Source organism: Mytilus trossulus, chromosome 1, assembly GCF_036588685.1.
Source record: "Mytilus trossulus isolate FHL-02 chromosome 1, PNRI_Mtr1.1.1.hap1, whole genome shotgun sequence".
Classification (NCBI taxonomy): Eukaryota; Metazoa; Mollusca; class Bivalvia; order Mytilida; family Mytilidae; genus Mytilus; species Mytilus trossulus.
In genome coordinates this window covers 22,564,842-22,709,020 of record NC_086373.1, presented here as the reverse complement: position 1 = coordinate 22,709,020, position 144,179 = coordinate 22,564,842, and the positions used below count along the sequence as shown (strand labels likewise).

Genomic DNA, 144,179 nt, shown 5'->3' with positions numbered 1-144,179 from the left:
ATATTTATTTCAGATTTATTTCGATATTTTACAATTAACAAAAAAGTAAGTACATTGATTGAACAAACAGATAGTTGTTTTTTGATAAGGTATGTTCGATCTCAATCTGATTAAAACAAGATCTGTCTTCACATTTGTAAGGTGTCACATTGTACCACTAGTACAAGAGAGCATGATGATCCGAAAGGTCCTAGTAATAGAAAGTGTACTGGAGCGTTTTAATATCATTGTAAGACAAGTGTGGACATGGGGCTTGCCCTTTGTGCTTTATTTAAATTGGGTCGTTTGCAGCTTCTGAAACCACACTTTAATGTTATTTTGAATAAAAACGATACAATTGAAAGATTAACCATTCTATATACAATCATGAATGAACTTTTTATTAAATATTATAGTTTACTGTTAAGGAGCTTCAAGGAACACACATTTCTTAAACATTTTTTTCATTATAAATTTGTTCATTACACTATCAATTGTTACTGCATGATATGGTACAAAAATCAACCAAACCGATCAATTCGTTTTTGCCGCAGATGACTTAATAAATGTTTATATCTTTGAAAAAGCTCTCAATTATCTACCTTTGGTGCAACAATGCATTTGTTTTGCATTAAAATTGAAATATCTTATTTTACACAACAAATATATAATGATTCTAGTGTTGAAGCCATAATTTGGCTGACCGAAAGCTTTAATTAAAAGTTTATTATTTCAAATTTACGACAATCAATTTTTGAACGTGTTGTATTCCATTTTTTGCGACCCTACGAAAATTTGAATAAAGCATAATTCATCCCATATCCAACATTCGATGTATTTGTCCAATGTGATATACGATAATCATGATGAATAATATTTTTGTGAATTGTAGTCGTGTTTTTCCTTTCCAGAATTTTCTGAAAATTGGAGTCGTTTCATAAACGCTATATGATCGAATAAATTTGCCAACACTAAAATATTCCGTTCTATCGAATATTTTTAACAGTCTGTAAGAAGTACTTGAACATCATCAATAGCAATGTCACTTTTGAAATCGGGACCTCTGACTGCTTCAAATGATATCTGTAAAGAAAAGAAAAGACGTGTTGTGTATTCATTTACGATTTTGTATAATTAACCAAGATCAACTTTTCACACGTGTTTAATCTGTTAAAAAAAAGGCGGAAAGTAGTATATGCACATAAGTTTAATAGTAAGATAGACTTTATGATTGTTTTATGTACGGTCCGTCGGTTACCACTTGTGAAACATGATCCACTGTGATAACGTCAAGTTTTTGGTGTGTTTGTTTTTGTGTTGTTAGTTTAATTTCAATTTAAATAAGCCTGTTTTTGTCTTTTTCGTTGTTTTATATAGCGAAAGGCAAATGAAATTTGCAGATAACGTGACATGAGTCAACTTTAATTTCAAATCTGCAAAAAGTAGAATCACAAAAATACTGAACAACTAGGATATTTCAAATTGAAAAGATCTCCATGTTTTTATTTGGAAGGTATCAGACTCTTGTTACACATTCCAATGCGGGACAAAGGAATATATTTCATTGTAGATATGTATTATCTGAAATCATTGTACCAATTGTTGACATTGTATTTGAATTTATCTCTGTAAGGTTTCTTACATTACTATAGTACTAATTTAAAGTGTTGGATACCCCTTAAGTATTCGCAGTGACTGAGCTATTGCTACCCGAGTCTATAGCTGAAATGCATATATATTTAGACAAAACTTAAACAAACAGGATCATAGGCTAGGAATGTGGTGGGATTCCTGTCTCACCTTGGAGCTACTAAAACTGTTAGCTTGTAGGCTAATTTCGGCAAGATGCCATTGATTTCCTTGGTCTCCTGTTGCATTCCAAATAAGGCTACTTCCTTGATATACATTTAAAGTTCCCATGTCAGCACCATACATATGATGCTGAAACTTAAGACATCCAGTATAATCTGAAAAAAAAGTATAATCAAGTTTATAGTTCGGAAACTATCTGACATTGACAAGGCAAGAAAAATGAAAAACATTTCTTGTCATCGTATGAATAATATGTCAAAATGGTCTTTTCTAATGAATCTCTTTGCGGTAAAGTTTAGTCTGCATATTTTGTGTCATGAGAGAGTAGACAAAAGGTCGATTATTTGCATTTCTGTACCAAACCTTCTACTTCCATAATCCTACTGGCACTCTTATATAATTTACTTCAGGACATAAAATCGGTCATAACGGATTTGTTTTATCATATCCTTTTTTTTACTCAACCACTAGCAACAGTTCCCGTCCAGTAAATCTTGGCCCCTATTCCGTGGTTTCCCATTCCCGGTCCATCTGCCATTTTTGCATGTAACAGTTTACTTGCCTTTTAGATTTCGACTTCATAGATGAACATTTTTACTTGAAAAAAATAAAAAAAAGTGATTTATTAAATGTCATGATTAATGAAATTTTGAAAACTATCACTTCAATAAAAGAGGGATGAGAGATACCAGAGGGACAATATAATTCATAGATTGATATTTATCTGACAACGCCCTGTCGAAAATATAACAAGACAAACAGACAAGTAATAGTTCACAAGACATAATACAGAAAACTAAAGACTAAGCAACACGAATACTACCAAAAAATATACCTTACGTTTCTCCTTTCTTTTAGCATATAACAGAATATAGAATGCTGATTATTTGGTGGATACATAAGTTAAACTATTTCTCAATGTTGATTGATTTTTTCTCTAAGTTTGAGATTTACTCATACATATAAAGGTTTTTATAAATTACCAAACATGAAATCCCTTGACAGTAATCTTGCAATATCTCCCAAATATCCTGGTGTTGTCTCCATATATAAGTAGTAATGTCCTTTGTATGCTGAAGACGGTCCTGTGTCTGAACTGGATGTTGAGTTCTGCTTTCCGGAAAACATATATACAAATATTAATAGTATGAAAAAGCTACTAAACGTAATATTAATCGTTGAATTCCTTTTTAATAAGTATTTATAATACCAGACATATTAACAAAACAAAGAAATAACAGTTCTCATAATTTGATGCTACTGTCGTCTCGTGTATGAATATATTTGTCTATAATAATCCTTGATCCTTTGTTTCATCTAGCGTGGAAAAAATTTGTGCAAAAAGCTTTCATAAATTCTTATTAGACAATCAAAGATCATTTAAATATTTAGCCAAATCAAAACTTGATTTGTGAATCGAAATTTCAAGAAAAAACATGGTAATTCTTATTAACTGTTACTTATTGCGTTTAATAATGTTTTTCAATTTAAGGATTAAATTGAAAGAGTAGGGTATCTTTGCATATGACTTTTAATGTACAGAAATCAGACGCAAGAGTTTATAACCTATTCCTTTTAATGCATCAGACTGAAAATCCCGTTAATGATAAGTTCATAATTAATTAGATATAGGAAGAAGTACATTTTTAAAATTGTTATGTTGTAAGTATTTTTTACATTACATCTAAGACGTGTCAGTTACTTCACTATATGTGCTCACAGTTTGATAATGTATGCGCAATTCTTTTTTGTGTAGGAAAGTTATACTACATCTTTTCGCATAAACTCTGACCCTTTTTTATCAATCTGTTTTGTAAATGTCTACTCATCGCTTTTTTTTGGGGCAAAATCACTACCCAAATTTAAGTTGGGATGTTACATTGAACGCCTAAATGCGGGACACTGTAAATGTCTGTTTTCATACGTTGAAGCTTATTTTTTTAGAAATATTTTGGTAAATTCCCCTCAAACATTAAAGTTGGGAGAGGTAAACAGATTTGATTGTTTCTGGGTTTTTTTATATCCCAATCTGTTATAGACGCGGTACGATTTTTTGTTTGACATATTAGAATACCCTGTTGAAGATTATAAATACCACTTGATATCTTATCAAAACCAATTACCGAATGTATAATCCAGTCTTGATTATCATTAAGATCCTGAACAAATATGGAGCCCAGGTTGTTCTCAAAGTCAGCTTGATATACTGAAAAAATAGTTAATTATATATTAAATGAAAACCTTTTTTTTCAAAAAAAAGGATTAATTGAAATGTGGACATTAATGTAATGAAACGTCGATATAGGCGTCCAGAAAAGCAATTTATTGAGACTAGGTATAAATATTAGGCGAGGAACCATATTGTTCTAGTTATTTGCCATTTACCGGAAAACATTATTAAATATAACAAAATAAAAATGCCCTTCATCAACCCGTACAGATGCACAAAGTTAAATTACATTCGCCATAATTATGTAAAGTTATCGCGTGTATAAAGTAATGACATATGAGAGTTTTGTTGCGCACTGAACTTCATACGCACTAAATTGAATTTCAAAGTCAAACCGTACAAGGAAAATAAATGACACAATGAAAAAGAGTAAAATCACAAAAATACTGAACTCTGAAGAAAATTCAAAATGGCAAGTCCCTAATCAAATGGCAAAACCAAATGATAAACGCGTTTTTCTTTTGAAGCAGATACGTTTCAAAGGTCGGGCTCGTAAAATGTTCGTCTTAAAACTCACTTTGGCATTGTAATCCAGTGAATCCGTTTAAACAGGTACAAGAAAAACTACTACCTATAACTGAACAACTCCCACCATGTTCACATGGCGATCTTGAACATGGCGTTACTGGAAAATAATAAATACAGAAGATGCATGTAATCAACAAGCTTTAGACAGTCACACACAAAATGTGGGAGGATTTAAGAACAATTATCTATAAAGATCAAAATGGGTGTTCTAGGCTATACCAAAGATTTTCTTTAAACTTTTTCAGCAAGTACCTCAATCAATATGAGTAAAATAAAAACATAAAATTTAAAAAAATGTTAGCATTATACTAGAAATTTTAATATTTTTAAATATTGTGTAAAATCCTCAGAAAAATATGTCATTTTAGGCTATTTTTTAGCAGCAACATTTTTTTAGTCATGTGCTCGTTAAAAAAACAATTCCACCAAATGAAAATACCCCCTTGTGTGTGGTTTATCTCCATATTTCATCAAATTCCATGGTTTCATAGCAAACATATTGCTATTGCATGGTTCTGCAGGACATACATGTACATGACACAGCCCAAAAACAGGTATACTTTAGAGGCTAATATAAAAAAATCAACGTCAGATTAGGAGCATTGTTTATCATTTAACATTTTAAATACATGTTAACACAACAAAAGAATTTCAGACATGTGTTATTTGGTTGAAGAGAGATAATCCGTTTCTAAATCTTCAAAAAGCATATTTTGCTTCATTTGAATTATCTCCCCTAGTTTCACCCTCCAATTTCATAGACCACTTAGCCATAGTGCAGAAATGTCAACAACATGACTTTTGGCAGTTTTGGCAGATTTTGTGTAAACAAGTCGTAAACATTCCGATAAAATCATGACCTTTTGCAATGCCAAGATGATGTTAATGAGGAAGCATAACTAAATGTAAACTTATAAGGTTTACTTAAGTAAATCTTTTATTTTTTTTATACAAACTCAATGCTTGTACTGATAAAATCAATATAGACATTTCTGATTACATTCGTAATTTGTTATTGTTTCAGAATAAGTAATCGATGAGCAAATAGGGTTAGATTTTAAGGTCATGAGATTTATTGAAAACCAAAACCGTATCATGTAAATTATCCAGTGTCAATTATCTTTATTTTTTACGAGTTATAAACTAATACTGTAACAGTACATAACAAAGAGAATATGAAGAATTTGAAGACAATTGATAAATTTAAAAAGAAGGCATTACCATATGTATATAAAACTTGGTGTTTGATAAAATGAGTACAAAATATAACTATAATATTGTTCTATTTCATAAGCTTACCTTCACAGGTTTGACCAGTGAATCCATTTGTACATGCACATTTTGGCTGTAGGTCGTCAAGAAAGCATGTACCACCGTTGTCACAGATGTGACTTACGCATGGAGTACCTGATGTATAAATCAAGTGTTAGTTTAAAAAAATGCGAGAAAAACATTGCCCTTAAAATATTTTCTTGTTGTGTGTGTGTTATAAGTTAAAGTTTAATAAACATTTGTTTTCATAAGTTTTTGCAGGCATTTTGCATCATTCCAAACAAAGACATGTCACCTTATATGGATATGAGTATTACGGCAGCGAGTTTTTATAATTAAAATTTCGAAACATGGAGTCGTAGGCCCAGCCTAAGCGTGTTCTAACAGTTTAACGAGAGAACTTTAGGAAATATACCAATGCCGACCCGCAGAATGGTCAAATTGAATAGCTACCCGTAATACTCAAAAATAAAATGTTATCCTGTTCATTCCGTTCCATATTTTAGTCGTCTGATTGTTGTCGAAGTTGGATTTTCCGCATAATTTTTTTCCATTTTCATGTTTATTTAAAATAGCGATTATGTTTAAAGTTATAATACTAGTCTTATAAATAAATGCAGATATCAGAGTACTAACTTTGGCATTGTAATCCTGTGAATCCGTTCAAACAGGTACAAGAAAAACTACTGCCCGTCACTGAACAATTCCCACTGTGTTCACATGGGAATCCCGAACATGGCGTAACTGGAAAAGAACTAATTTAGTTAATGCATGTCCTCAGCTATCTTTACACAGACACACACAAAATGTGGAATAATTAAACATGTTTGCAATCTCCAAATTCTATGGAATCCGGTTGTACAAGTTTTGTTTTAGGTTCGGTAAGTAAAATAAACATATTAGAAAAAATACTGTCGACTTTAAAGTAACTGTCAGAAATGACTAGCTTTTACTAAGAGCGAAATCAAAAGCATTATTAACTAATAAAAAATCATCGATTCAAAACAAAATATAGGTCAATACACATCCAGCGAAATGAGTATGACTTTTTGCAATGCCAACATGATGTAAATGAGAAAGCGTTAATTATTGTTAGTAATATAAGTTTTGATAATTTTGTATCTATAACATTATTAAATCGATAACCTTTCAGAATATGTAATCAATAAACGAAAAGGAATCGTTCTGAAGTTTTTGAGATCTATAAACATAAAAAATGTAGATCCCCTTGTAGCAATTGTCTTCTTTTTATTACGAGTTATGAACTAATATAATACATAAGTAAAAGAGTAAGAAGATTCTGAGGACAATTGATGAATATAAAAGGAAGGCATACATGCATACATAATTGATATTTGATTGCATTTCTTAAAAAGATAAATATATTGCTCTATTTTTTAATCTTACCTTCACAGTTTTTACCAGTGAATCCATTTGTACATGCACATTTTGGCTGCAATTCGTCAAGAAAGCACGTACCACCATTGTCACAGAAATAATTTACGCAGGGATTATCTGATAGATAAATCAAGTGTTAGCTTAAAATAATGCAAAAAAAACAACAACATTGCTTTTAAAATATTTTCTTCTTTTTTCTTGTTTGTTAGGTTTAAGTTTAGGACATATTTGTTTTCATAAGTCTTTGTAATCATCGCTCTTTTGTATCATTTTGAACGACGACATGTCACCCTACATGGATACGATGTTTACGACTCCGACTCTTTCATCGGATTCATAATCATTATTTAGACACAGGTAATCGGAGGCCTAACCTACGCGTGTTATAGCAGTTTAACGGGATACCTTCAGGATAGATAATGTCCCCTTCCTTGTCGACCTTTAGAATGGGCAAATTGAATATTTACCCGTAATTGTCAAAAGAAAATGTTATCCAGTTCATTCCGTTTAATATTTTTGACGTCTGGTTGCTGTCGAAGTGGCATTTTCCGTATTATTTTTATTTTCATGTGTATTGATAAGAGCAATTATGTTTAAAGTAATTATATTTATAACTATGCGCGAAAAATGCAGATATCAGAGTACGAACTTTGGCATCGTAATCCTGTGAATCCGTTCAAACAGGTACAAGAAAAACTACTGCCCGTCACTGAACAATTCCCACTGTGTTCACATGGGGATCCTGAACATGGCGTAACTGGAAAAGAACAAATATAGAAGTTGCATGTCATCAAAAATCTTTAGACAGACACACACAAATGTGGAAGAAATAAACATGTTATCAATCTCCAAATACTAATAAAAAAACCAACTTACGACTTAAAACTACTTTTCAGAAATGACTAGCTTTTATTAAGAGCGAAATCAAAGGTTATTTCAACTAATAAAAAATCAAAATTCAAAACAAAATAGAAGTCAACACACATCCAGTGGAATGAGTATGACTTTTTGCAATGCCAACATGATGTAAATTGATGACCTTTCAGAATAAGTAATCCATGAACGAAAGGAAATCGCTTTGAAGGTTATGAGATCTTAAATACAAAATAACAATAGCTCGTAGATCACCTTTTGGTAATTGTCTTCTTTTTTTTCCAGAAAACAGTCAACAATTAATATAATTGGAAGATTCTGAAGACAATTGATGAATATAAAACAAAGGCATACATGTACATGTATCAAAATTCGATGTTTGATCGAATTTCTTAAAAATATAAATATATTGCTCTATTTTATAACCTTACTTTCATATTTTTAACCAGTGAATCAAGTTTTGCACATTTCGCATCTCATTATTTTTTTATATGTATTGAAAATAACGATTATGTTATAAGTTAACATTTTTATGATACCATATATGTATAATGCGGATATTGTAATACTCACATTGGCATTGTAATCCTGTGAATCCGTCTAAACAGGAACAGGAAAAACTACTTCCCACCACCGAACAATTCCCACCGTTTTCACAAGGGGATGTTGAACATGGTGTTACTGGGGGGGAAAATATATACAGTAGATGCATGAAACATAAGAAGATTTCGTATGGAACAAATACAGTTAATGCATGAATACCCAATTGTCAAACAGACACCCACAATGTGTGAAAGATTTTTACATGTTTACGATCTACAGATACTCTTCCTGGCCTTGAACTGCAGTGAAACAAATCAAATAAATAAACAAAAATCCGGTTGCCCGACTTATGTTCAATAAAAAGTAGGACAAATACATAATGAAAAAGGTCTAAGTACAAGTCTGAAAACCCTAACGTTCACTGAGATCGAGATCAAAGATAATATCGAATATTCAAAAACAAAATATATACCAGTAGACATCTAACGGAATTTTTATATTCAATTCGTAAAGATTCTGGGAAAACCATGACAGGTTGCAATGCCAAAATAAAGACCTTGATAGGATGTACATTAGGTAGCGTTGATAACTGTAAATTAATACATATTTAGTTAAACTTGTATTTATTAATATTGTTAATTCGTATATTTTAACAAATTTGATTCGTTTGGGGATAGTCACATGTTAAACTATATTTTCAAAGGAAGAGAGAAAACGGCGGATAGCAAAAAGCATATTGACCGGCAAAAAGCATATCTCACGGTTATTTTTAGAATATCTAAAAACCGATATACTTTGTGACGTCATATAATGAATTTCAGGATATGGTTTGACGTCTTGAAACACATGATATCTGTGATCGATTATTTGACGAAAAAAATCTTCAAATACATAAGATGTCAAAACAAAAAGTAAATGAAATAACAAATAATATGTTGCTATTGTCAGGGAGACAATGTAATATCTATAAAATTCCAACAAACCTAAATGACGACTTTGATACAAATATATAATTAATTAATAATATAACAAATATAGCCTTTGTATGAGGTCAATACAGAATATATCGACCCAAAGAAGTATATCAACCTCGGACTGCGTCCTCAGTCAATATACTTTTTTCAGGTTAATATATCCTTGTATCGACCTCATACAAAGGCTATATTTGTATAATAACAAATCAATGCTAGTATCGGTATAATCAATATAGAAATTTCTGTTTATATTATTACATGTATTACCTTGAAGAATGAGTGATTGCTAAATGAAATGGAATCGTATGTAAAGTTATGGGCTCCATGGCCAATAAAGGATAAGTTTCGTCGTTCTTTTCTTACGTTTCTATGAGTTCATAAAAATTCCTGAACCAAATATGTATAATTTTTAAATTATAATAAGTAAAGGTACCGTCTGGTATCTTTCGTCCATCTTTCGAACCTTTTTTAACCTTATTAATTTATTTATATATTTATTTTATGGTGTGTTTTAAAAATATAAACATATTGCTTTATTTCATTAGCTTACCTTCACAGTTTTGACCAGTGAATCCATTTTCGCACGCACATTTAGGCTGAAATTCGTCAAGAAAGCACGTACCACCATTGTTACAGCTATAGCTTAAGCATGGAGTACCTGATGGTTAAATCAAGTGTTACGTTAAATTAATGCGAGAAAACATTTAAATGGTTCCTTTTTTGTGTAGTGTAAGATTGAAGTCTTATAAACATTTTTCTCATGAGGTTTTGCACTTATCAGCTCTACTGTATCATTGTAAACGAAGACATATTACCATATATGAACGATGTTTACGTCTCTGAGTCATAAAACAGCTTCGTATTCATACTTTCGACACAGACTGATCTGAGACACAACCTAGCCGTACTAATGGGTGGGAGAAAAAAATCGAAAATAAATCTTTTTTTTCACCCTTGTCAACCCTTAGATTGGGCATATTGCATAGTTATAGTAATTGATACAAACAAATATTATTATATAGAGTCCATTTAGCATTTTAAGTCGTTTGTTTGTTGTCGGATTGGCATATACCACATCTACTTATTATTTTTTTTAATATATATATATTTAAAATTGCTATTATGTTTTAAGTTAAAATACTTAAAACCATGCATGCAAAATGTAGATATCATATTACTCACTTTCGCATTGTAATCCTGTGAATCCGTTCAAACAGGAACAGGAATAGCTATTGCCCGTCACCGAACAATTCCCATCGTGTTCACAAGGAGACTGTGAACATGGCGTTACTGGAATAAATATATATATATAGTAGATGCATAAAAACAAAGAAGAACTCACATTGCTGTTAGAAGAGAACACATATTGTAGATGCATGTAATGAAATACGCCCAAAATGTGATAGGAGAAATCATTTTGCGATCTCCAAATACTCCTCTTAATATTGAATATCAGTGAAATAGAACAAATAGGAATAACTAAAATATCCGGTTGTAAATAAAGGCAACAGTAGTTTACCGCTGTTCAAAACTCATAAATAAATGCAGAAAAAACAAAATCGGGGTAACAAACTAAAACCGAGGGAAACGCATTAAATATAAGAGAAGAACAACGACATAACATTAAAATGTAACACACAAAGAAACGGACCGAGCATAAGACAAAATCCCACGAGAATAACAAATATAACATGAAAACCAAATACAATGCAGGTACATGAATTTGGGATAAACAAAAACCGTGATTGGCGTAAAATGATTGGAGTATGCGATCGAATAGACAAACGTTCATGACAAAAATAGTTTAGATTTAAAAGTACAAGTCTGAAAAACTAACTTTTACTGAGAGCAAAATAAAAGGCAATATAAACTATTAAATAAACTCAACATAGATAACAGGACTAAATTTAGTATATACGCCAGACGCGCGTTTCGTCTTCAAAAGACTCATCAGTGACGCTCGAACCCCAAAAGTTAAAGAGGCCAAAATAAAGTACGAAGTTGGAGAGCATTGAGGACCAAAATTCCTAAAAGTTTTGCCAAATACAGCTATGGTAATATATGCCTTAGGTAAAAAGCCTTAGTATTTCAAAAAATTCTAAATTTGTAAACGAAACTACCTTTATTCTATATGTATTGCTGAAATATTATTACACCAGGGTTTTCGATATCACAAACTAGTCAAAACATTTACTAAATTTTATCATCGGTATAAGGAAATCATTCGTAAATATAGCTCAACATGCAGACTTTTTATACGTTCAGGTATTTCACATCCAATTTTTTTTGGAAATACTCTTTATACAGCACAACAATGTCAGTATTCACCTCAGAAACTAACAAAACCTTTAAATAGACTTATTAAGAAGGGATATAGTTACAATACTGTTGTCAGGTCATTAAAGATTCCATATTTTGGCGTTAATATTGATTCACTTATAGGGTCTTTGCATCGGAACTAAACAAATTTATTCAGAAACCAGTTGTTGGCATGACACGGGTTATGCTCTTCTCATATATGTTATGATGGTATGATACTAAACCCCTAACGGTAAGGATAGTGCCTGATATTCATATGATGAAATCATAATCTTTCAACCAGTTTAATTGAAGTATGGAGCTGGCATGTCAGTTAACTGCTAGTAGTCTGTTGTTTTTTGATGTATTATTGTCATTTTGTTTATTTTCTTTGGTTACATCTTCTGAAATCAGACTCGGACTTCTCTTGAACTGAATTTTTAATGTGCGTATTGTTATACGTTTACTTTTCTACATTGGCTAGAGGTATAGGGGGAGGGTTGAGATCTCATAAACATGATTAACCCCGTCCCATGTTTGCGCCTGTCCCAAGTCAGAAGCCGCTGATCTTTGTTAATCTTGTATTATTTTTATTTTATTTTATTTTGTAAAATTTGGAAATTAGGATGGCGTTAATTATCACTGAACTAGTATATATTTGATTAGGGAGCCAGCTGAGAGACGCCTCCGGGTGCGGGAATTTCTTGCTACATTAAAGACCTGTTGGTGACCATCTGTTGTTGTTTTTTTCTATGGCCGTGTAGTTGTCTCTTTGACACATTCCCCATTTCCATTCTCAATTTTATTATGAATATAATCATATCAATGACAATTCATGTCAGCACAAAAAAGTACTGACTATTGGGCTTGTGATACCCCCCTCCCCCTCCAAAAAAACCCAACTTTATTTAAAACAAAATATATAAGCCACGAGACATTTTACTGATTTTGCATAAGTAAGTCGTAAACATTTTGAGAAAATCATGACTTTTTGCAATGCCAAAACAATTAAACTTATACAATCAACAATTAATACACTTGGAAGATTCTGAAAACAATTGATGAATATAAAATATAGGCATATATGTATATAATAGCATTCCATGTATGTTTCTGAAGGATCCGCTATTTTAATTTGATAACAACGCTTGTGAGATATACTTAAATTCCCCTTCATATCTCAATAAAGTATACTATTTATGATGATCACAAAAAGTGAGTAAGTTTTTTTAAGAAATGAAGGATAAAATCGAATTTTCATCATCTTTTTTAATAGCGAAAAAATGTAATAATAAGTATTGAATACTTCTTTCCTTTATTTCACATGGTTGTAAAAGTGTTGATCGTGCGCAAATTTTTCTGTCTGCCTGTTATGATGTGAAACTATGGAGACAATAACAATCAAAACCAAGGTGTAAACAGAGACTACAAAAAACCCAAAGTACATTTACATCAACAGTTATAAATAATAATTAAGAAACAATACGAACTCCACCAAAAACCAAGTTCATAATGAAAACTATCCGTTTTGTTATAAAAACAAACGTATGCATCATTTTTGTTTTAATTTGATGTTTCATATGACTTTAAAAACAATTTGGTGTTTGATCGAATTTCTAAAAAAAGATATATTGCTCTATTTTCATCAGCTTACCTGTACAGTTTTCACCAGTGAATCCAATGGCGCACGCACATTTTGGCTGCAATCCATCAAGAAAACACGTACCCCCATTGTCACAGCTATAGTTGATGCATGGAGTCGCTAATATAAAAAGCAAGGGTAAGATTAAAATAATGCAAGAAAAATTGCCCTGATAATATTTTTGTGTGTGTGTTGTACTAAACATTTGTTTTATAACTTAAGGCATGCATTGGTTCTGTTGTATCATTTTCATTAAAACCATGTCCCCTATTGCAAAAGAATTTTACAAATCCAATAGGGCTTTACCATTGTACTTTCGACTCACGTGATAAGAGGCCCAACTTAAGGGTGTTTTATCTTTTAGAAAGACAATTGTGCAACTTCTGCAACCTATAGGATGGCCATATCGTAAAGATGTCTGTGAAAATTGAAAAAAATAATGCTATTCTATAGATATCGTTCCAAATTTTAGTCGATTGCAAATTGATTGATGTCGAATTGACATTTTACACATCTCCTTATTTTCATATATATTGCAAATACCGGTTATGTTTAAAGTTATAATGTTATACCTATGCAAGTAAAATCAGGATGCCATATTACTCACTTTCGCATTGTAATCCTTTGAATCCGTTTAAACAGGTACACGAAAAGCTACTGCCTGTCACCAAACAACTCCCGTTGTGTTCACATGTAGATATTGAACAAGGCGTTACTGGAAAAGAAGGAATACGATAGATGCAAATAAACAATACTATACCCCTTCTTATGTTCAATCAGAAGATAAATAAAACGTCCATAAAAGAATATATAAATCGAAAAAAAGATTAAAGATGAACCTGTTGTCCATGTTTGAACTGTTAAATTGAAGAAGTAACATATTAACGTAAGTGATATATCATTGATTGGTTGGTTGGTTTGTTGATTGGTTGACGTATTGATAGCAGCTTGTTGATTTTCAGTTGCAATTATTTGTTAGTTGACAAAAATCTAATAAAAATAGTATCTAATTCCACAAGAAAGTTATTCAGACAGATAGTGAATAAATTAGTATGATTTTGGTGTTTAATAGAACAATGGATTCCCATTTTGTATAAGCTTACTTGTACAATTGTCACCAGTAAATCCATTTCTGCAAGCACATTTTGGTTGAAAGTCATCAAGAAAGCACGTACCACCATTGTTACAGGTATAGCTAACGTTACCACATGAAGTTCCTGATATAATTATCAAATGTTAGGTTAAAAGTATGCGAGAAAATAAACACATTTAAGGATCAAATATTGTCCCTTGAATATTTCTTTTTCTTTTCTTAATGATAAGTTTTGTACTTTTAAAAAGGAGTTAACCAATTGGGTTTACGTCTTTGAGGTGAAATACCCGTATAAACAAATACCAGTATATAGTGTCACGTAAACTGAAATCATACGTTTTACGATTCTAGCCATTTCTACACACACAGAACAATTATTCCTCTACCAAATCATATGTGATAAAATTCAAACAGAGTGTTCAAGTTTTTGTTTTATAATAAACATAAACACATGTTTTCGTCATTTAGGTATTTTTTGTTGTTGTTATTTTTAAAGTCAGGTACAAGATTATCTGCAGACAAAATAAGATTTGTTTCTAAAAAACTATGTGCAACGACAAACAAGTCATAATTCGCTTAAAAAAGAATAAGCTTCATATCTTTTTTTTCCTTCAAAATCATAACAATCAAGTTTCACGTACTGGATCGTTTATTTATGTACATTATAAAATTTGATCGAGAGTCATCAAATGACAAAATCCAAAGCTCCAATTAGTTTAAAATGTTATCTGCTAAACTTTATGTTATGCACATGTATTTTGAAAGCAATATGTACACGATGTATTCACAAATATTAACTTACCCATTAAACCTTGATTCCCAGAATTTGTGTCTTTTAAAAAAAAAAAAAAACGTATATCATTTGAGCGTATTTATATTCTTATAAATGATTATGCAATTCAATTTTTTAAGTACACAATACAATCTTCATAAAATAACAAAGATCAAGAGTTCTGAGCGATAACAAATAATTTTCTGAAGTTTTTGTTTTAGTCAGGTTGGAACAATACCGTCCCTATTCCGAATTAAAAGGAATCACGCTAATTCAAATAAAACACATATAGTTACTTCTCACAATTCAAGGTCATATACTTTTACTTTCATGGTGTGCGATTGTACCATTACCCTAGGTTAAACGAAGGATGGCGCCCGCGAACATGTTTTATCTCGCAATATGTTGTATATACCTGTCCAAAGTCAGGGACTTGTAACTCAGTGCGTGTTGTATACCACTAGTAATGTATATCATATATATTTTCTTTTGTTATTTTGTACATATATCGGTTTTTTTCATAGAAGTTCTTTTACATTTTGTTTATTGCTCTATATGGTGGAACGTTTTGGTCATTGTTTACAACATTTTGGCGAATTATATTTGCTAACTTATACGGCACTTTGTCTCATTTAGATAGATGTCCCATTGTCAATCATGAAAACAACATGACCTTTTTTTTCCTGATAATAAGCATGAACTTTCTAATTTTATATAATTTAAACAATTTTAATAAATTGCCAAAATGTGTGAGCTTAAAAACAAATAAATGTTTATTTATGTATTTATATACCTTTTTGTTCACTCCAAACGAAAAGGCTAACAAATATCAGTGTAGTGGACAAAAATATAACAGCAGCAATTTTCCATATTCGATTTGAACTGGACGAAACTGTTGTTTTCGTAAATGACTCGTTCATACCTTTTTAACCTATATAGATTAAAAGATATGGTATGAGTTCAAATGAGAGAACTCTCTATCAAAGTAACAATTTATCAAATGTTAAAAAGTACATGTATGGGTCAAAATATGTTGCATTCATCCACACCGAACAGCAAGCTTTACGAGCTAAAACATACTAGTGTAAAAAAATTCAATTTGTGCCCTTCACCGCAGTAAAAGATCATCAACTGTGTGCGCCTTCATGACGTCATTTACCAGATAAAAAGGGTCGCTTGTATTCTTGCATTTTCAAAGTTCACCAAGCGTGTTCGTGTTTGTCATGTTTTAGGATAAAAACAATTGTTTTTTTCTGTACGAACTTATCCACAATTCCCTAATGACAGCATTATTAATTAAAACAATTTTTCATCCGCACGCTCAATATAAGGAGAGAGAAGTATGAATTCCCTTAATCGCACGAATGATTTTCACAAAAGAAGATTTTCTAACGGAAATGTCACGAACTCACAAGGTGTCTATTATATTAAAGTATAAATTTGATCCAACAAGCTCACACTCATGATGAACTGTCATATCTGATGAAACAAAATATTGGTTTTTAATTTCCTTTGTATTGGACATTAAGGTAATACTTTGTCAAAATTTAAAGAAAATTAAACGGGCCAAATTAATTTTAGTTCAGGTGTTGGGTACCACCTTAAAACACTACATTTGTAGAGGCTACTCCCCAAAATTCAATTTAAATATTAACTCCAAGTATGAGTATCATAAATGTTTTGTGTAGTTCTCCCAACTTGACTCTTAAGTTGATATTGAACATAGTTTCTTTTCAAAATATCAAACATAATGCAGCAGCCATTTCATCTTGAATAAATAGCATTTGTCTCAGTGAACCACCTAGTTTTCTGTCGATTTGATAAAAAAGAAATCGTTTAACTTATAACACAAGAATATTATAATTAATTTACTTATGCTTACCTTTCTTCTTTATCTTTTAATTATTATTGTTATTGAAAAACTTCTCAAAGAATCCTTTAGATGTTTAGAGTTCGAGAAAAATAAAGTTGTTAACTTCTAAAAGTTATATTAAAACACGTAGCATCAAACGTATATTTTTTTAAAAGTAAATTAAAGCTTCTTTAACATGACGATTTTATTCATCAAGTTTTAGTTGACTGAATTTAAGAATTGACGTTTTATTGGTTAATGCTTCAAACATTGTCAAAAAGGAAAATCCAAATTTGATGATCATGATTCTCTTCATTTTTATCTTTCTATGGCTTATTGTGTACAATTTTTTTTGGTAATAGTGATGCCGGTGTAAGGCGGAAAAATGTTGTATTTTTCGGAATTTCTTTTTCTCACATTTACAATTATAATTGTGTAATTAGAAAGCTGCGGGAAAAGAAGTACCGATAACTCATTTGACGGAATATTTACATTAAAAACGTCAAACAAAATAAACATTATCAAGCTATACCAATTTTTCAAGAACGTATTTTTTTGTTTTACTAAAAAAACATGTATTGTATTTACTTTAGGATACATTTATATTTTAAGTTACACATTACACATATGATTTAAAGCCCTTGATCCAGGCCGGCTTAAACGAATGGAACACTCAGGTGTTTATAATTATTCAAGTTGAATATAAAGCATAACAAATATACGTTAAACGTACTTTTCTGGTTTTACCTTGATCATCCTGCTTTTTTTATTTTTATGCAGTCAAAAATACTGTTTCATCACCCATTAACTTGTTAAATATGGCCCAAGTATCACCCACAAACTTTTCGCTAGTAGTTTTTTTAGTGCTAGAATTTGGTAAAAACGAACAAAATCCTTATTTTAGGAAATTTTATATATAATAACCATTTAACCCTTAATTGGTCAAAGAAGTATTTGTAAATCTTTATATATATAACAAATCAGTATTGTATAGTTAACGAAATGAGTATAGATAACTTAGGAAGGGTAACAAAACGGAACGTTTTTTAACATGTAGTTTTTGGTTATATGTTAATCATTGTTCATTATCATTATCACGATAAATTTGATCTATAAACATGCAGTTTTGTTTCCATAACTCTTGAAAATAAAAACCAATAAGTTGGAGCATGGGCTTTTATATTATGACAACAGATAAACAACGGTTGACAAATGCATATACAAAAACTAAAGATTAACCGAAAAGATCTTGGACATCACATGCTACATTGTTCATTAATTGTTTACCATAAGAAAGACAGAGTACTCAATTTTGCTTTATACTGTTTTACGTGACTCATGATGCTTGTAAAAAAGTGTATAAAGTAAGTTATTTCATTCATCAACTAACTTAATTTAAAAGAATATTTTAGAAGTTGATCTGAGGCTTGAAAACACTGCCACTTTTGTCGCGGTATTAAAATCAAATAGTTGGTGAATGACATTTGGGTTATTGTTTTGAGCGGAACCTTTTAAAACTCCACTTAAATGTTGTTGTGAAAAAATTAGTCTTACAGTTTGTATAGATATTTTATATTCATTTCCATGCGAAAGGTGAAATATTGTTATTTTGAATTGATATAAAAATGTCCAAAATAAGCTTTCATATAGTTTTTCTGTTGAAAATTCTTTCACATTTTGACTGAACAGTTGTTCAAAATTTTGACCAGTTGAACAGTTTGGGTTTATTAAACACATTGCAATTTGGTCAGAAGTTTTAGTGAGTTGCAATTGGTGGTTAGCAGGCCTAACAGTCAAGTCACTGTATAATCTTAATAACTATAAAGACAAACAATAATGTAAAAAGGAGAGGAAACACACATGTTTAAGCCCGCCACTGTCTTTAATTGTCAGGAGTCTCTAGTTCACTGTTTGTCTTAGGATTTTCTTATCGCAGGAATAAATAACCTTAGCCTCATTTGGCACAATTTTTTGGAATTTTGGATCCTAAATGCTCTTCAACCTTTTACTTGTTTGGCTTTATTGCTATGTTGATAGGAGCGTCACTGATGAATATTATGTAGACGAAACGCGCGTCTGGCGTATTCATTTATAATCCTCGTACCTTTGATTACTATTTACACCACTTGGTCGATGACACTGCTGGTTGATGTTCCGTCCCTGAGGGTATCACCAGCTCAGTAATCGGCACATCGGTATTTGTATGAATCTCAATACTGTGTTCATCTTTATAAATTACCTGTATACAAAACTGAATTTATCGAAAAACTAAGAATTTTCTTATCCTAGGAATAGATTACCATAGCCGTATTTGGCACATTTTTTTGGAATTTTAGATCCTCGATGCTCGTCAACTATTTACCTGTTTGGCTTTATAACTATTTTGATATGAGCGTCACTGATAAGTCTTATGTAGACGAAACGCGCGTCTGGCGCACTTAAGTATAATTCTGGTACCTTCAATATATATAAGTCAATATACGCATGTGCAAACACATTTTATTGGATTTAGAGCATTAGAAGAACTTCATATTAGAATTAAGGATAGGCTTTTGATTTGAAGAGTCAAAATAGGATGAACGGATCAAATAAACCGGAGGGAAAATAGGATACAAGCCCTAACGAAAAACTATAAACAAGTCAATATTGAAATCTACGTTCAAACCTCAAATTCTCACTCTCAAACTTGTTTTAAATGATAACTCGTTGTTTTCTTAGTGCTAGAATTCAATAGAAACAAATACACTCCATCTTTTAGGATATTTTCGTAGATAGTAGATGTTTTTGTGTCCTGTTAAATTGTTCCTTTTAAAAGTTTTGGATTCTCATAAATTCTATGTATAACTTTTGGACTAGTTTAAATCTCGGTCTATTTCTGTAATTTATTCTTACATACTTTTGATTTTTTAACCCTGTATGCGTACATTGCCTATGTAAATTTTAAAATTGTTTGTATGCATATTGAACGACAAATTTATGTGACGTATATAATTTTTCTGACGTCAGACACTCAAATCAATCCATGTGTTCGTAGATAGTAGATGTTTTTGTGTCCTGTTAAATTGTTCCTTTTAAAATTGTTATACGATGATGACTGATGTACCCATATTTTGACTATTTTATTAATTGTGACTGTTAATGTAACGCATCATGTAAATGTAGCGGAATTTGATGAGACTGTTATTAAAGTGAGAGGATTAGCGCTAAAGAACCAGGTTTAAACCACCATTTTCTACATTTGAAAATGCCTGTACCAAGTCAGGAATATGACAGTTCTTGTCCATTCGTTTTTGATGCGTTTTGTTTTTTGATTTTGCCATGTGATTATGGACTTTCCAAATTGATTTTCCTCTGAGTTCAGTATTTTTGTGATTTTACTTTTTCATATCTAAAACTTATCTGTAATGTTTTACGGAAGTATTGATAAATCATCACTCATATCAAAAAACCTTATTTCGAAGTTTACAAAACAGAAAGCTATTAGGGGCACTAACAATGACTAGTGTAAAACCATCAAACATAATCATATGTCAAGATAATACGTCTATGGTCGCTGAAAGTTAAGAACCATAATGTGAAAAAAAAAAAAAATAGACATTGTCAAACAACTATTGATTGAACATTACACAGAAAACTGTAGACTTAAAAAATTAAGAACCCCATATAATGGAATGCGACATTATTTACTTACCATACAGCGTTTACATTTTAGAGTTTAAACGTGAATCATGGTAAAGAAAGTATCAGTGGAATGGTTAGTACACTCAATCATCAACTAAATTAATTTTAACGATTTTTTTTAATAATGTTGAGTTTGATCTGAAGATTGTAAATACTGTCACTTTTATCAATAACAGTATTGCAGTAATCTGTTTTGATTAACTCTACCCGTTGATACTTTTAATGCCCTTTTCAACTAATTTTTATATTTTTTTATTCTCATGTTGTACTGTTTTATCACTGTACAAGATTAGGGAAGCAAATATGTATCACATGTATAAAACCGCCACATTTAATGTGCGCCAAGAACTTGTAGTTCAGTGAATGGTCTATGTCGTTCATGTCACGTTTTCGTACATTGTTTTATGTTCAAATATATAGCAGTTAGTTTTTGACTATGAAATATTCCTCATTTTTCTTGTTGATGTCTTATTTCCAATAATTCGGTATGGGTTTTTTCTCGTATTTTGAAAGGTATGCATTTGCCTATGATTGCTCACAGTATCTTCATTTTAATTGGTGGACAGTTGTCTCATTGGCAATCATACAACCACTCTTTATTTTCATACTTATCATCTGCAAAATAATTCAATATTCAAGAATAAGTTTTATAATGATATTGATCACAGACTGACTCTCAGGAATGTCAAGTCAACAAGCCGTCGTATAGACAGAACTTTAATGAATAATTAATATACATTATAAATATATGCGAGCTTACAAACGAATATGAATTCAATTGGAAGTAGCATGCACTGAATTGATTTGAAAGTTTTGATTCTTTGGCTTGGAAACGGAATTTATCACACGTTTTGTACTAATTCGCTACATTTTGACGTGTCCCATAATAGCTAGAGGTCAATGTTGGCTTTGTTACCTCGAATCGATATGAGCTATCGAAAACTCATATCGTTCCCTCAAATTTGACTTCCGATAACCTTTCAATGAAAACTATTTACCAACAAGATGGCACCTACAACAGACGATCAGGAGAGGTTTATTCAGTATCACATGACGTTGATTCATCACAAAAATGAAAATGAGAAGATGAAGAAAAAAATGAAGTCTGTAAACAAAAAAAAGTTCTGAGAATGCTGTAGCAGAAAAAAATGAAAGTGGAATAAGTTCCAGTTTTTCGATTCTTCCTCATGCATCAAATTGGCAATGTATCACTATTTATTTATAAATAATGTTATTTGTTAATTATTTTTTAATCTTTTCACAAAACTAAGTTTACTCACTGTGATACGAGTTTTGTTAACTCACTGTGTTACATTTTGATTGATTATTTTCTTTAAATCTTTTTTGTATTTTTGTTGAAAATCATTAAACATAATTTGACATATGCTTTCTTTTTTCTCCAACTTGAATATATGTGATATATATTATTACATGCCATTTTCATATTGGCCCTGGTATCAAATATCGATCCATTTCAAGTCCTGAAGGTTAAGCCATCTGATAAGGGAGTTTAGGACTGATCCCACGGCAAGTTTAGACAATGCAATGTAACAATCTATAATTATTCAATGTAGATATATAATGTAAAGAATACTCCCCTTTTTGTTTTGCTATTTTAAAAGTTTTAAATATAGAAATGAAATGCTTCTTTTTTGCCGACGTACTCTCATTTAAAATCATTTCAACTGGGGTTTTTTGTTCGTTGGGTTTAAAAACACCACATTTGTTTTATCCAAATGATACCATTATTTTTAAAAATGACCAATATAACTGTTAACGTTAGATAAGGAAAGAACGTGTTGGGATGGATAAATTTCATTTGTATATTTTTCAAAGACTCTTGTTATGTTGTCTTTAATATAAGATAAGATAAGGTAAGATCAGATACGATATATCGTTGATATAAGGTAAAAAGAGATAAAATAAGCTTTAAAAAGATAAAATAAAGAAAGATAGGATATGAAAAGGTAAGATAAAGGTAGATAAGATATGATCATACCAAAGCAGGTCAGATAACGGTCATGATGAACACCACTGTTCGTCAAAATGAATTTTATAAATATATATTAACAGGTTATAACGCTGAAGGCTCTATTTAGTGATGTTAGCCCTGAGGAAGCATTAATTTATAGATTTAATCTGATCAAATGAAATCGTTAAAATATTATAATACTTTGTGACCTTGGCTTTAAAAAAAATATGAAAGCAATTTGAAACATACTGGGCGATGGAATTATAGTGTTTGCTTGACGATATACCTTATAACCAACGCAAACAAATACTAAAACAATTATTATATCAAATTTTAATATGATAATTTTTATCCAGATATAGGGAGATGTGGTGTGAGTGCCAATGAGACAACTCTCCATCCAAATAACAATTTTAAAAAACCCATTATAGGTCAATGTACGGCTATATGCTATTTCAAACGAAAATCCCAAGGTTTTTTTTTATAGTTTTTAAGAACAAAGTCTTTTTTTTACGAAAAAAGATACTACTTCATTGCCCGTTAACTTTGTATATGTTATAAAATTATCACTTCAAACTAATCCTAAATGATAACTTGTGGTTTTTCTTGTTACTATAATTGAGTACAAACTAATACACTCCTTTTTTTTATGATTTGATTTTTTTTTTATTTCAAGCAGTTTACTGTAATTAATCACAGATGTATTGGTTAAATCTTTTTTCGAATAACAAACATTATTTTAGTCTACGAAGATTAAAATAATGCATCTAACATGAAATTTTACATCATATACTAACCATCAATATGACGAATTGGACATATCAACATACAGTTTTGTGTAAATGACTAATGCAAATCAGAACCCATAAATGAGAGCATATACGAAGATGTGAAATGAGTGCCGATAAGAAAACTCGTCATCCTAGTCACAATTTGTAAAAGTAAACCATTATAATTCAAAGTACGGTCTTCAACACGGAGCCTTGGCTCACACCGTACAACAAGTTATAAAGGGCCATAACATGACTAGTAAAAATCATTGAAACATAAACTTCCATGGTCGCTGAAAAATAAAGAATACAATGTCAATAAATTGAAAAACAGAACTATTGATTAAACACTAAACTGAAAACTGAAAAAAAATAAACAATAAAGAACTGCACTTTTATACATGTAGAAGTATTATTATTTACTTACCATAAAGAGGACAGAGTATTTGATTTTGATTGTTATTATAATACGTGAATCATGGTGCTTGTAAAAACGTGTAAAGAGAATTCGTGGAAATTAGTAGACTCAATCATCAACTAATTTGAAAATTTGTTTTAAAAATGTTAATAAAAGTTGATGTGAAGATTGTTAATACTGCCGCTTTTGTCAACTACAATACTGCAGTATTTACATCAACTATTAAAAGATATACATTTTGAGCGGAACCCATATTGCTTGTATCATAACAGCCGCCCGTTGTTGCGCAATTATTCAAGCCCTTTTCAACTAGTTTTGAGTTTTTTTTCTCATATTGTAAATTTACATCACTATCCCTAGTAGTAAGGTGGTCTGAGCCTAGGGACAAAACAAGTTAAAATCCGTCATATTATTATGTGCATCAGGAGCCTGTAGTTTTAATTGGTCTATGTTTGTCATAAGCATATTTTCGTACATTGATTTTTCAATATATAAAAGTGTTCGTTTACAACCTTTAAATATATCTATTTTTTCGTTTAGGAGACTTTATTTCCGACTATACCATTTATACGGTATGCGCGTCTGGCGTACTAAATTATAATCCTAGTACCTTTGATAACTATTTACTCGTATTTGAAAGGCGTGCTTTTGCCTATAATTGCTTACATGCACTTCATTTTAATTTCGGTGGAGAGTATTCTCATTGGCAATTATAAAACAACTTATATTTTCATAATAATAAGCAATATAATTTATTGCTTAGAGTTTTAAAATAACACTTTTTCAGGTATCGCTGAAAATATTTTTTTAGTGATGTTGTTTTACTTTATAAAATTAACTATTAAAAATTATTAAAATCAGTTTGTAAAAAATACTATAATTTATTGACGAAACATTTAGAAAAGCATTTAATATGAGTTTAAATACCAAGGTTCTGTGTGATTGAAAAATAAAAACATACTGTATGCATGACCAAGCCAAGCGGACAAATTATCATTCTATCATCCAAAGAATGATTAAATGGTTTTATCTGGATTGTGTACCGTAAAATTTAAGGTCAAATGTGTATTGATGTTTTGTAGTCTTGAAAGCCAACTAATTTTTTTATGTGAACAACAATGAAATGTCAACGCCCATCAAACTTGTTCAATACGGCAGAAAATTATGACACTGATACTAACATAAAAGCATTACACGAATTAAGTAAAACCAAATTCACTCCTTCTTTTACGGAAGTTTTTATATTTCAACGTTGAATTTGACTGTAGTTGATTGTTTGTTAACGATGTACATGTATAAAGGCATTGATCCTATAAACATACATACTCTCACCTTTTACAAATACAGTACTGTATCTGGAACATATATTAAATACTGACTTGTGTTTTAGCGGAAACCTCTTTTTTTGTCTAACAAAACCTGATTCTATATTTCATTATGTTTCTAAAATAAAATTTATACAGTAGTTGTTCAATTGAACATATACTGATTGTTTATTTCGACTGCAGGAGAGATTACTCTTTATAGTTCATTTATGTATAGACAACTTCAAAATAGAATTAATGGAAAAGTGTTGACTTTTATGTAAAGTCAAAACCAGTTTAACACATTGTTTGTGGTATATGTTTGATAAAAAAGTAGATTTTATCTAAATGAAAAAGAAGCTTTTGTATGTTGTAAATATAAATAATAAAATTTAATAAATTGTACCTATAATAAACAGTGGATTATAGCGTGGAATCACGGTCATGATTAACGATTTTAGATTATGCTTTAACCATTTCAGGGCATGCTTCAATGATTTTAGTTTATGTGTTTGGTTATGAATTGGTTGGCTTATACATAAATGATGGTGCGGAATCAAGGTCATAAATATAAAACTTCTCATATATGATAAAATGTACATCATTTTGTTGTACATAGTTTTTTTTTTGTATATACTAGTAGTAAAATAAATTTAGCTAAAACTTAAACTCGTTGAACTAGTGCTTTAACGAATTCAGCTTATGCTGTAATCAATTTAGCTTATGCTGAATTATAATTTAATATATGTTTATTGATTTATCAATTTTAATCTCCAATGAACAACTCGATTTCTCAGCTCGGTCAGACAATTCATTCGTGCTCTCCTATCGAATACTTAACATATTGATGATCAGATAATTTTCTATGCCTATTTACAATATTAAAAAGAGGATGACTGCAGGAGAGATCACCCTTGATAATTAATTAATGTATAGACAACTTAGAAATAAAAATAATGAAAAAGTGTTGATTTTTATGTAATGTAATTTCAACCCTAGTCTAATGCGGGGTTCACACATTGCCGATTATTGCTCCCGTTTGAGATCAGACAGCAATACGATATGAAAAGTGAAAAAGTCGGATTGGTATCCTCAATTATCTGGAATGTCCTATCATTGTCTGAACGCATTCGTTTTAGTTCGTAACAGATTCCTACGGATCGGGAAGGATCCGAATAGTTCGGCAAAGCATCCCGACAGTTAGGTGCGTCCCGTAACATTCGGGGCAACTCAGCCGATTTTGTCTAATCGGATTACAATCGTGGCTATGTCGTGACAGATTCTGCTGTATCGGATCGAATTCCGAACAATGTCTTGTGTATTCTGGACGGTGTCCTGTGGAACGGGAATGATCCTGAGTAATTTTTCATAGCTGTTTTTCTGCCGATTGAGTGAGTCCAGATTGCATCCAGATCTTGTCGATTGCGAACCGTTTTTTGCCGAAACCGTTCCGAAACAGTCCCGTTATTAATACGAAATTCGTCAACGATACCCACGTCAGAGTCCCGACAACTACAGAATACAATACGACTGAGACCAGACAAAGCCGTTTGCAATGCGATAGAGCGGACCGTAATAGGATTACGTTCCGACAGTACCTGATCATCCCGTATATGCCGACAGTTTTCGAACAAATAACTTCCGTCAGCGTCGGTTCACTGTCTGATCTCAGTCGGATTACATTCGGTAGAGTCGGGACGCAGTCGTGACAGACTCGGTCGAATTTTACCTGGCGAAAAATACAAATCGTATTAGAAGCGGATTCAGAACGGGATTATCGGGACATATTCGCTTAGAAACGGTTGAATATCGGTGCTTCCTGAACACTATCTGATTGTTGTCGTGATCAAATTATTTGTTTTTCAAATTTTAATTTAAGTTTGAATTTCCATCCACGATTCACAGGATCTTGATCAGACTTTTAATAAATTTTAATCGGGAATGGTCCTGTCAAGAACGGTAGTAAAAATCGTGAATGTGTGACCCCAGCTTTACACATTTCGGTGGTTGATGTTTGATAAAAATTGTTTATTTTATTTAAATGAAAAAGCTGTTATTGAATGTTGTAATAATAAATAATAAAAAGGTAAAACAATAAGAATATATGCTTTTATATCACCACATAATGTCTGCTGCAGTTACCGTTTTAAGCTTTACTTTCGGAATGAAGATGTTATCAAAAGATATGATGTATTTTAGAGAATAAATGTTCATGTAAGTACTAAAAGCTGCAACGGTTTTTGTAATTCATTCAAAGTAAGATAGTCTTGATTACATTTTCAACTAGAAGCGCACCAAGCAAAGTGTGATTTATAACTTTCTTTCCGTGCGAAGATCTTTTCTCATAAATCAACATTAAATTCTATAAATACAAACTAAACACCAAAAAAATCAGAGAACAAATGCACCATTACATTTCTTATGATTAATCTACTTCTAGCTTACTCGAAATTTATATTGAAATCACATAACAGATTTTTTCATACTGATTGAATCATGAGTCTCTCTATTTTTTCCTGAAATAACAGATATAAATTGTAACTCATGTATTGAAAATGTTTTTTTGGCGCATATGCTAGATGTATTTACGCTTATTAAAAAAACAGTTATGTATACTGTTGCATGAAATCAGGAGATAATTTTCTAATTCTAGTTACTTTTTTGTGGAACTAAGACTAAAATATCATTGAAGACCGACACACACAATAAAAAGACAAGGAGGTGACGAGAGCCCGATGTGGACAATGATAGATTACCGTAGACTATCTAAACGAGATTGATTTTTCTCGCTTGAGCTGATACGGCAAAATTGAGAAAAGCAATCGAGAAGAGATGACAAATGATAATTATCGCTATTTTATCTATGGCAACGTTGTTATTTTCATTGACAACGAACACGTATAATGATTTTTCAGATGATTCTACTGTGCTGAGACAGTAAATTACGTGTCAAATAGATCGAACAAAAATTTCATAAAATAGCGATAATAAATTATTCCAAAGATCTATTAAGATACATTCAATCTAAGACTTTATAATATTGTAATAGTATTGAAACATTTGATTTTTCTACACTTCACACATTGATGCATCATTCCAAACTAAAAGACACATGTCGGTAGTTGATTTTGCTGTTTTATAAAAACAAATGGTCAGTAAATTCTCGTAAAGTGTACTCTGATTCTCAAAAACAATTCTGAAACTGACATTATCAAGATGCTTAAATTCTTGATTGACAACATATTTGTTTCGTTTGGATGACGTGTTTTTCAACAAACAATCGGCAATCCCATGGAAACAGATAATGCTATTTATTCTGCAGACTTGTTCTTTTATTATTTTTGTCTGATTTCATACAGGAACTTTTTAAGAAGAAAGAAAAGAAGTAAGTAATATCATCTAACTTTTCTTTCCGCTATATATATGATGTTCTCTCACTAAATAATTAAAAATTGTGTAATTTAATTGAATATTTTTAATTGGCTCAATTAGTTTTTCGTTTATTTGTTTTAATTAATGTGCATAACGATGACATCTTACGTTGTATTCTTTCGTTAAAGAGTTTTGACACTTTTTCATTGTGAATTCTCTAACGTGTGTGTCAATATTCTTTTTATGGGCACTGGTTTATATCATATTAAGTTCATATATACAAATTTATTACGTACAAGGTCATTTTATATACGTTCAATATCATGATTACGTTATAGATAATGTATATTTTAAGGTTTTTGTTGGCGTAGAACACACCGAGTGATGTCAGGATTGATTAAATGAAAGACCGACCGGAGGGAGGTCTTTTTTTGAACAATCTTGACACCCCGAGGTGTGTTCTACTTCAAGAAAAAACGTAGAATATGCATTATCTGACTTATCTACCGTCAAAAAATATTAATCTTATAAAGATTTGTAAAATTTAGTATCCTATTTTACCGACAACACTGAAGTGGGATATTCCTTTCTAATGCGTTCAGGTTTTAATACGCCTTGCGGCTCATTTAGAATGTGAAATAAAACTCACTAAATAATTTAGATATAAACCTTTTAAAAATTATTATCCATACATAAAGTACGATAAAACAATACATACATCACGAAAAAGTGACTTCCGGTTCCAAAAATGGCGACAAAAACGTTGAAAACTTCATTTTTTTTCTTCATTTTCTTCTTATTTATAAGAGATATCATACATTTTGTGAAGTTCAAATAACTAGTTTGGTAAGAAAAGACAAGTTGCATTTCTTATTATATCTGACAGTTGCCAATACACAAACCCGTACATAGAAGGCCAGAGCGATAATGTTTACAGTTATCAACACCGGTGGATTTGTTGCATCCGCATTTCAAAAGTTTCTGATATGAGGGTTCAACGGCAGCCAAAGAAGTCCATTTTGGTTTCCTACTGGCATTGGTATTTTTTCATTCATCCGAACCCAGTGTTCATGACTTGGTACGTGTACCTGTTGAATGCATCAAACAGATTGAGTCCACCTTGATATTCTTCTCTTTAGATGTGCTCCGGAAGAGAACCTCTGGTAGGCGGATAGCATCATAAGGGCGCTGTTTCCTGACAAATGATTCAAATCATGCCATTCATTCATTCAAAATTAAAGCGAGTTAAAACATCCGTTACATCCGGAAATACTTCCATTGTCTGCCAAGCTGACCTCTTCACTTCAGTGAGGGCACAAGTCTATTCACTTGCATGCAATATATCACCCAATTTTTTAATGTAGCAATCTCAATGTACTATCCACTAAACATAACGATAAACTTATCTTCTCCGTACAAATCTAGCCATTCCTACTGAATTTGCTTCGCCAATACCAACAATAATTGATATGCAGCTTTAATTGTATTTGGTTGGGATTTGAAACTTAACCACTTTTTTCAGTTAATACATCGAATGCTCGATCAATTCAACTGAATGGGCGTGTTTTCAAACAGTGGCATCATGCATGTAGAAGTTACACTTACTTATAAATAGAAGAGCATAGGTTTTTAGAGGAATTGAATGACGACCAAGATATGTTTACGAACTTCAAACCCTCGTCTGTTTGATGGACTACGATTTACATTATTGTGCCCTGGTAGTGGAGGCAAATCATGAGCAAAATAGATAACCGCATTTGTTTCAATAACAATAAAAATATTATCAAACCAATTCATAATATCATTAAAAATCCAAATTCCCCAAGTGAATAGTAAATAGTTCAAATGTGTATGTGTGAATTTTATTTCATTTCGCGCATCCGCAAACCCTGAAGAGTCAAATATTCATTTCTTTTAAATACGTCACATGCAGGGAATGTAGCCACCAAACCTGATAAAAAAAATTTAAATTCCAAAAAAATAAATATTTTCGAACTGAAAAAACCCAGCAATTTTTGAAAAAGGCCTTGTTTTTCATGGCCAGCAGTTTTTAACTGAAAAAAAGTATATAACAATAGTGGTTCGTGCTAATTTTCATGCATGTATTATCATTTAAACAATTCTCTCGATTTTGCTTGCTAATATCTTCCACTAAAAGATTATGTCGCTTCTTCAATTTGAAAATAATCAATGAAGTTTATCCAAGTCAAGATTGGTACCGTTAATGTTATTATAATTTAAGTATTCCGATTATACAGAGTATTTACGGGTCATTTAAAATTGTAGTGTTGCCTTATTTACAACTTCCATTGAAAGCAATATAAAGGTGTTCACTTCACAAATCAAGACTCGTTATATATTCTGTGAAATCGAGGAATATCAGCATCTTGATAGATGAACTTCAACGTTGTCAATAGCAATATCACCAGTGTGACTTGTTCCATGGACGGCTTCAAAATATATCTAAAAAAAAATAGAATTATTGTTAAGATTTTGATGGAGATAATTTCCATTTAAATATCTTCTATAAATGTTTTGTTCTGAGAAATAACCATTATACCAAGGATTATTTTTATCAAACCATTGTTTTTTTCTAGAATCAACGCTTTTTGAATATGTTGCTGAAACTGACTCAACAAATTACATTCAATGTGTTACTTTTTTTATGCATAATTTCATTAAGTTTAGATTGGATAATTAACAGATTTCTGTTTACTAATCGCATTAATTTATCAACTTGCTTTAACTGTTGAAAAATTGATATGTCTTCAATGAGAATTGAACCCCTCCTTGATAACTGTTATGCCATGGCGTCAGTTTGTTTTAGATTTATGAGTTTGACTGTCCCTTTGGTATCTGTCGTCCCTCTTTTAAGAATGACTGAAATCAACACATCGACGAAACCGTACGGCTATTAATGTGTTGCAACTTAAATGTCTTTTTTTTTAAATTCTTATGAATAAATATAATATGGTACACGTTGGTACATTGTACAACAGACACTAATTTATTGCTTTTACATATACATAATAATGATCGTTTTGTATTAGTTTGTAGTCGCCAGCTAAGACCAATGAGCTATTAAAGACTCAAGTTAGAATTAAAAACTTATTGGTATAGGTTCAAATCTCTGTTTTTCCTGTACTGTCCCTATTTATAATTGACAATGTAATCAAACATGGCCATACTCAACCGTTGGAGTATCTGGCAATCAACATGGCCGACATGGCACATAAGTATGCCTCTTTTTGACATTTTTGCTATTTAATGACGATTTGTACTACTTTTCAGCGTTTATACCTTTCGCAATGAGTTTGTACCTATGACTTGATAGTTAAAGTTTGTACTAGTACAAAGGAGTAAGTTCAGTAAGACCCCTTTTTTATAGCAGTTTTACAAAATTGTGAAAATATCATCTTTTAGCTAATTACTGGAAAGTAGAATGCTTCTGCTACATATAAATGGACTGTTGTTGGCAATACAATGCACCTATATCGGGTACTAGCATCATTAAGTCATGCTAAATTACGGAAATCTTCACAATTTTAGCATTTTCCGTCTTAAATGAAAGTAGCCGCATTCGTGTTCATTCATACTATTGAAATGTAAGTTGATGATAAAACATAACGTATATAAAGGTTGAGAATGAACACGGATGCGACCACCTGCATTTTTGACAAAACAAACATCTGAAAAGTGACGTTGTTTGGCATATTTGATAGACTTTTTTTCGTATTGAAGCTCGAATCATAGCGTTTTTAATTACTTAATCCGTTAAAATCTTTCACATAAACTAATTGAATCTATTGAAAAAGACACTTCGGTGTTGACATGAACCATTAATGTGGTCATTTTATAAATTCCTGTTTACAAAACTTTGAATTTACCGAAAAACTAAGGATTTTCTTATCCCAGGCATAGATTACGTTACCGGTATTTTGCACAACTTTCTGGACTTTTGGATCCTCAATGCTCTTCAACTTCTTTTCACTTGTTTGGCTTTATACATATTTTGATATGAGCGTCACTGATGAGTCTTGTGTAGACGAAACGCGCGTCTGGCGTACTAAATTATAATCCTGGTACCTTTGATAACTATTAAGTGTTTAAAAAGTGCCTAAAATCTTTCGTTAGACGAACCTACTCCTTTGTACCAGTCATACATATGTATATATATATATATATGTAATAATTAAATAAGAAATTAAAACTAGTTCGTTTTAGCACACAAACAGCAGTTGTACATATTTTAGTTCATTGGTGTCATATATAGAGTAGTCTACCTGTTGGATAACCTTTAGATAAAAATAACAGATCGAGTATCAAACTGGTTATTGAGTTGCAAATAATAGAAACCATCACTATAAATCTGTTTAAACATTACAAATCATCTCGATACTATAATAGATACATGGACATTTAGCAAAAACGATCAGCAACACCAGGTCTTCAAATAAGTTAGATTTTACGGAAATTGATGATAGTCGCAAAATACTTTAGAGGGATTGCTCATTACAGATTAGTTTACCTTTTAAGTAATTTGAAAAATAACCAAAGAAGATGGGGAAAAATTATTACAACAACATAATCAGCAATACAATGCAAGATAAAAAAAAAAAAGAGATCTTTGTCAGGAACAATAGTGTTGTCTTGTATTTAACGAGTATTCAAAGTTGAAGATACGTATTAATTCCTAGGTTAGCGTGACACGTTCTTTAGACCTTTTAATTATTATATGTTTACCTTAGAGCAATTGCAACTGTTAGCTTGAAGAACAAGTTCGGCAAGTTGCCAATGATTTCCTTGATTTCCGGTTTTTCTCCAAATTCGCCTGTTTCCTTGATAAACGTTTAAGGCACCAATTGTAGCACCATTCATATTATAATGAAACTTCAAACATCCAGGGGAATCTACAATTAGTACATAATCTAACTACATATATGATCATACGTTTTCGAAGAAGCATCGATAAGTGGTTACCGTTTGAGAGTACAACCACAGAGTGGAATACTAGTATATTTATAGGCCATGTAAAAATTTTAAACACGATATTTTGAGTACAAGTTATCATTTTCATTTCACTATTTGTTTATTTTCTTATTTTAGGAACAATATATCGACTGAATATGTTGTTTATAAAGTACAAACTTAGATTTATTTTTGTTCCCAAACCCCGAAATACCGAATATTTTGAAAACGAACTTTTTGATTATTAGTTTAAAAACTTAGAAAAAATGCAATGCTCTTACCAAATATGAAGCCTCGTGATACTAATCGTGCAATAGATCCCTCATTTCCATTCGATGTTTCAAAATATAAGTAGTGAACGCCTTTATAAGCTTCCAAAGGACCAGTATTAGAACTGGATGTTTTACCCTGCAGAACAAACAAAACGCTCAAATTAGTTTCATCATTTGTATCCGATAATTATTAGTGTTTTTTTTTTATATAAATACAACAACGTACAAGACAAAATCAAAAATTAATAAAAAGGCAATATTAAGATAAAAAGGTGTCTTTCTCCATCTTGGAATTTTAAAAAACAGCTGAATCGGTCTCGATCTTAAATAATATGTGCAAATTTGGAGAGTAATAGGTAATAGAATTAGGGCATTAAGGCATGGTTTTGGCCTACAATAATAAAATGTTTGATAACTATTTCAAATTGGCACAAAATGTTTACAAGTGTATAGGGCCCAGAAATATAAATGAAAAACATGAAGATTTTTATCTGATGACGTCACAATTACGTCATAATATGTTCTGTTTTCACAAAAACGATGGAAAATAAAAAAAATTATGCAGTTTTCTATCTTTATTTCCGTTGTGGAAACATACTGCTCAGCCAAGAAATAACAAAACAATTTAACAGAATCTTTATTATTACTATTGACATAATCTCACCAAAATAAAGTTGTTTCTTGGGAGCGCACACAGTTTTTCATTCTAAAATATACTTGAACTTGATGAAAAACAAGTAAAATTTTAACGTTTTTACAAAATATGCAAATCAAGTCATGATTTGTTACAATGTTAACTTATTCAATGTCAAATATTTCTTTTTCTGAATACCTTGTACCATCAAGGCTTCAGTAATTTAAGAAAGTGTATGACAACTATTAAATTTGCAGTAGTTTTTGGTCCAACTAAGAGCCTTATCGTCCCATCTTCTTAATATTTGTATACTTCAGACACAAGCATAATGCTTATTTTAAATCACTGTTACTACATTTACTACCACTTTCATAACCATAAGTCTACATATTTTTTGGCGCTTTTGGAATTTGAAAGATAAATATATTACCGAATGTACTAGCCAATTGAAATCGTCATTCTGGTCTTGAATAAACATGGAATCAAAGCTGGTTTCAAAGTCAGCAACATAAACTAAAAAATAGAATAATATTCATATCACGTTAATTCAAACAAATAAAAAAGGACAAAAAGACAGAAAATATGACGTTGAAGAAAATGGGGAATAATTTTATAACGCTTTTTTTTATAGTGTTAACAACTTGTCCAGAATATGGTCAATAAAGCAATTATTTGTCTTTCATTTGTACGGATATGTGTTCATACATACTGCATCTCCTTATGATTTATGAACATTTGTGATTAAAAAATCACCAAATATCGAACATTTGTTTATTGTAAATTCTGGTTTCCAGCATTTTTAAAATATTTTAAAAAAAAATCAATTTATCTCCCTCATGTCTGGCTCTGAATTTTTATTTTATATTCTTTTGTGTCTTAGTTGTTTAATAAGTACTTCAATTTTGTTATAAGTTTTCACCTTATGACCGTTGCTGTAAAATCGACACCGTTAATGTTATTTGGACAGGGATCAAACCGTTAAACTAGATGGTTAGATTTTAACCCCCCTCCTTTTCTTATATATCCACCCTTGAAAAGATTAAGCGCATTTCAATAAAACGTAAAATCTAGTAGAGGAACAACTCTTAACTTTGAAATAGTGGAAACATATGAAACTCTTTTCCATGTTTTACTTTTCTTTCTTAGTTGAAACTTGTATGCCAACCTGATAGACAACATGCATGCATACATGTATATACATATTTTTTGTTTTTCGGGTGTTTATTTTTTGATCTATAATCATAAACTTACTTTCACAGTGGACACCAGAAAATCCAATGTTGCATGTACAGTTTGGCTGCAAATTATCAAGTAAACACGTTCCTCCATTGTGACAGCTATAGCTAACGCATGGAGTACCTGATTCAAAACCCAATTGTTATGATAAAAGAATTTGAAAACATACAAAAACACTTGAAATTCTTATAGTACCTTTTAAATATAATAATCACTTATTTAGTTCTTATAACAACTGCGAATTCAAACAATTGGTTAATATGAATTTAATAATTAATGAAAATGTGTATACGTAATTACAAAGTCAAAGTCAAAGTTATGACAGAGTATATAAATTTAAAACAAATCTAAAATATGGTTATGCTATGCATTTTATATGTTTTCTAAAAGAAAAAGAAACAGGACTGAAACAGCTGTCAAAATATGTGAAGGATGAGCCAATTTCTGCAGTCCTGTTTTTACCACGTGTGTATACTTTGGAAGATTTTTTTGCTACTTATGAAAATATTAATATGTAATTGACAGTTACTGTTAAAATATGACAACTTAACAACGCCATCAGGAATTATACATGAAATAAATACTGTTACAAAAATTGGAACAAAAAACACAAACTCAACCCATTACCCGGTACCTCCTCCAAAAAAAAACATGAAGAAATAAAGACAAACAACAACGCACATCATGTAAATTAACAAGGTACATGCCATTTTAACAACGCCATCATGAATTATACATGATATAGATACTGTTACAGAAATTGGAAAAAATATATATAAACTCAACCCATTATCCTTTTACCTCCTCCAAAAAAAAAACAGGAGAAAAAAAGACAAACAACAACGCACATCATGTAAATAAACATGGTACATGCCATCTTAACAACGCCATCATGAATTATACATGATATAGATTCTGTTACAGAAATTGAAATAAAATATATAAACTCAACCCATTATCCTTTTACCTCCTCAAAAAAAAAACAGGAGAAAAAAAGACAAACAACAACGCTCATCATGTAAATAAACATGGTACATGTACATAACATTTGGTGTTTCTCTAGTTATACATGAAAATGTAAATCCCCTTTTCTAAATAGAAAACGAAATTAACACTTGTTTATAGTTTAAATATAATGTAATAGTATCGATGCAAGAGTATAACAGTAAAAAAGTAGACGTTTGCTCGAAAATACTAAAAGAGTAAATAATTGAATAACGATATTAATATTATTTTATTTCAAAAATGTTTTTAAGAATTCGTATACGCACTTACACTGTTGACCTTATTCTGACAGAATTTTGCTGCATAAGTGATGGAAATATTTTTGGAATCGATGGTCTTGCACTCGGTGCAGATACTTGTGAGTACTCGGCTACTCGGATAATATCGGTTATATATGTAGAGTTCTTTGATATTGTTTAATTTTCGTTCTCTCTACTCCAAACAACCATTATGTTTAACATTGTATATACTACTGTTATATTTTTAATGAACTCTATGAATAGCATTTTGGTAAGTTTGCCTTTGTTAGTTGCTGTCTTAATGGCGTGTATTAAATCTCAATTTATATATATGCCATACAAATAGTATATAAAGTGAAGGTATTATTTCTTACTTTCGCATTGCAATCCTGTAAACCCGTTTTCACAAGCACAAGAAAATCCTGAACCTTTCACCGAACAAGTACCACCGTGTTCACAAGGTGATCTTGAACATGGTGTTGCTAGAAACAAAAATATACAATATATAAGTAGTGTTGAAATATTTTTTTTGTGATTAAATGAAGTATGATTATGAAAAAAAAAAACAGTTGATAGTATAAAGTCTTACAGAATAGTCATTCAGTTCAGTGGATCATACTTGTTGTTTAAATGAGTAAAGTATTCATTAGCAAAAGATTGTATTAAAGATCATAATGGTGTTGCATTCCTTTAAGATAACATTACATCAATAAATTGTTATTTTTATAGTTAGTTTTTATATCAAGTTTTAAAACAGGGTGTTGTCCACTTCCGTAGGACCTTGTAGGATCTTCTCTTTGCATTGAAGACCCGACGGTGGCCTTCGGCTGTTTGGTCGAGTTGAAGTCTCTTGGACATATTCAACTTTTCCATTCTCAATTATATTTTGTATTGATGAATTTAAACATCAAACTGGAATTCAAATATTTGTGACAATGTTTATGCATTTGTTACCCCCGTATTTGAACGCAGTGCCTATATTTCTGTTTATAATGTGTGACCATTTTGTGTGGTAATTCGGTTTTTGCTATGGATGCACTTTTGTTAACGTTGTGTAGTGTTTGTTGTAATTTTCTAAACGCTACTAAAGTAGAGGCAAATACATTGTTTAATCAGTATTTACTGACACAGTGTGAACTTTCATTTATGCATGTAAACATTCTCTATACAAACGTAGAAACAAAAACATAGTTTAATCAGGTTGAATGTAGGACGAATGAAGCGTTTGGACTACTAAACGATGAACGACAAACTGTTGACGCATGTTTAGCGAGTGCATAGTTTGTCTAAGTTTATGTAAACTTTGCAAGCGTATGTTAGAAACAAATGATCAAAACATGTACGCGCTTAGCCGTTTGCGTCGTATGTGTTCGAAAGAAAGTTACTCAAAATCGAGGTTCATTTGAACGCACTGAATAATAATACCACAAACCCAATCATAAGGAAATATTTAGCAAGTCTTTTAGGATATGATTGACTTTATATCCATGTATAACTTGTGAAACAATATAATTATCTTTGAAAAGAGTTAGGTATTTGTATAAGGTCAATTACTATGTAGACATTTGAAGCACACATCTTCTATTGCGTTAAAAATGCAAATGAATAATACTTATTGCATTTCTTTCTGCTACAAACAATTCGAACTACTAAGCAACACATGTTTTAATCATTGGTTTCTTACATACAAGGTTTACATAAATTTTTAAAAACTATGCACTATCTAAAAATGCGTCTACAGTTTGTCGTTTATCGTTTGTTAGTACAAAAGCTACATTTTTCCAAACTTCAGCCTGATTAAACAATGTATTTGTTTCAACTTTTGCAATAAGTCTGTTTACCAACAACATGTGCATGCCTTATCGAAAATTCAATAAGGGTCAGTCAACACTTATTACACGCTGTATTTGTTTCTACTTTTGTGGCGTTTAGAACACGATAACAAACGGCATAAACGTTTCGAAATGTTTATTTTGTTAGAGAGAAATGCACACACAGTTTATCTCCATTATTCATAGCGATGTAGACCAGTCATTATTATTGAATCTTACACAATTTAATTGAATCAAGTTATTACTGGTTTTTATTTATATCCAATTTTCCATTTTCTCATACATGTATTCAATGAATTGATTCAATTCGAACGTGCACGAATGTGTACAGTAACTTAAATGATCTTTTAACTGAACACTAGACGAGTCTATATTACTTTGTATCAATGAATCTAAAAGTCAAAACGTTAAGAATTGCCATTTCTTATTATTTCACCAGATTTACCATATGTAGAGAAATTAGATAAATTTAACAGAAAAAAATATTTGTCTGTCTCATTTTAATGTGTTATAATTATAAATTCAAAACAAAATCTTGTTAAGCACTATAATCAGACAACTCTGGTCAAAATATCTAATCGTATCTTCTCCGTCTTCCCATTGCGTTTGCGCAAATGTCCAATATCAACAGACTGGTACATGTATATGGCAAAATCCACTTTTCGAAAATTATAGATTGTTTTTTTTAAAGATGTCTTAAAGAAAACTGAAACAATGAGATTGCTAAATCTCTTTAGGAAACACTCTGCAACAACTGCTTATGGGCACAACAAAGTTATAAACGGCGATAAAAAAAAACTGAACTTGTTGAGTTATCCAATTTCTTTTACCCGTATCAATGCAGGCAAACAAATAAAACATTTCTAAAGAAAACACCAAACACAAAACTTGCCAAGTGACTTCAATTACAAATATTTATATGCTGAATATTTATATGGAGAACTGGTATATTTCGACAATTGGCAAAAGAAAATAAACCGAAGTTATTTCATGAGCAATTTATTTCTATAGTAATTTAATAAATGCTTTTTCTATGAAGGTTTCCAATGTATATATTATTTGTATACAAAATGTGTATTCGACGATTGAATCTATTAGATGGATTTCTTTCTATGTTTCTCAAACTTACTTGTACAGTGGTCACCAGTAAATCCTTCTTTGCAAGCACATTTTGGCTTCAATTGATCAATAAAACACGTCCCACCGTTGTAACAGCTATAGCTGCCGCATGGAGTATCTGATAGGAAAAAAAGATATGCTATTTTAAAATAATATGAGAACATACAAAACCAATAAATCGTGTGTGTCCATATTCATAATTTTATGTGTTGTTAAGTAACTATCACTCTGGTATCTGTCGCCCCTCTTTTTTAAAATTATAGAATCAGTTAGTACACACAGATTTTTTTGTAGATACATCTAAAAACTTCTTTTTTTTCTTTCAAAACTTAGGTATTATTTGTCTAAAATAATTGTTATTGGAAATAACTTTGGAAATTAAGATTTCGTTCCCAAAAAGCGTCAAATTATAGGAAAACTCATACTTACAGATTCAGTCATATATAAAACAGTTACAAAAAAACTAGGAGTTAAAAAAAGGCGTTACTTTGAATATAATTTGTATAACGAAGACAATAACAATCAAAACCAAGGAGTAAATCCACAATTCTTAATAATATGGAACTTATATGATAATGAATTAAAGAAAAATAGAATTATGGACAAGACTTATGTCAGTTTACATGTACCAACTTTAGATATTAAAAAGCTTTTAAATATTTTTTTTTAATATACTTGCATGTACCTTCACATTTTGATCCATAAAAACCATCATGACAGTTGCATATTGCTTTATCTCCAGAAACAGAACAATTCCCATTATGAAAACAATGTACATATGCACATGGGGATGATATAAATAAAGTGGCAAAATGTATGTATTTGTAACATTTTGGTACATAGTTCAAAAAGGACAAGAAATTATAGTGATAAATAATAATTGCTATAGCTTTAACAATGCATACACAAAACAATTATAGTCATTACAGATAAATGAAAGAAAAACAAAGGACTTTGTACATAATCTATGACAAATACCATGGATGTCAGGCCCAACTAATCATTTACGGGTCGACCAGATATTAAAATGTTGTCTTCCCTACATCCCTTTTATTTATCTCACATTTAAAACGTAGATTGGTTGAATAAATGGTAATGGGTATTGTTTTTGTTTCTTTTTTTTCTTTTTGCAAACATAAAAAAAAATCATTCTTTACTGTCGTTTTGATTAAATCAATTTATTACCTTTTGTTGATAGCAACAACCCCAATAGTACACCAACAGCTAACAGTAAGACAACACATACAACTGCAGATATTGCGCATGCGGTTCTCCATATTCTTTTGACTACTTTTACATCCACAAGTTTTTGCTTCGTAGGTAATTTTAAGCTGACATTTTTTGTGTTTTCATTTTTGTTGTTCCCTAATGATTTTTTGCTACGTTCATTCCGATTTTTTGCACCACGTTCATTCCAATCTGTATATTTGTTCTCAATCTTTTTTGTTTCTGGTGGTTTATCAGCATATTCGGCAATTTCCTCATAATCTGCTTGATCATCATCTTCATCCTCAACACCAGCTACGTTTCTGTCAAACTTTTCATTTTCATAAGTACGAGAGCTCTTTTTATAATTAACAGCCATTTAATTGAAATGTTATTATGAACAAAGCTTTCTCCGAAAAGTATTAGTCGACTTGTTTTGATTTACGGACGGAACTTGGATCACTTTTATATCGAAATAAACATTTCCTTGTTTACTTCTGTGTGATTGAAATTTGATTATTCAGTGGGGAGCATTTTTCATATCAAGCTACGAGATATCCGTACTTTGAAAACAATGGAAATTATCTGCTGTTTCCTTTAGTTAAATTAACGGAAACCCAAACTAAATTGATGATATGTTGATTGTAGATACATGTAACGATGAAAATAAAAACAGATTGTGAATATAATTAAACTTTCATAAGTTGATATGAAACATTTTTTTCGAAAAGGTAGATTATTTAAAAAAAAAAATATGTGTCTGCCAATATAATTTATTACTTGATGCAGAGTTACATCATAAACGACATTTATCAAAAAGAAAAATAATAAATGCACCAATGAACAACCTTCATATATTTCAATCTAAATCACATTAATTCAATGCAATTTCGCTTAAAGAATATTCCAAAAATTAATATAGTTTTATCTTTTAAATATATTGTAATAAGTAATATTAATAATTGGTAGCAAAATGTCTAGCTGTGTTTTCGTATATTGCAAAGCAGGAAGCTCACAACATTTACATATACTGTTTTTCAGTACGGGTGTTCAATTAAGTCCAGGGCTAAACAACACAGCAACAAGCGTATTAGTGTTTCTTCAGCATGCTCACATTATTTACATGTTTGATCAACGTTGTTTTGATTCCAAGCTGCTCTTTTTGTCTGTAGCATATATATGTTCTAGTTGCAACTATTACACAAATTGGAATAGTGCTGATATCTTTTTTGATTAACACTATTCGCTATAACATTGTTAGAAAAAATTGACACTACTACTTACTTAAATCATTACTCAAGGTTTTCTAAGTGCACGAATTAAGTAAAACTAAGTTAACTCCTTCTTTTCGAAAGTGTATATTAAAATCTGTAATTTAACTGTAACTATAGTACTGTATCTAGAACATATATTAAATACTGACTTTTTTAAAGTGTTTTTGTGCGGAAACCTTTTTTTTTCACTCATAAAAACCGATTCTATATTTTGTTATGTCTCTAAAATCAAATATGTACAGTAATGTAGTTGTTTAATTGAACATATACTGATTGTTCATTTTGACTGCAGGAGAGATCACCCTTTATAACTAATTTCTGTATAGACAACTTCAAAATAAATTAATGAAAAAGTGTTTTTTTTATGTAAAGTCAAAACCAGTTTTACTCATTGTTTGTGGTTTATGTTTGATAAAAAAGTAGATTTTATCTAAATGAAAAAAAGAACTGTAATTTTGTATGTTGTAAATATAAATAATAAAATTTAATGAATTGTACCTAAAATGAACAGTGGATTATAGCGTGGAATCACGATCATGATTAACGATTTTAGAGTTTGCTTAAATCACTTCATGGCATGCTTCAATGATGTTAGTTTATGAAAAATCAATTAATTTTATATGCTGAATTGGTTGGCTTATACAGAAATGATGGTGCGGAATCAAGGTCATAGATATAAAACTTCTCATATATGATCAAATGTACATCCTTTTGTTGTACATAGTTCTTTTTTGTATATACAAGTAGTAAAATAAATTTAGCTAATACTTAAACTCGTTAAGCGTGTGCTTAAACGAATTAAGCTTATCCTGTAATCAATTTAGCTTTTGCTGAATTATAATTTAGTATATGTATATGTATATTGATTTATTAATTTTGATCTCCAATGAACAACTCCCTTTCTCAGCTAGTTGGTTAGACAATTGCATCGTGCTCTCCTATCGAATACTTAACATGTTGATGATCACATAATTTTCTATTTTATTTACAATATCAAAAACAAGATGTCACACAGTTCATCATTCTATAAATGGAATTATCAAGTATTGAAAACGTTAACTAAGCATTAACCGTTTTAAGTTGATAAAAAATCTGCAATGAATGTCAACATTTTTATGAGGAGAGCTTCCATCTGATTTTGGTTGGGGAGGGCTAGGACTATTGAATTGAGGATATGCTTAAATGAAATAAGTATGTGTTGAAATGAGTTTAGGATATGCTGAAATGAGCTTACCATAAAGTGAAATGATTTTTAGCATATGCTGAAATGTGTTTAGCACATGTTGAAATGAGTTTAGCAAATGCTCAAATAAGTTTAGTGTATGTTGAAATATTTTTTTAAAATAATTATGACTTTGAATCTGCATTAACGTTGTTGTGTAAGCTTCATAATTCAGCATATATTATACTATAAAAAAAAAAGTCTCCCACCTTCACATTTATAAACAAACATGCATATAAGAACATACTAAGGGATATGTGTGTCTGAATTAAAAACCCGACGACCGGACACGCTCAACATTTAAAAATACAGATTGAATATATTGGGCCTTCATTTGTAGGGGCAATTAAAAAGGGTTGTCCGGGAGTTAGAATCCCCATTTTTAAAGATTAATGCATTGAATAGAGATTGGAATTCAAAATCTTCACTTCAAAATTAGGAGAATCTAAAGTTGCTTTTTTTATATTCGAATTAGATGCCTCAGATTTTCCGCCGTTGGAATTATTTAAATTGTTTTTTTATAACATATATTTTTAAACAACTTCTAATGAACACCTTTAGTAATTATTTAGGCTCCTCTTATTTAAACAATGATCAATTTCTATTCTTATGAATAACAATTGACTCTTTTCGGAGTGTAAATATCCATTGTAATCAGTAACAAAAGAGGGACGAAAGATACCAGACAGACATTTAAACTCATAGATCGAAAATTAACTGAAAATGCCACGGCTAAAAAAATAAAAAAACAGACAATCAATAGTACACAATACAAAACATAGAAAACTAAAGACTAAGCAAAACAAACACAATGTGTCTTATGTGCTTCGGAAGGGTATATAGATCCAGTTCCACATGTGGCAACCGTTGGATTGCTAATTTTGTATATAGTCTTAATTCGGTTGGTCACTGATGAGTCTTTTGTAGACGAAACGTGCGTCTGGCGTATATACAAAATTTAGTCCCGGTATCTTTGATGAGTTTATTCACATTTGTGGAAAGAGAATTTGATCGTAGTTACAACTGTGGAACATATCCAATATCATCTGAGAAACGAATATGCCAAAATGGTCTACTTACTCGTGATAGCTTCCGTTAAATTTACAAAAGTGTGATTTCAACTTCAAAATAGCTTCCTTGTGCCCAACAAATTTCTATCAACGAAAAGGTGATAGAATATACAAGACCAGGAATATCGTATCAATTGGGAGATATATACTCTGCAGGCTGGCGATGCCGGAATATTAGATCTATTCAATTTACACTTTTTTTCAGAAATGAAAATTATGAAGTACCTCAAAAAAACTGGTGTTTAACTTTTCGCAAGAAATTGTTTATTGTTTCATTATAAAGCACGCCATCGAACCGTTGAAATGATAACCATTTTGTTCTGTTTTTGGCTTATTAACTTACTATCTGGTATTGTTTTTTCTCATTGTTCAAAAGCCGTACTGTGACCTACAAATGACTAATCCAACTACATGTGGTCTCTGGTCGATATTACTATGATTTGAAATCAAGTTACACCGTTTCATCTTATGTTGACTGAGATATTTGATATAATAGTATTTAAATACATGGATTTTGTCTTTCAGTGAAGTTTTTTTTTCAGCAAAAACAGGTTTTGGTGTTTTTTGCTTCATAATATGGCATGTCGATGACTCGTTTATAAACGTTTATAAATGCATAGGAACCACATTTTACAGTAATCATCAATGGAAATTTTTGACAGTTGTCTTACTGTGAATACTCTATTTTGTGCGTAACGGAGCTGTTTCTAGGCACTAAATTGTATCATAACAAAATCATATCTACACATTTATTATGAATAAAGTAGTTTTATATACATTCAATATTATGATCACATGGTTTCTTATATAAGATAAACACACGTTATACTCGGTTCTCTTGTTTGTCAACATTTACAAATGTTCGATAAACATTTTTTGAAGGCCTTCATTATTCTCACAAAATTCAAATTTGTTACACATCGTCACAACAATTTTTAACATGAAAGCAGCATAATTAGTAAGTATTTGCAAACACATTTAATGAAACATAACCTGCAAAATACATTAAATCAATATGTCATTAAGACAAACTGTTATAGTTTATCAAGACAATCAACCAGAACTTATTCAACAATGATGTCTTTATCTATTTATGTATTGAAGACAATGAAAATGTGTTTAGCAACGCGTTCGTAATTTTAGAAATCCTTGTATTGCACTTTCTGAGGAAATGTGACGAAAAATATTCATTGGACGGACGGACTGACAGACGGATGGAAGGACGGACGGACAGATAGGGGTAAAACAGTATACCCCTTTTTGAAGCGGGGGTATAAAAACTCTGGGATATCCATGATTCTAGCCTGGGAAATACTAATTATGTATAGTTATTACATTAAATTGGAAACCAAACCATCAACAAAAATTACCGTGTTCAAGTTTGATTAAGACAATGTCACTTACAATTAAAGTATTCTAATATTAGGTCATATCTTCTGTTCATTTGCATTTGTTGTGTTGTCATATTTACAACATTCCCAAATTAATTTCTAAAACCGGAAGTCTGGCTAAAAACCAAACATTTGTCATACACAAAAAGGTGTAGATGTTACAAGCATAACTTATTATATATTGATGACAATATATAGTTCTGTGTTATCAAAACATTTCAGCATCTAGCTGGATGTATTTCAACGTCGTCTATAGCGATATCACTTTTGTAATCTGTTCCACAAATAGCTTCAAAATATATCTAAAACAAATAGATTTTTTAGTTTTGACGGTAATATCTTTCATTAAAATTTCTCCTGTAATATTGAATAAATGTTAAGTTCTTAGATATAACATCTATACTAAAAAGGAAAATGTTTGTTTACTGTCGGTCCCTAAACATGCTGTATTAAACAATAGTTACATAAAATTATTCTTCAATTCTAGTTTATTATTAAAGCTCGTTTGGTGATATCTAAATTTCTGTTGATGATTTAGTCGTTTGATTGTTGCCTCATTGACACAATGTTCCTCATGTTGTCTTATATATATTTATACAACGAAATAAAAGGACACAATTAATAAGTCATAGTTATTGTATATACCGTTAAGATGTGAAAATTTTACTGCGAGGTCAAATTTTGGTGCTGACATCATAATGCACCAGCAAAGGTTTGTACGATTCTATGTAGAGTGATTGGATTATTTGGTGTCGATTTCAAGATGTCTTTTAGATAATAAACTGTACGTGTATCTGTAAAAGAACGATTTTCATCCAACATTTTAAATAGACCATCTGGTTATGAGTGCCTTGATGGGGTCTACAGAACAGAGAATAATGGACGAAAGTTGCAAATAACGGGCTAAAATAAATAAAGGAGAGAGAAATACAGGATATCAAATAAAGAAAAGAGAATAATGTATAAATATAGAAAAATATAGAGTAATAGATAAATAGATAAAAAAAGAACGCAAGTAAAATGGTCTAAACAATTACAGAATGACGAAATGAAAAACCCTAAAACAGACCTTAATGTAATGATGTGGTAATCAGATACTTCCATTGATGACGTGTAATCCCAATATGAACTAATGAAATGAAAATCACACGTATTAACATGCAACCTTCCTTAATAATAAGTCCACAAAGAATATTTAGTATAATCGTCGACGTTGATCCATTCGTATGACAAGCAATCACTAGTAACCCGAAATTAGCTTGAACGGACAAAAACGTTTTAACGCTATTTAAATGAGATTGATCATTATTTGATAAAGATTGACAAAATTTAAAAATTATATTTAATTCATTTCAATTCAAATCAATTCATTTTAACGCCCGTTAAATAGATTTCTCTGCGGTAAATCAATTGAAATCAAGTTGGTGGTTAGTTGCGTCAAACTAATAGGCCACGCCCCTGTTAAGCTATTTCAAACATGCATTAATTCATTTTAAACATGTATGAGACCCGGGCTTTTTACAGGTAAATCACTCAAGCAAAACGACCTCGTATCTATATATCGTTTTGTGTTTCAAACTTTAAATGGGTAGTCTTAGTAAAGTCACATTCTCCACAATTTAAACAAACGAATGAATAAAATATATATGCACACGCGGTTTAAATTTGCAAAACTTGTGAATCTGTTGAAAATAAAATAGTTAGATGTATAACATGGTATTAATTGGCTCAAATGCACTTGATCTTTAGTTTAAACATATTCATTTATAGTGGATTGGGAAACAAGTTTTGCAACTTATATTAATCCCTTTCCACTTTAAGGGTGTGAGTGCTGCCTTGTAGCGGCATTAGCCTACTCTTTTTCGAAATCTAAAAGGGTGTCTTTAACGTGCAAGAGATATGGCTCTCTCTTAACACGGGGCACTAGATATTTATCACATACATATATATATATGCGTTTCAAATTGCCAAGTGTTATGAAAACTCGTTGCATGAAAGTAACGTGTGGTCCTTTGCAACTATTTACGAAACTTATAAATGTATTCTTGGATATTTACCGTTTCTCTTTCTTTTTTTTTTTTTTACTGTAATAATTCTTTATTCCGTAGGAAAATATAGAGCTCATAGGATCAAATACATACACAAATTATACAGTTAACTATTGTACTCGTATTTAAACGTAGACACAGAAAACTACACAGAAAATATTTATTGTGTACATAATTTAAATCGATGTATTTCATATTTTCGGTATTGACTGTAAAAAGTGCGTAAGTCCATAATGAGTAAAATACAGAATTAAAACTCTACCTTTTTTTTTATATTTCTTTATTTCTTTATCTTAAAAGTAAGCTTCTTGCCAAGTTTCACTTATTCTGTCGCAAATCTTTTACCCAAATAACCAATTAATTGTATTCGGAAAAAAGTGGATTTGTTCTTTGTACGAATACATGAAATATTTCTCATTGAACGTTATGTTTGCAATCGATGATCAAATACAAATCTACAGTATTAATATGAAAGAGACTTAATAATATGTTGGTTTTTTTAATCATTATTCTACACATAATTGAAGGACCAAAATAATCAGTTCTACAAATAGATGTTATTTAAAGACTTGAAATTTTACTATTATCACATGCATCCATGAATTTTTTTATCGGCGCACCGAATTTTTCCCTTTCATCGTGCATAGCTCATTTTCCGATTCACTTAAGGTTTCTAACGATCTTCTTACTTGTTCATTACATTCTAAAATAAAATCCTACACAAATTGCAAAAACCTTTATTCTCCGGCTAGACTGCGTAGAAGATAAATATTGCTTTGTTTTGTGTATACACAATGTTTTGAAGGCCGATATCCAGTTTAGCTAAAAAAGAATTAATTTGCGCCCCAATTTAATTACGCCAATTCTTTTTCGCATCACTTTATTGTAAAAACTGCAACATTCATTTGCGCCAATAAAACAATCATTTAATTGCACAAATATTATAAACTTGTTTTCAAATGTTTCTTCTTAATTAGTGCACTGAGGAGGTCCTTTTCGGTATTTATATGCAGGTACAGATACTGCAGACTGAAAAGGCCTCCTTAGTACGCTTAGACTGACAAAAAAGTTCACTAGGGACCTGATGGAAAGATATAATTGACACAAAAAACATGGCATACGGAAGGAGAAGTACATAATTCCGAATTTTAGTAATTATAAAGTTATTTAATAGTGTTCTAATGTTACATGTACGTGTAAATAGGTTAATCGTTTCGAGGCAAATGTGACACAATTAATAAAGTTGAGAATGGAAATGGGGAATGTGTCAAGTTCCATTTATTGGCGCAATTCATATTATAAAAAAGAAGAGATAGCGCAATTCAAACCTTAAAAAAATGACAAATTACACCTAACCGTTTTCACAAATCAGTTTATTCTTCGCCCGGTGATATATACCTGCCAGTAATCTACCTACAGTAACTATACAATACCCAGCCGTGTCATTTTCGTATATTGTACATGTAGATAGCACGTGTGATACATGTATCTACACCAGCAATACCCATTCAAGTGATTTTTAATTTCAGAAGAACTCTATATCCGGTACATAAACATAAAATTTTACAATTATAAGAAAAAAATGTATTAATAAGTTCAAATGTTGTTTTATTAATGCACCGAGGTATGTATTTGTAAACTTATGTTAATTCGTTATTTCATGTATCTCTTTTTTCTTTTGCGTCAATTACTTTTTTTCTTTCTTATTGACTTATTCGTAAATCGAAAAACGCACAAATCTGAATAGAATCATATGGCATTGAATATGTTGAATGATTTCTCTAACTCAAAACTAGTTATACATGTACATGTAGATGCCTCTGAAATTATAATTTTCTCGTTGGGTTGCAGGTCCATTAATTGACATTTACGCTATATTCTTATGTTCGGTATTTATTAAAACCGCTCATCTATCAATTTCACAAGAAATATAATACTTGTAAGTCATGAACATTGAAGTTTAACTTGCTATCATCTTTTCGTTTACACACAAACATAAAATAGAATGAAACACTTTAAAGCGGTTTAAATTATGCAATGCATTTTGAAAATATAGTTTTGAAAAACCGATTATTTTTGTTTCATATTTTTCTGTCCCTTTTCTTAAAAAATAGGACACGTGTCACTGGTTAATATAGAATTAAATTAACGGTACCAATTTTCTTGCACAGATGCGCATTTCGACAATACATGTCTCTTCAGTGATGCTCGAGGACAAAATATATGAAATCAAAAGCCTATTCAAAAGACGAAGAGCTGTAATCCAAAAGGTGCAAAAAGTATAGCCAAATCCGTGAAAGGAATACTAGTGAACCATGAATAATTCCAAACATGAAATTTTTGATTGGTTTGTCACACTTTATATTAACAATATTACGTATTGAGTTCGGCTGAGACTACTACATGTATAACAGTTATAGTAGTCTCAGTTTTCGGCAATATTGAAACAAATTGAATATCCTTAAGAATTATAATTGCTTCAGTCATTTAATATGTATACGGCTCTCGTGAAGTTTTCTTGTAGGTTAAGAGAAGGGGAACAGTATACCTCTAAGTAATAAAACTTTAATTAAGACTGGTATTCTTTAAATTGTATCACTGTCTTATTCTGGCTTTCTCCTCAATTTTTAAATTATATTGAGATTCACGTTTTTATGCTAGATCTTTTCTCATTTGTTAAATCAAAGACATGTAGTACATGTATTCTTTTTAAGACAAAAAAAACTACCATACGGTATTCCTCATGTACGGTGAATTAAATTATTGACAAGAATACCACATCTTCTAATATTCATTCGTTATTGGATGAAGATCTTCATCAAGCCTAAATGAATAAATGACGTTGTTTTCAATTTAAACTATTGAAATATGTAATATGGTTCGTCAGAAGTTATATTGATGACAACTTATAATTACCGGTAGATTTGCAGATATTGACATCTGTGTGTTTGGATTAGCATGTATAGATTACATGTAACAGATAGAATCTTCTGATCAGGAAATAAATTACAAATTAAAATCTCTATTTGTTTAAATGAATACGTACAAAATAAATGTTAAGTGGCAAGTAGTACAGATATGCATGTCTTCATTATACAATTATCGTATTACAATTTCTTGCATTTTTTTATATTTCGCAGCTGTCCCTTTTGTGATTTTATTCAACAACAAACTTATTTTTTCTTACAATATATGTTTTTAAAACTGAATGTTGCATTTTGCTCTTGTGTTGAAAAGAAACCAACAAAAATCCTGACACTCTCCCTCTCCCCCTCTTCAACAAAATAGAAAGAAAGATTGGATTGGCATTGTCTAGAACATAATTTTCAATAAAATGTTCCTGTATTTTTATAAGAAATACTTTATAACACAATCTTGGACTTGTACAATTATATGCATCTATAAGTCCAAGCATGTGCATACAATAACGCACGATTTTCTCGCTACATTGAAAACCCGTCATATAGGCCTTCCTCTTTTGTCTGCTCTATAGTCGGGTTTTTGTCTCTTTGGCACATTTCCCATTTCCATTCGCATTTTTTGTAATATACGACGATGTATTGTAACAGTTCCTGTTTCAAATACCATGTACATGTACATACATGTATATGATGTTATGAAAGTAAATAAAGGGAGTTTACAGAAATTAAGGCGATAATGGGATAAGCACTTTACATTACAGAATAAAGAGATGAAAATATAAAGAATAGATTAAATGATTCATGGTTGCTTAACGCCCAGTTACAAATATTACACTCTACCCCTCCATCTTTTTGTACATCTGAAGAGTTGAGGATGTACTTAGGTGAGGTTAGGTAAAAATTAATAAGTTAAGAAGTTAAAATTGATACTTTAAGCCGGTAGAGCATCATACAAATAAGCTAAAAATATTGATAGGTCATGGACTTCTTTTTCGAGATATTTGAGATTTAAAATATGGCGGGAAAAAGGATGACTCGGACTTTTACTTTATATTTGCATTATTATTATTAGGTCTCAAAACAAAAGAAAGAAAATTAAGAATCTTCTAAAATTTTGGTAAATGACCTTTCATGAGCTATTAAGTCTTGTATGAAAAAATAAATGGGTGTTATTGGGCAAAATATTTTACATTGTATTGTATGGAAAAACACCAAGCAGTCCGAACATTCGACATAAATTCCAAAACCTCAACTAAGTACAACCTTAAACATGTGATTTTTATAGTTCGTTATTATGTTGTACTGTTATACCACTGACCGAGATTAGCTAGGGAGAGAATAGGGATCCCGCTAACAATTTTAACCCCGCCACATTATTTATGTGTCTGTCCCAAGTCAGGAGTCTGTAATTCAGTAGTTGTCCTTTGTTTATGTGTTACATATTTATTTTTCGTTCATTTTGTTTTTTTTGTTATATAAATAAGGCGGTTAGTTTTCTTGTTTGAATTGTTTTACATTGTCATATCGGGGCCTTTTATAGCTGACCATGCGGTTTGGGCTTTGCTCATTGTTGAAGGCCGTACGGTGACCTACATTAAATTTTGTTAATGTCTCTGTCATTTTGGTCTCTTGTGCACTGTTGTCTAATTGGAAATCATACCTCATCTTCTTTTTTATATTCTTGTCCTTTAAAATGCCCATTATAGACATATCATGATACATTAAGCTTTACATTTATATCTTATAAATGTCAAATAGCGATTTTTTTATACTTATTCAATAACGACAATGTTGCTGCAATAGGTGCCAAAAAACATCAACAATATTTAATTGAAAAGAAACGGCATTTTATTTCACTTGTTCTTAAAGAAAAAAAGATGTTTCATTTCATTAAGTATACGGACACTGTAAATTTTGAATGTAAATGAGTAAAAAAAAAATGTATATGTATATATTGTGTCTTATACAGCTCTCATTTATCTTTTAAAGATTGATGCATACAATACAAATGTTTATATGTTTTGTTTAGTTCTGTGATTCTCATTTTATGTGTGTAAGTGGTGAGACTTTAAAATGTTAATAATAATACAATATTGAATCTAAAAATATTCAGAAACTATAAACTTTTCTTAAATTTATACTTGCGTCAGAAAATTCAAACCAGCAGTGTCAGCGGGCATTCAATATCATTGATATACTATAAAGCACTAATCGCAATATACATGTACATAAACAAAATATATTTTGGACATCTTATCAGTAATCTCTCCAATGTTGAAATCTATGTATTATAATTATTCGCTTATTAGGCATATTCATATTCTACAAAAATATTTTCAATCATTTAGTTTTGATAAATACTGTTACAAATAACATATTTGTCTCAGTCTCCTGAGTAAGGATATTCGATTGATAAAATACAATAAACAAGGTTGCCAGATAAATGTGGATTACGGATTAAGATGTTAGATGTCAAACTTGAATAAACGAACTAAGGTGAATATAACCCGAAAATGTAGTTTCTCCTTAACAGTGTATTAATTCCAAGTTCTTTATTTTCATTCAAACTAAATTAATTAGAATGATAGAAAAATTCGGAACTAAAGATAGTCACAATTTAAAACATGTATTCTGAAAAAAAAGACAAAAAACGCGAGATCAGATCTAATTTAAATCCAGGGTCAATCCCAAGTAAGTGGCTTGTAGTTCAGTGGTTGCCATTGGTTCATGTCTGGCATATTATTTTATTTTTGTTTTTGTAAATTGTTGTTTTTTCTAGATAATGCCGTTAGTTTTCGAATTAATTGTTCAAAATTTGTTTATGTTGGGACCTTTTATATATATATAGTTATATATAGCCGATTATAAGGTATGGTCGCCTAATATAGCTTACATGTGTACATCCAATTAATTTGATGGATAGTTGTATAATTGCAAATCATATCACATCATTATTGAAAATAAGCTTTGATAAGTTGGACAAGCAATTGTACAGGAAAGGCCCAAGTGATAGTACAGTAAACTCGTAAGCGATTGTACAGTCAATTAATTTATCCGATATTGAAAACATTATAATTTGTGAATCTCTACTGATGCAATGGCTTTCAAACTTTCAGACAGGTAAGATCATATATAATAGTACTTTTAAAATTTCTGGACTCAACGATGTGCATTTCAATGATTATTGACATTTTTATCGCTGTTATGTGACAGTTCTGATCGATATATTAAAAGCTCCTCCATTCGACGAAAAACGTTTGTATGCATACGTCGTTTATCATTTGATTGGTTCATAAATACATATAGAATGTTTTGAATGTCTAGAAGAAACGTTATATTGTATCATTTGTTTCACTATTGGAAAACTTTCCATGTTGCAGCTTGTTATATTTTCGAATGTCGAAAATGTAGAAACCGTACAGTTCCGTTCCCACACAATATAATAATGATGTAATCGGGTTTTTAAGATCCCCACGAATGCCACATTTTCCCATCTTAATGTCTATCAATCTCTTATGAAATTATGTACAGATGTAAACTCCTGTGTTGTTACGAAGGACATAAAATAAAATTATTCTTTCATCAAGTTGAAAATAAACTACGCTAAATCATTAAGTTTATTCTACAACTATCATAAACTTATCAATTAGAAACGATCAAATGACAATTGTTTATTGGATAAGGTTGACTGAACATTGATGTTTGGGAATTTGCAATAAACCTTCGGTCACATGGCATGCGCTGATAAAAAAGAAAGTCAATTTCAAAATTATGATACATATTGATACCCAAATTTATATTTATGAGTTATATACTTATATCTTCTCATATCCATGTTTGTGGTCTAATAACATCGTTTTAATGTCCTTAGTGCAAAAACTTTGTTCTTAATGCACCAATGATTTGTATAGTCCTTCAGTGCACTAAGAAGTCCTTTGTGGTATTTCTACACACTGTACAAAATTTGGCTGTGATCAAAATGTTTAAAAGAAATACCCATTTATAATAACAATTTTCAAATATTTAAGATTAAATTATGCAAGGAAAAGTGTCTTTGTTTTCTGTCAAAATGATTTACCTTTTTTGACATAAAGTTGTCGATAAATAAATTGGATATGCATTTCAATAGCATATTATCAAATTGCTGAAAGATCACCTACATTTTCTTAACAGGGAATTCGTTAGTATTGAAACCCCCTGTCCTTTAGGTGAATGGGGTATAGAAATATGGTCACTTGGCCAGTTTTCTCCCGACCGGCAGTAAAACGCTTGCCGAAATGGGGCGTCCGTTTGGCTGTGCGGGATGTATCGAGTTCGCAGTCACCTCCGGTCAGAAGGGGGACGTGAAATCTAATGCCTCGTGTAAAGAGACTGCAACGCTCTTTGCTCTTTGCACGTTAAGAATCCTTGCAACAACTCTTTTGAGGGGTCCGTAGGTGGCCTGTTGCAAGGCAAAATTTCTGTCCCTATACAAGGTATCCTCATTTTCCAGTGGCAGTCCAAATTTCCCTGACCATCATCCCAGATGGCCTCTATCGTATCAACATACCTAGTGTATATATTGTGAACTTGACAATGTTCTCGTCTTAAATATGCATGAAATATTTGCCACTGGGCGTTAAGCAACAAACAATCAATCAATCATTCAATCAATCCCTGTCCTTAATAATTCAATTTGTCGTTCTGCATTATTTTGGCGTGAGAAAGACGCACACATTCAGGCTAACGCCCTTAAGGTGTATAGAATATAGATATAGGAAGATGTGGTGTGAGTGCCAATGAGACAATTCTCCATCAAAATTACAATTAATGAAAGTAAACCATTGTAGGCTAATGTACAGCCTTCAACACGGAGCCTTGGCTCGCAACGAACAACAAGCTATAAAGGGCCCCATAATAACTAGTGTAAAACCATTCAAACGGGAAAAACAACGGTTCAATAGTTTTGTATTTTATATAACTTCCCTGCCCTTACCCCCACACTAATAAGCTGTGATTTCTGTGTGAATAATTTTTTTTAAAGGTTCAAATGAAGTGCATGGATGCAAGTAATGATAGGCAACCGCAATGCCTTCAATAATGAGAAGAAAACATAACGTATAATCGGCTTTAAATTGTCCCGCTTGATGATTATGCGTTGTTGTTTCCTATAGAGAAATAAATTATTGATTTAAATTATTTTTTATATCCTAAAAAAGGGTATAATATCATAAAATCAATTTTGTGAAAAGCGATGAAAATTTAGGGACCCCAATATAAATTTGAACCCCTCTTAATCTTTCCTGTGTTTACGAGCACAAAATTCAAGGATCCCTAATTTTTTTAACTGTCTTTATGAAAGTTTGCACCGACTGTTACCTTTACACTAGTAAGTTTGTCTTAAAGATAATTGGCTTTGTGTTAAAACTGTCGTTACGTTGCTGTCTTGCGGACGAATACCCGAAATCTCTGTGTCATCAGCAATCATACAGAAGTGACTTTATATCGGGTTATATAATACTCTGTTCTTTGCATAGAAATAATTCTTCGTTAATCTGAGCATTGAAAGAATACTTCATATCACAAGCTATAAATATGGATACAAAAAAAAATCTAAGCGAAATTGATAATACCGCAAATCATGAATAAATGTGTTGTATTTCAGTAAGTAACACTTCTTTTCGTTTGATAGTAAACATGTTGTAGCCCATCATGCATTGTTTCTTGTTAAGTGGATTGGTAAAAATAGCGCCCAAAAAAAAGAGTTCAAAATAAATTACGTCACACGTTAATACATTATAACAAATGCTCGGACATACGTATGGTAATTCAGGCATATCCTAAAAGATCGTGTTCTCGATGGTGTGGTCACGTTTCTCCAACATTTGGTAATTAGACTAAAATAACATTAGGGATTATGGGGTCCTCTTAAGGACTGGATCTTGATATCTACCTGTAATTCACCTGTTCTTAATCAAAATATTGTTGAAGGGGTAAATTTTTTTTAAAGATATATATGTTTTTTAATAGTCTCCTAAAATTGTAAAAGTCGATATTATCTAACGCAATGATGTATTTTTTCTTTTATATCAATAAAGATGTGCATGGTTTGATAGACAATAAGACAAACTCTCTACAAGTGACCAAATGACATTGAAGTTAACAATTTTACATAAAAAATGAAGATGTGGTATGATTGCCAGTGAGAAAACTATTCACAAGAGACCAAATGACACAGATATTAAAACAAATATAGGTCACCGTACGGCCTAACAACGCTGAGCAAAGTCATACCGCATAGTCAGCTATAAAAGGACACGAGAAGCTTAAGACAAATGTTTAACAACTCAAACGAGAAAACTAACGGCCTAATTTATGTTACACAGTAACGACAACCACTGAATTACTGGCTCCAACACTCCCCCTTATCTTGAGACATTGGTGCAATAGAACAATAAAAGAACTGTACAAACATGAATAGGCAACACATAATTTAAGACTAAATTATCAATCACTACACATCCAGTATCTGTTACAGTACGGCCGGAAGCAATTTTTTTGCTTTTTTTTTTTTTTTTTTTTAAATTTTGTCTATTTTTTATAGTAATGTATTATATAGATATAGGAAGATGTGGTGTGAGTGCCAATAGACTACAATGTTTCGATCTTGAATAAAAATTAACATTTTGTATTTTGAGAGCTATTAAGAATTTATTTATCTTGAGTCATGAAGCTTATATAAAAGTACAAAACGCAGCTTATTATCACCGGTACAGTTATTGAAAATTCTCAGTCAACTTGCAGTAATTGTACACATCGAAAATACTAGTAGTGCACAATATTCACCAAGCCAGTTCCCACAGTTAAACACTATATAGATCACGACACGACGTGATGTACCCAATTTGTATCAGCTCCGTTTTCGTGGAAAAAGTGGACAGATATACGACTGACTTTTCATCTGCTAATATAAAAAAGAAGATGTGGTATGATTGCCAATGAGATAACTATCGACAAAAGACCAAAATGACACAAACATTATCAACTATAAGCCACCGTACGGCCTTCAACAATGAGCAAAGCCCATACCGCATAGTCGGCTATAAAGGGTCCCGATAAGACAAAGTAAAACGACTCAAATGAGAAAACTAACGGCCTTATTTATGTAAAAAAAAATGAACGAAAAACAAATATGTAACACATAAACAAACGACAACCACTGAATTACAGGCTCCTGACTTGGGACAGGCGCATACATAAGCATACCTTGAAAACTGGCTTCGGCTCTTGTGATATATAGAACGACTAAGTAATATATTGTTCTTCGCACTAGAAGACAATAGCTTTCGGTGACTTTTTACATAAATAAAACTTAACTGTTTTGCATTGGTTTAGATTTTAATAACTTTTTCATGTAACACAAATACAAAAATATATCAAGTAATAGAATAAATTACAAAAATGAGATACAGCCATTGAACATTTCGATTTTTCATGTTACTTTTAATAAAAAAAAAATCTTTAAAAAAAATAATTTTGAGATTATTTCTTGATATTTTTTTATGAAATTTTCAGTTTGATTAATATTTCCATTGTCTATATATATAAGATTTTTTCTTGTTCAATAAACTTTTTGATTTTGTATATCAAATACGGATGAAAATAATTATGTAACAGTTTCGGGTTATACTCGACCAAAAATATATGGTTTGTTAATGTTTTGATGTAAAAAAAATTAACAATATCCCTTTTTACAATATTTTAGTTAAGACCTGATATAGGTGAATTACAGGTACCAGTCCTTATGAGGACCCCCTAATCCCTAATGTTGTTTTAGTCTAATTATCAAATGTTGGAGAAACGTGACTTAACCTTCTCGATCTGCTAAAACGGAAATGACACGGCCGGGTATTGTAAAGGTTTGAGGGACTTTTAATGTCAAATTCATATCCCTGGGCAAAGAAACTATCGATTTGTTAAAAAAAACCACCGTGTTTACACTGGTGTCTTCCTCGAATGCCAACATTTTATATGTTACCTATTCCTTGAATGCCAACAAAAATATTTCTGTTTTTATAAGTATTTAACTTTAAAAAATAATTAGTGAACTTGATGAAATTGTAACATTTTATCCCATTTTGTTCAGAAGAGTAGCAACATTTAAGGGTTAAATAATTATGAATATAAAGATAGAAAGAAAATGATTTCTGTTACTATTTATTAAAAAATAAATAAATTTGGGAATGAACAAGTTTTATTAACATAAGACATATATATAAATATAACATTTATATTTAGTTAAATATAATTATTTCAAACTAAAAGAGGATATTAGAGATTTATTTTGTTCCATATTATTATAAATATTTATTTGTTAAGTATATATACATGAATTATATGAATATTTTAATTAAACAATTAACCATAAAATAGGGTAACAAAAATTTAGTCTATAGCGGATTGATTTTTTTAGTTGTTTGTGGCTTCGAACTAGCTGTCAGTAAACTGCAAGTTTTCTCAGAGGATGTACTTTACAAGTGTTTTTTGATTGTTTAGATAAACAAGAACCTGACCACGTCTATTCTGTGTAGTACTTCTATTTATTTACATCTGATGAGTTAAACCGGTTTCATCTGATTTGTATAGTTAGTTCCACTATGTGGTATGGGCTTTGCTCATAGTTGAAGACTGTACGGTGGCCTATACTTGTGAATTTCTGTGTCATTTGGTCTCTTGTGGAAATTTGTCTCAATTCCAATCAAACTACATTACTTTGTTTTATAAGAACACCGATGATTTGCGAACACGATAAACCCCTTACCAGTATCATTTCATGAATCACTTGCAAAAAAGTGTGTAGTATTATTACCAAGAAAAATATCCTGAACAAACTGAACATAATACATCAATAGTATTCTAACACGTGATACAAAGTTTCAAGAAATTTAATCAAGTAATATGGTAGGATGTTACAGCACACACAACTATAGAAATATTGAAAAAAAACTTCAAAGTCCAAAGAGTCTTCACATTTGTGTAAACTGGAATTTCTCACAATATGCACATGTGATGCAACACTTTTCAAAGTTTCATTTTAAGAGAATCCATATTCGTTCAAGTAGTATCATCAGAAAAAAATTTCAACAAAGTAACAAACATGAATTAGATTTTAACTATCTGTTTAATTATGCCTCGTTCACACGGACATTTAATTCGAATTAAAAAAGAAGAGTGTGTGTACGCGATTCGCGAATTCGGTTCGCATTCGATTCGAATTCAATTCGAATTAAATAAAATGAGAATGGAAATGGGGAATGTGTCAAAGAGACAACAACCCGACCAAATAAAAAAAAACAACAGCAAAAGGTCACCAACAGGTCTTCAATGAAGCGAGAAATTCCCGCACCCGGAGGCGTCCTTCAGCTGGCTCCTAAACAAATATATACTAGTTCAGGGATAATGAACGCCATACTAATTTCCAAATTGTACACAAGAAACTAAAATTAAAATAATACAAGACTAAAAAGGCCAGAGGCTCCTTGACTTGGGACAGGCAAAAAATGCGGCGGGGTTTAACATGTTTGTGAGATCTCAACCCTCCCCCTATACCTCTAAATGTCCATTTTTGATAAGCATGCTCTTTATCTTGTGTTGCTTTTTGCACCTATTCCTCGAAAGCCAACATTATTTATAGGTAAATTGTCGGTAGATCAAAGGATGTTGGCATTCAAGGAATAAACCTATACGCTGACTTATAAAAGTGTTTTAGTCTTTCATGCTATCTAGTCTGAGCAATGTTTGTAGGACGTTATAAATAAAAAAGGAAAACCGTCAAAACATTTTGTGAACGGAAAATATACATGGGATTTGCATACGTGTCTCAAACGATTTAGAAAATCTAGAATATGTGTGAATAATGAATATTTATATTATTTAGACTTTTTGAATATTGTATCTACAAACTCATGACGATTTAGAGCTTGGCATTTCGTGTAGACACATGTTGAAGACTAAACATGCGGTCTTGATTTACCTATAGTGTTTTTGTCGTTTGGTTGCCGTCAAATTGAATTATATCCCATATCTCTTATATTGTGAGCTTTAAAATCAGCTTATAAGAATTCATTATTGAAAGTTTTTTTGCAATTCTATATAAATATGCCGTAATATATTTATCGGTGTGAGCTGTACCTCATACTTATATATGAACTATATTAATTTCGATCTAAAAAAAAGTTCCTAGAAATAGATATTTTAAAACGTCTTAATAAATTCGAATGATCACAAATCTAATCTAAATCCATTTTTTTTGTGATTCTAACATACGTTGTTCCTTTTTTTTGTTTAATTTTGTAGTAATTTGCTAGTCAGTCAGATTCGGATTCCGGGTGACATTGCGTACGCTTTGTCCTTTGATTTGAAAATACATAATTTTAGCATTATTAACTTTTTTTATCTTGGCTACGCTCGATGTTTTTGCTTCCGCTGTATCAAAGCTAGTGAATTAGTCAAAATGTCCGTACAATGTATAGTAATATTTCTTTTCATGACTTGTTTATTCTTCAATATAAGCGTTGGCTATTTTTATCTGACAATTTCAAATTTGTCTAGAAAGTTCGCTGTAGTGTTCCATAAATGTCTTAGGGCTTAGTGCACCAAAGCGGCCTGTGTGGGTTTTAGACGTACCGGCAAGTCCCTTGCCCACAATAGCACAACCGTTTTTTTATGATCATTTTTTTTTTAAATTGCTGGGACTATCATACTAATAGCATAATGGACCCCGTTAAATCTAGAGCTCTACCGTTAAATAGTAATTATTATTAATGTTATTATTTTATTTTTTACGCTGTCTTAATTTGTAAATAATTATTAAGTATAATATGTGTATATATATATAGTATAGCGTCGTGTAAGTCATTTTTGGGCTAGACATTGTTTGCTTTATAGTGAATTAAATAATTTTTATTGCAATCAATTTATAATTCATTACAAGGAAAACTAAACTAAGTGGACCGTATGTCATCGCATACAAGACAGCTGATTGGATAAATATGATAGGCTGTTACGCCTACATTGATACTGATGTCCAATCGAATACCAGCAGACACCTGTCAGTAAAAACAAATTTCAAGCCTGGATAAATTAAAGATTTATTTGTGTATTCGATATTTGAAAAATAAGTTAAACTATTCGTTTAATCATTTTAGGTGAATTTCAAAAACTGTTTTTTTTCACTTTCTTATAGGAAGGTATTTAAATATGAGCGTACCACATGTAACGGAATTTTACAAGCATTTTATACAGCGAATTGTGTTTTCCGGAATGTACTATTTTCAATATTTCACAGACCTCTGAAAAAAATTAGATCATACAGGTTTCATCTACCATGTGCATAAAAAGCACTATCAAATTTTATTTGTAAATTGTAAAAGATTAAGAATATTTTTGTATATGTACTAAATAATCTGAAATAAAACAAAACATATTTCTCTCGGCCTGAATTCAATCGTAATCTGAAATAAAACAAAACATATTTCTCTCGGCCTGAATTCAGTCGTAAGCAAATTTTCATATTTTTTTTATATCTATTTGCAAATGACGAAGAATTCTCCCTAAACCGTGATTCATTAATATTTAATATTATACTTCCATGAATAAACTGACAGACTAACTTTAAAGGACAAAATACAAGCGTGTACTACCAGCCAAGGAAATGAGTTTAATTAAAGTAACTAATCTAAGTGGTCATCAATGTGTAATATTTGACACTGGGCATTATTTGTGGACCAATGCAATAAAAATAATGTATACTATCAATCAAAATTAAATACTTTTGAATGTAACAATATGCTACAAATTCATTTGATTCACTGAATTTTTATATTTTTTTTTTATCTTAATGAAAATGTAATAAACTGCTCCCGTTTAATATAAATAAGAAGATGTGGTATGTGTGCCAATGAAACAACTCTCCGTCAAGTCACATGGTATAATTTAATTAGAGGTCAAAAGTACGGCCTCAACACGGAGCTTTGGTCCTCATTGAACAGCAAGCTATAACGGCCCCTAAAATGACAATACAATTAAGATGGAAAACAAAAGTATAATCTATAAGTACGGTCATTTCGCTACGTTATTTCGTCAATTCCGAATTACAAGTAAGCGTCTCACTGTTTATCAAAATGAGTAGTAACACTGGTGCCTAAAAAAATCTGATTCGAAACTGAAATATAAACCATTAGATTTTATCAATCGTGTCTTAGCTAACGTTGTTTGATATTTTTCTATGATATAATTAACTCCTGTATTTATTTCGTGCTAAAAATATAACGATAAAAAAGATCAATGGAGTTATCGACATCGGTCTTTATATGTATATAATGGTCAATATAAACTGTCAATTAAATTTTTAAAATATACTTGTATTGTTGTTGAATTTATTTAAAAAATAAAATGTGCTTTTTGTAAATGTAATAATTCAACCCGGTTTAACCTTTTAAAATTTATATATAAAGGATAAAACATGGAACTTCATTTATCATACGTCCATTACGTTCACGAATGGGTAAATGATATTAGAGTATAAGGCAGTACCATTTGTAATCTGTGGTTTGAATTTTCGTCAGATGTGCCACTGACATAATGGCTGTATTATGGGTGCAATATTTGCCACTAGACGTTTAGTAAAACTCATTCAAATCCAAATCAAACCGCTCTATTTGATGCAAAAGAAACGTGACAGGCAGTGCTATCGAGGTATATGATCAGATTTTTTTCAGCCATCAGTGCACATGATAAATAAGCGATGCACGAAATAAAAAAGAGATGTAAGATATACGCCAATGAGACAGCAACCGAACTACGGAAATAACCGAAAGCCATGTAAAGGGAGACGTGTCGACTTCAAAAAAAGACAAATATTCCAACATTATGTCTTATAAGTGCTATCAATTATTTATTTCGGATAGAACTCGGACATCGTAGAGTCTATACATTTGTAACATATTGGACTTTCATGTTGCGTATCGCATTGAAACATGAACGCGGACCTCGATGAGAACAAATGGATTGAAAATTTGCAAGTTTACTATTTTATTTTCAACAGATTCACATTTCTTAAACCGTGCATCAATATTTTAATGTTTTTATTTAAATTTCTTAAATGTCACATCTATTGTTCATTCATTTGTTAACAATTGTGAAGCATGCGACTTAACTAAGAATACACACATTTAACTGAATTCGATAAAATTTGATGAACAAAAAACGATAAATAAATAAAGTTTGTCTTGCTTGAGTGATTTACCTGTACAAAGCTCGGGTCTCATCGATGTTTAAAACGAATTGATGCCTGTTTGAAATAGTTTAACGAGGGCGTGGCCTAATAGTTTGACGTACATTACCAGCAACTTGATTTCAATTGATTCACCGCAAAGAAATCTTTTTGACTGGCGTTAAAATGAATTGAAATGAATTGAAATGAATTAAAAATATTTTTTAATTTTTGTCAATCTTTATCAAATAACAATTAATCTCATTTAAATAGCGTTAACACGTTTTTGTCCGTTCAAGCTAAATTCGGGTTACTAGTGAATCTATTTAAATGTACTATTGTATTACATGTGTTTATATATTTTTCTGGGCTGTATGTTCTTGTGTTTGTTTAAATTGTACTCCTGTCACGTATTGTTGTCATTTCAGGATAATTTTTTTAATTGTAATTACAGGCAGGGTGTTTGGCTAGCCATAAAACCAGGTTCAACACACCGTTTTTCCCCTTCAAATTGTCCTTGATCAAGTCATGAATTTGTCAGTTGTTATTTACAGTCCGTTATAATGTATGTTGACGTTTGCTAATGTTGTAGTGCAATGTTTTTGTTTCTGTTGTTTTCCTCTTAATAAATTTGTGGTCTTTGGTTGTGTTTTGTTACCCGGATAAGATTTTGTTTTATTGAATTATAACTATTGATCATCGGTATATTTGCCATGTTTTCATGCCTTTAGACATTGTTCAATGACACATTTTACCTTCCTTTTAGATTTGTTCCTATCATCTTGAATACAATGAAAAATATTTAAGAAAAAAAAATTGATCAACAAACACTACAAATAAGTTTTACAGCAAAAAATCGTTAGTCAATTCCTTATTTAAATATTTTTCCTTAATTCATTTTGGATTCATTTTTTAGTGTGTTTATCCATTATCCTCAAAACTATAATAGAAAGAAAAAAGGTAATCACAAAAAAAAACTGAATATCGACGAACATTCAAAACGGAATGTCCCCAATCAAATGGCAAAATCAAAAACTCAATCACATTGGACGAAAGGATTTCCACTCTCGTGGCTTGGTATAGGCATTTTCTAATGTAAAAAACGGTGGATTACACCTGGCTTGATATATGAACCTCTCACTTGTAACACAGTCGTATAACATTTCATTGCATGTAAAACGACGTGTGAAGAAAACAACCAAAGAAACGAACGAACTACAGATAAAATGTCAAACATATTGGTACAGCAGTCAACAATGTGTTATAAACGTAATCCCTATAAAACAACCAAATGTGTAACAAAGAAGCACAAAATGCATAAACATGATATAAATAAAGTTCATTGACAAAAATGTGAAACAAAGGTACAAAAATCCACAAAAGGACAATAAAAATAGAAAGACACTAAAATTAAAATGATAAACAAAATAATATCTACAAATAAGTTAACCTGATCAAAATTTCTAGCCAATATTCAATTGACGTACTTGCTAGGAAATGACGATTTTTATATCCATTTGTTAATTTTGTGTCTATCAACGATATCATGAACACTTTTAGCTAGATACTTTGAATAGCAAAAATGATTAGCAGGACAAGCTATACTTATTCGTTAAATCTTGGCGAAATCGTTATTAATCGTTTTTTTTCTCTGAAGAGATTTCCCTGAAATGAAGATTTTTCATAATCTTTTTTGCCTGTTTTTGGACAAAAACTAAAAAAGATAGGTAGAAACTGTACATAGAAAGAAAAATTATCAGCAATACAAGAGCAATAGAATTTCAGTCATGCATTTTTATTTTGTCTACAATGTTGAAGATACGTACATAGGCCTATGTGAGCGACACATGTACTCAAGAGCCCTTATGTCATTAATCCATACCTTTGAACAATTGAAATTGTTAGCCTGAAGGTTAAGTACGGCAAGTTCCCATTGATTTGCTTGGTTTCCGGTTTTATTCCAAATGTGTCTGCTTCCTTGGTATACATTTAAGGTACCCATGTCAATACCGTGCATGTGGTAGTGAAACTTCAGACACCCAGACGATTCTAAAATTTATGCATAATTATGATGTGTAAATCGACATATCTTTCCATGAAACTTTAAAATAGCCATTCGGTAGGAACATATAGTGAGGTACTGGTACGGTTGTTGGTAATACCTTTATTTAATGGGATTTTTATGATTTGAAATTGACACAATTTATTTAGTCTTTTTCCGATAATGAAGATATTGTGAAGGCCGAAAAGTAAAAATGAACAATACATTATCGATACGATAAATATCGGATAAATTAGATGAATGCATTGTAAAAATCTAGAAGAATTTTTAATAAATTGACTGAATATTTTGTTTAAGTACAAATAACATTCATTTTTTACTCGTACCCCCTGACATACGGAACAAATGTTTCACCTATAGTGCACATAACGTTTTCTGGTAGATTTCATTATTTTTAAATAATGAATTAAATGTTCCTATTATTTTTGCGTTTAATTTGAAAAAATATTTACATTAATTAAAATATCATTTTTATATTTTGCTATATTTTTGAAATACAAAATAATGATTATCTTAAAACAGCATTTCGATTGTTTCATTTGCTTGGAAATTATAATTTCAAGTGGTTATCATATCTCAAGATCATTAATTAAATTGGAAGACCTTCAAAAAAATTAAATGCTTATACCGAACATAAAGTCTCGTGATACTAATCTTGCGACAGCTCCATTTTTTACCGGGTCCGATGTCTCAAAATATAAGTATTAATTGCCTTCATAAGCTGCATCAGGACCAGTACTATCACTAGACGTTGAACCCTGCAGAAAAAAAACTTACTAACTATGTACTATTGAAAACAAATGGATCTGCTCACCAAATACACGCTTTAAATCATATAGATTAAATCAACTAAATTGTCAATATAACTAAGTAGTAGGCGACTGTTATAAAAGTGACAGGTTCAGATAGCTATAATACTAGGGTTTATCCATCATTTTCTATATACGATAATGTCAGTACCAAAATCAGTAATTTCACAGTTATGTCAATTGGTGAAATGTGTTTAAGCTATTTGATTTGTCATTTGATTAGAAATATGTATTTAGAAATGCCCACGAAGTTTGTTATTCTGTTATTTTAATTTTTATCATTACCACCAGTCAGAGACTTCATCATTTGTTTGATAGACACTTTTGAATTCAAATGATATATTCATTACCGAATGTACTGTCCAGTTGTTATCGTCATCGAGGTCTTGAATAAACATGGAATCAAGACCGTTTTCAAAGTCAGCTATATAAACTACAAAAATAGAAAGATCGTCAATTACATATATTCATATCAAGTTATTTAAAAGAGTGAATTTTAAAAGAATAAAAAGTGTTAAAACATCATAAAAAAACCCAGAGGGACAACGTGAATTCGATAATCATGATTTAAGGCTCTAGTGACTAAAATAAAAACAACAGACTTGTCAAGAGTATGGTTATTTATGCGTTTCAACCGTGTTTGTATTATATATGTAAAGGTTTTAAGTCTTATAATATATTAGTCTAGAGAATTGGACTAGAAGGTATATGAATAACATGTATTTCATCATTGGTTGAACTGTCCAAGAAAGGTCTTTCTCATTTGAATTAATTCCTGGTTTTTTCTTATTTAATAGGACTATTTTGTACCTTCTTTAAGCATTACAAATGTATATACATGTATGCAACATATTTTCGAAGCTTCATATGAAACATTACAACACACATATGGTCTACAATACACACGAAATAACCTAATTGAGATCTTTCATGTATTTGGTTTTGATGTTATATTTGTTATTCCCGTGAGAATTTGTCTCATGCTCGGTCCGTTTCTGGGTGTGTTACATTTTAGTGTTATGTCGATGTTCTCCTCTTAAATTTAAATGCGTTTTCCTTGGTTTTAGTTTGTTACCTCGATTTTGTTTTTGTCCATGGATTTATGAGTTTTGAACAACGGTATACTACTGTTGCCTTTTTTTAAAACAAGTCAGTAAAAATAACTAGATGTCTATGACCAAAATGAGTATTTAAATGTTGAATGATAAAAGACAATAACAACCAAAGCCAAGGAGTAAACAAAGACTAAAAAAAGGACATTTACATCAACAGTTATAAATAATAAATAAGAAACAACACGAACTTTTATAAAAATCGGGAGTGAAATCAGGTGATCCGGAAAAGTAAGCATTTCCTGCACCGTATACGGCACCCGTCGTGTTATTTCTTTGACTAGTTCGAAAATTACACTGAACATATATTCATTCTAAAAGCATATTGTAATACTTATTCTCCAGCTATTTAAAATTGCAAGTCATGTTTCATTCTTCCGATATTGTTTAACCTCAAACAGTATCAATCAGAAGAAAAATATTGTTTTGATAACTGATTTCCATAGATCCATGTGCAAAACAAACAAAAGCAATTGAGAAGCACAATCCTATAACTATAGTAACTATTCCTATGAAATAAGTAATAATTACCATAAAATCTCTAGAATTCTTTTGGTACTAATGATGCACAGATTTATATGAATTAACACTTCAATGCTTAATACGATTCCCTTTACCATTCTTTTATGATTGATTCATAAAATGCATAACTGTTACAAGATCGTAACATAACTTGAAATGCAGGGTGATGCTAATATAGAAAGCATCTTATGTCGACATTGTAAAAATACTGCCGCTCATGACAACCAAAACTAAAGTCTCAATATACAATTTAGCTGCAGTTGTCTGGGCCTTTTTATTAATGAACATATGCGTCATAGCCTTCGACTACTTTTCCTCATTCATTATGAATCACTCAGTACCTCTTGTCACATAATTTAATTTTGCAAACTACAGTGTCATTCTTAGATCTAGAGTAACCCCTTTTCGTACTCTGATTCAACTCAGTATTAAGTAAGGTTCGTATGACTTGTTTTTTATGTTTCTATGTAATTGTTAAGGGACTATAGTGCAGGTATTGATTTTCGTCTTTCCAGAAGACCTTGTAGCGACTTTAAATACAAAGGTTATACACATCCGATCAAGTTGTTTGTCAACATTCAACTTCCTCTTTTTTGAAGGTATCAAAGAGTGAGTTATAATCCAATGAAGAAAGTATTAGAGTAAATGTATGCTCAAAAACACTAACAAAAGAAATTAATTATGAAAAAAAATCGCTTTGAAGCAATGTATATTAATTTTGTTTCATTAATAATCGTTTAATTTCAAAATTATTTTCTAGAGGTACATAAATTGTTGCACCTCTAGACGACACATGTGAATTATTGACCTCACTCTAATCGATCGTGATTGGGTAAATGATGAAAACTAATGTTAGTATCAAAAGTCCTTTACATGTTTTGAAATACTTACAAGTACTTGAATACTTCTATAAGATCGAATAACAGTTTTTTCTTTGTTTTTGTTGTTTCTCGTACAATCAAGCTAATGCAACACGTTAGCAATGTTTTAACTGTCAGACTGGAAAATTTCTAGGGACGACAATATTTCTAAACACATCATCAATTAGAGTGGATATATGGTAAAGGCAACTGTCTTTCATTGTTTATAACTTAATGTTGCCCTATATATACGTCGATTGATATTTTTGTCGGTTTGGTTGCTGCCTCAATGGAATGTATTGGTTCTCCTAGTGATCACATGTAATGAAAATAACGATTTTCTTTACAAAAAAACCCGCATAAAACAATTCACGTAAAATAAGGATAGTATTACTTACTTTCGCAATGTAATCCAGCAAATCCGTTTAAGCAAATGCAAGAATCGTTTGAACCTCTCATAGAACAATTCCCAACGGTGTTTCTTGGTGTAACTATAAAATAACAAATATAGTACATAATTGCCCACACTAAATTTTCCGAGTCTTCTTTATCTCACCTTTTCGTAGTAACGTATACCAAAATTCAAATAAAGCCGCATTAATTGGGTGGGCTATCATATTAAGTATCGATAAGGTGTCGGAAGCTCAATAGTTCTGCGCAACATATATATACCTTTTACAAAACGACGTATATATAGTTAACAGTTTTTATAATAATGCAATACTTTCGATGCTATCTTTAATGTAGATGTTATTATTGGCTGGTTGTCCATTCTTAACTTTAATGTTTCTACAGTTTAGTTTTTATGCTAAATATAGAATTTATGACAACAATTAGTCTTCAACGATAAAATCATGTCCACTCGATATGGCAAACTCTTCCTCGTCCGTGTTTATTATACATTCTAATGCAACAACATTTGTAACGTTCATTTTGATTGGATAACGTCACTTCTTTACATGGCATCAATTGATAATTGATGCTATGGGACGTACGCGCAAGTGCAAACGGCATATGGCAGATTTTAAATACATGTTTTAACGTTGTTTTCTGTCAGTTTCATTATAATGGAGATAACAATATTGTATTTTAAGCTCCGACGGCATCAATTGGGGATTTGATGTCGTCGGAGCTAAAAATACAATACAATTATCTCCTAAATAGTGGATACTTAACAAAAACCAACAAATGCACAAGGTCATGTTTTTTGTCAGTCCGAAAATGGCGTATTTGCACTTAATATATTGAGAGTGTACTGATTGACATGTCTTGGAGAATATGATTTATTGAACAGTTGAAAAATTGGTTTGAACTAGCGTTCATTAACTAAATGAAATATTGATTTGCTGCTTATGATCGACCGAATGTTCGATCATAAAACATGTTTAAGGTGGTATGGGAGTCTAAAATAAAAATGATAGAATTTGTTCATACTTTGTCAAAACGTAGTATCTATTGATATATACACATGGAAAAAAGTATTGCAACACCTTGATTTTATAAAACTTGAAAAATCAGCCTCTTTTTTTGGATGAAATATAATAAAATTTTTGTATAATATTATTGAAACATAGTTGATGATAACATTGGCATTTAAACGAACAAAAAATATTTGAAAAAAAAATGATTTATATAACCACAATTTTAAAAACAAAATGAAGTGTTTTTTGTACAAAAAAAATGCTTTTCACAACTTTTACTGTAGACAAACTTTACCATGTCAGACATTTCAAAATTAATCTTCAGATGACTGTTCACACCATGGATGATACTTATACGCCAAGGATATGCACTTTGTGCGCAGCCTCCATTCAAACGGACAACCGCATCATAACGGCTTCTGATTCCTCCCATAAATCGACTAATTTGTTGCTAAGGTAGCAGCAACAATTTCTGATGAAGGACATTGTTTATTTCATGATGTGTTTGAACTGGGGTGTCCTCTCGCGCACATTCCGCCCAAAATTGTCCCATATATGCTCGATATGGTTCAATTCCGGGCTACAATCGGGCCAAGGAAGATGAACCGAATTCCATTGGAACAATGGATCTTCCTCCACGATGCTAATTTTCAACTTTGGCGAGCTCTGCACTACATTGGATACGGAAAACTTTGTGCCTGTTCGTAAGCAAAGGTCCCCGATATGGTCTTATCGAACGATAACCAGTATCGATGAGTCTATCTCGAACATTACTTGTTAAGAGGCTCCTGTATACCAACCACTCTCTTTTTAGGATAGTATTGTATGCAATGGGCTTCCTTCTGACCAACCTACATTATGCTTGATTTTCCCTAGCAAATGGTATAGGGGGTCTTCTTATATCGGCAGGACTTTAACATCGTTCCATGCTGATTTTTTTTCTTTCTCAAAACGACTTATAGTGGAATGGTGATGACTAACACTACATGCCGTTGTTACAGCGACATCCCTGCTTCTATCAGGCTGATAATCTGCCATCTTGCTGTGGCCAAGAGTTGTCGAGGACCCATTACAAGGTGTCAATCACATAACTTTAAAAACTTGGTAATTTAAAGTGTTGAAAACAATGAGAATACAAACAGCTGTTTTGCTGTTTACGGGTACAGTAGCTGCAAGTGCAGATGCGAACTTATCGAGTCGATATTTATTGATTAAACTCAGGTGATACTTAAATAATGTTTAACTAGTTCTATTTTACCAAATTAAAAATAAAGAGTGTTTTTTTTAATTTCAATTTCAATTTGGTGTTGCAATAATTTTTTCCATGTGTATATGTTGAAATATATAATAAAAATGATAGGTCACGTGCATTTTCTCAAGCTAGAGGTCGCAACAAAATGACACATTTTGTAAGGATTATACAGGAAAAAACACCATTTTGTGGTTAGAAACTAAATAAAATGATAGAATTATTAAATACTTAAAGACAAGATAGCTTTCAGACTATGCTTTGAGAATTTCAAAAGAAAATATAGGGTCACCGTGAGTTTTTTTTGGCTAGAATTCAAAATAGGCTTATTCCATGTAGAATCCTTCAGAAAATACACTATTTTAGAGTTACCTCCCCTTAAAACTGCACTTTAAAAAAGAAATAAAAAACAAACAAAAATAATCAACATTTGTAAAAATATTAATATTTATAAGTTATATTCTTATAAATTGGTTCTTTTAAATGAAAATTCATATCAAATATCTGCATTCCTGCATCAAATTTGGCTAACTTGATAGAAAATGTGGACCTTTGGTTCACTGTTTTTCACAATCCAAGATGGAGGAAGACACCCATACCACATTAATGTTCCTATCAATAGCTATGAAACTATAATTCAAATGTTGCCACTGTTCGCCGTCTTTCATCTTTGCCTTTTGTTCATTATTGCAGTATAAATCTGGTACTTCGTTTTCTCTTTTAAATTGTTTCACATTTTGTCATACAGGGGCCTTTTTGGCTAACTGTACGATTAGAAGTTTGCTTGATGTTGACGGCTTAATATAAAAAAAGAAGATGTTGAATGATTGCCAATGAGTTCACTCTCCACAAGAGACAAATGAAACAGAAATTAATAACTATAGGTCACCGCACAGCCTTCAGCAATGAGCAAAGGTTCATATCGCAATAACAGGTCCCGAAATGACATATTTAAAACAAAAAAATGAGAACAAGTAACGGCCTAATTTAGGTACAAAAAAATTAACGAGAAAACAAATATGTAACACACCAACAACCGACACTCATTAAATTACAGAATCCGGACTTTGGACAGGAACATACATACAGAATTTGGCGGGATCCTAATCCTCCCTTTACCTGGGACAGTTGTATAACGAACGAACTATAAAAGTCAATTTAAAAGGACTCAAATTAGCAGATGGATAAAATAAGAAATACATTAAACAAAATCAGAGAACGTTAAAGCTGTTCTTATCTTTGTCTGGGATTTGAATCATTCCCCAAATATCGAACAATATTAGGATATGTCATACGAAAATTGACCCGATCCTGACTTCTTGCCGAAATGCGCATTTAGTGCATGAAAAAGTGGACCGTGAATGGTATTACTTCCACTCGGTCGATAACTCTATTGGAAGATTTCGACAGCCGAGTAGCCAGTGTTTAGTTTTGGTACAGACATACGGATATTTTCGTTCTATTTGATTGGATGGCATATACCCGTACTGCCGGTTTTACGGGTATATGCCCTCATGATTTTCGTGAAAAGCATGATTAAGTATTACTTAAGGGGGTAGCTTGAGAAAAATAAGTTATTCGAAGTTTGCCTATAGTACGACGTAGCAGCATTCGTTATTATGTTTACCCACCCACCCACCCCTTTTATGAGATGGTTATCGTTAATAGGAGTATATGCATTAGAACATTATATTAATATGAATTTTTCCTCTTTTGTAGATAGTTTTTGATTGTGTTACTGTTACTGTATATAACTGTGCTATTGTATGATTGGACTGATGGTAGTGTGCCTGAATTTAAAGTGAAGGACTTTAGTTTTGAGAATGAAATTGAATGTAATGTAATATTAAAGGCTGCTACAGCTGTAGGCACACTTATTAATATTTCTAGTTCAAACATTTAAAAAAAATTGGAAAGGAATTCATCTCGTGCAAGACTCTGCTTTCTTGTGCGGAAATATATGTAGATCCTTATTGGTTTAATCAACACTTTATTTTTATTGTAAGCTTTCGACTTATGACGTTGCTTTAAAACAACTACCGTTAATGCTTTATGGTACGGAATATGTAAACGGTCAAACTAGATGAATAGATCTTAAACCCTCCTCTTTTTTTTTATTTCAATCATTCGATTTTAAAAATGCACATACAAGAAAAATATTACAGAAAAACCTCTCAACTTTAAATTAACAATTAATTAGATAACTCTTTCCCTTTCCGATACTTCTAATGTGAAACGATGAATGAAACCTGATAGATAATGGACATACATACATGTGTACACATATGGTGTTTCCGATTGAGTTTATGATTATAAACTTACTTATACAGTGATCACCAGTAAATCCATTTTCACATGCACATTTTGGCTGAAATTTATCAAGAAAACACGTTCCACCATTATTACAGGTATAGCTAACGCATGGAGTATCTGATATAAAAAAAAACCAAGTGTTATGTTAAAGAATGTAAAAAACATATAAAAACACTTAAAAATATGATGGTGCCTTTTACATGTTATAATTACTTGTTTATTTCTTTATACCAACTTCTTATTCAAACTAGTGATTATTATAAAAAAAAATTAAAAATGTGTATCCGTAATGACAAAATATTAATTAAAGTTATGAGTATATCAGTTGGAAGAAACAAATCGAAAATAAGTTTTTGTTATGTCCCTTATGTACTTTCTAAGGAAAACAAACGGACTGACACGACTGTCAGATATTTAAAGGGCAAGCCAATTTCTGCAGTCCTGTTTCTAAAAGAACCACGTTTATATGCCTATTATTTAGATTTCCTTGTGTACTAATAATGAAAATATTTACATGTAATTTACAGTTACTGCTATAGCAATAATAGCTAGAAACTCCTGCAAAGAAAAAAAAAGGAAGAAAAAAAGACAAACAACGAACATCATGTAAAGTAAAGTTGGTACATGTATTAAAAAAAGAAGATGTAGTATGATTGCAAATGGAACAACTCTGCACAAGAGACCAAAATGACACAGCAACTAACAACTATAGGTCACCATACGGCCTTCAACAATGAGCAAAGCCCATACCGCATAGTCAGCTATAAAAGACCCGGAAATGACAATGTAAAACAATTCAAACGAGACAACTAACGGCTTTATGTTTGTACGACAAACAAATATGTAACGCATAAACAAACGACATCCTCTGAATTACAGGCTCCTGACTTGGGACATGAACATACATACATAATGTGGCGGGGTAAAACATGTTAGCTGGATCTTAACCCTCCCCTAACCTGGGACAGTGATATAACAGTGCAACATAAGAATGAACTATAAAAATCAGTTGAAAAAAGCATAACGCTTTAGATAGACAAAAATACATTGGACGTTGCCGGGTACTGGAACATCCCAAAATAAAAATAAAAACATTAGGTAAAGATTGTTTAGTGTTAAATCAGTGGTACATGAAAACATACATCAACCTTGCCTAAATAGAAAATAAAATTAAAACTTTTCTATCATTTAAAATTGATGCTTCTGAAGCGCCTACATGGGTGTACTCTCATCCAAAAATACTCAAAACAACCAATAAAAATAACAGTGTATTAGAAATTAAACATGCGAAGAGCCATGTTATCCCCGAAAGGAGTAGTCTATACTAGCAAATATATCTCAGTTCCTTGACATATTTGCCTCCTGATTCTTTCATTGCTTAATATTTGTGTACCTTCCACTAGACTAACTATTCCCTATTCATGAGTTATCAATGAGTGCCACTTGTCACATACTGTCTTATAAGCAACATAATGGATGTGTCGGAAAATACGCAAAGAACAAGCATTACGCTATGGTAACGTTGTTACCATAACGCTATACTGTATATGGATAAGCTATCACGACGATTAAACGACTAGAAAACACAACGCATGATTTATTAAGATTATTCAACATTTAAAGGAGCGGTTACCAGGATATATGGATTCAAAGCTGAAGTTAGTTCGTGCTAGACACAAAAGGAGCCATCATGAAGCTACTGATGAAATTCGACGAGTTAAAAACAGACACAGAAGTTGACGAAGTGAAAGCCCTTGATGATACTTTCATGCAGAAACAGAAAACATTGATTGACCTGAATAACAAACTTTTAGAAAAGGCATCGGAGGAAAATCTGGAGCAGGAAATCACCGACTCAGATGAGTATATGTACGAACTTGATTGCAAAATTACACAAATTCGGAAATTTATTAATACCTTTGAAACAAATACTATAATTTCGCATGATACTGTTGGTCCTTAAACGAGCGGACTTAACCTAGACACATATAATTTTACACCAGAAGCTAGAGTTGATATGAACACTTGTGCAATAGATTCTATGAACCAGCAGTATTCAATTCATGCCCCTGCAGTGCATACTCATCCGTCAGAGAATGTCATGTTTCAAGTCCCGTCAGAACCGAGATCTTCAAAAACTAATTACCATAGACTTCCAAAGTTAAACTTACCCTATTTTAATGGAGATATTTCTCAAATTGCCAAATTTCGGAATTGTTTTGAGTCATCTATACACTTCAACGACACATTAACGCCAATCCAAAAGTGTAACTAACTTTAAGCCCAGCTTGAGGTAAGCGCCGCGCAAACAGTTGAGGTATTCGCATTGACTAATGGTAACTACGAAACCGCAGTCAACCTTCTCAGAGATAGGTTCAGACAACCTAGCAAACTGGTCCATGCTTACATGAAAACACTCATGAACTTACCCACACCGACAAATGATGCATTTAGCTTGAGGTCTTACGGAGACAAACTTGAATCATATGTGCGAGGATAAGAGTCACTTGGTCAAACACCAGAGATGTACTTCGCTTTTGGTACTTGTAGTTTTGGACAAGTTACCGATTGACATACGAAAATCACGAGAACACGGGAGAGATAATATGATATTGAATAATCTACGCAAATCTATAACTAAAGAGATCGACATACTCAAGCTGGAGAAGTAGTCACAGATTCAGACAGATTGTATGCCACTGCATTTTTCATGGGTTCGCAATCGCATACATACAACAAGGGTAAATCCACAGACACACACAAGAAGGTAAATACACGTACATGTATATTTTGTTCAGGTGAGCACTATCCGACGGAGTGCATTGCGGTAACAATCGCAAACACAAGAAATCAAATTGTAAAACAGACACAGTTATGCTTCAACTGTTTTGGGCCACACCGAGTGGCCGCATGCAAGTCTACTAAACGATGCAAAAAGTGTAACGGAATGCATCATACAAGCATATGTAAAGACAAAGAGGTCGTTCCAGGTACGAAACCGTAGCCTACAATACAACAGTCAGCGATAAATGGAGTGGAAACACCAAACGAGACAAGAGTAATGCATTTATCACAACAAAGTCTCGACATTCTCCTGAAAACAGCAACTGCACCAGTTATATATAACGACTTAGAAGTAGAATGAAACATATTATTTGACGAGGGGCCACAGCGTTCTTTCATAACTCAGAATTTGGCTGATAAACGAGAAATTACAACAACAGAAAATGTCAGCATTCAACGTTCGGAGATTTGTCTCAGAAAGTTCGTAACTTAGACACTGCAACAATACAACTACAGATTGACACAGGAGAAAAGGTGCGTATTATCACACTCATTGTTTCGGAAATTGCCGTCCCAATGGAGAACAATATTTCCCAGACTACAAGAGCTTGCCACACTTAAGAGAACTTAAACTTGCACATTCTGAGCAAAGAACAGAATTTTTTTAAATCGACTTACTCATAGGTGCCGACCACTATTGGGACATTATCGGGGACAAAGTTATCAGAGGAAAAGGATTTATCATTAGGACCAATCATTAAAATATCAACCAGCCGTCAACAGTTCTTGTAAACGACATTTCACGCAGCTATTGACAACGAGAAAGGGAAGTCCACTGCAAAGTTGCCATGGGAACATGACCATCCAGATGATATACCTTCAGGTATGATCGTTGCTAAAGGAAGACCAGCAAACACATCGCAACGGCTCGTGCAAAGAAGATCGCACATTAACCCATTTTAGGAAAATTTCCTAGGAATTAACTTATTACCTAGACCGCCCGAACAAACACACCCTTCAATGGTGGAGTCAAGAAGCCACATAGATACAGGACAGGATCTTATAACGCGTAAAGAAAATTACCGCCTAGTGGAGCTACTGTGTGTGCCAGAAGAAACATCCACGAATGGACTAAGAGATAAACTTTAATTGTGTTCATTTAAGGTTAAGGAACTATATTATTTTATTTGAGATGGACATCAATTCTAAATTTATTTACCTATATTGTGATTTTTTTTTCGTTAAATATCTCACTTTTTTCGGCCCCCAGAATGTCGGAAAATACGCGAAGTACAAACATTACGCTATGGTTACGTTGTTACTATAACGCTTTACTCTGTGACTTTATATTGTATATGCATTTGCTATCACGACGATTAAACGTATATAAAACACAACGCATGATTTATTAAGATACTTCAACAGGATAATTTCATTAGAGAAAGCCCTTGTTTCTTACTCTCTTTCACCTCAGTCGTTTATAAGAGTCGTATGATTAGATTTATATGGTTCTATGAAATCTTTGTACAATATTGAGTGTTTTTTTTTAACCATTATGGGATTTCAAATTCAACGTTTTGATATTTGAAAGTGTCCGCCATGATAATATGGCGGGTAAACAGTATACTTCTTTTGAAAATATATTTATGAGGGTATCAAGGAACAATTCTAGTATTTTATAAGAGGGAGTATTCCAGAACACTCTAATTGTAAAAACATTATAAGCTATAGATTTGTAGCAACAACCATTATATTATATTATTTGATTTCAATTTTTTTTTTAAAGATGTCTTATACATACTTGAATGATTTTCCTTATTCTGGGAGAATTTTGCTACGTTAGGGACGAAATTGTTTTAGGAATCAAAAGTCTAAAACTTGGTCCAGATGTCTGTGAGCACTCTACTAATTCTATTATATCGGTACGATAGGTAGCGTTTCTTCGTTATTGTTCATTTTTTGTTAATTCCAACTAAATGTATTCAGTTTTGAGGACTGATTTACTATCGAATTAAATATGAAAATTCTACAAAGAAAACAAACTTTTGTATATGCATCCGTCATACTTTATTTTTAAATAACGTTGATCTATGAATAGCATTTTGTAATTTTGCCTTTGTTTGTTGCTGTTTTAATGGCGTGTATAGCATCTCAATTTATATATATGCCATACAAATTGTAACATGAGGGTATTATTTCTTACTTTCGCATTGCAATCCTGTAAACCCGTGTTTACATGCACAAGTAAACCCCGAATCTTTCACCGAACAAGTCCCATCGTGTTCACATGGTGATCTTGAACATGGTGTTGCTAGAAAAGAAAAATAGACAATATATAAGTAGTGTTGAACTAATAGTTTCGTGGTGAAATAAAGCATTATTACAAAAGAAACTCATTGCTGTAATAAAATGTCACATAACAGTCATTTTGTTGTTCATGGGGGCATGAATTTCATTGTTGAAAGATTGTAAAAGAAAGGCATGGTGCAGTTGCATTCCTTTAGAATGACGTTACATCAATAAATGGTTGTTTTTTTTGTAATTTTTATATCTAGTTTTAAAACAATGTTTCGGCCACCTTCGGGTGCAGTAATTTCTCGCTGCATTGAAGACCTTTTGGTGTCCCTCGGTCATAACCTGTCCTTTAAGGTGGTACCCAACACTTTCACTAAAACTAATTTGGCTCGTTTAATTTTCATAAAATTTTGTCAAAGTATTTACTTTGACCCTTTAACAAAAATATAAAAATTTCAAAAAATATTGAACCAACCGTTTTGTCAAAAAAATTACACTGGTTATATATCAGTTTGACAAACACCAATTTTGATCATTGAAAAGCTTAATATTCCTTTTACAACACAACGTAATTAAAACGTTTGGCTGACTTTACAGAGTTATCGCCCTGTAGTGTTAGGTACCACCTTAATTTCTTTATTGGGTTGAAGTCTCTTTGACATATACCCTATTTCCATTCTTAATTTTATTTTATATTGATAAATTTGTATATCAAACTGGAGTTCAAACTGGAGTTCAAATATATATGACAATGTTTATTCATTTGATAAACCCGGAACTGAACCCAGGGTCTATCTTTCTGTCTATGGTTTGTGAACACTTTGTGATGGTATTCGATGTTTACACGGTTAATTTGAACGCACTTTATTACCAAACCACAAAACCAATCATAATGAAATATTTTGCTGTAATCTAGGAAATGATTTACTCCTTATCTAAATAAATAAATATATGCATACAGGACATGTTTTTGAAATTACAGCAAAACTTTTGCTTGACAAATCTTTATTCGTTATAGCAAAAAACTAACTTAGAATATCTTGTAATTTTCTCCTCACCCAGTTTATAACTATTATTTATAGTGATTTGGACCAGCCATTGTTATTGAATCTTACACAACTTTATTTCAAACGCAATTATCTCATACCATTCCAATGTATTGTTTTAATCAAAAAGTGAACAAGTTAGTGTGACCAGTAACTTAAAAGACCTTCAAAGTGAATACTAGACGTGTCCATTTCAATTTATAACAATACATTCAAAATTGTAAAAGATAAAAATTTCTTATATGTTAACCCCATTTTCCACAAATAGAGAAGATAACTAATTTTATATAGCTTAATCCGGAGAAGAAATTAGAAAGTATACAAATCAGCTCTATGCCATTGAAAATGCATTTTTTTTCGGTGAGAAATGCAGAATACATTTCATGCACAGCTACGCTCAGAAGAATAATTACTTTTTTAACAATAAAAATACATTTTGTCTGTCTCATTTTATTGTTTTAATAACAACTTGTACCAAACAAAGAAGTCAGTAAACAAAGTGAAGATATGACCCATCTGCCAATGTTAGGACATTTAAATTCAATACCATCGTTTATATGTCAATTTGATCTACCCCAAATAATCTTTTTTGACACTTTAATCCGAATAACTGGTCAAAAATCTCTCTTTTTCCGTTTACGTATGTGCAAATGTTCAATCCACGTTTCGAGATATAGAGATCGTGTTTTATATTTGAAGATGTCATGAAGAAAATTTGAGTTATTGCGATTGCTAAATTTTTATAGGACAGACAGCTTGTGCACACATAAAAAATACATAAATAGCGTAAAATTAAAATGAACTTTTTTTATTTATCCTATTTCTTTTACCCGTACCAATTTAGGCAAACAGAATAAAACATTTCTTAGGAAAACACAATGCACAATTGCACTTGCCAAGTGACTTCAATTGTTTTGCTCCATATCAATTAATCTTAAAAATATATCATATGGTTTCTCGTTACTGGCTATATGTATTATGAAGAACTAACATGTTTCGACGTACAGCAAATACAAATCAACTGAAGTTGGTTCGTGAACAGTTTATCTTTATGTTGATTTTTTTTTTTTTATCTCAAATTGTTTTCAACTTCATTATTACTTTTTCCATGTATGTTACAAACATATATATACTAGTCAACAAAAGAAACGATACACAAGTTTGAACTTATAAAATATAATAAATATGAAAAACTGCTAAATGACCCATAAAAACATTCATTTATAAATCAAATTTGCATAATAAATTTTTTGAACACAGGGGTCAAATTTATTTTGCGGAAAAGTTATAACAAAAGTCGGCACTTTATTTCGATGGTCAGACGCCAGTATAGTTTTCAACGATATTTAAAAAACAAATATTCAGAATGTTTTTTTACATTTTTTGTCTTAAATCAATTATCCTGATACGGAAATAACACTCTGTAAAAATTAGACTGATTGGTCGATTATTTACCTTGGTACAGTGTATCCAATTTAATTATAAAATTAATGTAAAAAACATTACCTTGAATCGTTTCTTTATATGCATATACAAATTTTGAATTCGATTTAATCTATAAAATCGATTTCTATATTTCTTAAACTTACTTGTACAATGATCACCAGTAAATCCATTTTTGCACGCACATTTTGGCTTAAATTGATCAATAAAACACGTCCCACCATTGTTACAGTTATAGCTGCCGCATGGAGTATCTGATACATAAATAATATGATATTTCAAAAGAATATGAAAACATACAAAAACATAAGCAAATTTTATGCGTTCCTTTCCTAGTTTCACACTTTTCGTGTTGTTACGTTGATGTCAAAAAGGCATATATTTTACAAGATTAAACCGATTCAGTAATGAGTATATCCACTGAAAAAGTGAAAAAAAACAGATAATCAACAACTAAAATCATGTACTCAAAACTAGGATATTTAACTATTTCGAACTGAGCTTCACTGATGAGTCTTGTGTAGACGAAAAGCGTGTCTGGTGTATTAAATTATAATCCTGGTACTAATATCTATTTACTAGCGAAATATTGATGTCCCGTGACGACAATATTTCTACACTTCAGTCACCCATTGATGAGGAAATTTGCATACACACGTGATATTTTTTATTGTTTCTAAAGACTTAAACATGTCTATAAATATCGTTTGGTATTTGCCGTTTTTCTTGCTGTCTCCGTGACGTATACCATATCTCTATATATACATACGCAATGAAAATAATGACAATAATAATGTTTATAATGATTATTAATAAGTACATGCAATGATGGTATTATTTCTTACTTTCGCATTGTGATCCTGTATACCTGTTAAGACATGCGCAAGAAAAACTCGAACCTATCACCGAACAAGTCCCACCGTGTTCACATGGCGATCTTGAACATGGTGTTACTAGAACAGAAAAAAATAAAATGTCTAAGAAATGTTGAACAAATCAAAGCATTTTTATGAGATGAAATTAACAATAAATCCAGCATTAAGTTCCTCTTCCGAAAAAGTAGATCGAGAAACAAAAATTATAAAAACAACGAATAACATATATACAGAAATTGGGTATCTAGGGAAGAATGTAAAATATAAAAAAAAGTAGATCCTTAACACTTAAAGTGTAAATAAATTCTAAATAAAAGCATGAAGCAAGAAATACTGATTTTTTTAAACGGTTATAAGAGGTTGTTGCATACCCTTCACAACGCATTGCAATAGTTGTCGTATGTGTTTAAAAGTTAATCATCTTGTGAAATTAATTACCGACTTCACTGGACTAAATTTCAAGGAAAATATGAATTTAGGATCTTCTTGCGGAGCCATAGCTACCCGGTAAATCAATCCATTTAAGGACCGACTCTTTATTTTGCCGAAAATTCAAAAAGGGACGTTAGGAGGCAAGATATTTTTGACTGCCATTCCCTTAGAATCAAGATACAAGTTAAAATATGCTGGATGAAATTAAATAAAATCGTTTGCATTTTGTTTTGTTTTATTGAATGGTAACTCTTATGTATTTTTTTTTACAAATGACTTCAATTACAATTTGTCTTTGCTGCATATCAATTGATGTTGTTTGTAATCATTTTTTAATTTATTTTTACTGGCTATTTATTTAATTGAGAACTGGCGTGTTCCAACGAACAGCAAATGAAGTTGGTACATGATAGATTTATTTCCAACATTGTAATTTTTTTTTCATCTTGTTTTTCCTCTTTAATATTATTTTTTGCAATGAGCATTTCACATGTATATATCATATGAATACAAATTTTGTGTTCAATTGCATCTACATGTACGAAAAAGACTTCACTATTTCTTAAACTTACTTGTACAATGGTCATCAGTAAATCCATTTTTGCACGCACATTTTGGCTAAAATTGATCAATAAAACACGTCCCACCATTGTTACAGCTATAGCTGCCGCATGGGGTATCTAATAGGAAAATAATATGCTGTTTTAAAAGAACGTGAGAACATACCTAACACTTAAAGATCGTATGTGTTCCTTTACGCCATCACTTGAACATGTTTATTTTCAAATGGTTCATGTTGTTACATTGCTGACTTAAAGACGTATATTTTACAAGATTATTTATTCAAATGTACCTTCTTAATACGTCTTTCTAACTGCAGAGTATATTTATATCATTTAATATATCCGACGTTGAGTTCAAACAAAACATTATGGTTAAAAAAAATTGACAATAAATTCAGCATAAAGTACCGCTTCAGCAAAATAGACAAAAAAAAGATAAAAAACAACGAATATTATTTATACAAAACGTATATATCCTGGCTGGAGAGGGTCTAAAAATATAAAGGTGTATTTCTCCAATTATTCGTCAAATTTATCCCTTTCTACACCCATTGTATAAAAAATATAATCAACGTGTGATTCGTTTGATTTCAGTTCTTCATTGGTTTAGATCTGATTATGACGTCGAATTTGCTTGTTTTCCTCTGAATTTCATATTGTGACGGCATGAAAAAAGGCGACCATTTAAAAAAGAACATGTGGTATGATTGCCAATGAGAGAACTGTCCACAAGAGACCATATTGACACAGACATTAACAACTATATGTTACCGTACGGCCTTAAACAATGAGCAAGGCCCATATCGCATAGTCAGCTATAAAAGGCCCCGATAAGACAATGTAAAAGTAAAACAATTCAAACGAGAAAACTAACGGCCATCTTGATATAAAAATAAAATGAACGAAAAACAAATATGTAACTCATGATCATGGCTGATGACGTCACATAGAAATAACACATCTTTTTGTAGAACATTCGGAAAGCAGGAATAAGTTTGCCGGCGTGTTGTTTTAAAATCATTAGAAAAACAGATTCGCCCACCAAAATCTTGTGATACGATATTTATCCACTCTCGACAGTTAAATTGTAAATATTCAACACGCTCGGTGAGCCTAGCGTGTTAAATTTGAAAAATTAACTGTCTGGAGTGAGTAAATACCGTATTACACTTGATATAGTGGTATATCCTATTAGTATGCGCATAAACAATAGACGTTTAAATAAATTATAAACTGTAAGTCTGGAGCAAAAAATATTGATATCTTCAAATTAAAATTATCATAAAAGATTTCTGCATACCCTAGACGACGCATTGACATTGTTGTTCTCTTTTTGGACGATTGTGTCTGCGTAAGGGATAACGATTATTTTTTGAATAAATAGTCCAAAATCCGAAGTCAAATGACGACAATATTTGTAAACTGCAGTAAACCATTATGATAGACATTTGAATACACATGCTTTTTTTAATATCTCACGATTTTATGTTTCTCTATAAATATCATTTGGTACTTTTGCCGTTTTGATTGTTGTCTAAATGGCATATTTCGCATCTCTATTTATCCATATGCAATACAAATAATGATTATATTAAGGTGTAAGATGATTATGAATACGCACATAGACTAAGGGTATTATTTCTTACTTTCGCATTGTGATCCTGTAAATCTGTTTAAACAGGCACAAGAAAAACTCGAACCTATCACCGAACAAGTCCCACCGTGTTCACATGGTGAACTCGAACATGGTGTTGCTAGAAAAGAAACAGATAAAATATTAAATCAAATTAAAACATGTGAGTTAGATGAAATTAACAATACACTGAGCAATTTGTACCTCCTCTGAAAAACCCCCACCTAAAAACAATCATCAAAAACAACGAATTTCATATATTTTTTATACAGAATTTGGGTATCAAAGAAAGAGTCTAAAAACATAAAACAAAAGTAGATCCTAACATCAAAAGTGGAAATAAATTCTTAAATGTAAGCCTGAAGCAAGCAATACTGATTTATTTACATAATTTTTTTTGTATTATACATAACCTACACTAGTCACTACGCACTGAAATAATTTTGGTATGTGTTTAAAAATCATCGATCATTTAAGAAAAAATCTTGTGAAATCAAAAGACGACTTCACTGGACAAAATTTTAAGGAACATATAAATTGAGGAACTTCTTTAGAACCAAAGTTAACCAGGGAAACAATACACTAAGCGCCAAACTCCTTATCCTAAAGGAAATTCAAAGAATAACGAAAAGAGTGGAGATATTTTGATAGACATTACCTTACAAGCAAGATACACTTTTAAAATATTCTGTACACGATGACAAATAATCGTTTGCATTTTATTTGTTTAAGTAAATGGTCGTGTTTTTTGCAAAACAAATTAACAAGTGACTTCACTTACAAACTGTTTTTGCTGCATATGAATTGATGTTTTATATAATAATTTTTTTATTTATTTTTACTGGCTTTGTTTTTTTAAAATGGAGAACTGGCGTGTTCCGACGAACAGCAAATAGAAACAAAATGATGATGATGGAAGTTGCTAACGACCTTGACCGGCCTTACAGCTCTTGCACGGTAAAATGAAGTTTGTACATGATAAATCTTTTTGTACGGTAATTTTGTTTTTGTTTAGTTTTTTCTACTTCATTATCATGATGTTTACATTCTCCATGCAAGTTTTACATGCATATATATGTAAACTAATCTTGTCATCAATTGAACCTATAAAATAGTTTATACTTATAAACTTACTTGTGCAATGGTAACCAGTAAATCCATTTTTGCACGCACATTTTGGCTGAAATTGATCAATAAAACACGTCCCATCGTTAGAACAGCTGTATCTGTCGCATGGAGTATCTGATAAGAAAATATTATACTGTTCTAAAAGAATATGAGAACATAAACAACTAGAGGCTCTTCAGAGCCTGTGTTGCTCTCCTTGGTATATGTGCATATAAAAAAAGGACACAAATGGATTCCTGACAAAATTGTATTTTAGTGTAAGTGAAGTGTTTGTAGATCTCACTTTAAAGAACAATCTTGCTGCTTACGATTATCTCTATCTAAAATGAACTTGAAACAGAAGAGACAGTGGATTTTTTTTGGGAAAAATTAACAAAATTGACAAAATTTATGAAAATTGTTAAAAATTGACTATAAAAGTCAATAACTCCTTAAGGGGTAGATTGACAACTTTGCTAATGTCGACTTATTTGAAGCTCTTACTTTTCTGTTCTATATTGCTCTTTACAGTTTATCTCTATCTATAATAAAAGAGGGATGAAAGACACCAAAGGGACAGTCAAACTCGTAAATCCAAAACAAACTGACAACGCCATGGCTAAAAATGAAAAAGACAAACAGAAAAACAATAGTACACATGACACAACATAGAAAACTAAAGAATAAACAACACGAACCCCACCAACAACTAGGGGTGATCTCAGGTGCTCCGGAAGGGTAAGCAGATCCTGCTCCACATGCGGCACCCGTCGTGTTGCTTATGTGATTACAAATCCGGTAAATAGTCTAATTCGGTAGGTCAAATTCATGAAAGGGAAGGGGGTTGTAGTTACGACGAAATGAACATATCCGATATCATTTGTATAATAATATTCAAGATAATAACCAAAAGTTACAAAATTTTCTTAAAATTTCCAATTCAGAGGCAGCAACCCAATAACAAGTTGCCCGATTGGTCTGAAAATTTCATGGCAGATAGATCTTGACCTAATGACCAATTCCATTTCAGAAGATTTGCTATAAATGCTTTGGTTTCAAAAATATGAACCAAAGTTGCATTTTACCCTATGTTCTATTTTAAGCCATGTCGGCCATCTTGGTTTGCAGTCATCGGACACATTTTTTAAACTAAAAACTGTACCATAATGGTGATTTTGGACAAGTTTGGTTAAATTTGTCTTCGTAGTTCCAGGAAAAGATTTTGTAAAAGATTACAAAAAATTGTTAAAAATTGACTATCAAGGGCAAGCACTCCTTAAAGGGTCAACCGACCATTTTGGTAATGCTATCTTCTTTGTAGATCTTCCTTTGCTTAACATTATTGCTGTTACAGTTCATCTCTTATCTATACTAATATGTATTCAAGATAATAACCAAAAACGGCAAAATTTCCTCAAAATTACCAGTTTGAAGCAGCAAATAAACAACAGGTACTCCGATTCATCTGAAAAGGAGTAGAGGCAATAAGGCCCTTTTATTTTGCCCCAAAATTACAATTAAAGTTATCATACATATTCTTAAGGTGGTATGGGAGTCTAAAATAAAAATGATAGAATTTGTTCATACTTTGCCAAAACGTAGTATCTATTAATATCTGGTGAAAAATATAATAAATGATAGGTCACCGTGCATTTTCTCAAGCTACAGGACGTGACACAATGACACATTTTGTATGGACTATACAGGTCAAAACACCATTTTGTTATTTGAAACTAAACAAAACAATAGATTTGTTAAATACTAAAGGAAAAAATAGCTGTCAGACAATGCTTTGAGAATATCAAAAGAACAGATAGGGTCACCGTACGTTTTTTCCGGCTAAAATACAAAATTGGAAAATTCCATGTAGAATCCTTCAGAATAGGCACTGTTTTAGAGTTACTTCCCCTTAAAAAGCCAATTTTTTAATGTTTTAAAACAACCAAAAATAATCAACATTTGCAAAGATATTTAATGATTATAGGTTATATTCTTATAAATTGGTCTTTTTAAATGAACATTCACATTTAAAATCTTCATTCCTGCAACACATTTTGCTAACTTGATAAAAAATCTGGACCTTTGGTTCTCTGTTTTTTACAATTCAAGATGGAGGAAGACACTCATACCACCTTCAATTACTGAAAACTTGTCTAAGGTATAAGGTACTAGGAAAAACAAACAAAAAATTGATATCGAACAAGGTACCATGGCAACAACTCATAACCTTATTTGCATATTTTGTTAAATTTCGTGATTGTCCTTGTTTTTTTCCACCAAATTGTAAGTATTTTTTAGACTGAAAAAGTATGTGCGCTACCAAGAAACAACTTTATATTTGGTGAGATAATGCCAATAGTTATAATAAAGCTTGTGTCAAATTATTTTGTTGTTTCTCGGCTGCGCAGAATGTTTCCACAACGGAAATAAAGTCATAAAACTGCATAAATTTTGTATTTTTCATCGTTTGTGTGCAAACAGTACATATTATGACGTAATTGTGACGTCATCAGATAAAAATCTTAATGTTTTTCAATTATATTTCTTGACCCTATACATTTCTAAACATTATGTGCCAATTTGAAATAGTTATCAAACATTTCATTTTCTTGAGCCAAAACTAGGCCTTAATGCACTCCTTTATGGACAGATATATCTTGACCTGATTAACAATTTATCTCCTTGTCAGAAATCTTCTAAATGCTTCGGTTTCAGAGATATAAGCCAAAATCTACATGCTACCGCTATGTTCTATTTTAGCCATAGCGGCCATCTTTGTTGGTTGGCCGGATCACCGGACACATTTTTTAAAAACTAAATACCCCAATGATGATTGTGGCCAAGATTGATTTAAGTTGGCTTAGAAGTTTCAGAGGAGAAGATTTTTGTAAAAGTTAACGACCACGGACGATGGACGACGACGGACGACGAACTCCAAGTAATGTGAAAAGCTCACTGTCTTGGGACTACGGACCAGGTGAGCTAAAAATAAAGATTAAATGTATCCGTTTACATTTTTTTTTCAACATTTTGCTTGTTATCTCCTTGCTGTTTTAAAGAAGTATATTTTACAAGACTTATCGTATTGGTGCTTGTGTTTCTATCTGCGCAGTATTTTTTATGTCATAAAATATATACGACGATGAATAAAATCAAAACATTTTGATTGAATGAAATTTAGTACCTCCTCCAAAAAATAGACATTGAAATAAAGATAAAAAAAAACAACGAATACCATTTATACAAAACCCGGGTATCCCGGAAATGGTCTAACAATATAAAAACCAGATGTATGCTCGTGAAAGTGTAAACAAATTTCAAACTGTAAATCTGAAGCAAGGAATATTTATCTTTTAAAATCGAAAATGTTTATGAAATATTTCTGTATACCCTACACAACGCATTGTAATAGAAGAGATACGAAAGATAGCAGAGGGGACGTCAAAGTCATAAATCGAAAATAAACTGACAATACAATGGCTAAAAATGAAAAAAAGACAAGCAGACAAACAATAGTACACATGACACAACAAAGAAAGTTAAATAATAAGCAACACGAACCCCACCATAACTAGGGGTGATATCAGGTGCTCTTGAAGAATAAGCAGATCCTGCTCAACATGTGGCACCTGTCGTGTTGCTAATGTGATAAAAAAATCCGGTAAGTAGTCTAATTCGGAATTGTACGTATATACGTCGTAAAGGATCATATCCGATAACATTTATGAAACGGTTATTCCATAACGTTATCCTATTTTTGACTGAATGTGCTTCGTAAGGAATGGAAATAATGTTTGAAATCAATAGCCATTTAATTATCCGTTTCAAATACCTGATTTACTTACAATTTGTGGAGTCAAGAGACGACAATATTTTTACATTGCAGTACACCATTAGGTTTGAAATTTGTATACACACCTGCCTTTTTTGTCTACAGACTTGATGTGTCTCTATAGATATTATTTGGTATTTTTGCCATTTGTGTTGTTGTTCAAATGGTGTTTTTCTTTCCTTCTATTTCTGAAAACTTGATTTTTCTCTATAAATATATATCGTTTGGTATTTGTGTTGTTTTTGTTGCTGTCTCAGAATACCGCATCTCTATTTCTACATAGTACGCAATGAAGATAATGATTAAGTTTATGTTTATAATGATTATAAATAAGAACATGCTATACTTGGAGCATACCCCTCCCCACCCTCTTCTCTATTCAAATTATTCTTAGTTTTTATCACTATAAAACAAAGATTCTACTTTTGCAATTGTTAATACAATTTTGCTATGAGGGGGCGACATCTTTCTAAATTTTCTCTATGTTTTCAAAATCTTCGAATATTCAAGTTAAAATCCTTGTAAAATCAATTAACGACTTCATTGGACTAAACTTCAAGGAAGAGATAAGTTCAGGATCTTCTTGCTAAACCATAGATATCATGTACAGCCATACGTTAATCTTGCAGGAAATTCAAAGGAGGGACTTTAAGTTATATGTTTTGACTACCAATCGCTTAGTAGCAAGATATTAGTTTAAATATGCTTTTGCCATTTTATTTGATCAAATGATTGGTTTATCTTTTGCAAATTTTTTGCGAAGTGATTTAAATTTTAAAAGGTATTTGCTGCATATAAGTTGATATTGTTAATATGACATCTATTGGACTTGGTCCCTCTTGACTAGCCATGCATATACAATGAGAAAAAGCGTGTCGTAAGAACATTAAAAATTAACTGAAGTTGTTACATGAGAAGTAAATCCGATTTTAACTAGTTTTCACGGTTGGTATGTGTATGCTACTTCATTCTCGTGGGGACGTTACACTAGACTATTCACTAAACATATTCATTATTCATTGTTGTATATGAATATAGGAAGATGTGGTGTGAGAGCCAAGGAGACAACTCTCCATCCAAATAACAATTTATAAAAGTAAACCACAATAGGTCAATGTACGGCCTTCACACCAAACAAAAGTTGTATATGGTCTGCAAAATATTGCAATAGCATGGGAAAGCTATCAAGAATACTCATATACTTACTTGTACACTTGTCACCCGAAAATCCATTTTTACATCCACATTTTGGCTGAAACTCGTCAAGAAAACACGTTCCATCATTGTCACACCTATAGTCAACACATGGTGTACCTTGAAAAAAAACCCAAGTGTTTTAATTTAAAAAGAGTTACAATGTGCATAATGATTAAATGAAGTATAATGCTCAAATTGTTCTCTTTTCCCATTGTGCGTATTGTTACGAGCTAATAGACAAAGATTTCACAGACCATTTTATTTATATAAAATAGATTATTTCTCTGACTGCATGGATACGTATTCATTTGTCTCATAAAATGTCAAAGGTATTTAAGTCAAATTAAGTTCTTGAATTCGGTTGTGTTTCATAAAGAATACAACTTTCTTGGATATTAAATATCATTCATAAATTTAAGCAATAACAGAAGACGAATATTTAAATGCAAAACTCCTATCACATATTAAAGGACTATTTTCGTCGTCCGAACTGCTATCACGTGTCAACTTACGATTTTGGCCGTCCGAATTGCTATCATGTGTCAACTAACGATTTTGACCGTCTGACCTACTATGATGTGTCCAACGACATTTTTGACTATCCGACTAATCTGTAGATTTTGGTTAGCTGATCATTTAAGCTTCTAAATATCTCAATTAATTAAACTTTCGAAATTTAATACTAAAACAATAACGTAATTTTGTAAGTAAAAATTGGTATTAAGGGTCAATTAATCATATAAGAGGCTAATGACGACTTTGACCATATTGTCTTTTTTCTTGAACTTTTTAAATTGGAATACAAAAATGTGACAACGAACAGCAACTGTCTATTTTCACATGTAAAACCAACCTAGAGAAGACGAATGTAAACAGTATATGGTGTAATGTCCAATATTTTGGTAATTACTCTTAGCCTGGTTTAGTTTACAATGTAGTAAATCAAGCGAAAGAAAAACAAAAATATTTCTACAATAAGAAGATGTTATAATGATTGTTAAAATAAAGTAGTATACAGTCAGCACTCCAAGGTTGATTCAATCAGGGAAGTACAAAAACCGATTGAAACTTTAGATGTTATCAATCAATGAAACGAATGGAAAGTATCTGTCTTATTCCTGACGTGTAACTGGCAATTTTCCGGAAATGAGATATGGCGGGTTGAAACCGGGTTTTATGTTGAATTAGCTAAATTTCCCACTTTCTTGGTAAAATTACAGCTATCCACGGAAGACCAAAGTGCACAAATGTTAGTAGAAGCTTATGTAAAATAAAATCCATTATGTATTTTTAAGCAACTTATATAGGTCACCTTACAACATTTAGCAATGGGCAAAATTCATGCCGTGCCGTCAGCTCTTACAGGTCCCAACTTGACAAAATACGAGACAATTAAAAAACTAAATATCAAATGTATTACAAAACAATGATCACCTATATCATGAGAGACTACAACCAACATCACACACTGAAGTGCTAGTTCATGCCTTTAAACATATAATTATTTAAAGGACTCACAGTTATTGAAGGATTGTTCAAAATCAATAGCAATAAAGAAAAGTATCCATTTGTACATATCAAACAATTTTAAGCTGAAGCCAGCTGAAGAACGCCTCCGGGTGCGGGAATTTCTCGCTACATTGAAGACCTCTTGGTGACCTTTTGCTGTTGTTTTTTTATTTGGTCGGGATGTTGTCTCTTTGACACATTCCCCATTTCCATTCTCAATTTTATTAGTATAGAAACATACAAAACTTTTTTTTTCTTTCAAAAAGCTATTTGTCTTAACCTGAATGCAATACAAAATGTCGTGAGCTGGTCATTGATAAAACAATAACAATATAACTAGGTGTCCAAAAAATATGTTACTTTTAATTTAATTCGTATGACGGTATTCAACAGCTCGACCTGACAATTCCAAAATATGATAATCATTTAAAAAAAAATCATATATAACGAATTGATAATTTATTTTAAAAAAACTGTTTTTTGCGCTTCTGACATATTAAATTATTGAAATGTCTTATTTCAATTTACATTATTCAAATATTAACAAAGTTTAAAATAAAAAAAAAACTTAATTAAAAAATAACAACTTGTACCTTCACATTTCAATCCATAAAACCCATCATGGCAGTTACAGATTGCTTTATCTTCGGAAACAGAACAATTCCCATTATGAAGACACTGTACATGTGCACATGGAGACTCTATAAAAAAAGTTGAAAAATGTATGCAATTTTTTGAGAGAAAAAAAATATTAGTAATTAATAAACAATGTTTTTGATGGCTCTAACACTACATACACAAATAAAATAGCCAACTCGAACCATGAACATGTTATCATTTCTGTTTTCATTACAGTTTAAACATATTCTATTATGTAAGAATAATAACGTAGTGTTAATAGGGATAAACATCATAGAGACATACATTCCAATTCATTAAATACAATGTAAATTAAATTGTTAACCAGATAATGTTTTTGTTTAAAAATCAAGTTTCTTACCCTTGTTTGATAGCATTAACCCCAGTACTACACCAAGAGCTAACAGTAAGACAACACATACAACTGCAAATACTGCACATGCAGCTCTCCGTATACTTCTAACTACTTTTACATCCGCAAGTACTTGTTTCGTAGGTAATTGTAAGTCGATATCTTCTGTGTTCTCAATCTCGTTGTTTCCTAATGTGTCCTTGCTGCGTGAGCTTGAAGCTGTATTCGAACCACGTTCATTCCAATCTGTATATTTGTTCTCATTCTTTTTTTCATCTGGCGGTTTATCAGCATACTCGGCTATCATCTCATAATCAGCTTGATCATCATCTTCATCCTCAACAACAGTTACGTTTCTGCCAAACTGTTCATTTTCATAAGTACGAGAGCTCTTTTTATAATTAACCGCCATTCTGTTGGAATGGTATTATAAACAATACTTTCTTCAAAACATATAAGTCGACTTGTTTTAGTACGGAAGGAACTTTGATCTCTTTAATATAGAAATAAAGATTTCCTTGTTTACTTTCGTTGAATCAAAATGGATAATTGAGTCGAAACCCTTAAAATTTGTTCATATCAAGCTATACTATCTCCGTACTTAGAAAACAATGATAATCATCTATAGGTTTTAAGTGGGGGTGTACGGATTTATGTAAAGCTGTTGTGGCCTATGCTATAGCTGAAAAAACGGAAACCTACGCAAAACTGATGACATTTTTTTTTATCCTGATTGTAGATACATGAAGCCGTTAAGAAGAAGAAAAAAAAAGAAGATAATTGAACATGTTGTACCTTGATCCATAGATATAAGTATAAAAAAGAAGATGTGGTATGATTGCCAATGAGACAACTCTCCACAAGAGACCAAAATGACACAGAAACTAACAACTATAGGTCACCGTATGTCCTTCAACAATGAGCAAAGCCCATACCGCATAGTCAGCTATAGAAGGCCCCGAAATGACAATGTAAAACAATTCAACTGAGAAAGCTAACGGCCTTATTCATGTACACAAAATGAACGAAAAACAAATATGTAACACTTAAACAAACGACAACCACTGAATTAAAGACTCCTGAAGAAAGGTTAGATTCATTTATCAAAATAATTATAAGAAATGCACAGGAGAACAATTAGCTGCCATATATTTCAAACCTTATCATACTAATACAATGCACTTTCGCCTAAAATATAATCTAATTGAAATATATTATATAGATCACTGATTTCTTTATACTATGTTATACTACATATGAGCATATGTAAAATAACGTAATATAACGAAATCAGAGATCTGCATTTCAATTAGATTGATATGTAGTATAACGAAATCAGAGATCTATATTTTAATCATTCTCCATTTGTTTATGAATTATTGTGTTTTCAACCATCTCCCCAAGCTTGACTTTGACAAGTCGTGTCGTTCTTTACTGCCAGTTTATTGCAAAAATTATTCAGAGAGAGCCATAATACTCAATGTTCTAGTCCTCACACCCCTATCATAGTAACAAAACATTTCAAGCGCAAACAAATTCTTTACTTAACTATATTTTCCGACTGTATAGGGCGAAGAAGACTTATGTCGGAATGTATAAGTACCCGGCCACGTCCACTTGTATTTTTTGTCCATCTGATGAGTGTAGCCTTTTAAACTGATTTTTATAGTTCGTTCTTACGTTATACTGTTAAACCACTGTCCCAGGTTAAGGGGGGGGGGGGGGGGGTTGGGATCCCGCTAAAATGTTTAACCCCGCCACATTATTTATGTATGTGTCTGTCCCAAGTCAGGAGCCTATAATTCAGTGGTTGTCGTTTTTTTATGTGTTACATATTTGTTTTTCGTTGTTCATTTTTTTTACATAAATAAGACCGTTAGTTTTCTCTTTTGAATTGTTTAACATTGTCTTATCGGGGCCTATTAAAGCTGACTATGCGGTATGGGCTTTGTTCATTGTTGAAGGCCGAACGGTGACCTATAGTTGTTAATGTTTGTGTCATTTTGGTCTTTTGTGGACAGTTGTCTCATTGGCAATCATACCACATCTTCTTTTTTTGATTATGATAATAATTGAGTTTTGGGTAATGAGTACGAAGCCAAGGTAACGGCTATTGATGAACCTACATTATAATTAACATAGCCATTAAAGCGAGAGGTTCAATCCACCATTTTTATTTTAAAATGCCCTGTACTAAGTCAGGGAAATGGCCATTGTTATATTAAAGGTCGTTGCTGTGTGTAATACATTTTGATGTTGTATTTCTGTTGTGTCGTAGTTCTCTTTTATTTGATGGGTTTCAGTTTGAGTTTGTAACCCGGATTTGTTTTTTCTCTATAGATTTATGAATTTTGAACAGCGGTATACTACCGTTGCCTTTAATAAGCATCACTAGTGCAATTGTTTTGTGATTATTTGCCATTTGTTTGTGAATTGTTGTGTTTTCAACCATCTCTCCAACGACTACTGCACTTTGTTTAAAAATAAATCCTCAGCAGGTGAGCAAATCCCCTATTGATTTTGGATCACTATTTCAAAGCTAAATGTCACAACTACCTCGTTAATGATCATTACATGTAATATGTCGATGCATTTTTGTGTACAACAATTAAAAGCAAGTATTATTATTACCGTACGGTGGAAAATTAAAGCTGTTTACAGCACTATAGAATTCATTAGATGCTTTTACTTGGAATGTATTTGTGCAATGTATAATCTGGAACGGTATTACCATTTCCGTTTGCGGACCGTTTCGGTAGGAATGAAGGATATATGCTTTTTTTATGGATTAAATTATGATATAATGTTTATTTTGTATTCAACGAGTTTTACAGTAACATTTCACTACCACACAATTACTACTTTTACAACTGCTATGTATGTTTCTGACAGGGTTTGTCTTTGATATCCTTGTGCCTGTTGTGTGCTTGTTTGTATTTTAATGTTTATTTTACCAAACACACCAGACTTATAACAAAGTAAGCATATTATGTGCTATGAACTTGATGTTAGCAGTCGCTGAAGATCGAAAATAGAGTTACTATTTTTTCGAGGCTCATATGGGTGTTAAGATACACATGCGTTTGCTGTGTACATGCTTAAAAACTAGTTTCATTTCTACTTATATAATTTTAATTGACATACATTGTAGATTATATAACGCCATACTGTTGATCACTATGGTATTACATTCATTTACTTTCATGTATGAAAATGTGAAGTCTAACTGAACAGAATAGACAGTCTTTGTAATTTGTTTTTAAGTTCACAGTACACAGTATAAGTTTTGTACGAAAGCCGAGAAGGATCATTCAAATTTCAAAATTCAAAATTCAAAATTCAAAATCCATAATTTAAAAGTCAAAATTCTCACATCAAAAATTCCGATTTCGATTCCCGCCGTTTCTTTGTCACGTGGTCTCTGCGCCTCAACTTACCTCCGTGAAGAATGGCTGCTGGTTTAGATGTTATATAGTTTATTATAATGTTAAGAAATGTATACTAATTTATTAATTGAAGTAATGAATAATAATTAGAAAAAGGCTAAACAAAATTAGCCAACAATTATCAAAAAAATAGGATGAATAGGACTCTTTGAAAAACGGTTTCCACTCAACACTACTTTGTCAAGTTTAAATAAAAGAAACAGGAGCATTTTTTGCAATATAGAAATAACCAATACTTCTTTTAATATAGAAATATTTTACTGTTTATTTGTGTACATAGAAAATTAATGACGCAAGGCTTATTTGACAAATGGCTAGTTTTATTATCTGCAGTTAAAGTTGAACTGTCAGAATAATTAAGACAAGTAACGATGTCTTGGGGTGTAGGGTAATAAAAATCAGTTATGCCTATTTGTTTTGTCTAAAGAGAAAGTAATTAAACAATATGATAAAGGTCAGTTGGTCAAGATACTAGAACTTTGGTACTTTCATGACTGTTAGGATTTTCCTTGATTGTTTTAATCAATAAAGATACGGAAGGACTTGGTTTTTAAAGTTTATATGTTTAAACTTTGAAGCTAACCTGGTAACGTTGTCAATGCATCTGAAGTAATGTAAATTTGTGAATACACTAAAAAAAGTCTTGTAAAAAAATAACGTATTATTTAGTTCATGGGAATTACCATAACATTGAGAATGGAAATGGATAATGTGTCAAAGCGTCAACAACCCGACTATAGAGCAGGCATTTCTAGCTACATTTGTAATAGGATACATTGTCGTATTGTCGTGTGGTTATGTCCGTCCGTTCGTCTGTGTCGGTGTTGCACCTCCCCTCGGTCACGTTACACTATTTGAATTTAATTCTGCTATGTAATTATCTTGGTTTTAATAGGTTATTGCAAGGTCATTTCTCATGATATCTTCTTTCTGTTACAGCATTTCTTTCCTATAAATTTGTGCTTGCAGTGGTGGATCCAGAGGGTGGCCTAGAGGGCGTACACCCCCTTTTTTGTTTGCACTTTTTTTTTGGTGTAAAATGATTAATCAAACTAGACTGTGGACTTTGCTATTTCCCGTGCATTAAATTTTTAAACGACGATTCTTTACTTATAAAGATATATTTCGCTAGTATTAACTGTAATATATTATTGATAATGTCAAAGTCATGTGATTCGCCATGATGGAGTTGACCCGTGCGTCGAAAAAGCGTTACTCAAGTCGAATTTCAAATTCAAAATGGATAATGTGTCAAAGCGACAACAACCCGACTTTAGAGCAGGCATCAAATTTCTGTAAGTAACACATTGCTTAGGCTGAGTTGAAAAGCATGACACCATCAAAGCGACAAAGGATTTAGTAAGAACATATTGACTTTTATTTCACAATTTCACTAAACAGAAAGAAATACTATATTAGTACACTCTCGTGAAAAAAAAGTTTCACATCAATATTATATACCTACGAAGGCAATGTTTAACCCCATACGCCCCAGTCTATTTTAAATAACATAGCTGAATAATGATCCCCAGTCAGTAAGCTCTAGATAGATTTTGATTCTAAGGTAAGACCCATTTGATATAAAGAGGCAGTCTGTGTTTTGCCTTAAAAAAAAATTCTGGCTGTATATATCTGCAATGAAAACAATAATCTTGTCCGTTTGTTTGTTTGTTTTGCTATTAGAAACAAACATTTCTAGCATTAAATGAACATGATGAATAAAAAACGGGCATATTAGAAAGATCATATTATAGGCACATGTGTACTAAATTTCAAGTTGATTGGACATCAACTTCATCAAAAACAACCTCAACCAAAAACTTTAACCTGAAGCGGGACAGATGATCGAACGGAAGGACGACCGGACGCACAGACCAGAAAACATAATGCCCCTCTACTACGAAGCAGAGGCCACAGACTAAACTATGTGAATTATATTTTTGCTTTATCATGCATATTGGTGTTTTGATGAAGTCGCTAGAAACTTAAGTCTTACACTGAATCTATACATTTTGCTTTGAGACCAAAAGATTGTCAAACAAGAATGTGTCCACAGTACACGGATGCCCCACTCGCACTATCATTTTAAATGTTTAGTGGACCTTGGAATTGGAACAAATTCTCTAAAATTAGAATGATCTTATCAAAGGGAACCTAAGTTTAAAGTTGATTTGACTTCTACTTTATCAAAAACTACCTTGACCAAAAACTTTAACCTGAACTTCGCACTATCAATTTTTATGTTCAGTGGACCATGAAGTTAGGGTCAAAACTATAAGTTGGCATTAAAATTAGAAAGATCATATCATAGGGTACATGTATACCAAGTTTGAAGTTGATTGGACTTCAACTTCAACAAAAACTACCTTGACCAAAAATTTTAACCTGAAGCGGGACAGACGGACGAACGGGCGGATGAACGAACGGACAGACAGACAGACAGACGGATGAAAAAGCATGATTTTGCATCAACATGATCATTTGTTCTATAGCTTTTTGGGGTTCAGTGGCTTCAAAACCCTTCACATTTTTTGTTTGCATCGTTCCGCTCGGCGAAACACGTTTGCCAATACTTTAAAAAGTGCTAGAAACAACGAAACTTTAAAACTGTGTATGTATGCCATACACGTATATGCAGTACAGATTATTATAGAAGATTCATTTCTGCAGAGGATGATGATTAATTCTGATTGAATTGTACATAATGACTTGACTAATTTTTTATACATGTATTATTTATAATAATCAAATAATTTAAAAATTGTATGTCTTCGAATATTATAAATATAATTGTGAAAATAAATAATCAGTCCCTTCGTTTTATGAAAATGAAAATCTTGCTTCAATAGTGCAGAAATGAGATAACATGTCCTCTTAGTTTACAAAAATAAATAACCGACCCAAATCATATCCTCCTGCCCCCCCCCCCCCCCCCCGAATATCAAATGGTCGTCCCCTTATTTTCTTTTTATATCTTATTTCCAATTGATTCACCTTTCAAGAAAACTTGTTGCCGACGCACTAAAATATGCGTCTACAATCTCAAGTAAATTGAGATCAGCAGCCGACTTGGCGTAGAGTTCAATATTGATTTCATTTAGTTTAAGAATAACTTGTTCTTGTAAATCTAATCAAGATAATTATTTGTATCTCACTTGACCTCAAAGAGCTTTTCTCATCATTTGGATCTGTCGTCGTCTTTTACACAAATCTTCTTCCCTGAAATTACAGGGCCAATTTTAAACAAACTTTACCACAATCATCATTGGGGTATCGAGTTTGAAAAATATGTCCGACGACCCCGCCTACCAATCTTTGCCGCCATTGCTAAAAATATAACGTAGGGGTAAATGCAGTTTTTTTGGATTACTTTAGATTCATTATTATTCGTTGGATACATATATTCGTGGATTTCGTTGGTACAAGTGAACAACGAAATTAAATGATCAACGACTGTCAAATTATATAGGCTTGTACGCAGACTTCCACAAAACCACGAAAGTAAATATCCAAGAATATGCAAGTTTTCTGACTGAGGCAAATTAAATCACTTTTGACCACAATCATCATAAGAATATCTAGTTTTTAAAATATATCGGATCACCCCACCCACCAACCAATATGGCTGACATGGCTAGAATAGAACACAAGGGGAAGATTTTTTTCTTATATCTTTGAAACTAAAGCATTTAGAGCAAATCTGAAATGCGGTTAAAGATTTCATGTGGTTATGATATATATCTTCCCTGAAATTCATAGACAAATCAGACAACCCGTAGTTGGGTTGCTGTCCTTGAATTGGTAATTGTAAGGGCATTTTGCAGTTTTTGGTTTATCTTAACTATCATTATAGACAAAGATAAACTGGAAACAGTAGATATGGTCAGCAAAGTAAGATCAACAAATAAACAAACATAGCCAAAATGGTCAATTGATCCAAGGAGTTATTGCCCTTTATAGATAATTGTTAACAAATTTTGTAAACTTTTACAAAAATCTTCTTCTCTCAATCAACTGGGCCAAATAGAATTAAGATTAGCCATAATTTCAGTAGGGTATTTTGATTAAAAAATGTATCCGATGATCCTGCCATCCAACCAACATTGCCGCCATGGCTAAAAGGAGATTGATTATTTGATTAACGTCCAGTGGCATATATTCATGCATGTATGCATGCACGAAAATATGACATAGGTTTTTTTTGTATAGAAGTCCATGGGAAATGTTAAAAAACAATTTCAAATGGTCACAACTTGAACACTTGATATTTAAATAATGGTAAGTGGTCTTCAGTAGCTAATGTAAGACTACTCTACAGGATTGACCTGCTATTAATTTAACTGCATTGTATTAGGCCAAATTAAACCAAACTTGGTCTTAATCCGCGTTATATGGGTATCTTGTACTATTTGTTATGATTTTCACCTTATGTTACATGATTTTCAAAACCACATTAGACACATGTGAGCGACACAGGCTCCTCGGAGCCTTAAGTTTTATTCATATTGTGCTTTGTGAAGAACTTATTTTACTGCATTCCAATTCTTAGTTCACTGGGACCCTTTTGCCAAAGTAAGGCATTTTTTTCTATACAAGAAACAAAAAAAAAACACCCTGCAGTTGTCTCTCAGGCCTCTCATACAAGAATCGACGTGTCATACAACTGAGGTCTCACACATATTTCTCGGTGTCGTTGCTTCATGTTCATTTTCTTCGCCACACTTCAAGTTTTGTCCACGGGACACATACATGAATGATGACCCGCTATTCCAACTTGATTTGAGTTTTGGAGTTATAAGTATTGTGTAAGTAAGTAAATTATTTATTATAGTGACATGTGTATTTCACATAATATTATATGATACAGTGATATATAAAAACAATAATTAGAACACCCGACCCTTTGGGTCGATAAGTCACTTTAAACATAAATTTCAATGGTACGACGAACAAAAATAAATAAAATGTTATCGAAAATTTTCATATAAAAAGTGTGTTCTCTTACTGAAAGCTTGCAATAGATATTTAGCAGTTTTTCTCGGATGTTGACATAGTAAATATTTGTGTAAGTTTCATAACATTTTGTTGAGGAAAACATAACTTAGAGAATGGAAACGAAAAATTCGGCTTTTTTTCATTTATAAAGGGGCATAACGATAGAACGGAAAAATTGACACAACCCAGATTATTTTTTTCTGTGTTTTGTGGTGCAAAGCATTGCATATAAGCCTTATGTACTATTGGTTGGGGCAAATTAGAGTTAGACAGCGTACTGACTGTTGGGCGATGAGACGGACAAGGCTAACACTTAATTTCTCCTCTTTTGTGACGGGGGCTAACAAATTAGACATTTAATTTATTTATTGCACGTTTTGTACTGAATATGTTCTCACTCGCCCAATACCGATTATTTCTCCGACCAATACTATTATACGATCAGGTCGATCATGTCTGGTCAGGATCGGGTTGAGGTCGACGATTGATGCATTTAGTCGAGAAAGTCGATCAAAGATCATGTAAAGATCGTAAATTGGTCAAGATCATCTAAAATATATTGAACTAGTGGTTACATTTCATAAGTCGTGAAGAAGTTGAGAAGAAGTTGTTAATGGTCGAGTTTCAGACTTTTTCGGTCTGGTAGCAGTCGGGTAAAAATTCCTAAATGCAAACAGGCCCGATCAAGAACTTAGTTACTAGTACGCTTGATCGTGGAAATTTGAGCAATCGGGTATAGAATTGATCTGATCGGCAGTGTCTAGTTTAATCGAGAATATCTTGCGATCTTGTCAGTCTATTTTCAGTCTATTTTGTGTTAAAGGTTTGTTCATCTGTCTAAAACTGTTCTAGCTGTATAACTGACCAAACCTGTCAGGATGGTAGAACAGTTCTGAATGACGTCACTGCAGTTAGGCATCTCACTGGTCACCATTCAGTGTTATTACAATCGTTGATAAAGCCACATGTAAAATACATATTATATTATTATTTTATTTATATTTAAGGCAAACAGTTCTTAAAACTTTTCTATGAATAGAACTAACTAAATCAATTCTAGTCGAAGAACTGTCTAAAACTTTGGTCAGTTCTATGTAGAACTGTCTAAAACTGTTCTAGGGTAGAACTGTCAGGATCAGTTCTAGGTAGAACTGTCTAAAAGGATGACAGTTCTTCATACCAGAAACACGTGTTATGTTTTCCATAATTTTTTGTTTTGTGTTTTGAATTTTGAATTCTGAATTTAGAATTTATAGAATTTAGAATTTAGAATTTTGAACTTTGAATGATCCTTCTCGGCTTTCGTAGTTTTGATGTAGGGACATGTTTATTGTAATTTCTCGATTGGAAATAGCTGAAAATAAGACGATAGAAATGTAATTACCTTTTTTGCTCATATATATATTTCACAGCCGGTATAATGTATACAGAATGAAGAAATGTTACTAATCTGATCTTTGTCAATGCATTGAAATAAAGAAATTAACAGACTTCCTTTTAAACAAATTTTAATATAAAAACAAATAACATTACCAAACTTTGAGTTATCTACAATGTACGAAGTCAACCTGGCACAAACAAAACTGAATACGCCTCTCATTTATGCATACCAAGGAAGAGTTTTTGGAATAATTGATGTCATAAATACAACATAAAATAGATTTTCCTATCCAAAGTACATTTTGCGGTACATTGATGTTCGTGGCTATAATTTTATCAAAACCTAGAGTTTTTTTTAAAATTAACGACAATCCGACAAATTAAATAAAGAATATTTCATCCCACATCCCTCATTAGTTGTATTTTTGAAAGATCACACATAGTAAATAGTATCTTGATGTATTGCAGTCGGAAACCAGGTTGAAATAAAACAAAAGAATCGAAGCTCTTTGTTAGAGAAGGCGATAAATGTTTACTGTGTTGTTTACTAAAGCGACAAATTTTTTAAAAGTTAATAGAAACAAACAAAATTACAATTTTCATCTCAACTACGAAGTGTTATATTTATCTAGAACATAGTTAAGCAGACTAATTAGATATCAAGTCGACGATATGGGTATCTTTCAAGTTGGATGAATAAAATGCATAACCTCCGATTTTTTTGAAAAAATTACCACGGACGGAAAACATGTCAATCTATTAGTTCAGTAATTTTCGTGTCTGCCCTTCCATTATGTGACTCAAGAAAAAAATTCCAAAAAAATGTGTAAAAATTGAACCGAAAAGAGAAAATCGAGTGCACCTTTTTATGTACGGGCGTGTTTGAGTTGAATATTTTGTCTTGATATCGTACAAAGTAAGAATATTTCATATATCGTCTCGTTTCAGATTCTATCATTTTTATATATCAGAGCTACAGGTTGACTTTATAACACAAACAAATCACAATACTAAAAGATGAAAGGTATGGGTCAAGTGAAATACCTATCTAATGAGTCACAAAAACAGAGAAGGTGTGTTCGAATAGCTTTTTTTTTTACTGAAAGTACTTGATAACAGTCTTTCAAGTTGGATGATGAAAATGCAAATCTTCGAAAAAATTTATTTTTTTGTGTGTGATAACTAGGGTTTATAGTCTTCATACACTAAAAAAATCTAGTCTACCCTTCCACGAAATATTTAATTAGAATTTTTCTAAATGTTTATGAATTTTCGAAAATGCCACATGACAACCGATCACACAATAGTTTTAAGTTGAATCAATGCAGACAAGATCATTAACTGATGCTCATAAGCTAGTTGCTACATTTGTCTTTTAAAATACAACTGACATATAAGGATCGTAATGGTGCAATGTGGATAAATTTATTGGTTTCCAAGTGCAAAATTGGTAGCGCGTCGTCCCTACAATGGCTTCCATTTCTACGATTGTGTAAATGAACTGGCGTAATGGGGAGATAATTTTGACGAAGTAGAGTCCTGGCTGATTGAGCTTCTTGCAACACAATTGTTGATTAAAAAGGTTTGATTGCAGTCCCATCAACAACAATATTCAATTGAATTGAATAACTTCAGCAGCCTCTTAGAAGTACTTGAACGTCATCAATGGCAATATCACTTTTGAAATATGTACCACGGACTGCTTCAAACGATATCTGTAATATAGAAGAAAAGATACATCTCGTATTTCTTTCCTGCTGAATCGTATTCGAGGATTCTTGAATCAGGGGTGTTTACTTATTATATTGATGTCAAATTAACAAGCGTGTTTAAAATAAATATAAAATGGTAAAAAGTAAAAGCAAAACATTATGAACTTCAGCGCCTTTTCTGCTTTTACCCTCATTATGTACGCTCATAAATGCACATACATTTTAAAGTTAAATGCTCTTACTAATTTTTAGAGTAAAGTCCGTCGGGTGCCACGCCTGGGTGAAAATCACCTAACTCTCCTTAACCTCTTGTGTTAACTCTAGTTGTTTTTTATGGTGTTTTTGTTTATTTTTGATGGCTGTTTTTTAGGGGGATGCAAACGGCAATCCGCAGGAGAATCCGTCACTTTTCTTCTTTTGAAGGAAAGGAATCGACCGAGTTGTGAGAAATTTTGTATTCAATTAAGATTTTCTGTATAGTGCTTTATTCAGTGTTGTTTGTTGTTTTGCCAGTTTTTTTTTTTTATTCCATACTTGTATTGTCTATTTTACTTCCGAAATTTGCTTTTTTATTGTTTCTTTGTATCTTCTTTTTCTATGTTAAATGACGAAGCATATTAAAATAAAGGAGATGTATAATGGCAATTTAGCACAGACACAAACCGAGTGATATCTGTATATTCTTTTTACATATATTTACTTTATTCTGAATTGTTCAAAAAAGATACACTTCAATGTCAAAGGTCGGTAGTATGTACATACTATTAGTCTATTAATAACGGAAAGTTTAATATTTCCGGAATAGATTTTTACCAAACACAGTTTATGGAAGAAGCGAATCGATAAAAACTTTTCTTATATCACAAAGCAATATTGTGTAATATCAATTGTAAAAATGCAGACTTTCCATGCAGGAAATGTTGTTTCGGCAACGAGAAATTAAGAAAAAACTAAATTTAAAACTTATTGTTCAAATATAAACAACAATATTGAGTCTAAATGTACATTCAGAAGTTAGTTAGAATCAGTTTGAATTTAGGATTTAAGTGTATCGTACGTATTTGTATGTAATTTTTCATAACAATATAAGTTCGAAATTTGCAAGGATAAGTTCAAGACTTAATCGTATTGTCAAATCTTTATAAAGAAAACTACACTTTATTTTAAGAAATGAACATTGTTTTTCTGTAGTGCGGATTGTTGATGAAATAAGTTAATATAGTTTAATATAACTGGATAGCTGCTATACACTGGAACTACCGTCTAGGATACATGTACTGTCAGCAGATGATATCTTGTTTTAGTTTGTGTTCATAATTCGTTTGACAAATATAGATTTGGGAGAGGGGTTGTAAATCTTATCTTTTAACGACTACAGAATAACCCAAGCGAACTCATAAAAACGTAATGCAAATATAGAATTAATAACTTTTTTAATTTAGCAATAAATAATATTGCCTATCACAATCAGATGTAAACAATTATATTAACAAATATATTAATATTTAAAACCTCTTTCTGCTCCAGCTACCTATGCCTATATAGAAATAATAGTGATTCAACAAAATACTTCTCTTAAATCTATTGTAGCTTAAACGGGGAAAACGGGGAAAGCTCTGGTTAGGAACAAATAAATATGGACATAAGACACATACAAATATAATACAGACAATAAAATAGACAACTAAAACCTCGAAAATATATAACAAAGAATAGTATACTCAATAATTCAGCGGAAACTAAAACTACAACTATTAATTTATACTTTTCTGACCAAAAGATGAAACAACTCAGCTTTACTAACAACGATATAAAAATCAAACTGACTGACAACAATAATTATCTCGAATTTCAGCTTTAACTCTGTTTAACTATTTCTCTTTAAAATTAATCAGGAAACGTTTTCAGGAAATTCAGCAAAAATAAACTCTGATTCTAACCTTTCTCTATCTAAATATAAACTTTCCGGAACTTAAATAACTGCTATAGGTCGTGCCCAGATGAAACAAGACTCAACTGAAACACTAGCTGTGCATGCTTTTATAGTTTTGAAACGACACAATTTTGACCACAGACACAAAAACGACAACAGTTTAGACAACAGTTTGAGTGACGTCATGACACAGTTTGCACTTAACTTTCAACATACGGGTATTTTAAATTCCAACGTTATGTAAACAAACACAACAACATGGCGACGTCCATCTACGGAAAAGACCAGAGCTATATTTTAACAAGATAACTTTCCTAATAAAAGTTTGTACATTCGGACATATTTAGTAACTACAATAAGATACCAGAAAATCACGTTAAATGTTTTCTCAACTGACATATCATATCAAACAAAGTAAATTTCACAACGTAGTTTTAACAAGAGAATTGGGGGTTCACTTTCACACAAACAAGTTACATTCAGTTACATACTTCTCAATAGTTTATCACACAAGTTACAAATTCATTTATCAGCAATCATTCATACTTCTTCAGATACGTTCAAATCATGAAAACCCCATTCCATAACAATATCAATGATACCTCAAGTCAACACAGAAGTGCTGACTACTGGGTTGGTGATACCCTCAGGGATATAAATCTCCACAAGCATTGGCATCGACCCAGCGTTGGAAATAAACTCATCATAGATACCAGGATAAAAAAAATCATATTGACGCCATACGAAAAAGATGGACAGAATCACATATAGGTTTAAAATAGTTTACGACTGTTTTATCTCACCCTAGCATACAATGCTTGTGTTACCTATTGTAATCACTTAGCGTACGTAGTCCGTCTATTAACTGTAAAGGACAATAACTCCTTAGGGGGTCAACTACATTTAGATACCCCAAATATGATTGTGGTCAAGTTTGGATTAATTTGTCCCAGTAGTTTCAGAGGAGAAGAATTTTGTAAAAGATTACTAAGATTTACGAAAAATTGTTAAAAATTGACTATAAAGGGCATATAACTCCTAAAGGGGTCAACTGACCATTATGGTATTTTGACTTATTTGTAAATCTTACTTTGCTAAACATTATTGCTGTTTATAGTTTATCTGTATCTATAATAATATTCAAGATAATAACCAAAAACAGAAAAATTTCCTTAAAAATACCAATTCAGGGGCAGCAACCCAACAACGGGTTGTCTGATTCATCTGAAAATTTCAGGGCAGGTAGATCTTCACCTGATTACAATTTTTCAGATTTGCTCTAAATGCTTTGGTTTTTGAGTTATAAGCCAAAAACTGCATTTTACCCCTATGTTCTATTTTTAGCCATGGCGGCTATCTTGGTTGGTTGGCCTTGTCACGGTACTCATTTTTCAAACTAGATACCCCAATGATGATTGTGGCCAAGTTTGGTTTAATTTGGCCCAGTAGTTTCAGAGGAGAAGATTTTTGTAAAAGTTAACGACGACGACGAACGCCGGCCAAGTGATTGGAAAAGCTACATTTGTAGAACAGCTCAAGGGATTGAAACAAAATCAAGAAGATATGTTCCTAGATATTGACATTCCCGTGCTTGCATTTCCTATCATGATTTTCTTGACAGAGGGTTGCTGCTCACAGGGAAAAAATAAAAACACAAAAATACTAAACTCCGAGTAAAATTCAAAAGGGAAAGTCCAAAATCAAAAGTCCAAACACATCAAACGAATGGATAACAACTGTCATATTCCTGACTTGGAAGCTATTAAACCAAGAGTTTTAAATGGTGAAGTTGAAATCATCTCTTCGTCAATTTTACGGACGCCATCACGAGTTTGTTGACAGTTATGGAATAACTGTTTCACAAATGATATCGGATATGTTTCTTAAGTCGTAACTACAACCCCTTCCCTTTCATGAACGTGACCTATCGATTAGACTATGTCTGGATTTGTTATGACATAAGCAACACATCGTGTGTCACATGTGGAATTGGATCTACTTACCCTTCCGGAGCACCTGAGATCACCTCTAGTTTTTGGTGGGGTTCGTGTTGCTTATTCGTTAGTTTTCTATGTTGTGTCATGATTTATATTGTTTGTCTTCTTTTATTTTTAGCCAGTCGTTGTCAGTTTATGTTCGATTTATGAGTTTGACTGTTCCTCTGGTATCTTTCGTACCTCTTACCTATCAATGTCATGAAGTAGTTTTTACTTTAACGCAGATTGAAAATTCAAAATTGGTGCCACATGCGGTTAAAGTTAACATAGAAATCTGGAGTCAAATCCAGTAACTTGGCAAACCAGTGAAGGTATAATCCGTAATTTTACCAAAAAAGGTACTACGGACGGGGGAAAAGTGGAGTTGTTCCTCCACACTTAATAAATTTATATACTGAGGCCTCAGAAGGTCGCTCAGAAAGAGAACATGAAGTCATTGCAAATCTTTTACATAAATATACAACAGCTTTTTCTGCCCATGAAACAGATTTAGGACCGACTCATTTAACTGAGCATTCCATTGATAATGGAGATGCTAGACCTATAAAGCAAGCACCCAGGCGAGTACCTCTGGCCTTTGCAGAGGAAGAAATAAATTATAACCAAAATGTTTAACCAGGGAGTTATAGAACATTCATGTTCCCCATGGGCTAGCCCATTACTCCATATAAGGAAGAAAATGGTTATATAAGACCGACGGTGGGCTAACGAAAAATGAGTTCTAAGACTGTTTGTGATGCCTTCCTGCTATTGAGAATAAATGATTGTCTTGACGCTGTGTCAGGCGCCAACTTATTCTCCGTTTTCGACCTAATAAGCGGATTTCATCAAATTCCCGTTAAACTTGAAGATAGGCCTAAAACAGCTTTTACTACAAAGTATGGACTCTATGAGTTCAAAACTATGCCATTTTGCGTTTGTAATGCTCCGGCCACATGCCAAAGGCTCATGGAATTAGTTTTAAATGGTCGCCAATGGCAAGTATGTGTCATCTTCTTAGATGACATTATTGTCTTTGGTAAAAACTTTGAAGAACACACGGAGAGACTAAATATTTTTTAAGACAGAATTTCTACAGCAGGTTTGAAATTAAAACCAGAAAAAATGAAGCTTACTTCAGCCTGAAGTTACTTTCCTTGGCCACATTATTTCAAATAAAGGAATTCTACCCAATCCTGACAATGTATATACAATTTTAACTTGGCCTACTCCCAAAACTGTCACGGAAGTAAGTTTTAGGCATGTGAAGTTATTATAGGAGATTTGTAAAAGATTTTTCATACTGAGTAAAACAAGTAACAGAACTAACCAAGAAAATCAAAGGGTTCAATTGGACACAAGACTGCCAAGTTGCCTTTGACAAACTAAAACGTGTATATATAAGTCCAGAAGCAATGGCATTTCCCAAAGATGAGGTCGATTTTTATCTTGACAGTGATGCATCTGACATTGCTATCGGTGCTGTCTTAAGCCAAATGCAAGACGGTCGAGTAAAAAGAATCTCTTATGGGAGTCGTACGATAAATAAAGCTGAGAAAAAGTACTGCGTAACGGACAAAGAGCTGTTAGCTGGGACAACATCCCTAATGCGCCTCGAAATGAGGAACTCAAAAGTCACGTGTAAAGAAAAAAATCACTGTGTAGTGATATTGGGCATGTTTCTATTTTTAACAAATGACTGAACTTAATTATTTGTGGTGATTAGGAAAGTAGAGGAACATAGAATTAATATGTAAAAACTATGAAGCTTTTGAATGTGTTCAAAGTATTAAATTTTCAAAGAACTTATTGTGTTAAAAAGGGGATATTTTACCACAACGAGCCGTATCACAAAAGGATGTTCGGGGTTTTCTAATTTACGGAAAAAGTAATCTCACTTCGTACCCCAAAAATTTAACCACATATGTGAAAATGTCACATCTTCGAAACGAGCTATCATACATATCCAAGTTTACGATATGGACTGAGCTACAGGAAAAAACGTTACCATTACCGCCTATGCAAAAACAATTAAAGATATTGAGCCAGCTGTTAGACATTTTGTAGAATATTACCGACAATATTTATTGGGACGGAAATTCGGTGTCAGAACAGAACACCAAGCACTAATTTGGCTATTTAGTTTAAAAGAGCCAAAAGACTGAGTTGTCAGATGGTTAGAGATACTCTCACCATTTAATTTTTCAGTAGAGTCTCAGATAAGGTGTGGTACCGTAATGAGATTAAAAGGGAAGGAATGTGTCCCAAATTACAACCCCTTTTTATTGGTCCTTGTCTAGTGACCCAAAAAATCAACGACCTCAATTATGAAATTCAAATAGAAGCCCATTTCAAAAGGAAAGTCGATCAATCTCATCCTAAATGGATTAAACGTTTAAACATTAAAGTATGACTTCTTTTGAGGAGTTAATACTAAGTCAGCACATTTATGACATTGTTTAGTTATGTTATTTAAAATGTGTATTCACAGTATACACAAAAATTTATAAAAATGTGTTTGTTGAAATCGTATGTCCCATATCGCATGTTTAACTATTGTCCTTGACAATAAGTTTGACCTGAATTTAAGTCGAAATATTTTGTTATCATTATTGCTATATACTTGACCTAGGGAGGTCACATGTACTTAAAACTTTGCAGTCATATGTACTATAATCATATGGATCATTGTTTTATAATTAGACTAAAGTCTGGTTACTTTCAGGAAAATAACACTTTGGTGTACAGAATTTAACACTTTTGCCACAAGGTCATGTTTTCTACCTGCTAAAAAAAAATTACCCAAATATAATAGGTCATTGACTAGGATGACTGTGATCTGTTTTATTATGTGAAAACTGATATATATATATAGGTACTCTTACTATGGGCGAGTCCCTGTGTTAAACAGGACACTTTTATCTGATGTCTGCACACAAAGTCGCATGTCAAAGAGAGGCTTGGCCTACAGGTGTTTGAGATGCCCACGCGTGACAGGTGGCCCTGTTTTTCTGTTCTCTCATTTTGTACAGGTGTGAATCACTGAAGGCACTACACAAACATGTGGACACCTGTATTCCCCATGTCAATCAGAGGAACTTGTTCATTACAGAAAACGAATTCAGAGGAGATGCTGAGGTACTTGTTTTCCAGTTCCATAAGACATGTGTTCAATGCTGTACCCGGCTTTCCGGACTACGAGGTCTTGCCAGCTTTGGATTCACAGAGGCATTGGACAACCACGGTCCGGGCGAGACCTCTGGCCACTTTAGTAGGAGCAGTATTTCTACTTCACAACATTGCAAAACAGATCCAGGCTCCAGTAAGGGCAGTGGCTCTACAAGCCACTCGCCCTATTCAGACTAATGCTCCAATGAGAGCATCAGCTCCACTTTCCACTCAACATGTCCAGACAAAAGCTCAAGTAATGGTGTCACTAAACTTTCAGATATCAGAAGATGTTATAAGAAAAGTACTTTTCAAGACCATTTAAGGAAGTGTGAAATTTTATACAATCATGTCCAAATCAGACCAACAAGAAGCAGAACAAATCGGGAATTACGCTTATGACAAAATAGTCTGCACCTTTGGAATACAAAATTCAGGAATATTTTCATGATTCATCTTTTGGGTCTGATTTGTAGGAAAAGAAATCTAGAATCTGCAATGTGTCAAACATATTCAACAAGTTCTTTTAAATCTATCCTTTAAAGTTTCAGAAAAGATGTAAGAAAAAGCAGAACATTAGCCTTCCTTTGACTGCATTTTGTAAGTTGAGGCTAAAGAAAGTAATATAAAAAGATCCCATCTCTACACAGATGACAGCAAAGAGTTTACAAATTTACTAGTAAATTAAATTGTTATTAGTATAACTCATATATGTCACTGCATAACTTAGTCCAAATCAGTTGAAACAATTCATAACGGTACAAGTTCATATTACGAACTATTTAGAAAAAAAAGTGTGTTAATATCTTTTTGGGATTACGTAGGCAATATGCAAAAGGTACGTTCTAGTTTAAGCCATAATTGAAGCAGTACATATAATTCTATTTAGGATCAGGAACTGAGAGAACTTCATATATTGAAAATAGCTCAATTAGACTCATAGAAAGTGAAAGTAACTGCAGTAAAAGATGGGTTGTCATAAGACTCATATTTAGAATAATTTTTGTAATGGTCTCAGATAAAATCTTATCATCAAATAAGTAAACAGCACTCCATGTTTTGTTCATGTAAGAAAAGAAACAGAAAAAGATTACTCATAAAGATAAAAAAAAATAAGTTGTTTAATATTTTTACATTGATATTTTGATTTCCTCTGAAATAATGTACATCTCCAATAAGTGTTTCGTTTTTCCTCATGGGAGCTACAATACAGAAATGATTTGTTCTATAAACCACTATTATACCTTTTGTTTTTTTATACAGATGGTCAGTGGTCGGTCTAAAAGCTATCAAATTATAATATTGATTAACAAAGTCCTGCCCACTTTTTCATATCTTGTAGTATGCCCCTATTGTATAATAATTATATCTACTTAGCATATTTTATTTCAACTACTGAGACATTTTTTTTATTATTTCAGACGTCGTTTACCGTTTTTCTTCCACATAAATCAAGTCAAAATAAGTTCATGCACGATATAAAAAAGCAGAATCCATCGATTCAAACCCAAACCAATGTGCCCGCCTTAGACAATATTTCAGTTCAATGAAACACATCTGGGCTAAATAATTTGCCTGCATCAGCCGATTTAATATTGCGTACCTACATGGACACAAAACTTCAAACATTGAAGTTCTGCTCACCATGGCTTATGGATTTGTTGGCTATAGGACATGCTAAATAAAAATTTAAAAAGTGTGCACAACTCAGCCCGAATCAAATCTGACTGAATTATAAGTCTAATCGGACCGTCAATAATGACAACTCAGACAAAGTTTGAAAGAGGAGTTATACTTTATACCATTTTGAGCATGACAATACCATTTGCAAGTTTCTAAATTTGCAAAATATAACAAAAGAAATTGTTAAATGTGAAATAAATTTTTCAATCCTAAGGAATGCTGCTTACCATATTGCACATATATTTGAAAGTTTTGAATAATAACATAAATTGTGCTTTTCTGGATTTTGGTGAATTATTCGATACTGTTTGAAGATCTGCTCTTTGGTCTAACTTATTTTACATATAGTGAATGAAAAGATGTATGATACTCTTTTTATAATATGAAAAAAACATGTCAAATCATGAATATGTTAGTAATTGGCAATATTCAGATCTTTTGTCTATGTAATGAAGGTGCAAGACGTGGATTTTTTTTTTTTTTTTATCTCCTACACTTTTTTTATTCATCTTAATGATTGAGGGACCTTTTTTGAAAAAAAGAAATATATATACCTTCATCTAACCTCGTCCATGATGTGTACGTTTCCATTACCGATCTCTGGTTATTGAGGGGAATTACATAAAGCCATTTTACAAGTCGTCATGGCTGTGAATTTTATAGATCACATGTCCTTTGGGACACGTTTTTCCCCCATGTACTTGTGAGACCAGTAGTAAAAAAGCCAAATGGATGAGAACTCAACAAGAATGTAATGTCTTCCACTAAGCATACTAACATAAGGGTTTTATTAGCCGCTGAACTGTGCAACTTCACAGAAAAGGTCAATCATGAAAATGGCACAGAAATAAGGTACTTAAGAGACAACAAAAATGGTGTTAACATTGTCTCCGAGCTAAAAAAAAAAAAACATAAAAAAGAGTCAAAGAATGGTTTTACCGTATTGCCATTGTGGCGATAGATGGCACAATACTTTCAATTCAGTGCCTCTCTGGAAATAAATAAGCAAACTGTTTGTACACGAAAGGCTATCAATCTATTAATGTGCAAGCAGTTGTTAATCACAAGGTGAGGTATATAATATTATAAGTCGTATAAATGGGTATATATGCGCAAGGCATCAAAATACATTTGTATCCTATTTAAAAATTAAGTGGAAATGTGTCCATTGGATACCGATGCTGCCCATGTATACACATACGAGATGTTCTACTCAAAACATGATTCTAGTGTATTAAAAAAACTTCTATGTCCAAAATGGTTTTGAATCGTCTCGTGATGATTTCTGTGAATGGACCACATAAAAAGGCATTTACCTTTGATGAAACTCGTAATGGGTAGAAGGTTACATTTATAAAAGCAATGAAAGATTACAGGCACTTAACTTGTATTGTGATGATAAATGTAATATCTATGGCTTGATATATTTGCTTAAAATATATATGAAATTGCTTTATTGGTTTTACGAAACTCAATATAGATAAAAGTAAAAAAAAAAAAATTGTCTGATGATGGTTGAAGAAAGAGATGTTTAAATGTACCATCTATAAGTTGCAAATTGTGCCCTGAAAAAAAAGACAGCAAATAGTGCATATTGTAGTGCGTGTTTCATATTTCAATCATATTGCGACTTGCTTTATTATGCAGTTACCTTTGAAATTGTGCGTATATATTTCTGTTTTCTTTCCAATACTTGGTTCTTATTATTTATATTCATGTTATTGTTTACGTAGGTCAATAATGTACACTATTATAATACTAAATTTGTTTATTAAAAAAAGAAAGACGTGGTATCATTCATTGCCAATGAGACGACTCATCACTAGTAACCAAGTTACACAGACATTAAGAGCCACAAGCACATATTACATACATGATTTAGCGGGGTTAAACATAATAACGGGACATCAACCGACCCTTAACCTAGGACAGTGATGTACCAGTACAAAATAAAACCGAACTATTAACTCACGAGATTGACGCAATAAGAAAACATACAGTGGACGTGGCAGGGTATTTTTACATCAAAAAACAACAACAGAAGATCAGAAAGTACAGCTATGAGAGTACTCGCAGAACACAACATTTTGTTCAAAACCAATAACAATTGAAATTCCTGAAGATGTCGAATGATCTTCAATGTTTGCATGTGCTCGATACCGACTAATTTTATTATGTGTTTTAATTCATCATGTCTAAATTATTAATACCCCTGGTTCGTGTTGTTTTTCTATGTTGTGTCATGTGTACTATTGTTTTTCTGTTTTGTCTTTTTCATTTTTAGCCATGGAGTTGTCAGTTTGTTTTAGATTTTGAGTTTGACTGTCCCTTTGGTATCTTTCGTCCCTCTTTTATTAAGTAAACTCTTATATATACAAATACATATACAATAATTATTTTATTCATAAAAATTACCAAAATCTTTCAGACAGAAACCAGGTAGACTGGTGTTTTTGTTTTATTTATTTACATTTATTGTACAGTTTGAAGTAATTCAATGAAAAGGCATTCCAACTACTGGTATGCAAAGTCCTAAATGTCCACCTTTGAGAACAGTAGCTATCCAAGCACGAACATAAATTCATATCTGAGAACAGTTGCTATTCAAGCACAAACATAAATTCATATCTAGGAACCGTTATTTATCCAAATAGTAGAACAACAGATTGGTTTCATTTTTATTTTGCTCAAGACTCTCCATCCTGATTAGTCCTTGGTTGATAGTTATCAAAAGTACCAGGATTATAATTTTATACGCCAGTGTGTTTCTTCTTTGGTCCTTCGCCTCAATATCCATATGAAGTTCTATGTCTAAACATTGGTTTCATTTCTATGATTAAAGCAACAGTAGTATACCGCTGGTAGAAAGTCATTTAACGATTGAGAGAAAACACATCCGGGTTACAAACCATCGAGGGAAACACATCAACTATAAGATAAAAACAAACACAATACCGAACACTCTGTGAAATATACAAATTAAAAGAACGTGCGACAGAAACATCAACATCTCAAAATGAAAAATTATCAATTGGGTAGTACCCGTTAAAGGTGACTGATGGGTAGACTAATGTTCACATCAGTTTCCTTCTGACTGATAGTAAATCCCTAACCTTATTACAAGTTCGGTGACTGTGCGGGATGTTCAAGTATGCAGTCACGTCCAGTTAGGATGAATGGGGATCTAATGTCTCGTGTAGAAAGAGGGTTCAACGCTCTTTTCATGTTAAGAACCAAGGTCTTTGTGAATCGTACATTTATGGTCTGTTGTCTCTATCATATATCTATGTTCTGACAGGCAATCCAAATTTCTACGGCCTCTATAAATGAACATTCACATAGTATTTATTATAACTTGGTTATTGTCTTGAATATGTATCAAATATTTGCCACTAGACGTTAAGCTCCGTCCGGATCATGTAGCAAGTATTTGCCACTGGACGCTTAGCTAACAACTTTCAATCGAACCATCGTGTATTATTTATAAAGTTGATACTGAGTATTTATCAACAAGGTATTGCAACCTTCAGATGTTATGACATGCATTGTGTACCACTTTTTCATCAACATTCTACTCGGACACTTGTGAAGTTTTACTTAAGTCTGAGCAGCAGCTGCATTCTCTTCAATACCGAATAAATTGGGTAACAAATCTTCATAATGCAGGTGAAATAAGTAGGTGGGGAAAATTGATATAAGTGACAAGAAAATCGTTTGCATACATCAAATTCAGAAAATTTTATACTGAAAACATTGCAGAAATTGAAAACAGTTGCTATAAACCAGCACATGATCTAATTAATGGTAAAAAACTGTGGAGTGAACGATATTGTGGCAAGAATACTACGAAAGAAAGGAAGCGAAATAGAGGCCGAGCAGTGCTGAGTTAAGTTCAGAAATTTTGACATAAACCATGATAGAATCCGAATAAGATTTATATCTTTAGGTTTGGACAAAACATTAATATACATAACTTTATTGCAAAAAAACATGAAACCCTGACGGGTTAAAATGCAAACATAGTACAATGTATACACAAGTGACAAGAAACATAACTATACATGATAAATGTTTTTTAAAAAGTGAAGTTATATTAATAACATATATCTATATATAGATGTATATAATAATTGACCAATGTGGACCTTATTTTCGCAATTCCATAGATTGCTTTATATAGTCTACAACACTAGACAAAATATCTTTATTGGGATCTAGAATAGTTTTAAGTTTAGAGTTTGAGTCAAGCTGGTTAAAATTAGGATAATGGGTTTTAATTGCATTTATAAGGGAATGTCTTACATTACTGTTAATTTGGCAATGAAGGAAAAAGTGTTCCTCATCATCTAAAATTTTACAAACTTTGCACAGTCTGTGTTCTCTTTGAATTTTTTTATAACGTCCTAATTCAATTTCCAAATTATGATCACTTACACGTAATTTTGTTAAAAGCTGACGACTATTAAAATTGTTTAGATTGTGCAGGTAGTCCTCAAATTTAATTTCATTTTTAAGTTTACTATAAAGATAAAGTTTTGAACTGTTATCAATATTTGAAAGTTTTTGAAGAGTGATGTTATTATACTTTTCCTTCACTATACATTTAAAAGTTTTTTTGAGGGAATTTTTTATAAGTTTAAAAGGTTTATCAGAATCAACATATTGTTCTTCATCAATATTAAATTCTTTAAAAATATGCTTGGCAAAAGTGTACCAAGTGTATATTCCATCTTCAGACATAGACTTATTTACTGCAAAAGCTTCTTTAACAAGAGGGTTTATTTCATGGCAGTTTATTCTACAAAAATATAATAAAACTTGAGTTTTAATAAAAGAGTCAAGTGGAAATCAATTAATAATATTCTGTACAATAGGTGTACAAGACTTTGTTGTAAATTTCGGTTTAAGAATATACCAGGAACCTGATAAATTTTTAACACAAGTTCAGTTGGTGGTCCTTATTTATGAATGCCTTTGATTTGATGATTCTCAAAGAGAAAAACAAGATTTAGATGAAATTGACTTTTTTATTTAATGACACATTTGGTGTTTTCTTTTAATGCATATAATAGCATAAAGGATGTTTGCCCTTGTAAACAAAATAAATTTTGGTCAGTTATTCGGATACCTCTGGTTTAGATTAGCTTAGCTGGATTTGGCAAAACTTTTAGGAATTTTGATCCTCAATGCTCTACTTCGTACTTTATTTGGCCTTTTTAACTTTTTTGGATTCGAGCGTCAGTGATGAGTCTTTTGTAGACGAAACGCACGTCTTAAGTATATTCAAAATTTAGTCCTGGTATCTATGATGAGTTGAACTTACCCATGTAATGCAATTGAAAGATTTTGCGCACAAACCCCTACTTTTCTTTCATGTATATTTTTTTTAAATAGTTTTATTTTCGTGTTGTTGTCTCTTTGACATATTCCCCATTTCCATTCTCAACTTTATTAAGAGACAAATTTGAAAGGCTTATTAAATTTCATTCTTTTTAAACAAGGGACCTCAACATCGTCTAGAACAGAGAAGTTAAAACGTTTTGTAAAAAGATGCGTAAACGGGAAAATCTGATAAAAATAAATCAATGAATGTGGTAGATAATAGAATATCACATTTTGAAAATAATTTAGAAGTAAATAATGAAGTATATAATACGCCTAATTCCATAGAAAGAAATGACCCTCAAGAACTTTCAAAGCGGGTCGTGTTTGTACCGGCTGACAATTCAGCCAACAATGTGGTGGTGGTATGCCGTAAATGCTACCCTGACGTTCTTAAGAATGAAATTTCAAATTCATCTACATTCAAGTCCATGCGATCCACAGAGAGTCATATATTAAACAAACATATCATAATCACATCAAAGCTTAAGGCTTCTTCGGAATATTTGAAGGTTCCTGTCTATGAGTTGGCTACTTATACTACACAAAAAAACACCATTTAAACATCGTTTCATCTCGGCCTCTAGTATGTGTTCTACGACTAATTCGCTTTGAACAAGTTCATCAACTATTATTAAAGAGCTTATCATAAAAGTTATCAAAGGTACTAGGATTTTATAACTATTGTAATAAAATATATGAACATTGTGGAATAAACTTTTTAGGGAGTGTAAAAAAAATCGTCGGATGTTTTAAATACATTACGTGCTTTTGATGGTCCTTTTGATTCTGTTGACAGTTTTGTTTTTTTCTACTCTCCATACTTCACTTCTACACTCTTGTGTATTTCCTATTTATATAAATGGTCGTTTGGTAAATCTGAATGCACATATATTTGCTGCAACTTATTTAAAGTCTTCTTCTCTAATGAGAAAGGTAACAATGCTAGATATACTTACTAGATGGGTCGTTATATGATTGAAAACGAAGGACGAAAAATACCAGAGGGACAGTCAAACTCGTAAATTAAAAATAAACTGACAACGCCATGGCTAAAAATGAAAAAGAGAAACAACAGCACACATGACACAATATAGAAAACTCAAGAATAATTGTAAGCAACACGACCCCCACCAAAACTAGGGGTGCTTTCAGTGCTCCGGAATGGTAAGCAGATCCTGCTCCACATGTGGCAACCGTCGTGTTTAGTTGAAGCTGTTAATTTTCTCCTTGATGATATTTATGTACGTAACGGCAACAAAGTTTATAGGTTGAAGGTATTCATATGGGCACTTATTGCGCCCCGCTCCTTGAAAAGCAGACTTGTTTTTGTAATGTTATGAATCACAGTTTACCACTCAACTCAATAAAAACCCGTCGAAATTGCATTTAATTGTTAAATTCAACAACACTAACCGTTATCTTTTTCGTTAAATAATCAGGAATTTTCTCAATATACTGCAGAAATTTATACCAAGGAACTAACTTTAAAATAAATCAAATTTAAATGGCAATAACTGTCCTTTTGTTTTAGATTTAGATAAATCGGGTTTAATCAGGGAAACTTCACACTAAAATTTACGACAAAAGGGACGATTTTTCGTTGTCTATCGAGCATTTTCCAATTTTAGATAGTGATGTTTCTTTGGCACCATCTTTCTACATTTGAAAATGCCTGTACCAAGTCAGGAATATGACAGTTCTTGTCCATTCGTTTTTGGTGCGTTTTGTTATTTGATTTTGCAATGTGATTATGGACTTTCCAAATTCATTTTCATCCGAGTATTTTTGGGATTTTACTTTTTACGGTGCTTATTTTTCACACTTGTTCGCTATGCCCGTGTCTTTAGTGACGTTTTTTTTTCATTTTTTACCGAACGTAATCTATGTATTACTGGTAAATTATTAAACCAGACATTTCGTTTCCATAAATTACTTGAAACCTTTACTAAATTTTTCCAGAGATGTAATGATTTGGTTTTGAAGTTCGATTGTACCTGTAGAAAGCGTATTTCGAACGGGATAGCACATCTTCTTTTTTACGGATATGTTTTAACTGTGCCCGGAAATTTAGAAATGATCCTGGTAAACTTATTGCGCCTTTAAATAAACCAATAATTTATTGTAAAAGGTATTTACCAATTCAACCCTGTAATAAGATCATTGAATATTGTTTATTGATATAAATATTGATTTTGTTATCAGTTAATTAACAGTAAACTACATATTACTTGTATGTTATATACATATACACATTCATGGTTATTCAAGCTGTCGATACCTGTTTCCTGGCATTGCACATGGTCATGGTTTTTTTCTGACTGTTAATAACGTCTTTACACTAAATCCATTGGATGTTGGATGTGTACGGATTGGCAATTTATTCTTAGATGCATGGTTGTATGTACTAGTTGTTAGTGGCTTTGAACTAGTTGTCAGTTAACTGCGAGTACTCTAAGATCTTTACCTAGTATCTTTTTGTTGTTGGTATGTACAAGTACCTAGCCACGTCTACTAGTATTTTTGTCCATCTGATGAATTAAGCTTTTTTCAACTGATTTCTATATTTCATTCTTATGTTGTACTGTTGTACATCTTTTATACAAGCTTTAGATTTCATTTATTTTGTGAAAAACTGTCATAAAAGTTGAATACATTGACTGGATGTTTTCTACACAAACTTTTCCTAAAATTTATTACTCTCAAACCTTGTATAGAAACTGCCCTCCCTTTTGCTACTCCAAGTTGACCAGGTTGAATACTGTTATTACAATCAACAACAAGGTTTTCAATTGTCATCCCCTGTGCATTATGGATGGTGATGGCAAACCCTAGTTTTAAAGGCAGTTGAACTCTCTTTGCCAACACTACAGTGGAGATCAGTTCTAACCTCTCATTAAATCTGTCAGAATCTGTCAGGAGAACTGTTCTAGAACAGTACGAAGAACTGTCAGCCTGACACCTTTTAGTCAGTTCTAGGTTAGAACTGTTCTAGCTAGAACTGACTTGGTCAGTTCTTGCTAGAACTGATTTGGACAGTTCTACCTAGAACTGATCCTGACAGTTCTACCCTAGAACTGATCCTGACAGTTCTACCTAGAACTGACCAAATCTTTGGTCAGTTCTACTTCTAGAACAGTTCTGCGGTTAGAATTGATTACAAATTCTACGGCTAGAATTGATTTATAAATTCTACGGCTAGAATTGATTTAAAAATTCTACGGCTAGAATTGATTTACAAATATTAATTCTACGGCTAGAATTGATTTATAAATCCTACTGCTAAAATTGATTTATAAATTCTACGGCTAGAATTGATTTATAATTTTTAAGAAATCTTTCACTAAATATAAAGGCTTTGACAAAATAGCGATTAATATTATAAAAAGTTTTGCTATTTTGCCAGTTTTATTTCAAATTTTTCGTCGGCAAGATAACATGTTTAAGCCGCCATATTCTGCATGTATGTGACTGTTCCAAGTCAGGAGCCTGTTATTCAGTGATTTTCTTTTGTTGATGTATTACATAAATTATTTGGTTTTCTTTCATTTTTTGAAGATAAATTAGGCCGTTAATATGGGGGGGGCATTATTATTTCAATTGTTTTACATTTGTCATTCCGGGAGTCAGGATGGCTCGTTTTAAATAACAAAATTATCTGACCATCTATAATGTAATACGTTGTTCCGGCGGATCCAGCAGTTTTAAAAGGGGGTGGGGGTTGGGGGTCCCAACCCAGGAAAAAAGGGGGGTCCAACTATATGTCCTCATTCAAATGCATTGATCGTCAAAAAAGGGGTCGCCCCCTCTGGATCTGCCATCGATCCACTATAAACTTAAACTGACCATATTTGATTTCTTCATATAAATTTATATACATTTAGCTGCACACTGCAGGAATCCAGTTTATTTTTAGGCAAGGATACCAATTATATTGGCAAACATTAAATGATTTCAAAATTTTATTTGCAATCAATTTATAATACTAGCATGTCATCATTTAATTTGAAATAATGAATCTTAAACAAATGTGATATCTGTTTACAAGTAGTTTTCATACCTCGGACGGACCTGTTATACAAAAATCTTTTGACCGCATCAATCTAAACTGACCTTATTTGCTCTTTCTATCTGCAAATCTATATAGCTGCACAGTAATTCAGTTATAATTTTAGGTCAAGAGGGACTGTAATATACAAGTTACAGCAATATTGGAAAAAAATGACCTCAAAATTGTGTTCGCATGAATTTAAAGTGCCAGCATGTCCTCTTTTTATTCAAAGTATTGAATCGTTAACAAATATCAGTAGTTTTCATACTTCAGACTGAGTCGGGTTATAAAATCTTTTGACCGCATCAATCTAAGCTGACTATGCGGTATGGGCTCTGCTCATTGTTGAAGGTCGTACAGTGACCTATAGTTGTTAATGTTTGTGTCATTTTGGTCTTTTGTGGATAGTTGTCTCATTGGCAATCATACCACATCTTCTTTTTTATATATAAACTGACCTTATTTGCTCTTTCTTTCTGCAAAGCTATATAGCTGCACAGTAATTCAGTTATAGTTTTAGGTCAAGAGGGACTGTAATATACAAGTTACAGCAATATTGGAAAACAATGTGCTCAAAATTTTGTTCGCATAAATTTAAAGTGCCAGCATGTCCTCTTTTTATTTAAAGTATTGAATCTTAAACAAATATCAGTAGTTTTCATACTTCAGACTGAGTCATGTAATAAAATCTTTTGACCACATCAATCTAAACTGACCTTATTTGCTCTTTTTTTCTGCAAATCTATATACAATGTAGCTGCACAGTAATTCAGATATAATTTTAGGTCAAGAGGGACTGGAATATACAAGTTACAGCAATATTGGAAAACTATGACCTCAAAACTTTGTTCGCATGAATTTATAGTGCCAGCATGTCCTCTTTTTATTCAAAGTATTAAATCGTAAACAAATATCAGTAGTTTTCATACTTTAGACTGAGTTGTGTAATAAAATCTACTGACCGCATCAACTAAAACTGACCATATCTGCTTTTTTTTATGCAAGTCTATATAGCTGCACAGTACTTCAGTTATAATTTTAGGTCAAGAGGGACTGTAGTATATAAATAACTGCAATATTGGAAATTAAAGACCACAAAAATAAATTCATCGATTGAGAGTGCCAGCATTTCCTACTTTTATTCAAAATATAGCATCAGAAACAAACATCGTTAGATTTCATATCTGAAATTATTTGTCTGCATCAATCAAACCTGACCATATTTGACAGCATCAATCAAACCTGACCATATTTGACAGCATCAACCAAAACTGACCATATATGACTACATCAGCCAAAACTGACCATATTTGCTCTTTTTTATGTACTGTTAACTCTTGTATATATAAGAATTGATTGTATAATACAAATGATAGAAATACATTGGAACACCTAATTTCTTTTGCATCAATTAACAGTGTCAGCGTGTCCTCTTTTTAATAAAAATATTGCATCATAAACAAATTTCAGTAGTTTTCATACCGAAGACAGACTGGTATAACAAAATTGTGTGTCTGCAGCAACCAAAACTGACCATATTTACACTTTATTATGTAAATCTTAATATATAGATACATGTAATCATATAGCTGCATTGTAAATCACTTATAAAATTGAGAAAGGAAATGGCGAAAGGTTTCAAAGCGACAACAACCCGACCAAAGAGCAGACAACAACCAATCACGATGGATAGTATAATTCAAATGACAGCATGTCCTCTTTATATTCAAAATATTGAATTGCTAACAAATTTCAGTAGTTTCGATATATCAGACTGAGTTGTTTTAATAACAACATTATTTGACCGCATCAACCAAAACTGAACATATATACTTTATCATGTAAATATATACATGTATGGCGTCATTGTAAACCAATAATATTCCTATGTCAGGATAGATACTGCATGATAAAGACAATACCAAATTTCTAAATCGATTTAGCGCGCCCTTATTTCCTCTCTGTATCGATAATATTATTATTTATTAAAGAAATGACTGTAATATTTTTTCTGTCTATAAAGAAATAACATAAAAAATTTGGTGCACACTGAATAACGCGGGTAGCAGGATTTTTTAACAGTGTGCATGCACCACATTTTTTTATGTTATTTCAAATAGACAGAAAAAAATATTAGTCATTTCTTATAATTTAATTCTAACTTCCAATTTAAACCTTGGCAAACCATGAAAAAACGTTGATGACGATACGGTCACATGACTAACTATTATCTATGGGCTGATAACAAAATAACGTCAGCCAATCATAGACCCGTTACATCCAAAATTAAATTATTAAATAATGAATCGTCACAAAAGTGACTTTATAAGTCAGTGTAGTTCATGATGTTTTTTTTTTAAACAAAACTATTTAACGGCATCATCCAACACTTCATGACTGATTCATATACTTTATTTTAAAATGAAAAGTACATGTATGAGAAGTTCTCTTCTTGGAATAATTTGAAGGAGGAAAATGATTGGTTTTGTTTGTAGCCTAAAGTCCAGTGGCAAATGTTTCATTCATGTTCACATTGAGTATATTTTTTTGACGTTCCAACTTCCACACTCCCAGATTATTTACGATATAATGCAAATGTAGCATACATAGTTTTTTTACGTTTAACAACACTTTTTTCGTTAAAATATCCCATTATTCATCCACTGTACAATTTTCGTTTGAACATTTGTCAAAACAGAATCTTAAATCATGAATGTAAATCCAAGGTAAACAATTCAAGGTAAAACTTCCATGAATCAAATGCAGAGTTTTATGAAGAGACTGTAAAAGACGGGGAACGAAGAAACGTAAACAATGATGTTTTCTATGCAATCTTATAAAAATGTTTCTCCGATGAGTTGGATAACCTTCAATTCACTTCGATATTTGTACATGTAACGTTTGATTAGTAAAAAATATAGAAAATCTGCTATTAAATAGCAAAGTAATTGGAAGTGATTTATTTCTTCTAAATTCTAAAGTACCCTTACTGTAGTGACGTCATTTAGAACTGTTCTACAGTCCTGACTGATTTAGTCAGTTCTGCTGACAGTTCTACGGTTAGAACTGATTTGGACAGTTCTACCTAGAACAGTTTTAGACAGTTCTACCCAAGAACTGATCCTGACAGTTCTACCTAGAACTGATTTAGTCAGTTCTACCTAGAACTGATCCTGACAGTTCTACCTAGAACAGTTCTAGGGTAGAACAGTTCTAGCTAGAACTGTTCTAGGACAGGTTAGAACAGTTCTATGACAGATTGTTCTGACAGTTCTAATGAGAGGTTAGAAGTGATCTCCACTGTATTTTGTCCACAGGATCAAAAGTTGTGAATACCTCTTTTGCTATTGTGACAGTCAATGTCTTATGTTCAAGTGTGAATTTTACTTCTCCTGAATCAGTGTTAAGTTTTGTTACTGTACCACAAAGTCCAATAACTAATATGTCATTTAAATTTTTAATCAACATAACAGGACAAGTCTTTTTTATTTATTTCAGTGCAATTTGGAAGAAAGACCGGAGTTGTCGTTGCTGCGCCGATTACTCGCCAGATGTCAGTTCTTCATCATTTCCGTCATTTGTGCTTTGAACATTTCAAAATGTCGATAAAAATGGTGAATCGTTCGATTAAAACAATGAATTACTGGACTATTTGAGCTCCGATTTAATAAATATATGTATCTCTAAAGAGCAAATTCATTATTGAAAGGAAAGAAGTCAGTGACATGAAAGGTAGGATCGTTTATTAATATTATTTTTAAGGTGATTGCTAATTGGTACCTCAAGTGAACAAAACCAGAGTGACTTACCTTCTCTCTATATACATATCAGTCGACTGGCAAAAATCTCAAATGCTGTTTGTAAGTAACTTCGACATATATTCCCAGCACTAGTAACCCGAAATTAGCTTGAACGGACAAAAACGTTTTAACGCTATTTAAATGAGATTGATCATTATTTGATAAAGATTGACAAAATTTAAAAATTATATTTAATTCATTTCAATTCAAATCAATTCATTTTAACGCCCGTTAAATAGATTTCTCTGCGGTAAATCAATTGAAATCAAGTTGGTGGTTAGTTGCGTCAAACTAATAGGCCACGCCCCTGTTAAGCTATTTCAAACATGCATTAATTCATTTTAAACATGTATGAGACCCGGGCTTTTTACAGGTAAATCACTCAAGCAAAACGACCTCGTATCTATATATCGTTTTGTGTTTCAAACTTTAAATGGGTAGTCTTAGTAAAGTCACATTCTCCACAATTTAAACAAACGAATGAATAAAATATATATGCACACGCGGTTTAAATTTGCAAAACTTGTGAATCTGTTGAAAATAAAATAGTTAGATGTATAACATGGTATTAATTGGCTCAAATGCACTTGATCTTTAGTTTAAACATATTCATTTATAGTGGATTGGGAAACAAGTTTTGCAACTTATATTAATCCCTTTCCACTTTAAGGGTGTGAGTGCTGCCTTGTAGCGGCATTAGCCTACTCTTTTTCGAAATCTAAAAGGGTGTCTTTAACGTGCAAGAGATATGGCTCTCTCTTAACACGGGGCACTAGATATTTATCACATACATATATATATATGCGTTTCAAATTGCCAAGTGTTATGAAAACTCGTTGCATGAAAGTAACGTGTGGTCCTTTGCAACTATTTACGAAACTTATAAATGTATTCTTGGATATTTACCGTTTCTCTTTCTTTTTTTTTTTTTTACTGTAATAATTCTTTATTCCGTAGGAAAATATAGAGCTCATAGGATCAAATACATACACAAATTATACAGTTAACTATTGTACTCGTATTTAAACGTAGACACAGAAAACTACACAGAAAATATTTATTGTGTACATAATTTAAATCGATGTATTTCATATTTTCGGTATTGACTGTAAAAAGTGCGTAAGTCCATAATGAGTAAAATACAGAATTAAAACTCTACCTTTTTTTTTATATTTCTTTATTTCTTTATCTTAAAAGTAAGCTTCTTGCCAAGTTTCACTTATTCTGTCGCAAATCTTTTACCCAAATAACCAATTAATTGTATTCGGAAAAAAGTGGATTTGTTCTTTGTACGAATACATGAAATATTTCTCATTGAACGTTATGTTTGCAATCGATGATCAAATACAAATCTACAGTATTAATATGAAAGAGACTTAATAATATGTTGGTTTTTTTAATCATTATTCTACACATAATTGAAGGACCAAAATAATCAGTTCTACAAATAGATGTTATTTAAAGACTTGAAATTTTACTATTATCACATGCATCCATGAATTTTTTTATCGGCGCACCGAATTTTTCCCTTTCATCGTGCATAGCTCATTTTCCGATTCACTTAAGGTTTCTAACGATCTTCTTACTTGTTCATTACATTCTAAAATAAAATCCTACACAAATTGCAAAAACCTTTATTCTCCGGCTAGACTGCGTAGAAGATAAATATTGCTTTGTTTTGTGTATACACAATGTTTTGAAGGCCGATATCCAGTTTAGCTAAAAAAGAATTAATTTGCGCCCCAATTTAATTACGCCAATTCTTTTTCGCATCACTTTATTGTAAAAACTGCAACATTCATTTGCGCCAATAAAACAATCATTTAATTGCACAAATATTATAAACTTGTTTTCAAATGTTTCTTCTTAATTAGTGCACTGAGGAGGTCCTTTTCGGTATTTATATGCAGGTACAGATACTGCAGACTGAAAAGGCCTCCTTAGTACGCTTAGACTGACAAAAAAGTTCACTAGGGACCTGATGGAAAGATATAATTGACACAAAAAACATGGCATACGGAAGGAGAAGTACATAATTCCGAATTTTAGTAATTATAAAGTTATTTAATAGTGTTCTAATGTTACATGTACGTGTAAATAGGTTAATCGTTTCGAGGCAAATGTGACACAATTAATAAAGTTGAGAATGGAAATGGGGAATGTGTCAAGTTCCATTTATTGGCGCAATTCATATTATAAAAAAGAAGAGATAGCGCAATTCAAACCTTAAAAAAATGACAAATTACACCTAACCGTTTTCACAAATCAGTTTATTCTTCGCCCGGTGATATATACCTGCCAGTAATCTACCTACAGTAACTATACAATACCCAGCCGTGTCATTTTCGTATATTGTACATGTAGATAGCACGTGTGATACATGTATCTACACCAGCAATACCCATTCAAGTGATTTTTAATTTCAGAAGAACTCTATATCCGGTACATAAACATAAAATTTTACAATTATAAGAAAAAAATGTATTAATAAGTTCAAATGTTGTTTTATTAATGCACCGAGGTATGTATTTGTAAACTTATGTTAATTCGTTATTTCATGTATCTCTTTTTTCTTTTGCGTCAATTACTTTTTTTCTTTCTTATTGACTTATTCGTAAATCGAAAAACGCACAAATCTGAATAGAATCATATGGCATTGAATATGTTGAATGATTTCTCTAACTCAAAACTAGTTATACATGTACATGTAGATGCCTCTGAAATTATAATTTTCTCGTTGGGTTGCAGGTCCATTAATTGACATTTACGCTATATTCTTATGTTCGGTATTTATTAAAACCGCTCATCTATCAATTTCACAAGAAATATAATACTTGTAAGTCATGAACATTGAAGTTTAACTTGCTATCATCTTTTCGTTTACACACAAACATAAAATAGAATGAAACACTTTAAAGCGGTTTAAATTATGCAATGCATTTTGAAAATATAGTTTTGAAAAACCGATTATTTTTGTTTCATATTTTTCTGTCCCTTTTCTTAAAAAATAGGACACGTGTCACTGGTTAATATAGAATTAAATTAACGGTACCAATTTTCTTGCACAGATGCGCATTTCGACAATACATGTCTCTTCAGTGATGCTCGAGGACAAAATATATGAAATCAAAAGCCTATTCAAAAGACGAAGAGCTGTAATCCAAAAGGTGCAAAAAGTATAGCCAAATCCGTGAAAGGAATACTAGTGAACCATGAATAATTCCAAACATGAAATTTTTGATTGGTTTGTCACACTTTATATTAACAATATTACGTATTGAGTTCGGCTGAGACTACTACATGTATAACAGTTATAGTAGTCTCAGTTTTCGGCAATATTGAAACAAATTGAATATCCTTAAGAATTATAATTGCTTCAGTCATTTAATATGTATACGGCTCTCGTGAAGTTTTCTTGTAGGTTAAGAGAAGGGGAACAGTATACCTCTAAGTAATAAAACTTTAATTAAGACTGGTATTCTTTAAATTGTATCACTGTCTTATTCTGGCTTTCTCCTCAATTTTTAAATTATATTGAGATTCACGTTTTTATGCTAGATCTTTTCTCATTTGTTAAATCAAAGACATGTAGTACATGTATTCTTTTTAAGACAAAAAAAACTACCATACGGTATTCCTCATGTACGGTGAATTAAATTATTGACAAGAATACCACATCTTCTAATATTCATTCGTTATTGGATGAAGATCTTCATCAAGCCTAAATGAATAAATGACGTTGTTTTCAATTTAAACTATTGAAATATGTAATATGGTTCGTCAGAAGTTATATTGATGACAACTTATAATTACCGGTAGATTTGCAGATATTGACATCTGTGTGTTTGGATTAGCATGTATAGATTACATGTAACAGATAGAATCTTCTGATCAGGAAATAAATTACAAATTAAAATCTCTATTTGTTTAAATGAATACGTACAAAATAAATGTTAAGTGGCAAGTAGTACAGATATGCATGTCTTCATTATACAATTATCGTATTACAATTTCTTGCATTTTTTTATATTTCGCAGCTGTCCCTTTTGTGATTTTATTCAACAACAAACTTATTTTTTCTTACAATATATGTTTTTAAAACTGAATGTTGCATTTTGCTCTTGTGTTGAAAAGAAACCAACAAAAATCCTGACACTCTCCCTCTCCCCCTCTTCAACAAAATAGAAAGAAAGATTGGATTGGCATTGTCTAGAACATAATTTTCAATAAAATGTTCCTGTATTTTTATAAGAAATACTTTATAACACAATCTTGGACTTGTACAATTATATGCATCTATAAGTCCAAGCATGTGCATACAATAACGCACGATTTTCTCGCTACATTGAAAACCCGTCATATAGGCCTTCCTCTTTTGTCTGCTCTATAGTCGGGTTTTTGTCTCTTTGGCACATTTCCCATTTCCATTCGCATTTTTTGTAATATACGACGATGTATTGTAACAGTTCCTGTTTCAAATACCATGTACATGTACATACATGTATATGATGTTATGAAAGTAAATAAAGGGAGTTTACAGAAATTAAGGCGATAATGGGATAAGCACTTTACATTACAGAATAAAGAGATGAAAATATAAAGAATAGATTAAATGATTCATGGTTGCTTAACGCCCAGTTACAAATATTACACTCTACCCCTCCATCTTTTTGTACATCTGAAGAGTTGAGGATGTACTTAGGTGAGGTTAGGTAAAAATTAATAAGTTAAGAAGTTAAAATTGATACTTTAAGCCGGTAGAGCATCATACAAATAAGCTAAAAATATTGATAGGTCATGGACTTCTTTTTCGAGATATTTGAGATTTAAAATATGGCGGGAAAAAGGATGACTCGGACTTTTACTTTATATTTGCATTATTATTATTAGGTCTCAAAACAAAAGAAAGAAAATTAAGAATCTTCTAAAATTTTGGTAAATGACCTTTCATGAGCTATTAAGTCTTGTATGAAAAAATAAATGGGTGTTATTGGGCAAAATATTTTACATTGTATTGTATGGAAAAACACCAAGCAGTCCGAACATTCGACATAAATTCCAAAACCTCAACTAAGTACAACCTTAAACATGTGATTTTTATAGTTCGTTATTATGTTGTACTGTTATACCACTGACCGAGATTAGCTAGGGAGAGAATAGGGATCCCGCTAACAATTTTAACCCCGCCACATTATTTATGTGTCTGTCCCAAGTCAGGAGTCTGTAATTCAGTAGTTGTCCTTTGTTTATGTGTTACATATTTATTTTTCGTTCATTTTGTTTTTTTTGTTATATAAATAAGGCGGTTAGTTTTCTTGTTTGAATTGTTTTACATTGTCATATCGGGGCCTTTTATAGCTGACCATGCGGTTTGGGCTTTGCTCATTGTTGAAGGCCGTACGGTGACCTACATTAAATTTTGTTAATGTCTCTGTCATTTTGGTCTCTTGTGCACTGTTGTCTAATTGGAAATCATACCTCATCTTCTTTTTTATATTCTTGTCCTTTAAAATGCCCATTATAGACATATCATGATACATTAAGCTTTACATTTATATCTTATAAATGTCAAATAGCGATTTTTTTATACTTATTCAATAACGACAATGTTGCTGCAATAGGTGCCAAAAAACATCAACAATATTTAATTGAAAAGAAACGGCATTTTATTTCACTTGTTCTTAAAGAAAAAAAGATGTTTCATTTCATTAAGTATACGGACACTGTAAATTTTGAATGTAAATGAGTAAAAAAAAAATGTATATGTATATATTGTGTCTTATACAGCTCTCATTTATCTTTTAAAGATTGATGCATACAATACAAATGTTTATATGTTTTGTTTAGTTCTGTGATTCTCATTTTATGTGTGTAAGTGGTGAGACTTTAAAATGTTAATAATAATACAATATTGAATCTAAAAATATTCAGAAACTATAAACTTTTCTTAAATTTATACTTGCGTCAGAAAATTCAAACCAGCAGTGTCAGCGGGCATTCAATATCATTGATATACTATAAAGCACTAATCGCAATATACATGTACATAAACAAAATATATTTTGGACATCTTATCAGTAATCTCTCCAATGTTGAAATCTATGTATTATAATTATTCGCTTATTAGGCATATTCATATTCTACAAAAATATTTTCAATCATTTAGTTTTGATAAATACTGTTACAAATAACATATTTGTCTCAGTCTCCTGAGTAAGGATATTCGATTGATAAAATACAATAAACAAGGTTGCCAGATAAATGTGGATTACGGATTAAGATGTTAGATGTCAAACTTGAATAAACGAACTAAGGTGAATATAACCCGAAAATGTAGTTTCTCCTTAACAGTGTATTAATTCCAAGTTCTTTATTTTCATTCAAACTAAATTAATTAGAATGATAGAAAAATTCGGAACTAAAGATAGTCACAATTTAAAACATGTATTCTGAAAAAAAAGACAAAAAACGCGAGATCAGATCTAATTTAAATCCAGGGTCAATCCCAAGTAAGTGGCTTGTAGTTCAGTGGTTGCCATTGGTTCATGTCTGGCATATTATTTTATTTTTGTTTTTGTAAATTGTTGTTTTTTCTAGATAATGCCGTTAGTTTTCGAATTAATTGTTCAAAATTTGTTTATGTTGGGACCTTTTATATATATATAGTTATATATAGCCGATTATAAGGTATGGTCGCCTAATATAGCTTACATGTGTACATCCAATTAATTTGATGGATAGTTGTATAATTGCAAATCATATCACATCATTATTGAAAATAAGCTTTGATAAGTTGGACAAGCAATTGTACAGGAAAGGCCCAAGTGATAGTACAGTAAACTCGTAAGCGATTGTACAGTCAATTAATTTATCCGATATTGAAAACATTATAATTTGTGAATCTCTACTGATGCAATGGCTTTCAAACTTTCAGACAGGTAAGATCATATATAATAGTACTTTTAAAATTTCTGGACTCAACGATGTGCATTTCAATGATTATTGACATTTTTATCGCTGTTATGTGACAGTTCTGATCGATATATTAAAAGCTCCTCCATTCGACGAAAAACGTTTGTATGCATACGTCGTTTATCATTTGATTGGTTCATAAATACATATAGAATGTTTTGAATGTCTAGAAGAAACGTTATATTGTATCATTTGTTTCACTATTGGAAAACTTTCCATGTTGCAGCTTGTTATATTTTCGAATGTCGAAAATGTAGAAACCGTACAGTTCCGTTCCCACACAATATAATAATGATGTAATCGGGTTTTTAAGATCCCCACGAATGCCACATTTTCCCATCTTAATGTCTATCAATCTCTTATGAAATTATGTACAGATGTAAACTCCTGTGTTGTTACGAAGGACATAAAATAAAATTATTCTTTCATCAAGTTGAAAATAAACTACGCTAAATCATTAAGTTTATTCTACAACTATCATAAACTTATCAATTAGAAACGATCAAATGACAATTGTTTATTGGATAAGGTTGACTGAACATTGATGTTTGGGAATTTGCAATAAACCTTCGGTCACATGGCATGCGCTGATAAAAAAGAAAGTCAATTTCAAAATTATGATACATATTGATACCCAAATTTATATTTATGAGTTATATACTTATATCTTCTCATATCCATGTTTGTGGTCTAATAACATCGTTTTAATGTCCTTAGTGCAAAAACTTTGTTCTTAATGCACCAATGATTTGTATAGTCCTTCAGTGCACTAAGAAGTCCTTTGTGGTATTTCTACACACTGTACAAAATTTGGCTGTGATCAAAATGTTTAAAAGAAATACCCATTTATAATAACAATTTTCAAATATTTAAGATTAAATTATGCAAGGAAAAGTGTCTTTGTTTTCTGTCAAAATGATTTACCTTTTTTGACATAAAGTTGTCGATAAATAAATTGGATATGCATTTCAATAGCATATTATCAAATTGCTGAAAGATCACCTACATTTTCTTAACAGGGAATTCGTTAGTATTGAAACCCCCTGTCCTTTAGGTGAATGGGGTATAGAAATATGGTCACTTGGCCAGTTTTCTCCCGACCGGCAGTAAAACGCTTGCCGAAATGGGGCGTCCGTTTGGCTGTGCGGGATGTATCGAGTTCGCAGTCACCTCCGGTCAGAAGGGGGACGTGAAATCTAATGCCTCGTGTAAAGAGACTGCAACGCTCTTTGCTCTTTGCACGTTAAGAATCCTTGCAACAACTCTTTTGAGGGGTCCGTAGGTGGCCTGTTGCAAGGCAAAATTTCTGTCCCTATACAAGGTATCCTCATTTTCCAGTGGCAGTCCAAATTTCCCTGACCATCATCCCAGATGGCCTCTATCGTATCAACATACCTAGTGTATATATTGTGAACTTGACAATGTTCTCGTCTTAAATATGCATGAAATATTTGCCACTGGGCGTTAAGCAACAAACAATCAATCAATCATTCAATCAATCCCTGTCCTTAATAATTCAATTTGTCGTTCTGCATTATTTTGGCGTGAGAAAGACGCACACATTCAGGCTAACGCCCTTAAGGTGTATAGAATATAGATATAGGAAGATGTGGTGTGAGTGCCAATGAGACAATTCTCCATCAAAATTACAATTAATGAAAGTAAACCATTGTAGGCTAATGTACAGCCTTCAACACGGAGCCTTGGCTCGCAACGAACAACAAGCTATAAAGGGCCCCATAATAACTAGTGTAAAACCATTCAAACGGGAAAAACAACGGTTCAATAGTTTTGTATTTTATATAACTTCCCTGCCCTTACCCCCACACTAATAAGCTGTGATTTCTGTGTGAATAATTTTTTTTAAAGGTTCAAATGAAGTGCATGGATGCAAGTAATGATAGGCAACCGCAATGCCTTCAATAATGAGAAGAAAACATAACGTATAATCGGCTTTAAATTGTCCCGCTTGATGATTATGCGTTGTTGTTTCCTATAGAGAAATAAATTATTGATTTAAATTATTTTTTATATCCTAAAAAAGGGTATAATATCATAAAATCAATTTTGTGAAAAGCGATGAAAATTTAGGGACCCCAATATAAATTTGAACCCCTCTTAATCTTTCCTGTGTTTACGAGCACAAAATTCAAGGATCCCTAATTTTTTTAACTGTCTTTATGAAAGTTTGCACCGACTGTTACCTTTACACTAGTAAGTTTGTCTTAAAGATAATTGGCTTTGTGTTAAAACTGTCGTTACGTTGCTGTCTTGCGGACGAATACCCGAAATCTCTGTGTCATCAGCAATCATACAGAAGTGACTTTATATCGGGTTATATAATACTCTGTTCTTTGCATAGAAATAATTCTTCGTTAATCTGAGCATTGAAAGAATACTTCATATCACAAGCTATAAATATGGATACAAAAAAAAATCTAAGCGAAATTGATAATACCGCAAATCATGAATAAATGTGTTGTATTTCAGTAAGTAACACTTCTTTTCGTTTGATAGTAAACATGTTGTAGCCCATCATGCATTGTTTCTTGTTAAGTGGATTGGTAAAAATAGCGCCCAAAAAAAAGAGTTCAAAATAAATTACGTCACACGTTAATACATTATAACAAATGCTCGGACATACGTATGGTAATTCAGGCATATCCTAAAAGATCGTGTTCTCGATGGTGTGGTCACGTTTCTCCAACATTTGGTAATTAGACTAAAATAACATTAGGGATTATGGGGTCCTCTTAAGGACTGGATCTTGATATCTACCTGTAATTCACCTGTTCTTAATCAAAATATTGTTGAAGGGGTAAATTTTTTTTAAAGATATATATGTTTTTTAATAGTCTCCTAAAATTGTAAAAGTCGATATTATCTAACGCAATGATGTATTTTTTCTTTTATATCAATAAAGATGTGCATGGTTTGATAGACAATAAGACAAACTCTCTACAAGTGACCAAATGACATTGAAGTTAACAATTTTACATAAAAAATGAAGATGTGGTATGATTGCCAGTGAGAAAACTATTCACAAGAGACCAAATGACACAGATATTAAAACAAATATAGGTCACCGTACGGCCTAACAACGCTGAGCAAAGTCATACCGCATAGTCAGCTATAAAAGGACACGAGAAGCTTAAGACAAATGTTTAACAACTCAAACGAGAAAACTAACGGCCTAATTTATGTTACACAGTAACGACAACCACTGAATTACTGGCTCCAACACTCCCCCTTATCTTGAGACATTGGTGCAATAGAACAATAAAAGAACTGTACAAACATGAATAGGCAACACATAATTTAAGACTAAATTATCAATCACTACACATCCAGTATCTGTTACAGTACGGCCGGAAGCAATTTTTTTGCTTTTTTTTTTTTTTTTTTTTAAATTTTGTCTATTTTTTATAGTAATGTATTATATAGATATAGGAAGATGTGGTGTGAGTGCCAATAGACTACAATGTTTCGATCTTGAATAAAAATTAACATTTTGTATTTTGAGAGCTATTAAGAATTTATTTATCTTGAGTCATGAAGCTTATATAAAAGTACAAAACGCAGCTTATTATCACCGGTACAGTTATTGAAAATTCTCAGTCAACTTGCAGTAATTGTACACATCGAAAATACTAGTAGTGCACAATATTCACCAAGCCAGTTCCCACAGTTAAACACTATATAGATCACGACACGACGTGATGTACCCAATTTGTATCAGCTCCGTTTTCGTGGAAAAAGTGGACAGATATACGACTGACTTTTCATCTGCTAATATAAAAAAGAAGATGTGGTATGATTGCCAATGAGATAACTATCGACAAAAGACCAAAATGACACAAACATTATCAACTATAAGCCACCGTACGGCCTTCAACAATGAGCAAAGCCCATACCGCATAGTCGGCTATAAAGGGTCCCGATAAGACAAAGTAAAACGACTCAAATGAGAAAACTAACGGCCTTATTTATGTAAAAAAAAATGAACGAAAAACAAATATGTAACACATAAACAAACGACAACCACTGAATTACAGGCTCCTGACTTGGGACAGGCGCATACATAAGCATACCTTGAAAACTGGCTTCGGCTCTTGTGATATATAGAACGACTAAGTAATATATTGTTCTTCGCACTAGAAGACAATAGCTTTCGGTGACTTTTTACATAAATAAAACTTAACTGTTTTGCATTGGTTTAGATTTTAATAACTTTTTCATGTAACACAAATACAAAAATATATCAAGTAATAGAATAAATTACAAAAATGAGATACAGCCATTGAACATTTCGATTTTTCATGTTACTTTTAATAAAAAAAAAATCTTTAAAAAAAATAATTTTGAGATTATTTCTTGATATTTTTTTATGAAATTTTCAGTTTGATTAATATTTCCATTGTCTATATATATAAGATTTTTTCTTGTTCAATAAACTTTTTGATTTTGTATATCAAATACGGATGAAAATAATTATGTAACAGTTTCGGGTTATACTCGACCAAAAATATATGGTTTGTTAATGTTTTGATGTAAAAAAAATTAACAATATCCCTTTTTACAATATTTTAGTTAAGACCTGATATAGGTGAATTACAGGTACCAGTCCTTATGAGGACCCCCTAATCCCTAATGTTGTTTTAGTCTAATTATCAAATGTTGGAGAAACGTGACTTAACCTTCTCGATCTGCTAAAACGGAAATGACACGGCCGGGTATTGTAAAGGTTTGAGGGACTTTTAATGTCAAATTCATATCCCTGGGCAAAGAAACTATCGATTTGTTAAAAAAAACCACCGTGTTTACACTGGTGTCTTCCTCGAATGCCAACATTTTATATGTTACCTATTCCTTGAATGCCAACAAAAATATTTCTGTTTTTATAAGTATTTAACTTTAAAAAATAATTAGTGAACTTGATGAAATTGTAACATTTTATCCCATTTTGTTCAGAAGAGTAGCAACATTTAAGGGTTAAATAATTATGAATATAAAGATAGAAAGAAAATGATTTCTGTTACTATTTATTAAAAAATAAATAAATTTGGGAATGAACAAGTTTTATTAACATAAGACATATATATAAATATAACATTTATATTTAGTTAAATATAATTATTTCAAACTAAAAGAGGATATTAGAGATTTATTTTGTTCCATATTATTATAAATATTTATTTGTTAAGTATATATACATGAATTATATGAATATTTTAATTAAACAATTAACCATAAAATAGGGTAACAAAAATTTAGTCTATAGCGGATTGATTTTTTTAGTTGTTTGTGGCTTCGAACTAGCTGTCAGTAAACTGCAAGTTTTCTCAGAGGATGTACTTTACAAGTGTTTTTTGATTGTTTAGATAAACAAGAACCTGACCACGTCTATTCTGTGTAGTACTTCTATTTATTTACATCTGATGAGTTAAACCGGTTTCATCTGATTTGTATAGTTAGTTCCACTATGTGGTATGGGCTTTGCTCATAGTTGAAGACTGTACGGTGGCCTATACTTGTGAATTTCTGTGTCATTTGGTCTCTTGTGGAAATTTGTCTCAATTCCAATCAAACTACATTACTTTGTTTTATAAGAACACCGATGATTTGCGAACACGATAAACCCCTTACCAGTATCATTTCATGAATCACTTGCAAAAAAGTGTGTAGTATTATTACCAAGAAAAATATCCTGAACAAACTGAACATAATACATCAATAGTATTCTAACACGTGATACAAAGTTTCAAGAAATTTAATCAAGTAATATGGTAGGATGTTACAGCACACACAACTATAGAAATATTGAAAAAAAACTTCAAAGTCCAAAGAGTCTTCACATTTGTGTAAACTGGAATTTCTCACAATATGCACATGTGATGCAACACTTTTCAAAGTTTCATTTTAAGAGAATCCATATTCGTTCAAGTAGTATCATCAGAAAAAAATTTCAACAAAGTAACAAACATGAATTAGATTTTAACTATCTGTTTAATTATGCCTCGTTCACACGGACATTTAATTCGAATTAAAAAAGAAGAGTGTGTGTACGCGATTCGCGAATTCGGTTCGCATTCGATTCGAATTCAATTCGAATTAAATAAAATGAGAATGGAAATGGGGAATGTGTCAAAGAGACAACAACCCGACCAAATAAAAAAAAACAACAGCAAAAGGTCACCAACAGGTCTTCAATGAAGCGAGAAATTCCCGCACCCGGAGGCGTCCTTCAGCTGGCTCCTAAACAAATATATACTAGTTCAGGGATAATGAACGCCATACTAATTTCCAAATTGTACACAAGAAACTAAAATTAAAATAATACAAGACTAAAAAGGCCAGAGGCTCCTTGACTTGGGACAGGCAAAAAATGCGGCGGGGTTTAACATGTTTGTGAGATCTCAACCCTCCCCCTATACCTCTAAATGTCCATTTTTGATAAGCATGCTCTTTATCTTGTGTTGCTTTTTGCACCTATTCCTCGAAAGCCAACATTATTTATAGGTAAATTGTCGGTAGATCAAAGGATGTTGGCATTCAAGGAATAAACCTATACGCTGACTTATAAAAGTGTTTTAGTCTTTCATGCTATCTAGTCTGAGCAATGTTTGTAGGACGTTATAAATAAAAAAGGAAAACCGTCAAAACATTTTGTGAACGGAAAATATACATGGGATTTGCATACGTGTCTCAAACGATTTAGAAAATCTAGAATATGTGTGAATAATGAATATTTATATTATTTAGACTTTTTGAATATTGTATCTACAAACTCATGACGATTTAGAGCTTGGCATTTCGTGTAGACACATGTTGAAGACTAAACATGCGGTCTTGATTTACCTATAGTGTTTTTGTCGTTTGGTTGCCGTCAAATTGAATTATATCCCATATCTCTTATATTGTGAGCTTTAAAATCAGCTTATAAGAATTCATTATTGAAAGTTTTTTTGCAATTCTATATAAATATGCCGTAATATATTTATCGGTGTGAGCTGTACCTCATACTTATATATGAACTATATTAATTTCGATCTAAAAAAAAGTTCCTAGAAATAGATATTTTAAAACGTCTTAATAAATTCGAATGATCACAAATCTAATCTAAATCCATTTTTTTTGTGATTCTAACATACGTTGTTCCTTTTTTTTGTTTAATTTTGTAGTAATTTGCTAGTCAGTCAGATTCGGATTCCGGGTGACATTGCGTACGCTTTGTCCTTTGATTTGAAAATACATAATTTTAGCATTATTAACTTTTTTTATCTTGGCTACGCTCGATGTTTTTGCTTCCGCTGTATCAAAGCTAGTGAATTAGTCAAAATGTCCGTACAATGTATAGTAATATTTCTTTTCATGACTTGTTTATTCTTCAATATAAGCGTTGGCTATTTTTATCTGACAATTTCAAATTTGTCTAGAAAGTTCGCTGTAGTGTTCCATAAATGTCTTAGGGCTTAGTGCACCAAAGCGGCCTGTGTGGGTTTTAGACGTACCGGCAAGTCCCTTGCCCACAATAGCACAACCGTTTTTTTATGATCATTTTTTTTTTAAATTGCTGGGACTATCATACTAATAGCATAATGGACCCCGTTAAATCTAGAGCTCTACCGTTAAATAGTAATTATTATTAATGTTATTATTTTATTTTTTACGCTGTCTTAATTTGTAAATAATTATTAAGTATAATATGTGTATATATATATAGTATAGCGTCGTGTAAGTCATTTTTGGGCTAGACATTGTTTGCTTTATAGTGAATTAAATAATTTTTATTGCAATCAATTTATAATTCATTACAAGGAAAACTAAACTAAGTGGACCGTATGTCATCGCATACAAGACAGCTGATTGGATAAATATGATAGGCTGTTACGCCTACATTGATACTGATGTCCAATCGAATACCAGCAGACACCTGTCAGTAAAAACAAATTTCAAGCCTGGATAAATTAAAGATTTATTTGTGTATTCGATATTTGAAAAATAAGTTAAACTATTCGTTTAATCATTTTAGGTGAATTTCAAAAACTGTTTTTTTTCACTTTCTTATAGGAAGGTATTTAAATATGAGCGTACCACATGTAACGGAATTTTACAAGCATTTTATACAGCGAATTGTGTTTTCCGGAATGTACTATTTTCAATATTTCACAGACCTCTGAAAAAAATTAGATCATACAGGTTTCATCTACCATGTGCATAAAAAGCACTATCAAATTTTATTTGTAAATTGTAAAAGATTAAGAATATTTTTGTATATGTACTAAATAATCTGAAATAAAACAAAACATATTTCTCTCGGCCTGAATTCAATCGTAATCTGAAATAAAACAAAACATATTTCTCTCGGCCTGAATTCAGTCGTAAGCAAATTTTCATATTTTTTTTATATCTATTTGCAAATGACGAAGAATTCTCCCTAAACCGTGATTCATTAATATTTAATATTATACTTCCATGAATAAACTGACAGACTAACTTTAAAGGACAAAATACAAGCGTGTACTACCAGCCAAGGAAATGAGTTTAATTAAAGTAACTAATCTAAGTGGTCATCAATGTGTAATATTTGACACTGGGCATTATTTGTGGACCAATGCAATAAAAATAATGTATACTATCAATCAAAATTAAATACTTTTGAATGTAACAATATGCTACAAATTCATTTGATTCACTGAATTTTTATATTTTTTTTTTATCTTAATGAAAATGTAATAAACTGCTCCCGTTTAATATAAATAAGAAGATGTGGTATGTGTGCCAATGAAACAACTCTCCGTCAAGTCACATGGTATAATTTAATTAGAGGTCAAAAGTACGGCCTCAACACGGAGCTTTGGTCCTCATTGAACAGCAAGCTATAACGGCCCCTAAAATGACAATACAATTAAGATGGAAAACAAAAGTATAATCTATAAGTACGGTCATTTCGCTACGTTATTTCGTCAATTCCGAATTACAAGTAAGCGTCTCACTGTTTATCAAAATGAGTAGTAACACTGGTGCCTAAAAAAATCTGATTCGAAACTGAAATATAAACCATTAGATTTTATCAATCGTGTCTTAGCTAACGTTGTTTGATATTTTTCTATGATATAATTAACTCCTGTATTTATTTCGTGCTAAAAATATA

General features: G+C 31.8%; 2 protein-coding genes across 2 annotated transcripts; both read right to left on the bottom strand.

Annotated features, from left to right (window-relative positions):
• Positions 1 to 29,482: 29,482 nt before the first annotated feature.
• On the bottom strand, positions 29,483 to 41,727 carry LOC134707101 (MAM and LDL-receptor class A domain-containing protein 1-like). The gene is made up of 9 exons (XM_063566621.1): positions 41,274 to 41,727; positions 40,774 to 40,881; positions 40,099 to 40,206; positions 37,512 to 37,619; positions 35,909 to 36,016; positions 35,088 to 35,170; positions 34,033 to 34,159; positions 33,527 to 33,693; positions 29,483 to 31,246 (listed from the first exon to the last, which is right to left on the bottom strand). Exons 1-9 carry the CDS (start codon positions 41,671 to 41,673, stop codon positions 31,163 to 31,165), a joined length of 1,293 nt encoding a protein of 430 aa, XP_063422691.1. The 5' UTR covers positions 41,674 to 41,727; the 3' UTR covers positions 29,483 to 31,162.
• A 3,875-nt stretch (positions 41,728 to 45,602) lies between these two features.
• LOC134705432 (delta-like protein C) lies at positions 45,603 to 95,011 on the bottom strand. The gene is made up of 14 exons (XM_063564193.1): positions 94,537 to 95,011; positions 94,130 to 94,237; positions 92,037 to 92,144; positions 87,026 to 87,157; positions 85,905 to 86,012; positions 83,234 to 83,341; positions 82,535 to 82,642; positions 79,808 to 79,915; positions 74,830 to 74,937; positions 70,236 to 70,328; positions 67,694 to 67,776; positions 67,163 to 67,292; positions 66,355 to 66,521; positions 45,603 to 46,553 (listed from the first exon to the last, which is right to left on the bottom strand). The coding sequence occupies exons 1-12, from the start codon at positions 94,937 to 94,939 to the stop codon at positions 67,239 to 67,241; spliced, it is 1,521 nt and encodes a 506-aa protein (XP_063420263.1). The 5' UTR covers positions 94,940 to 95,011; the 3' UTR covers positions 45,603 to 46,553; positions 66,355 to 66,521; positions 67,163 to 67,238.
• Positions 95,012 to 144,179: the final 49,168 nt, after the last annotated feature.

Bases quoted from the DNA above. Each gene is read 5' to 3' on its own strand.
- LOC134705432 (XM_063564193.1), bottom strand. From the start codon at position 94,939: ATGGCGGTTAATTATAAAAAGAGCTCTCGTACTTATGAAAATGAACAG. The intron at 86,013-87,025 runs GTAAGTTTATAA...TTTCTTTTCTAG, and splicing joins TACTGGTTACCATTGCACAA to CAACACCATGTTCGAGTTCA. The intron at 74,938-79,807 runs GTAAGAAATAAT...TTTTTATATCAG, and splicing joins TACAGGATTGCAATGCGAAA to ATACTCCATGCGTTAGCTAT.
- LOC134707101 (XM_063566621.1), bottom strand. From the start codon at position 41,673: ATGGCTGTTAATTATAAAAAGAGCTCTCGTACTTATGAAAATGAAAAG. The intron at 37,620-40,098 runs GTAAGTTTGAGA...TTTTGTTTCTAG, and splicing joins TACTGGTGACCACTGTACAA to CAACACCATGTTCAAGATCA. The intron at 35,171-35,908 runs GTAAGTTTATGA...TCTATTTTTTAG, and splicing joins TTCTGGTGTCCACTGTGAAA to TTTATGTTGCTGACTTTGAA.